This window comes from Gadus chalcogrammus, chromosome 11, assembly GCF_026213295.1.
Source record: "Gadus chalcogrammus isolate NIFS_2021 chromosome 11, NIFS_Gcha_1.0, whole genome shotgun sequence".
In the NCBI taxonomy this organism is placed as follows: domain Eukaryota; kingdom Metazoa; phylum Chordata; class Actinopteri; order Gadiformes; family Gadidae; genus Gadus; species Gadus chalcogrammus.
The window spans coordinates 17,032,251-17,175,393 of record NC_079422.1 but is presented as its reverse complement, the minus strand read 5'-3'; the positions used below and the strand labels follow the sequence as shown (position 1 = coordinate 17,175,393).

At 43.6% G+C, this 143,143-nt stretch overlaps 6 protein-coding genes and 1 long non-coding RNA gene across 11 annotated transcripts in view; 4 read left to right on the top strand and 3 right to left on the bottom strand.

The window, feature by feature from the left end:
* The first annotated feature begins 10,941 nt into the window (after positions 1 to 10,941).
* Positions 10,942 to 19,848, top strand: LOC130392432 (nuclear receptor coactivator 7). 2 transcript variants are annotated; one of them, XM_056602919.1, is made up of 7 exons: positions 10,942 to 11,027; positions 11,748 to 11,946; positions 14,644 to 14,781; positions 14,975 to 15,127; positions 15,365 to 15,460; positions 16,174 to 16,247; positions 18,120 to 19,848. In XM_056602919.1, exons 1-7 carry the CDS (start codon positions 11,002 to 11,004, stop codon positions 18,256 to 18,258), a joined length of 825 nt encoding a protein of 274 aa, XP_056458894.1. In that variant the 5' UTR covers positions 10,942 to 11,001; the 3' UTR covers positions 18,259 to 19,848. The 2 variants fall into 2 exon arrangements, with proteins under 2 accessions (XP_056458894.1, XP_056458893.1); XM_056602918.1 differs by lacking the exon at positions 10,942 to 11,027 and adding an exon at positions 13,147 to 13,432 and having other exon boundaries at positions 11,857 to 11,946; positions 18,120 to 19,842.
* A 2,161-nt stretch (positions 19,849 to 22,009) lies between these two features.
* scgn (secretagogin, EF-hand calcium binding protein) lies at positions 22,010 to 28,973 on the bottom strand. 2 transcript variants are annotated; one of them, XM_056603187.1, is made up of 11 exons: positions 28,782 to 28,973; positions 28,435 to 28,505; positions 26,455 to 26,544; positions 25,038 to 25,127; positions 24,572 to 24,628; positions 24,289 to 24,366; positions 24,094 to 24,149; positions 23,950 to 23,995; positions 23,752 to 23,811; positions 23,417 to 23,485; positions 22,010 to 22,906 (listed from the first exon to the last, which is right to left on the bottom strand). In XM_056603187.1, the coding sequence occupies exons 1-11, from the start codon at positions 28,849 to 28,851 to the stop codon at positions 22,778 to 22,780; spliced, it is 816 nt and encodes a 271-aa protein (XP_056459162.1). In that variant the 5' UTR covers positions 28,852 to 28,973; the 3' UTR covers positions 22,010 to 22,777. The 2 variants fall into 2 exon arrangements, with proteins under 2 accessions (XP_056459162.1, XP_056459163.1); XM_056603188.1 differs by lacking the exons at positions 28,435 to 28,505; positions 28,782 to 28,973 and adding an exon at positions 26,921 to 28,397.
* A 752-nt stretch (positions 28,974 to 29,725) lies between these two features.
* Positions 29,726 to 98,506, bottom strand: LOC130392622 (F-actin-uncapping protein LRRC16A-like). The gene is made up of 38 exons (XM_056603186.1): positions 98,097 to 98,506; positions 93,102 to 93,199; positions 77,946 to 77,996; positions 72,961 to 73,020; positions 71,666 to 71,787; positions 70,859 to 70,953; positions 70,312 to 70,382; positions 69,740 to 69,813; positions 69,169 to 69,244; positions 66,316 to 66,404; positions 65,728 to 65,822; positions 64,918 to 65,004; positions 63,284 to 63,387; positions 61,196 to 61,273; positions 59,637 to 59,713; positions 57,694 to 57,798; positions 57,244 to 57,313; positions 54,955 to 55,036; positions 54,420 to 54,519; positions 53,968 to 54,022; positions 49,784 to 49,956; positions 49,160 to 49,228; positions 46,682 to 46,775; positions 46,006 to 46,104; positions 45,458 to 45,586; positions 44,117 to 44,248; positions 43,476 to 43,651; positions 42,233 to 42,320; positions 41,729 to 41,866; positions 38,565 to 38,631; positions 37,564 to 37,784; positions 36,880 to 36,989; positions 36,138 to 36,389; positions 34,936 to 35,158; positions 34,302 to 34,338; positions 33,653 to 33,922; positions 32,648 to 32,785; positions 29,726 to 32,174 (listed from the first exon to the last, which is right to left on the bottom strand). Exons 1-38 carry the CDS (start codon positions 98,134 to 98,136, stop codon positions 32,035 to 32,037), a joined length of 4,185 nt encoding a protein of 1,394 aa, XP_056459161.1. The 5' UTR covers positions 98,137 to 98,506; the 3' UTR covers positions 29,726 to 32,034.
* Positions 98,507 to 98,975: 469 nt separating this feature from the next.
* tmem147 (transmembrane protein 147) lies at positions 98,976 to 105,066 on the top strand. 3 transcript variants are annotated; one of them, XM_056602039.1, is made up of 9 exons: positions 98,976 to 99,101; positions 99,324 to 99,443; positions 99,821 to 99,924; positions 100,068 to 100,137; positions 100,271 to 100,336; positions 100,442 to 100,578; positions 101,425 to 101,509; positions 102,172 to 102,293; positions 104,118 to 105,066. In XM_056602039.1, the coding sequence occupies exons 3-9, from the start codon at positions 99,848 to 99,850 to the stop codon at positions 104,236 to 104,238; spliced, it is 678 nt and encodes a 225-aa protein (XP_056458014.1). In that variant the 5' UTR covers positions 98,976 to 99,101; positions 99,324 to 99,443; positions 99,821 to 99,847; the 3' UTR covers positions 104,239 to 105,066. The 3 variants fall into 3 exon arrangements, with proteins under 3 accessions (XP_056458014.1, XP_056458015.1, XP_056458016.1); XM_056602040.1 differs by lacking the exon at positions 99,324 to 99,443 and having other exon boundaries at positions 99,081 to 99,101; XM_056602041.1 differs by lacking the exon at positions 98,976 to 99,101 and having other exon boundaries at positions 99,366 to 99,443; positions 99,843 to 99,924.
* Positions 105,067 to 105,773: 707 nt separating this feature from the next.
* LOC130391777 (uncharacterized) lies at positions 105,774 to 111,639 on the bottom strand. Its single transcript, XR_008896941.1, has 3 exons — positions 111,279 to 111,639; positions 111,128 to 111,189; positions 105,774 to 110,927 (listed from the first exon to the last, which is right to left on the bottom strand). It is a non-coding gene; the product is annotated as an uncharacterized LOC130391777 (long non-coding RNA).
* sult2st3 (sulfotransferase family 2, cytosolic sulfotransferase 3) lies at positions 110,589 to 116,143 on the top strand. Its single transcript, XM_056602038.1, has 6 exons — positions 110,589 to 110,839; positions 112,101 to 112,309; positions 112,909 to 113,035; positions 113,684 to 113,778; positions 114,239 to 114,419; positions 114,927 to 116,143. Exons 1-6 carry the CDS (start codon positions 110,695 to 110,697, stop codon positions 115,037 to 115,039), a joined length of 870 nt encoding a protein of 289 aa, XP_056458013.1. The 5' UTR covers positions 110,589 to 110,694; the 3' UTR covers positions 115,040 to 116,143.
* A 16,299-nt stretch (positions 116,144 to 132,442) lies between these two features.
* ncam3 (neural cell adhesion molecule 3) overlaps positions 132,443 to 143,143 on the top strand; it is an 11,323-nt gene continuing 622 nt past the window's right edge. Inside the window, exons 1-15 of the mRNA XM_056602899.1 lie at positions 132,443 to 132,737; positions 133,239 to 133,310; positions 133,685 to 133,885; positions 134,344 to 134,481; positions 135,882 to 136,025; positions 136,614 to 136,731; positions 137,408 to 137,562; positions 138,162 to 138,295; positions 138,869 to 139,001; positions 139,335 to 139,502; positions 139,700 to 139,819; positions 140,321 to 140,448; positions 141,120 to 141,288; positions 141,916 to 142,093; positions 142,450 to 142,563. Coding sequence (XP_056458874.1) covers positions 132,668 to 132,737; positions 133,239 to 133,310; positions 133,685 to 133,885; positions 134,344 to 134,481; positions 135,882 to 136,025; positions 136,614 to 136,731; positions 137,408 to 137,562; positions 138,162 to 138,295; positions 138,869 to 139,001; positions 139,335 to 139,502; positions 139,700 to 139,819; positions 140,321 to 140,448; positions 141,120 to 141,288; positions 141,916 to 142,093; positions 142,450 to 142,563 — 2,042 coding nt within the window. The 5' untranslated portion in view covers positions 132,443 to 132,667. The remainder of the gene's footprint in view (positions 132,738 to 133,238; positions 133,311 to 133,684; positions 133,886 to 134,343; positions 134,482 to 135,881; positions 136,026 to 136,613; positions 136,732 to 137,407; positions 137,563 to 138,161; positions 138,296 to 138,868; positions 139,002 to 139,334; positions 139,503 to 139,699; positions 139,820 to 140,320; positions 140,449 to 141,119; positions 141,289 to 141,915; positions 142,094 to 142,449; positions 142,564 to 143,143) is intronic.

The following is a 143,143-nucleotide window of genomic DNA, read 5'->3' as shown; positions in this document are numbered from 1 at the left end:
TGGGGGCTGAGCAGTGGAACAACAGCAGCAGGCGCCGCCGAGCTTTTGTGTAGGGCCGGACGTCCTGCCGGGTGTGTTTTTGGAGTCGCTAAAGTCGCTCTCCCCTGATAACAACGGCAACAGCACTTTACAGCCTCTCTGAGTCAGGGCCTTGGTGCCCCCCCGCGGTGTCAAATTAAAAAGGGTTTTTATAAATATTTTTGTGGTTTATTTCTTAAGCACACAGACAGCGAGCGTGGGTTGTTAAGTCATTTATTAATACCGTTCTTGTTACTGTGGTGGAAAGTACAACGCTTAAACTCCAGCCAGGAAAGAGATCAGGAATCCGCTGAGTAAAGTTTAAGACTGCTATTGAGAACATTAACAAAGTGATAAAAAAAGCAAAGCTGATCTGCAGAACACCTGCTTCTCCAGCTTTGGAAAACTGTTTTTATTGTCTCGCTCTGAGACTCCTCCTATAAGCTCTAAGCCAAGGGTGTTATCAAACAATGCCCGTACATGGCTTCAACATCAACCAACTCCCGTTGTTTTAGTTGTGTTCATAGTCTTCAAGCCCAACTTGGTTAGCCTCGGATAGGCGTCAAACCTTTCACCCAGTTTCTCTCAGTGTTTATCCAAGTTTATCTCATTTATTTGGCATTGAAGGAAAGATAATGATGATAATCGTTTTAAGGGTATTTCTCCCACGTTAAGTAGACCTACGTATTTTAAGAATTGTTTATACTTTATCTCTGAAACCCCACCATCTCTCCAGTATTATCTTATGATACTGTAGCTTGTTCCCTGTGGAGTAGACAAACCCAGCCACCCTTAGTAAGTGTCCTCTGAGACTTTAACAATGGCAGTGGAAGACACTAACTCAGCAAATTGAACAGTAGTATAATAAATGTCCAACACTGTGGATCAGCAGAGTTTAAAATTCTCTATATTCTTGATCTAGAATGATCTTTGGCCGACCCGGGGGCCGAAGTATTCTGAAACTTGATATATAGGTCTTATTTCACATGCTGAACTTGTTTTTCCCTTTGACCTTAATGTCCGTCAGGAAGGACTTTTAAGTACAGTGACTTTTTGGGAATTTCTTTGAATCTTAACTAGCCACATGTCCAAATGACCCAAAATGTATATAAATTATTTATTAAAGCAAGTATAAACAGTAGTTTATTCAAAGTCCAACCTGAGGGGAGAACACTTCAGAATCATTCTCCAACTTCATGATTTAGCAGTCTTACCAAAAACAGATTCATGCCCATCCTTCACTAACTTTCAACTCCTGTCTTGAGTTATTTTCTCAAGGAAAACTTCCAGAAATACCACCAACACCTCCTTTGCAATTAGACGGCCTTCTGAACAAAACCTCCACTTGTATAAGCATGCAAAGTTGAGGGTTGCTATCATCTTTCACTGAAAATAACTCAACGTACTAAGACATTTAATTTGATATTCATAAGAACAAAAAAAAAGATGGACATCACTTGATGCCCTACTTATCTGCGGTATTTCTGGGCAGAGAATCGGTTCCCTCTAGACTTGGCACTCACTGCTCTCTAGTGATCGTCGACAGCCCTCACAGAGCAAGTGAGGGGGAAATTAATTCCTGCTACTATTGTGTAACATCCCAGTCTCACGGAAATACGTGACGTCAAGTCATTTAATCTTTTCATTCGTGATCTGGGACACGTAATTTCAAATGTTCGTGCCAAAAGCACACATTTCAAACTCATTCGAAAAAGAAGACATGAAGCAGCTACCTTTTTTTCCGTCGCAGTTTGCCTACAGAGCAGCGCACCTGCAATAAATATATCTGTGAATTGTCAAAATTTCTGAAAGTAGAAAGGGGTGGCCAAAAGCTGTCATATTGTTAGAAATGTGTGCTTTTTGGCACAAAAAAATTGCAATTACGTGTCCCAGATCACGAATGAATAGATTAGTGCAATAGTGCAAAAATGATGACTAGTGGGACAAGACTCATCATCAAAGGCTCTTCATGGGGACTTTGCATCTTTATTTCCCCTATATTTTCTTGCGGAAGACATTGGAAGCTGGGAAAGGCAGCCCGGATGGATTGGCTCCCCTGGAATTCCCGGAATTCCCGAAATTTAAAACAAAACAGGGAATCTTCTAAGCGGTTATTTAAACCAGGAATGTATGTTGATGATTCTAGTCCATGTAATCCATCTCATCAATCTGTTAATGTAAGGAATATTGGAGCATCCATTGAGTAGAATATAGTAATAGTGTGCAGTGTCCACAAGGGGGAGCATTGCACTCTGTAAACGTGGAAGAAAGAGCTGCAATGGAAAGCTGTGATGAAGTTGTAAGTTACAAGTGAGTGTGTGTGTGTGAGTGTGTGTCCCCCCCTGCCCCCCCCCCCCCCCCCCCCCCCACCCACACACACACTGCTGCACATAACCTAGTTCAGCAGGGAACAACAAAAATAAATAATGTATGCCCTCAGAAACCACAGTAACCTGAAACCCAGGGCATTCAGGCAGTGGCTGACGACAACATTTTATTAACAGACTAAAAACGAATGGTCCTAGAAAATCCTTTAAATGGTCGATAGGATGTCATTGCAGTCAAAAACTCTTGTCCCTGATATTAGTCATTCTTTAGAATGGACAACCTACCTCCTGCGAGAAAGGCGGGTCACATACAGGGTTATATATATATACACGCTTTTGGTATATAGGAAGTCCCTCCTTGATCCTGCCTACAAGGCAACATTAAATGTAGAAGCAGGCACTAGTCTGAATAACATGTGGAACATGTTTATTATTGATATAGACTTAGTGTGGCCTTTCCAGTACCTCAGGTTTCTTTTTGTACAAATATGAATGCAGAATTTGTTATTCATCTCAATAGAGCATATGTCATGCCATTCTTTAGTATCACCTTGCTCTCAAGAAACTCTTGGCCGGCAACATAATGGTAATTAGATCAACAAAAAGAGGGGATCCTGTTCTAGACTGAGATGCTGGAGAGGGGAAGTTATTTATAGGATGAGCCAATGAGGGGATAGGTATGGGGTGGTTATACAATAAAGGAGAGTGGATTGATCCTCGCTGGAAGGGGAAGAGGTGTGTTAGGAATAAGGTGTGAATGCGGTATCAGTTTCCTTGGTACAAGATTATGTTGAGGTCTGGTGCCAATGGGGTCACTTTATGGATGATACTATATAAATCCTTTAACTTTGAACTTTTTATGTTTGTATATATCTGATGAAAGATTATTCATTTTTGGACAATTCAAATTCTAATAGTGACAACTTTTTTTAATTAATAAAGCATGATCATGGTAAGAGACAGATAGCTATTTATCCAACATCTTCAATGAGACATGATGTACCTCATGACATGATGTACACGTGTACATCATGTGTGTGCGCATCAGTTGTGTACATGATTATTACAGGGAGTGAGCATCATGGAGAGTTAAGTTAGTATGCAATACACTATGGGGGTAAGTGGACATGATGCAGGACAGCTAAATAAATCCACGCTTTCAATTGGAGAGAGGAAGGGAGCTATCTTTAAGAGCAAGGAGAATTTATACAAATGCCTCATTGCTCCGTATACAAATTATAAAAAAGTTTGTATAATTGTATATAATTGTATATTACCAAAGGATCTTTTTAAAAAAATATATATATATATTGGTTTAACTCCCAGGACAATTCATTTATATTGAAGTTGATGAAATTCACCAGCATTGAATACTAGATTAACGATTAAGATACAATTAAATACAAATGTAAAACATGAAAATCAATCTTGCAGTTTGACTGAGTGAGATATTGTTTCCAAATGTTCATGAAATAAAAATGGTTATATTTGAGGTTCTTGTTGAGTGAAGTTCCTACAGGGTCCAGTCTAGTTTAGCTACGCTATATCCTACCACTTGGGGCTGCCATATTTCCATATGGTGTCAGTTTCCAGTTTCTCTGCAAAACAAACACTGTATTTTATTGCATTAACATAAGCTTGCAGATTGGTCTGATTCCCTGGCTAAAGTATTAGTGCAGTCTTTATTACTTTAAAGGTAATAAAGGCAAAATAAATGTAATAACGGTTCTGCATTACAATGCTTAAAAAGGGTAGTCAACTCATCTAATGGTGAGCTAATGTTTTCTTAACTTTGTTATGTAGTTTGGTTACAACGTTGTGAGATTGATACAACAAACAACAAATACAACAAAGCTAGTAGATAAGATGCTACAAAATGTTAAGTAATATTTTTTTTTAAATATAAGTGCAAGGACATACAACATACAATAAGTGTGTGACATCAAGTGTAATCGCTTCATTCATCCGTTCACGACAGTTCCTTTTTCTGCTACAAACTGGGAACTAATTCTTTACGATTCCCAGACTTATACTGTAATAGTATTCACTAGAAGCGAACGCAGAGTTCCTCAAATTTTTTTGATTTTGTTGTGTAAGTTCCGCTTGTGTAAGTTAAAATTGATTTCTTACTTAACACAACCATCACTTTCTATTCATACCTACTGTTCATTTGACCCCTGACCTGTTATCTGTGTCTCCCGTCCTGCCTATCTTTAGTTTATCACTGAGGCAGTGTTCCCTGATCCAATATCCATCTCTGCTCTGCCTCTCGTGTACATCGTACAGTCTCCTGCCCGCTCAATCTCTAATGTCTGTCTAATGTCTCTCGATGATAGCAATGCACCTAGTGAGAGAGATATTCTGGGGCTTTCCAAGCTTGTACACTGGTCCATGAATTCAAATGTGTACACCAACTAAAGCCATATTTTGTATTGCCTCTTAACTTCCACAGAGATGGATATACGTTTGGAGAGCTATCTTGTGAACGAGTGTGACTGATCTTGCACGTTACTTCATTCCATGTTACCATAATATAATTTCTGATTTTACTGGTGATTTTTTACAACATTTTAAATAAATGTCATAAAAAGAAAAATATCCAAGCAGGTACATTTTAAGATATTTCCTTCAGAGTTTGTGACCTAGAATACCCTATTCTAGTATTCCAGTCATTTGGGCCTATTCTAGTGTAGGGTATTCTAGAATATAAAAAATTATATTGTAGACCACATATAATAGCCTGTTATTGGCTATTATATGTAGTCTTACAATTATTGACTTTTAATTCCCCTTATATTTGATAATACTTTGACATGTATTTTGTTATTAAAAATATATATTTGTTTTCAGAGGAGTTGGCCGGAGGTTTGATTTGCGCTGGTTAAAGTTGAATCCACAACATAGGCTGGAATAAAAAAAAGAAAAAGGACCTAGTCATATGTATTGAGAAATCACATGCAATCTGGTTGACAGCCAGTGTGCAATCTTGGAATTGATTTCCCTCTATACATGACGTCTGAAACTAAAAGACATCTATTGGATATCCAAATCAGTCCAAGTCAAGCTTCAAGTTTTTCAAGCCATGTCAAAGTCACGCCCCAGGTCTTATTGTTAAAACTGATAAATGAAAGCGGAAATGGTTGCATTTGAAATAAAAATGCTTTAATAATAATAATAATAATAATAACTTACATTTATATAGCGCCTTTCCAGGTACCCAAGGTAGCTTTAGGGGATTAATAAGATGTATACTTGGCTAATTAGGGATTTGTGTGAAACACATTATTAAATAGACCTCAGGCATAATGGACAAAGGATCAAAATAATCCAGAGAGTGGCAGTAATACAACGTTGGGGATGCAATTTGCCTCAATATACAAGAGAACAAACAAGAAGCAAAGTGTGTCAGTGCTAGAGAAATTGTGATACAATCTCCATTTAAAGCCTAAATTCCCCTACACCACATTAACATAGAGATATATACGCTGTCAAGGTAGCATTCTATAAAGCAATCAGTGTATATTTTGGCATACAAGACTAATACTGATCTGACTGATGCAAGGATTCTTTACGCAGGCATGAAACATGCTGCTGGTTGCACCAACAGTGAAATGGCTGCTGAACTGAGAAGAGCTCAGTATATGCTTGTCAGCCTGGAGTCCTCCTCACACATCCTCCAAAGAAAAACGGCAATATTTGCTAAACGTGGCTATGCACAATAGATAATATATAATATCCTCACTCCAAGAACTGACTCAGCCGTTATCGTCTTTCTCACTTTGAATGCATTTGCTTTTGTGGTTTATCAGCTTTTTGTAGTAAAGTACAATTTCCGCTAACAGGTGTGACATATTTGGAGTATATATGTCACACCAGTCAACAATTGTATAATTATTGTGATCATCATTTGTGTATACATGTCAGATCGTCTAGTTAGTCTGCCACTGTGCTTAATTGACCTTGATATACCTTTACATCATACTATTTTTTCTCTCTTGAATTGCAGTTAATAATTCTGCATTACAGTGTAGCAGTGCTATGTGTTTCATTGGAGCCCATAGCAGTTCCCAGAAGTCACTCATTCACCCTTACTGACACAACACTGTATCAGTGATTAGCCACTCATCACATATTAAACTCTATCCTTGGTAACAGTGGCACGCCACTACTAATTATAGGTCAACAGAAGTGTGATAAAAGGACGTACTTAGCAGAACACGCACGCACACACGCGCACACACACACACACACACACACACACACACACACACACACACACACACAACCGGAAAGATAAATTCTCCACCACATCAACAAAAACAAAGCTCGAACCTGGTTTGAACCTGGTTTTCAACTGTGGAAGGCAAAATCTAGGCCTAATGCCATGGCTTAGGTTTTAGCTGTTCCAAGAGAAAGAACAGAGTCACACTGAATTCAGTAAACACACAGGAATACCAAAAAATCCATACTCGCCATATACACTGCAGAAGGTCATTTCTAAATGATCATCAGGCATCGTTGGTTTGATTTGCTGATATGACCTCTGATGTAATCAGTTAGCTTTATACTCAGAGTAGACCAGTCACAGACGGGACGGCACATAGGGCCATGGTAGAGCCCAAGCCTATAAATATAGACAGATTTAGTATTAGAGCACTATCAGGAATGCCATCGCCATTGCTCAATTGTTACTCTCCAAAGGACACAGGTAACACGTTGATATGAGTTATTATTATCCTTGATTATCATCATAGTTATTATAATTACACCCGGTATAGGGGAATCTTGCCGTATGAGGACTACTAAGCTAGCAGTTCTGTTTCCCTCCATACAGATGTTAGATTACAGAACAGGATGTGGCAACTTATTTCTTTTCTGATGCATTTTTATTATAATAATAATCAAGCTGCCGCCAATCCACCTGGATCACAACGACCCACTACGACAACTTATAACCAACCACATCCATCATCACAACTGACCCCACAAACACAAAGGAAAGAGGCTTTTACCGGCACAAAAATAGCCACAAAAGTCCCATATAGATTCAGAACACAGTTTGTATACATTACGCACTCACAATAGGGTTGTATGTAACTGCCGACTTTAACGTTAAACTTCAGCCATGTCAAACCACACATTTGTGATTTTTCTCGACCCAGAAACTTTTAACTGTAAACTCTGCGTGAACTATGCCTCGTTCATGAACTTCAGAAAAGTCAGAATCGATTGACTGATTTTCAGCTTTGTTGGTTTATCATTTAGACGCTTACATTGTTGACAAGCATGATCATGGAAAAACACACTGACATAAACACATAGGGGCTACCATGCACACATGCAGTGTACACTACAGCATCCAAGCATGTCTAAGGCACGCACGCACGCACGCACGCACGCACGCACGCACGCACGCACGCACGCACGCACGCACGCACGCACGCACGCACGCACGCACGCACGCACGCACGCACGCACGCACGCACGCACGCACACACACACACACACACACACACACACACACACACACACACACACACACACACACACACACACACACACACACACACACACACACACACACACACACACACACACACACACACACACACACAGTGGGTATTGAAAACATAATCCCAGTGTTATTAAAGCTAGGGTAGGCCATCTATTTAAAAGCATTTTTTGAAACAAACTATTGAAACATATTTATCTACATCCTTACTGGTCTGTAATAAGTATTTTAATTGAATATGACGCAAATGAAATGATGGGATGGCCTAACTGTCCGTCTAACTACATACCCGGTTACCTGCAAGCACGCTGCCCATGCCCATTGGGTATGACCGAAGTCTTCCACAAAGCTAGGCAGAACTATTGATAATGCTTTAGAGGATTTACTGATTGTCAAAAACTAACTCAGTTTGGCTGAATTCTCAAAATTACCGACCCCATCTTAAATTTCAAGTTAACTTGCTCTGCATCACTTGTATTGGTTGCAGGTGTGTAGGAGATGAAATAGTTACAGTAATACTGTGTTATATCCTTTAATTCAATGGCCTTTTTGGATATCAAAGAAATCAAACATTTATAAGTCTTAGGCATTCCGCTTGAAGGATTCAAATTAAGTTCTACCCTTTATAAATCGTTGCTTTTGCACGCTTTTACGTGGGTGTCATTAGAAATCCCCTGAATTACTTCCACCTGGCATCTTCGTCCGTGGGCTTGTGCATGAGCTGCACTGTCATTAGGCAATATCCTGGCAGTGTGTGGGTGCATTCTTTTTAATTTTTTCTAGTGCAATCTGATAGTCTAGGCCAGGCATGCGGGGGCAGGACTTGATGAGTATCAGGGGAGTTGGGAAATGCCGTTAAGTTCTTCCCAGTACACTTACTGTGCAGAAGGAAAGCCAGCTCTAGGTGAGCATGACACACGGCTTGTGGGAAATAGTAAAAGCCCAAATGGAGATGGATCGGAAGAGAGTATGTGTATATTTGTGTCACGAAAGAATTTTCCGGGAAATCACTCTCGTCCTTCCTCGCAGTGATTCACGGACACAGGATGCTCTTAAATGGCTTAGTGTAAATGTTTGGATCACAGAGTGGATGGGAAATTAGGATTGAATGATGAATTATGTATGAAGTGGCTAATTAAAATAGCCATAACCGTGCGGTCATGTACAGATTAAACCCAAGCTTGAATATATGCATGCACATGTATATTATATATACACATGTGCATGCATGTTCAAGCTTACTTACTTACATACTCTTGTGTTTGTTTAGTATGAAGAGGTGGTGAGTTTCTTAAGCCTGCTGGACATTGGCTGATATTGATCTGCCTGGGTCTCTTGTGAAACAAAACAGTGGCCTCACACTGACCTCTCTGGCACCTGCCAATCATAATCTTGCAGGGTGATATCGGGACACGAGCGAATCAGACACACCCAGGGTTCTAGGTGGGGATCCTCATTTGTGTATTATAGAATTTTTTTGTTGCATAATATTTCTCCTGATTGTGCTCTTAGCTGTCCTCCGCTTCCTTCTTTGTAATAATTGCATAATATTTCTCCTGATGTGGTCTGAATTGTTCTCCGCTGTTGCGCACATTAATGAATGACAAGACGAAATGAGATGTATGCACAGCCTTTAGCTGATTTAACCGCCAATGCAAACACAGGCTGTATTTGACCTACTGCTGCTGCCGCGATAGCAGACACAGACAACTCATTGGTGCTGTTTGATTACTGGCACCGCTGTCATCAATAGTCAAGAGTGAAGCACTGATTGGCATATCTGAGTTAATCTCAGGATGTCCGATCGAAACAGCACAAGAAAGAGAAAGAAGACGAGATAAGAAAATAGAGATAAGGGAAGAACGGGAGTGGAAAGATGGACAAAAAAGAAAAAGACAAAGAAAAAGAACAAGGAAGGAGAAATATATTGGAACTAATGGAAAAATAATTAAATAAGAGAGAAAAGGAAAAAGAAAAAAACAAGATCAAAAAAGAAAGAAGGACTGGGAGAAAGGAGTGAAAGGGAAAGAGTAAGATTTCAGAAAGGCATAAAGACAATGTGAAAAATAGTTTTCTTGACGCACATGGTTGTTGTTAAAAAGCATATTTTTACTTAAAACACATAGCACAACCGTCGAGTCACTTGCACAACTCAAGCCTCCCTCCAGTCTAAACTCTGGCCCTCTTAAGGAGCACCAGAATGGGTGTGGCTCAATTAGCCTATGAGCCACAGCTGCAGACTATTACGGCTAACAGCCGGACAGGAATATGTGCATCTTTTAAAACATGGTTTAAAACAGTGAAGATGCCATTCACATCTTCACAGACCTCAAAGATAGAGAGACGGGAAGGCAGAAGGAAAAGGACAATGCTGTTGGAGAGGCCAGGGAAGATCACACGGGAAGTCACCAGAAGCCTAACCAGAGCAGAAGAGAGTCAAGACACACAGTTATCCGGGTGACGGCTGGACATTATGGATTGAAGGACCATTGGCCGGACAGATAGACAGGCAGACGTGCACAGACAGAAAGATGAGATGGCTGGTAATGGACAGGCCGAGAGACAGATGGACGGGCTGACACACACAAGCACACACACACACACACACACACACACACACAAGCCGAGCCTAGTGTCTTCGGCCGGGTCGTTTCACCTTGCCTTGACACACTAACTCCCTGAACTGTCCTGCGAGCCCTTGGTTAATGTGTGACTAGCATTGACATTTAGGCCCTGCTTGCACTGTTCACATGCGTGCTGGCCATGTGGCTCTCCTGTGAGAGAGAGAGAGAGAGAGAGAGAGAGAGAGAGAGAGAGAGAGAGAGAGAGAGAGAGAGAGAGAGAGAGAGAGAGAGAGAGAGAGAGAGAGAGAGAGAGAGACCCACACTCACTGGTGGGGGTTACGGTGGGGTTAATGGTCAAAGGGGCTCATATCTGCAGCCTCAGGTATAAAAGGGAGCACATGGCTGCAGCTCAACGTGGACACGCTGACCCGGCATTGAGCCCCCATCTCCCTCTCTCTCTCTCTCTCTCTCTCTCTCTCTCTCTCTCTCTCTCTCTCTCTCTCTCTCTCTCTCTCCTTGGTATTCTATCTACCTATTTATTTATTTCACCTCACTTCATTCCGGTTCCTATCCGAAGAACATGGGAGTTGCCTACAGTGTTGGAGAGTGAGTACCAGGAATGAATGGGATTGGGGGAAGAGATTAGCAGGAGGGGGTATTGAGGGAATGTGTGTGATTGTTTATGTGTGCATGACGTATATTCTAATAATAATAATCGGTTTCCCGGAAAACGCACGCACGCGCCTGCGTGTGTGCGTGCGTGCGTGCGTGGGTGCGTGCACGGAATTATACCTAGACCTAAATGTTTCCTTTGCTTTCCCTTTCTTTTCTCCTTGACCCATTGGAAAACAGGTACTTGGGAATAAACAGATGCAAGTCCTTGTTGGGAAGTTTCAGGAGAGAAAGATTTTGTCATTTGGCTTTTGATGCTGGTTTTACATGTGTTATTGACTGGTATTGATGTAAAGTCTTTAGTTGTATAACCGTTGAAGCACAATAGAACCTCCTTAAACAGGTTAATCTTGCTTGCTTCTCCTGTTTAAACTCGCTCCAAAAGTAGGCTGAAACTCAATCCCAATTGGCATTATATCAAATTAAATTATGTTGATGAAAAGTAATCTGGGAAAAATAGTTCCACAATTTCTCATCTGTCACGGCTTGGTTTGAATTTACCCAGCGTCATGGTAAAAAATAAGCGATTTTATCAAAACAAATTCAAAATGATGGTGAAAATGTTGTGTACTCATTTAAAGTGTGCATGTGCTGCATTTGTTTGTTGCAACATTTGCCAACAGCAAATCTTAATCTCGCATTCTGTGTCTGTAGGGTTGACCACCACTACACCTTCTTTGTCCAGTGGAGTCATAAAATGAACACTAAAGACAAGAAAAAGGCCCGCCGGCCTGGTCGCTACGTTGTTGGGGACAAGAACAACAACCGCTACCTGGTGTTGGAGAAAGATAAGGTCAACGCCATCAACAAACTCCTGATCAAGAATGACTCTCCTGCTGCTAACAACTGGCAGGTGAGCCTGTCAAAACACTGCATCCCGTGTCCAAATAAGGCATCCACTGTCCAAGTACAGACTCTCCTGTCCAACTAATGCCTTTCCTATCCAACTACTGCACGCCCTGTCCAACTACAGCCTCTCCTATCCAACTACAGTCTCTCCTATCCAACTACATACTCCCCTTTCCAACTACTGCACGCCCTGTCCAACTACAGCCTCTCCTATCCAACTACAGTCTCTCCTATCCAACTACATACTCCCCTTTCCAACTGCTGCATGCCCTGTCCAAATAATGCATCTACTGTCCAACTACAGATTCTCCTGTCCAACTACTGCATCCCCTATCCAACTACTGCATGCCCTGTCCAACTACATTATCTCCTGTCCAACTCTCTCCTATCCAACTACAGACTCCCCTGTCCAACTACTGCATGCCCTGTCCAACTACTGCATGCCCTGTCCAACTACATTATCTCCTGTCCAACTCTCTCCTATCCAACTACAGACTCCCCTGTCCAACTACTGCATGCCCTGTCCAAATAATGCATCCACTGTCCAACTACAGACTCTCCTGTCCAACTACAGCATCCCCTGTCCAACTAGACTCTCCAATTCAACTACAGACTCTCCTGTCCAACTACAGCATCCCCTGTCCAACTAGACTCTCCAATTCAACTACAGACTCTCCTGTCCAACTACAGCATCCCCTGTCCAACTAGACTCTCCAATTCAACTACAGACTCTCCTGTCCAACTACAGCATCCCCTATCCAACTACAGCATCCCCTGTCCAACTAGACTCTCCAATTCAACTACAGACTCTCCTGTCCAACTACTGCATCCCCTTTCAATTTCTACAGTATCCCATTGATCTTCTCAGCCCCTGTCAAACTATGAATTAATCTGCCATCTACTACATTAACGCTCCCTACCAGTCATTTAGGGCATTTAGTAGACATTTGTATCCAAAGTGACTTACATAAGTACATTTGTCAGAAGGAGAAACAATATATCGCTGTCGGTACAGTAAGGATGGTCATTGAACACTCTCTCTCTCTCTCTCTCTCTCTCTCTCTCTCTCTCTCTCTCTCTCTCTCTCTCTCTCTCTCTCTCTCTCTCTCTCTCTCTCTCTCTCTCTCTCTCTCTCTCTCTCTCTCTCTCTCTCTCTCTCTCTCTCTCTCTCTCTCTCTCTCTCTCTCTCTCTTCCCTTAGCCAGAGCATGCTGGGCAGTGTGCCACCACAGTTGTGGGAAATCATGCACACTCTATATATGGACATACTTCCCCCTGGATCTCTGGCTGTGTGTCTTTCTTTTCTTGAAAAGGGAAACCTACTGGCATATGATAAGGGAAGAGCCAAACGCAGGTTTAAAAGCACATGTACCTCTAACCAGGATTAGGAGTGGGCAAGAGAACGCAAACGTGTCAGGAACCATGCGGGCAACATTAGAGAACGTCAGAGTTCTGTATTTTGCCACTAATTGCACGGAGCCGTATGTGCAGGTAGGACATTATTTGGAAAATATATTCTTACTTAGATTTATTCTTTCAAAACGTTCACGTTTATTCTTTCAAAACTTTCAACGTTTTTGTTGTTCTCATTCATCATTCATTCACAGATTAATCATTCTCAAAACAACCTTTTGATGGTTATACTGTTACATCTAGCTATCCAGTCAGTTACTCATTAACTTCAATGACTCGAGGAGAACGGAGTTCTGCGTTGAGTTTGTTTACTGAAGCTCGTAAATTGTAAAACTGTAAGACAAGAATAAAAGGAAATGTTGCATTACAGCTCAGAAGTGGTAAATGTACAAAGCACAAGTATAAAGATAACAAACAATTGAGGCTAGAGGCTAAAGGTTAAGCATGAGGTATTAGCATAGCACGTAAAATAAATGTGTTTGTGGAGTAAACATAGTTCACACTATAAGCAAGAAATATTTGGTTTTCTACATCAACATACTTTCAATGCGTCTAACATGTATCTCAACAAAGGATGACATGAGACTGGAGCTGAGCATCATGGCTTGAATGACACATGTAGGCTAACACCAAAACGCTACTTCCTGTTTTAGAGCGGGCTGCTTCCTGTTTCAAAGCATGGTACACTTCCATCGATCACCACTAGGGGCATAAACAACCATAAACTACACAGTGTACAGAAAACATGGTTTCAAACAGTTCAAGAATGAGCTCCAAGACAACCCCTCCTCTCTTTGGTTTAATCAGCGTGTATTCAGCAGTGTAACACATCCCAAACACAAAGACGTGGATTGGGTGCAGTGGCGGACTCAGAATGTTTGAGGGGCAGGGGCGAAAAAATTAAAATGGCACATTCTGCACAACATGGGGCCCAACCAGCGTGCAAAAAACTATGATGCATCATGCATAGCACTTTCTCTTGTATTCACCACTCTAGAGGGCACTTTTTCAACCATGGAGGCAGTGTAAGGGCATTAAGAGGGCCCTCATTGAGGCAGGTTACCGAATTTTCTTGTTCTAGAGGGCTCATCTTCATAATTTATTGTATTAAGAGGCACCAGAGGGCACTCAATAATTTTTTTCACATGTAAAGGGCAGCCAATAAGGCACTTTCTCTCGTATTCGTCACTCTTGAGGGCCCTTTTTCAACCATGGAGGCACAGCGGGGAGACCCCCTGAGTCCGCCACTGATGGGGTGAGTAATGCGCATGTGTTTCGTCCTCCGGCAGATCATCACTGTGCAGGACTCCAAGCGGAGACAGAGTGTGTGCAGCTCGGAGGGTTCGGAGGTGGGGGAGTCTGACGATGATCTCCTTCCTGTTCTTTGTGACCACAGCCATCTGCTGGATGACCAGCACCTAGAGAGGGTATGTCTCTTGTTACATGCCCCGATCGCCCCTCCACAGAGAGAGTGGTGCTCCGTTGTATAATGGCTCATTAGGCTGCGTGCTTTTGCCTTTCATTAAAAATTAAAATCGTTAGCTTCTGCAGCTCTGAGACACTCTGAATGACTCGCGTGCGGTAATATGATGGGACTGAATTCTTGGCTTGTGTTGACAGATTGCCGTTCACATGCCAGCCAGGACCAAAGGTTACAAGTGGCAGTTGGCATACAGCACCGTGGTGCATGGAACCAGTCTGAAAACACTGTACAGAAACATGTCTGGCCTGGACAAGCCCGTCATGCTGGTCGTCAAAGACATGCAAAACAAGGTTGGCCTCTCAACCCGCTCCATGTCAAAGAATGCAGGACACCCCCCAACCGTTTTGACAATCCATTGTGTACTTTGCTGTAATCCTTGATGCTTTTCTTTTTCCCCTCCCTCCTCTTTTTCTTTCCGACTTTTATTTTGATAAATATGTATGTATTGTCAGTATGTGCACGTTACTGTTCCTCTCATTGTTGTTGTGTTGGTATTATTGTTCTCATGTGTATCATTTGTCCTTTAGGTGTTTGGAGCATTTTCCACGGAACCTTTCAGAGTCAGTGGCAGTTGCTATGGCACAGGAGAAACATTTCTTTACAGCTTCAGTCCAGATTTCAAGGTAAGGGCGCAATTTAAGAGTACAAAAGAAAGGTTATGCAGTTTCTAACTGGTTACTGCTGTGTGGGCGGTAGCAAACGCTGCAGGCTGGGTCGATTTAGCAAGCACAGACCAGGGATTAAAGAAACTACAGTTGATGAAAGATTGATTTGGGTAGTCAAATGGTTGCAAACCCGTTTATATTTTTTAGGGCTGGGCAAGTTAACGCTTTAATTACGCGTTAACGCAATCTTATTTTAACGCGATTAATACAAAATTAGCACATTAATGCACATTCTCTTTTTATTTATTTTTATTTGAAAGGTATTACCCACAGAATGTCAACATTCATATAATAAATCATTTTCGTTTTTGGTTCCACCTACTTTACATTCTATTACACTTACGCTTGATTAAAATAGCAGAAAGTGACATCCTGTTTACCCAAAGCTGTGATGTACCATAAGTTTCATATTCAACTCACACCGAGTGAGTCAATAAAACTCTCAAGATCACTTGGCCTAGTTTTTGCTTATTAAGTACATTTGCTATGAATGAAAATGTGTCATTCCATTTGATAATCTCTTTTAACTTCAATAAGTGTTATTAAATGCGAGTTAACTCACCAATACTATGTGTTTAATCGCGATTAAATCTTTTAATCTTTGCCCAGCCCTAATTTTTTCTCCTCTTAAATCACATTTTAAAAGTATGTATTTCCCTATGTTCACCCAGGTCTACCGGTGGACCGGTGAAAACTCTTACTTTGTGAGAGGACACCTCGATTCTCTGCAGATTGGGGGAGGAGGGTAAGTGACATGGCCTACTTCCCGTTCCTACCAACCTTTCGCCTCAAAGGGCCCCTATACCACCACCAGGTTGGTGTGCGATAAGCCGTTACACATTTGGAAATACCCTACCCTGAGACCACTTTTATGGTCTCAGGGTATAAACTGGCACACTTTTATGTGTGCCAGTTTATGACCCATAAATTGGATTAACTATACACTCAAACTACAAACAAAAGTGCTATTTTGGATACTGTACGTACCACTACGAAATTAAAAGAGAAAAGTTATTTGCCTATCTCAAATATAGTTAAACCGTTGTATCTGGCATTTCTATTCACCAAATTGACACAGCATTAGAATTTGACTCTTCTAGACTTCCTAATGGCAAAAACAGCAACGATAGTACTAGTAGTACTTACAAAGTTCAGAGAGAGGTGAACGTGAAGGATCAGGTCCTTTCTCCTGCAGGTGCTGGGCTCTGCAAATATTGCCTGAGTGCATCTGGCCAATTAAAAAAAAACACTGGTCATTTTACATTTACATTCATGTAGGTTATCTGTTAAGTTATGTTAGCTAGTAATACGTCGCAAGCTAGCAAAGTAGATTAACAGTTGCCCGCTAGCGATAGCTGAGTGGCAGCAATATTAGGTGATGCACAATACTATTTAGTTTGACACTATAATGACTGAGGTCACTTAGGGTGCACTCACACTAGGCCATCTGGCCGTGGCCGTTGGCCGTTTTCACACCTAACCGTGCTCAAATGGCCCCATTGTTCTCTGGCCTGCACTCACACTAGGCCATCTGGCCGTGGCCGTTGGCCGTCGCAACTGTGGCCTGGCCACGGTAGGCTCTTGAACATCCGTCATCACGTCGTAAGTAACACGTCATCCCCAAGCGTCCGTTGCATGGACCATAATAAAGTCTGCCGCCAGTCAGAGTTCTAACAACAATGGACAACAACACAGAGAACACAGTTCGCACTTTGCCGAGTCTGTTGCTTATTTGGATATATGTTTACCGTTTAATGGGAAAGAAGGCTCGTCGCCTTTATTATGTCCGTGGTCGTCACATGGACTATACGTCATCCAGCTCAGGTTGAGTAGCCGTGCGTGTGCGCGTATCGGCTCATTAGCAGATTCTGTACCGTAGCGGCCCGTACCGTAGCAGCACACCTCTCCCAAGTGGCCAAATTGGCCTGGCCTGGACAGACTGGCCACACTCACACTGGCAGATTTGAGCATGGTTAGGTGTGAAAACGGCCACGGCCACGGCCAGATGGCCTAGTGTGAGTGCACCCTCACCTCTATACTGGGCTTCCTTTTTTTATTTTTTGCGTTTTTGTCCCTGCACACCAGAGGGTTTAGACCTCTTCATTTTGAGAAACAATATGTTAAGCATGACGATGATGCAATGTGTAAGCTTTACTCCGACTGTTTCAGTGAGTATACTTAATAAGTAGTAAAATAATTGCGGCTAATCATGTCAAAGAGGTACGGATAAAAACCATAAGGGTTATGAATGCATACAGTTGCTTGTTCTCTGTGGCAAAACTACTCTATCAACCGCAAAGCAGGGCCCCAAAATGATCCTGCTTAGGGGCCCCAGATGTACAGGGCCGGCCCTGCCTGAGACTTTGGGGAAGTGGGATCTAGATGGATAGATCAGAGATCAGATAATAAGATGTAAACAGCTTGCATTAGCTGATCACACTAAAACCTGCTGGAAAAATAGGGGTCCTTTAAAATAGGCAAAGAAGCAAAGAAATACTTTCAAGTCATTACAAAACGATTCACAATCCTCACTGTTTAAAATATCATATACTGCTGCCATACCTGATGCCGACGTCATAACAAAGTCTAACAGTGCCATTCTGTTGTTGGCCTGCAGGGGGGGCTTTGGCCTTTGGCTGGATGCTGACTTGTACCGCGGAGCAAGCCACTCCTGTCCCACCTTTCACAACCCACCACTCTCCACGCAGCAAGACTTCTTAGTTCAAGACCTGGAAGTTTGGACCCTGCGGAACTAGAAAGGATGGCATCGTAAGGGAAGTGAGAAGAACCGAGGAACAGAGGCAACCCGCAAAGTGGTATTGCCCATGTTGACATGAGCTGCAAAGCTCCGAGGCTTCAACCAAGGGTCCGTGCGTAGCTCACCCCAGTGGGGTTCAGCTATCAAAACAGTATGTGCAGGATGCCGTCCCATAAAAAAGAAAAAAGAAAAAAAGAAACCTGCACGCGCACAATTGTTGACTTACCTTCTACACAACGCAAGGCGTAGCTTCACTGACGCTGGTTTGATCCCTGGGTTATTGTTTACTCCGGCTTCAGAGATCCATAGCATCAGGGTGTTTGTGACGCGGAGCTTTATGTATGAATGCTGCACTACACGCATGGTGCTACAGTATCAGTGGCCCTGATCTAAGGTACAGACTGTTTAGCAGAAGTCACTGCTGAATGCTGAGGGAGAGTGCTACTCTGGATAAGAACAGATCATAGCAGACAAAAACCTCCCTTTCTTCAGTCATCAACTAAACGCTATAACATGCAATTTACTATGTATGTGGTTTACCAGTCTAACCTCTAGAAAATATATTTTGCACAAAAAAATATATTGGGCACATCAAAGGTTGCTAGGGGACAGGATAGCACAAGTGCCCATTGTATTTGGATCTTGTCCCATTGATGAATTGAGTTTGCAATTAAGGCCACAATTGCAGGGTATGTAAATACTCAGGAGACAGATAACAGGATTGCACAAAGTACAGTCAATGCAATGTGTACAGTTTATAGGACCAAGGGATGAATTTCCCATTGGGACACTTATTTTAAATGGAAAGATGGAGAAAGCTGGTTTTATAGATCTTCATTCATTTTAATATTGAAGAAAATGTTGGACATTAAAACTGTACCTTCGCTTTATGTAATGATAGCTCAATTTCTTTTTATATTTGTGTACCCTTTTCCATCAGTTTTTTATGCACATGATGAAAATGACGTAACAGCCTGAACTTTTTAAATTCTTGTGTAAGACAGTGCTGGCACTGTCAATGTCCTGATTCCAAACTTTCATTAAAATCCAATCATAGTTTGAGAAAACGTCTATTTTCATTTTTGCAAATCCCAACTAAATTTTGCTCACTCTTTAAAACCATATTATGTATTTCACTTTCAATGATTTGATTGTTTACTTCCATCACACCATTCAATCTTAAAGCCTCAAGGACACACGAGCAGAACCATGATAGTTCCTGTGGTGTTCTGATTGCCTCTAAGAATTAGAGGGAATGTAAGAAGTCGTCCACAACCCCCTATTATCAATCTTTGTAAACCATGCAATAATAAGTCCACTCGTTGCATATACATTGCTCATATTCCGCAGCCCTCTGTCATTGGTCCATCGAAGCAGTGAACACTGTCCAGTTCCCTGCATGGGCATTGGAGGTATTTAAGGCTAAAATACTTATTTGAAGAACGGCATGTATCCTTATTGTCTAACAGTTATGCATGGATTTAATGGTTTGTTTCAATTAGCCAGTGACTTGGCCAGAAAACCTCAAAATAATCCACATTAAATAAAGGAGATAACGCTAACATTTATAAGTACACTAACAATAATATTTAAAGACAGTAGGCTATTGGTCGCCCCCTTGTGGCCATATGATGTTTTGTGCTTTGGCCACCGTGTGCTTCATTATATCCAAATAATGAATTGGCGATTTTAGACCCTTGTAGGGGAGCTCAAGCAAACCTTCAATTAATCTCAGCACCCCTCATTTTTTTCCATAAATTATTAGAAATATATTTTTAAATAATTGTTAGCCCTCCTGCATGAAATTTTGAAAACGTGTCTGTAAGAGACATGGGACATAACAGGTTCAAAGGGCTTCATGAAATGGATAATGTACAGGAACCTTTGTAGTGATTCAAGACCCCTTGATCCCCCAAGACCGGGTCCCTGCATCACCCTGCCTGGGTTCATTTAACCATAAAGACCTGCTAGCTGCACATAATCCTGTTTATAACAGGGCTACTTGCTAAAGAAATCAATAACGACACAAAATAGAACAAAAAATATATAAAAATATCGCCCACGAAACACCTTGAATTACTTAAGGCCTCCAAAGTTTAACTGCAGCAACTACACAAAGGGTAAAACCGAGAAAAAGGGTTTTAAAGGGCTTTAACTGGCAAGCAAAGGGGGTTTATAGGCTTTTTTCAACATATATTATGTAAAAGTATATAATAAACAATAGCTATATATATAGCTAAATATATATAGCTATTGGCTGTTAATTTCAATGAAATAATTCAATAATAATAATTAATCGAATAAAAAATCGAATCTTTATAATTCAATTCATCATTGAAAACTCGACTGGGGCAGCAAGGGGCCGACAGTGACGCGATGCTTTGTAAAAAGCAGCCTGCCCACCACAGGCCCCCTCTGTCAAACCACAGGCCCCTCTTGCCGCTTTCACACCAAAAAGAACCGAGAGCCAGTTCCGGGCTGGTGCTAGGGCCAGTTCCAAACTGGTTCCAGCCTTACCCCAGTTAAGAACCGGTTGGTTTCACACCGGCCAGAGCCAGCCATAGAGCCGGCGTGAGCAACGTCATGACGTCACTACAAACGTCTCCGCTAGTGAGCTTGGACAGAAGCATACGGCCGACATCTTTCTTTATTCTGGGTGGAAATAGTAACATAGTTACGCCATTAAATGCGTTTATGGAAACATTTTTAGCGAGAAATGTGCATTTTACTTTCATAATGTTCGCTCGGTGAATGTGAAGGATGTTTGGTTTGATAGTTATGACGAAGAGGGAACGCTCCGTTCACTTGCATGGACACGGACTCATCTAGCTGCGTTGGCGCGTTGACGCGTTGAACCACCACACAATGATCAAGCGTCAGGTTAGGCGCGCAGAAGAACCCTCGCGCCAGTTTCAAACACAACAACAACAATTTCGTCTTCGATTCAATCCGTGTATGGTTCGTTCTTTGAATATTCCAATTTAAAACAAAATCAGAAAAAACAAAAAAGAACCATACACGGATTCACGTCCATTGTTTACTTCGGTGTTTTAAAAAATGCCGGTCTTCGTTGGTCTTCCTGTTTATGAAGGTACGGATAACTCCGCCCCCTGCCCCCGGCGTAAAAGCGGTTCTAGTTCTAGCCCAGCTCTAAAGTGGGGCCAGAGTTGAACCGGTTTTTAGGGGCCGGAGCCGGTTCTTTGGCGGTGTGAAACCAAAGCCCTGGCCCTAGCTCCGAACTGGCCCGGAACCGGCCCCGATTTTGCGGCGGTGTGAAAGGGGCATCTGTGCCACACATCAGGCCCTTGCTCCGTGGCTGCAGCTGGACGCTATTGTTACGTTTCGTTCTGAGAAAAGAACAATGAAGAGTAAAGAAAAGAACAATGAAGGCCTACTTATTATTAATGCCTCTTTTCCACCGACAGTAGGCCTACCAGCGTGGCGGTGAGCGGCAGAACCAGAGCCAGATGCGCATCAATGAAGTCAATCCTCTCGAGAGAAGAGCAACATTTATGTTTTTCTCCAGTCTGGTAGGCTACTTTATGATGTCAATACATGTTTCATAATGGCAGTTGTGAAGGCCTAATGCCATCGTACATCCCAGCCCTCTATAGAACGCCTGGACAAATCGCCTGGTTCAGTTTGAAGGGCTCACAGGGACGAACAAAAGACTGCAGTCGTTATTTTCCGTGCGGAACTGAATGGAAGCGTGTTGGTCGTATTAAACCACAGAAAATAACTCATTTCAGCTTAAATTAGTATATTTTTATTTCCAATCTTAACAAATGGAGAGGTTGATGTGGGTAAATCGAAACCAACCGACACATCCGTTCACGCAACATGCTGACGGACACAGACAGTATACATTGTCTGTGGTCATAGTGGGAAAACACCGTTGATTCAACATGTATATTGAGCAAAAATAATGAAGGGAAAACCCTTTTTCAGATGAGGCATGAGGGCGATAAAGTAGAAGTGATTTCCTAATTTCCATGGCCGGGTTTGGCTTGAGGAACAGTGCGTTTCCCTCTTTACACTGATTTCCATTCATTCTCATTTTCGCAAGGTCTTTGCCGTAGGTGGGAACAGGCCATTTGTTGTCGTCACTCTTCTAAAGAAGAGGGCATTTACTATTTTTGAGTTATTTATTTATTTGTGAGTTTCAACATTCTTTCTACAAACAATATTTGTTTTGAACTAGGCCTACACACTTTTTCCATCTAGTTTCGACTGGGATTTCTGATTGTCGATGTCGTTAAAGTAGTTAACGATGATTAATGCTGCTTTAACGGCAACGACAATTCAAAAACCCAGTCGAAACTAGATGGAAAAAGTGTGTAGTTCAGAACGTGACGCAGCTTTTACTTCTTCGCCACCTACAGAGTTTGTTATGTAGGCCTACGATAATTCAAAAACGCCATGGTATTTCCCATAGACATTTGACCGAGGGAACCGGAGCCGCGGAGACGGGACTTATTCTTCAGAGGTCTATTGGGACACATTCAATGGTGTGTGCCCTAAGGCCTGGGCCGCACTCCCAGACAGAGAGACAGCTCGTTCTTCTGGATCTTTCCATCCCTGTTGACATCACAGTGGCCCAGCAGGATTACTTTCAGCTTGTCCAGCTCTTTCGCTGTGATACTGGGCTGTGAGGGAGAGAGAGAGAGAGAGAGAGAGAGAGAGAGAGAGAGAGAGAGAGAGAGAGAGAGAGAGAGAGAGAGAGAGAGAGAGAGAGAGAGAGAGAGAGAGAGAGAGAGAGAGAGAGAGAGAGAGAGAGAGAGAGAGAGAGAGAGAGAGAGAGAGAGAGAGAGAGAGAGAGTAGAATGTATTTTCTTTTCGAACGCACACACTTAACGTCATTGTTAATGTTCTCTGTTATCATACATTTTTTGGTATTCCTTTGGATATACTTGGCATTCCCATAGACAGTTAGGGTCACAAGGTCTGGTCATTTTTTAAGAGCGTGACATAAAATATAACTTTCTTGTGATCTTAATATATAACTTTGCTGTGAAAAATAGTGGGGTCCCCCCGCACACCTCAATCGGTATACATTTCTGTGAGTGACAATGCCGACAGCCAATGACAAAAGTGTTTTCAATACGTCCTTGAAGTGACACGACAAATGAAGCGGCGGAGACTACCACTGCACTCACCCTGACCAGCTCCATCATGTCCTTCACAAAGCCGTCCACCTCCACCCCCTCCAGCTCCCCCGTCTTGTTCTAACGGGAGAAATTCAACCGATTAACAAAGCATCCCATTGGCAACGCGCTGTAGTCAAGTGGCTTTCTAAAATCCACACGATGCGGGTGTTAACAGCTTCTCAGGACCACATTAGGGGCCCTCTGACAACGTCAGTATCTGATTGATTGATTGATTCATTGATTGATTCGTTGTAAGCCAAATCCAACCGTTTTGTGATCATGCTTCATTGTATTGGTTTGTTCTTTATCTACTCATTATCGATTCGATTTTTCTTTAGACTCACGACATCATAGTGGGTGAAGATCTTCTCAAAGTCTCTTTTCCTCTCTCCTTGACTGGAGGCCTGAGGATGAGGTGAAAGAAAACAATGATTACTTACAATGAGCTAGGATAAGAGGAGAGAAGAGAGAAATAAGTTATTCTGTCACAATGCTCAATTCAAAATAGGAACAAAAAATAAATAATTAGTATTATTACTCACATCCAGTTGAAATTGGAGCAAAAAGTTATCTTCCATCGCCAGGATCCTGAATAAAGATACATTGAGGTAAAAATGTTACTATTTATAGGGTAACCCCTTTGTGCACCATGGAATTGAGGTTTCAACAAGAAGATAGTAAAATACCTGGCCATGTCATTCAGCTCCAAACAACCGTCCTTGTTTTTGTCAAATACTTTCATCTGCAAGGAAGGAAAGTAAAATGTTTGGAGCATGAATAGAGGTTACTATGAATCGCTGCCTCTGAGTCTCTTTGTTTCCATGTCATGGTTGTAAAATGTGTAAGTGTCTGTTTGTCTGTGCAGTTATTAGTAGAATGACCATGGCATCAGTGTACTCATCCAGCTTGCTAGGTGACACTTCCTTGTGGTGCTGCTGGATAAGGTCTCGAAGGAAAGCCTGAATGGAGATAACACGAATGAGATGGTCCACAAACAACAGCCTGCCTCCAATCACTAGTCACTTCCTTTTACCTGCTGCTCATGCTTCCAAACACTTGAATGAAGATTTTTTTTTTCCTACTGCAGTAAACAATTTATTTTTCACAGTTAAATGTGTGCGCGCGCGCGCGTGCGTGTATGTGTGTGTGTGTATTCATGCTAACCTTTAGCTCCTGAGCTGATATGCAACCATTGCAGTCAACGTCATATTTCCTCCATATCTGTTGTGAAGAAAAGATCGCTAATGTCTGATTCAGGGTCAACGAAAAATTTAGCTGGTTCGGTCATGCCAAAGCTATGTAATTCTATATCTGACCACCAGATGGCAGCAAATACACTCCCAAGCAGTTGGCCTCAACTGTATCCTCAAATTCTGGATTACCAGCGGGACAAAAAGAGAACTTGCACCTTCTAATTTTGCCACTTATAAAACGTATTTTATAAGGTTATTTACTTCAAAATATTATTTGTGTAATTGTGTCCTCGGCTGAGGTTTACTTTTTCTTCACAATTAAGCGGTATTCAACGAGTGGAGATAGATTTGATCATCCGTGTGAGAGCGGTTGACGAGGGCTTTGTTCAGTGGACCACGCGGTGTTAACAGATCAGCGATGAGCCTCTTCGACTCACCTTCATGAAGTCAACGCTGTTATCCAGAGGAGCCTCCCTGCGGAACACCAGCAGGAAGTTCTCGTCTGCGGGCAGGATCATGAGCGCCAACTGGAGAGACACGGTGTATGGTAATAATTATACTATGGATAATAAGACGAATAAAATATTAATCCTTCATAATTCAAAATATATATTATTATTATTAGTAATATATTAACGATATGTTCGCTTGTAAGCTATTTTTAGCTTTGTTAGCAATCAAGGATTATTGTCGATTTTCTGATAAATTCGGATAGGCCTAATCTGGAATTTTATCATTGTGATTTCTGTCCTGTAAAGAAATCTCTCTTTTCCTCCTTCTCTTTGCGCCACTCCCTCCCTGCCTTTCGCCCGCCCACGTTGCTCCTTAATCATATTGACCTTGCATTAGGAGATTAAATTGGACCCACACCAAATATGACTGCCATTGCGGTAAATGCCGCACTACTGTCCATCTCAACTGATGAGTTTGAACTCAGAGACACGTGTTGACTTTCTGCTGCATAATGCGGCTTTAACTGGAGGCTTACTGACAATACAGCGCTGCATGCAACAAACGTATTGTGTGTGATATGCATACTGTAAGGACATAAAGTGGAGGACTCTTGTCTTTCAGGAGAAAACCCTCACTTTTGTAGCTTTGCTATGAGATTCACCTTTTCCGATGTTGGATTTTAATGATGTCAGACAAGCCCAGTAACTAGTTAGAAATAGTTTAAACATTATGTGTGTGTGTGTATATATATATATCTATATATATATAAATGAATAAATAAATAAATAAAAGAAGCATGAACATATTGTTTGAATAGTTATTGCTGCTTTACTTTCTGTATCCATAGTTTCTTTGTCCCTGGGTCCCTATCTCCCTTATGTAAGCCTGGTTCCAGCCATTAACTGCTGACAACTATAGATTGGCTCTCTGCATGCAGTTAAATGATTTCAATTGGTCAGCTGAATGGTAGTGCATTACAGGATTGGCACTAATGGATTGTCCCAAATTTTTCCCAGTAAAAGTAAGTGTAAGTAATTTACCACTGCCAACTTTTCTTATCGTAAAGCCCTTGTCACATGACAGCATAAAGCAATATAAAGCCATATAAAAAGTAAGAAGCACTATAAAACATGATACATTTTTACCACCCAACCAGTACATAATGTCAGTTTCTTGGTCTACGCATATGGACCTATGCAAGAGAAAGAGCCACCAAACGAATGGTCCACCTATTCTTTATCGTGAACATTGCGTAGATGGTGTGGATAGTGGTCGATGTATACATTTTTTTTCAAAATATTTATTTTCAAAATTGTTCAAACAAAATGTTGGGACAATCTATTCGATATCTAATTTAGTTGTTAGATCCAAGAAGGCAGCATGGGTGCAGAGGTCCAATACCTCTTGGATCTGTAGTTTTCCGTCGGCCGTGACATCGTAAGTCGACATGAACCTCTGCTTCAGCTTCTGTACATTCTCCTCTGTTGTTTCCTGCAATAGAATAGAAGAGCAAACCTTATTATTATTTATTTTATTCTCTGCTTTGCAGAATTATGGTTGAACCTGATTCATAGCTACTCTATATTTATGGGCTCTTCTGTGCCTTTACTGACAGGGCATGGAAGAGAGACCGGAAAGCATGCGGCAGAAGAGAGGGAATGACAAGTTCTATAGGATCACACCCGGGTTGCTAAAAGGCACATTGCCCGTATGGTTGTCGCACTAGCAGGTTGAGCTACAGAGCCGAGCTACTAGCACTGGTCATGAATACTGAGAACGCTCCTGGAAGAGTTCCAACGCCCTGCACCGGCCACGCGAAGCAACAGGTTGTTTGTTTTGTGACCATTGTGTGATGTCCAAAAATTACCACAATCATCATATGTCAGCTGTTGATAAACTCCCAAACCAGCAGTCATTTCACTGCAGTGACCGGATTGGTGACGACAAGTAATCTTTAAACAAAAAGGTTACATATTCTCTATCGTATAAACACTCCTCAGTGTTGTTGTACGTGTGAGTGTGGCTGTAATTAAAGGCAGTGAACTGCTTTCATTGTTAATGATTGCTACTCCAGCTGAACAAACACTTGCTGTTTCCCCAGGTTGTCCCAAAGCAAACAGAGTCCTTTACGGGGCCGAGGGGAAGGCCTTCCCGGCGACAGGATAAAATAAATACTGAAAGTGAAAATAGAAAACGTATGGAAAAAATTAATAATAATAAAATAATTTGAATCATGCCAGATTCGATTTGGTTTTGCTCATGTGGTTTACCTGTTGCAAGCTGCACATTGGATGGGTTTGCTTATTCTGTATTTGAGTTGTGCCCTGAACTGTCAAAGCATTATAGGAGAGGTAACTATAGAAACATAGTGCTATCTTCAAAAGGGTTAATAAATCAGAGACATGGCCCGGAGCCACTTAGCTAATGAGCTCATCTTTGGAGGCATCAGGGCCCAGTTGCTAGGCAGATTTTTAACAATATATGGTCTAAATTGTGCATCCATTTCTTTGTTGATATTGTGTAGGATAGAACGGAATAGACCTGCTTTTACCGGTCCAACACTGACCAGATATAGTGCAGTGATATTGAACTGTGGTTGTGATCTGTTTGCTTTCTCTAACTCCATTTAACAGAAGATACACCCACACACACTTATAACGACACACATACACACACACTTTGTTAAGTGAGTGTGTTCAGCTTGGTAACAATTGTTTGCCTCCTTCAGACAAGATTATAATTGATCATGTAATGCATGGGGCGTTGTTCATAGGACAGGGTGTAGCTTAGGTCCATCCACCCACAATGAACATTTTTAATGGGTAGACTTATTGTGACATTACTGGAAATCCATGAAGGATGTAATTAGGGGCTTCTCCCCCGCCACCCTTCATCCCGAGAAGAACCAGAGCACTTTAATCACGTTGTCCTGTTTACAACCCGCCACACCCAAAGGCAGATTGCCACAATAAGATTGACTGTGTTGCAGAGACTATTGCACTATTTGATAGATGCCCCAAAACAGAATTTGCTATTTTGTTTAACTACTATGTCTATGGTTCAGCACTAGTTATTCACCTTAACAATCAGCACTACATTGTCATATTCTTTGGGGAAGCCTAGTAAATAATGCACAAAGGTCCATTCAGAAATGTGTTTTGTGATAGTCTGAAAACGTTACAGAGGCTACAAATGTTGACTTTTGAATTGGATGCAGGACTCTTCACATCCTTACATTATCTGCTGCTGGGGATGCATGCAAGAGTTTTCAGAAAAGATAATGCAGCATTCCGCTTATGATTGTAATAATTTCCTGAAGAACGGTGAGGAAGTTGGGAATAGGTTAATGAAATTAGACTTGATAGAAAACAAACAACCTACCTGCGAGCCCAGTCTTTTCATCACATGACGGAAAAACTCATCAAGCTCTTTTCCCTCGATGTAGCCATTATCTACCAAGAAAAACACACAAATGTTTCCATGTCTCCTTATCCAGTGTTTAAACATCAACATAAAGTTACATTTCATTGCAGGCTTTGCATTGCATTACGCAAAGTCATAAATAATTTTGAATGTTTATGAAAACCCACTAGGACCATCTGTCATGTGTTTAATTAAGATGTTTAATTAGGCTATTGAATGATATCAAATCTGTAATTTTTTTATTAAAAAAAAGGGTATATATCTTCTAATAAACCTTCTTTAAAAGTTAATCACTTCATCCTCACCATCAGCATCAAAGTGGTGCCAGATCGCCAGGAACTCCGCGGCATCCAGTTGATCAAAAGCCCTCTCCATCTCAGCAAGCACTCCTTCTGTCCTGACCTCCTAAACAGTGCTCTCTCAGTGTGTGGTGACTGCTGTACACCAGAGGAGTCCCAAGTAAAGAAACAGCCCTTCTGGCCTTAAATATATATATATATATATACCAGGGTGGGAGAGGGAGGGCGAGAGACAGAGAGCGCAAGAGCGAGAGAGCGAGAGAGAAAGAGATGGAAAGGATAGCAAGAGAGGGGGAGCAGGAGCAACAAGAGAGAAAGGGAACTTAATTCATATAATTGTTATATTTTTCCTTTTCTCTGGGATAACATAATGCACCTTCAAACAAATCAACTTACATAGAATGCTAGAGAAATAAAGTGGGTTAAAGATGGGGCTGGCTGGGACTTTGATTACACCCTCTAGTGGCGAGGTTAAAGCACTGCATGCAGGTCCCTTGGAGCCCCTTGAGATGACACAAGATAATACACGGCGGGTGTTTGATTTTGTTTCAAAGCCTGCAAAAATCTTTTAATGTTTGTATTAGTATTCACACAGAGCACTGTTCAACACCAGTAGAATGACATAATAGAGCCATAAGACACGTTAACTTATCAGGAAATCAACCTACATCTACGTACAAACAAGACTGCGAACGGGATGATAAGATGGAATATTCATCCGAAACAAATACGAAATAATCATTTCATACGATTAAAACATGAATCAAACCTTTTCTTTTCATGGCACAAGAACATTTGATTGAATCAATTGATTACGTTGTATGACAAAGTAATATGCACAAAGATCTATCGTCTGCATCACAGACTATTTACATGCAAAACAAGAAAAAATGAAGACACCACCGACTTGTCGTTTGCCACCCCTAACCCCCCCCCCCCCCAAAATAAGTTACATACAAATCTGTAGTATAGTAGTTTACTTAGTACCAAAACTTGATTTGCTGTCTTCACAAAGGTGTGTGAACATATCACAGTGTACTTTTCCATCACTTGTGCATATACTACACATCCATGTCTCCACACATACCCACATGTATGAAAAACACATATGTAAACCTACAATACAACTCAGTCCTGTCGTGCAGTCTCTCTCTCGCGCTCTCACACACACACACACACACACACACACACACGCGCGCGCGCGCACACACACACACACACACACAGAAAGATGGCCGCTGCTATCCCTACATAACTGAAGCATGTGCAGGCAAAAGCAATCAGGGAATGGAAGACGCCTGTGGGAAACCTTTTCTTTTATCACCCTGGGGGTCCAAGAGTAAATCTTAACCGACTTGTATCTCTTCAGACGGTGTTTCTCTATAAGACTAAAGAAGTCCACAATGAGCATTAAGTTCATTTTTAACATCCCCAAATTCCACCTTATTCAAAAAACATGGACCAACACTAAAGTACATTTGACAAACGGAGCAAAAAGGAAATTCTGCTCGAAAATACCATTACAGTCAAACCATTAAATTATATAGTTGCATGTGTTGGTTGTTCCTTGTACCTTAAAATATAACCAGACTATTTGATGCTGTGATTCTCCAAACACTGACTGTAGACATGTTGAAGGCAACATATGAAGAGTGAACTAGCGTGCTTCACCATTGATTTATCGGAAACTAAATCCTTGAGTTCTATACATAATTTCAAGAGCAAATGTGACCTGAATTCACCACAGAGAATACAACGGCTTTTGTTATGCCCGTTTTATTGATTCATCCAATAAATGTCTACGAAAGTCAGAAAAACCTCAGTAACCAGTCAGAGATGAAAGCTAGCGATACCTCAGCTTCCGGGAAAGCCTTGGTTTATTGGATTATTTCAGTGTCCACGCCAAAAACGACAATCAGTTTAAAAAAAACCTGTGACTTCGGAAACGTGTTCCCTGTTGGAGGCAAAACCTGTTGAAATACCTGTAGAAGCAATGACTCCGTCTGCTGCTTAAATCATTTACAGGCTTTGTGAAAAACCTTTGTGACCTTTCATCTTTAATGCCAAAATGCAATAGACCAAATAGCGCTACACATTCTAGCAGACACGGACGAGTGTCTTGAGTCCACATTGCAGCGACATTCAGGAGCAGTTGCGTGTACGGCTCACAGCCTAAAGCACACATGCAGGAATCGCTGTCATGACAGACATGAATGCCCGTCCTCTTAACGAGACACACGTTATAAAATGTATTCTATTTGTTTATTATTTATTGTTTCTCTGCCAGCCAATACACTGTTAACAGGAAAACAGAAAAGATAGTCTCTTGCACAGTGTATTGTGCCGAGCACAGTGTGACAGATTAACAGTTCTGTAGCCAGACTGATGGGTTATGAGGGAAAGCAACGCAGCACGGAATCCAAGTCACTTCCATGCAGAGTGAGTGAGTGAGTGAGTGAATGCGAGCCACAATGTTTGGAGTGGCAAATCAGGGAAGTAAAAAGTTATTTGCAGATCGATGATCTGGCAAAGAGACTGACATCATTTTTGAATCCGATGACGTCAGGCGAGCTAAATCAACCAAACATTTTTTCAACTATCCATTAATTTCAAGTAAAGTGAATTGCATATTGGCTTGAGAAATCCCCCTACACAGGGATGACAAAACAAAGAGTAAAGTATTGCATGTATTGTTTGCAAAAGTAAGGACAAGATAGTAAGGTGACGGTGTATTAGTTAAGTCATGTATTCAGAGTTCAAGTACAGTACAGTGATTCTGTTATCGTAACCATTGGTCCCTGGGACAGGCCGCGGCTAGAACTGGGCTATTGCGTTAACCTCCTCGAGTTAGACTAGCATACGCTCCACACACACACACATTGGCCTAAAGGAAGGAGTTTGGTTTGGTTAGGCTAGCAAGTGAACGGTGTGAATGGAAATCGGGCCAACAGTTCTGTAAAACCTGAAAGCGCTTACTCCCGGAAGAGAGTCAGGTTGAAGCGCGTGGCACGTCCTTCCGTTGCGTTAGGAATATGCTACGTAAGAAATCAAAGTTTGTCTCGCTGCTCTGGCGGTCAGCTGGGTCAAAGCTTAGCCGAACAAGCTCTTGCCAACGCGGTCGATTTGTCCGTCCCCCGACTGACCCTTCGGCCAACCCCACTTTTCTTTTTTATAGAGGAAAAATACCAAAAGGAGACATCTGTCCCACTGTCCCATCAGCTGATCACTCGGCGTCATCGGGGGATTTTGTGTTCTTCGGTTAGGGTAAGATTAAGTTATTTTCGCCTTTCCCCTTGGAGTCACATGACTTGGGCTCCACTGCCTTGTCGGTGGGGGGGGCGTCCTTGGTCACACTTGGATCGCCGCCGGAGATAGTGCTTTGGGGTGGCGAGTCTTTCTCTGAGAGGGAACGAGAGAAAAGCAGATAAGCTAAGGAAGAAAACGTTATCCAAGTGCACCTCTGATTTGCTTCAAGATATTAGTCAGAAACTAGCCCAACCCGTGCAGCTCGGCACGGAATATATATATATAAAATAATAGATCAATTTTATATAGCGCTTTTCCCAGTGCTCAAAGTGCTTCATAAGCTATATACATAATAACTTGGCCAATCAGCGAAGGCATAACTAATATAATGATGTGTATGCTGTATTTTGTGGTTTTATTTGAATGTGAAAAATTGTCCTTAGCAAAAATCTTAGCGATTAACATTCGCCAATGGTGTGTATATAAGACACTCACGACCCGATTGGCTAAAGCTAGTCCAATCGGCATCAAAGTAATGTTGACAGATGACACCCTCAATAGGCAGACTACGGGTGGGCTGGCTGTCAGGACAGCTCTTCTTCCATATAAGGGCATTAGTGACTCACCATCCTGTGCAGCTGTCTGGTTGAAGGCACCCCCCTCCTTGGAGCTGCCGTCTTTCTCCTTGTCCGAGAGCGCCCTCTTGAGGCCGGATGGGAGAATGGCAACCTTAGGAGAAGCTCTCGGGGAGTCTGAGGGGTCATCTAACGCCAGGGAGAGAGGGAAGAACAACAAGGTCAGGTCATGTCTTGGATTGAATTGATCATGACAGCAGTTTTTGGAAAAAATTGGAAAATATCAATAGTAGCTTTAGATTAAATTTTAAATGTAATATATTAAAGGAACATTTAACGAAAGAAAGCCGTGTCCTTTGTTGAGAAATGGTGAATTTGAGGTGCCATAATACTGAAGGTAAAGTAGTAGCATCATTAGTCCACTAAGGATAGTACTCCTTGAGGAGGCAGCTAGTGAGGGTGAAATTAGTGAGGGTGAGGTTAGTGAGGGTGAGGTTAGTGAGGGTGAGGTTAGTGAGGGTGAGGTTAGTGAGGGTGAGGTTAGTGAGGGTGAGGTTAGTGAGGGTGAGGTTAGTGAGGGCGAGGTCATTGAGGGTGAGGTTAGTGAGGGTGAGGTTAGTGAGGGCGAGGTCATTGAGGGTGAGGTTAGGGAGGGTGAGGTTAGGGAGGGTGAGGTTAGTGAGGGTGAGGTTAGTGAGGGTGAGGTAGGTGAGGGTGAGGTAGGTGAGGGTGAGGTAGGTGAGGGTGAGGCTAGGGAGGGTGAGGTTAGTGAGGGTGAGGTTAGTGAGGGTGAGGTTAGTGAGGGTGAGGTTAGGGAGGGTGAGGTTAGTGAGGGTGAGGTTAGTGAGGGTGAGGTTAGTGAGGGTGAGGTTAGGGAGGGTGAGGTTAGGGAGGGTGAGGTTAGGGAGGATGAGGGTGAGGTTAGGGAGGGTGAGGTTAGGGAGGGTGAGGTTAGGGAGGGTGAGGTTAGGGAGGGTGAGGTTAGGGAGGGTGAGGTTAGGGAGGGTGAGGTTAGGGAGGGTGAGGTTAGGGAGGGTGAGGGTGAGGGTGACCTACCGATGCTCCTGCTGCTGGGGGTCCGTGGCTTCAGTGCGATGCTGGGCCGGGCCCCCAGGACGGGCTTGGTCCCCTGAGGCACGGGGGGCTTGGGGCTCCCGCCGGGGGTCGGCGAGGAGGTGGCCCGGAGGCGGGGGGGGCCTGCCGCCTCCGCCTTGGTCTCGCCCCGGGGGGCGGGGCCGGTCTTCTCCGGGGGCCCGGAGGGGGCGGGCTCCGGTTTGGAGGCGGGGGCCGGTCGGCTGTCGGGGGCCTGGGGGGCCGGGGGCTTGGCTGGGGGGGGGGGACACAGGGTGTTCAGATCACTTCTCACCCCAGAGGAACATAAACTAATGTACTTGAGCATCAGTGACCTTATGAGTGCCCAATACATTGCACTTAGAAAATGGAGGCAAAGTTAAAAAAACATTTTACAATCTATTTTATTCTTTTTTTTTTTTCTTTGCATATGTTTTTCTTTTACTTATCCATTATTTTATTTTATGACAATGTTTTTACGTGAAGCACTTTGAGTCTGTCTCGTGTATGAAATGTGCTACATGAATAAAGCTGTCTTGCCTTGAATAAAAACATGTCATGATATTTACTACCGTTACAATTGTATTATTTGTGAGCGTAAAGGCATATACTGGGTGAAGAATGGTTGAAATACCTGTTGAGTTGCTGTCGGGTCTGTCTGGGCTGGACGACTGGGTGAGAAGGGACAAACAATTCAAAGGTACATGAATTAAGACGATTTCAAAAAAAGAGCGGTAACAAGAGTATGCCAGTGAACAACCAGACGCACAAGTTTAGTTTGTTTTGGACCCTTTGCAAAAGTTTGCTGAAATCTATTCACAAAAAAAGAATAACCTGGCTTTTCACAATGCTACACTGAGAATTGTCCTTCATTGTGGATTGGACACCTCCATCACTGATGCAAACATAAAGAGGATTATTGCCATGCACGTTTGCACACACAAGGACTTTCTTACATTACATTTAGGGCATTTAGCAGACGTCTTCCGATATGTTTCGGTTCCATATTCCGTTTTTTTTAATGTTTGTAAGAAACATATTCTTCTGATACATCATCAAGTTAAGGAAGGGATATGATTATTATTATTATTTTTTTACAAACAATTAAAAAAACTTCAAGAATAGAAGAACACCCAACGAAAAAACTGAAACTAAATGAATCATATCCAATATAAATGGGAGGTACAGGGTGGTGGGCGGGACCGGGTGCTGGTGGGCGGGACCGGGCCTCCCCACCTCCCCCTCCCCCTCAGCCACCCAGGCCTCACCTTGTGGGCTCTCCTCTCCTGCTTGGCCTTCATCTCGGCCAGCAGGCCACAGCCCATCACCTGCACCCCGGGGTAGCGCCGCCCCCCCAGCGGGCTGGCCCGGCCGTCGGACCCCCCCTCCCAGGGCTCGTCCATGGAGTCGGGGGTGCGCAGCTCCTCCGAGCGGTCCGAGCTGCTGCTGTAGTCCGTGTGCTGGGAGCGGGTGTTGGCGTCCCGGGACTCCCTGAAGGGTGGGGGGGGGAGGCGGGCGGTGTTGGGTAAAGACAGACCGATATGGGTTTCTTTAGGGCCGATGCCGATTCAGATTTTTTTTGTTGTTGATATTTGCTCCCTCAATTTACATCATAAAAGTTACACAATGATGATAACAAATGTTACATGTCTAAATTTAAAATAGGAAGTCTGTAAATCATGCCAAAAAAATATAGAGATATATCGGTCGATCACTAGTGTTGGGAGCGGGTCGGATCGTGACCCCAGTCTGGGTCTGTTGCCGATGACGTCATTGCAATCGTTTTCCTAAACTACGGTTGTCACCACAATCATTTAGTTTAGTAGGTGCCTGATGAAATGTGCACAAACCAGTTGTTGATACAGCACTATCAAGGTCACGTTTGATAACCCTCATCCTAGATTGAATATTAATAAAATCACAGTTAGGCTTAACCGTGTTAAAATAGACAGATTTGGCCAATGATTTTGCCACTGAGCAAAAGGCGTAAACAACTTTAACCATCACTTTAAACAGGCATGAGAAGAGAACCAATAGGACAGACAGGAGAACCAAAAGGACAGGCATGAGAAAAGAACCAATAGGAGAGGGAGGAGAAGAGAACCAATAGAACAGGCATGAGAAGAGAACCAATAGAACGGGCATGAGAAGAGAACCAATGGGAGAGGGAGGAGAAGAGAACCAATAGGACAGGCATGAGAAGAGAATCAATAGGAGAGGCCGGAGTAGCGAACCAGAAGGACAGACAGAGGAGAGCACCAATAGGACAGCCATCAGTAGAGAACCAATAGGACAGGGAGGGGAAGAGAACCAATAGGAGAGGCAGGAGTAGAGAACCAATAGGACAGGGAGGAGAAGGGAACCAATAGGAGAGGCAGGAGTAGCGAACCAATAGGACAGACAGAGGAGAGCACCAATAGGACAGCCATGAGTAGAGAACCAATAGGACGTCCTCGTGGTCCGTCCCTACCTGGACTTGTGCTCCAGTGGGGGGCTCTTAAGGCCCATCTTCGGGGAGGCGGGTTCCTCAGGGATGGGGGGGGTGGCGGCGGGAGACCCAGAAGCCGAGGCCTGGGGAGACGCTTGGCTCTTCTCAGACTTCTCCGCTTTGTCCGACTTGTCGGATTTATCCGATTTGGACGTGCGTGATTTGATGAGGTTGAGGAAGCCCTTACTCTTCTTCTTCTCTCCGTCCTGGGAGTCGGAGCTCTTGAAAGCACGCCTGAGAGACGGAAGGAAGGGATTCGACCCATTAAGTAAGACAAGTTTATTTATAGAGCCCATTTCAGAGACAAGTGAAACTCAATGTGCTGAACGAAAGCTATGATAATAATAAAAACACACAATAAAATATAGAATCAAAAAAGGCAAGTGTAAGAATGAATAATCATAGAGTAATCATAGTGTAAAAATACGAACAAATAAATATATAAAGTAAGAAATCAGAGGGTATACATTTATAAATTAGGTAAAAGGGCATAAAACAGAGTGCAAGTCGGCAGTTATCAAAAAGCAACTTAAAACTGTTTAGTCTTGAGTCTAGTTTTAAAACTGGGAACAGTTGGGGCACTTTTTATGTGTTCAGGAATTTAATTCCATAGGCGCACATCATAAAAGCTAAAGTAAAGGATGGTGCACACAGAAAAGAGGTCAGGGGACAAATCTAAAATGGAAAACCAAAATAAAATCAATCGAAAAGCAACAACTCTTACTTGGAGTCCATCTTGGCCACCTTCTTGGAGAAGAACTCGTCCACGCCCTCGTCCACGCGTCCCATGAGGCCGTTCTGCTCGCCGTCCTGAGCCGGGGCCTGGCCCGTTTGCTGTCGGACACGAGGAGAAGAACAGCGTCAACCCCAATGAGTCAACATAACCCCAGTTTTGACGCATGGGTCGTTCCTAAAGTGGTCATCCCGTTCCCTTCAACCATCAAACCATGTTTCGGATACATTAATCTATGCATCGCCTGAGCGATCCTCATGGATCGCCAGCAGTGCGCAGCGTAAAACATACCACGATCGACAGGAAAAAACGTTAAAGGTCCCATATTATACCACCAATTGTGAGAGTGATTAGCCGTTACAAACCGTTTTAAAAATCGGTCTCTTCTGACATCACAAGTGGGCGCGTCCACCTAGATGTGTGCTGGATGGATCAGTCTACCAGCAGTTGACTGCAGCAAACGTTGCTCATCTATCCGTCAGCCATCTAGGTGGACATGCCCACTTGTCAGAAGAGGCATATTTTCCAAACGGCTTGTAACGGCTATTCACACTCACACCGTTAACGTTCACGGAAACTCGCGACCCGATTGGCTGAGGCTAATCCAATCGGCGGCAGGGTAAAGTTGAAAGACGACGCCCCTCAGTAGCCCCTGGTTCCCGTCGGTCCACCTACGGGTATCTTAGTGGAGGGCAGCTTCTTGTTGCGGCGCGGCCGCAGCTTGGTGAAGTGCTGCAGCTTCTTTGCCTCCTGCGACGGCAGCTCGCCCATGGCGCCCGACGGACGCTTGTCGTGTTTGTGCGAGGCGGCGGCGGGCGGGGCCTGGGCCGAGGCGGGCGCGTCCTCCATGTGCACGGGGACGTCCTCCAGGGCCTTGTCCAGGTCGAACTCCATCTCTGTGAGGGGAGACACACTGGGAGGTCAGGGGGTGACCGGATGGGGCTAGGGGTCGCAGGGAGATGGGACGGGACAACTGTTTGCGGAGAGTCATGAGTTATATTTGTAACATGCATTGAAGTGTATACAGTGAAATGAAGAAGTAGCAGTGCCAGAGGTGCAGCAAAAGATACAACATGATTTAATGTAATAGCACAGCAGTAATGCATATATAACACTGGTATGCTAATGAAGTACGTAAACAGTTATGAATGAAGAGGTGATTGTATGCAATGTCTGTCAGGTACCGATAGTGTTTTTTGAGATTGTCAGTGTGTGTGATTAACTTGAGCGTGCCGCCTTCACGCTGTAAAGGGGGCACTGGTAGGGTAGGACGCTATGAAGGGGGCGCTGGTGGTGTAGGACGCTATGAAGGGGGCACTGGTAGGGTAGGACGCTATGAAGGGGGCGCTGGTGGTGTAGGACGCTATGAAGGGGGCACTGGTAGGGTAGGACGCTATGAAGGGGGCGCTGGTGGTGTAGGACGCTATGAAGGGGGCGCTGGTGGTGTAGGACGCTATGAAGGGGGCACTGGTGGTTTAGGACGCTATGAAGGGGGCACGGGTGGGGTAGGACTCTATGATGGGGCGCTGGTGGTGTAGGACGCTATGAAGGGGCACTGGTGGGGTAGAACGCTGTGAAGGGGGCACTGGTGGTGTAGGACGCTATGAAGGGGGCACTGGTGGTGTGAAGGGGGCACTGGTGGGTTGGAACGCTGAGGAGTGGAGGGGAGCCCTCACCGAAGGCACGGGACACCGGCCGCAGCATTCGGCTGTGGATGCTTTTCCTCTTGGATTTAGGGGTCATCTAGAAACACAAGGGGTCGGGGAGAGGGGGTTAGACTGGATATCGATAACTCGGTCACGTCATAGAACTGTAAATTCATTCCCTGCATATTATACGCATCTAATGTATCTGATTTATGTACATCATGCCCATTTCCATAATGGACAACTGGCCATTAATTAATGAGGATAACGCTTCCATTTAAAATGGCATGAACTTAAGTCACAGAAAATGAATGACTCTATACCTTGGCTTGTAACAGTTGCATCAGATTCTGAATGATAAAATAAGGATATTAATATTATAGTCACTACTCTGTCGACGAGGATACTGTTAAATACTTATTAAAGGGCTGGGTTAAAGCTGTATCAGACAGCATGTAACACTTATTATCAGAAAACCAGCACTTCATGAACTGAACTTGACTTATATTGTGCAGCATCTCATTGGACAAGCGCGAGGACGTCATTCTGACATCACAAAACACAAATAAAAACACAAATACACGATCAAATGAGCACAACACAAATGGTCTCAAATTTGTGCTTCGTCAAGCAAATTTGCACCAATGATGCACACTGTGTGAGGAACACCGTGCATCATCACCACCACACAGCGGTGCACATCCATGAACAAGTAATGTGCTTTTAAAAACACGACTGGCATACTCCTTCCCTCCAAAACGGACAACACGTCCTAGCCAAGGCAAATGGATGAGCGGGCACACAAGCGTGAGTCGGTGAAGCAGCAGCGAGGACATAAACAGTGACATGAGGGTCTATATGCGATCAGGTCCTCAGGATTAAAGCAGTGTACCACGTGAGGCCAAACCAAACGCAATACCACACGGCAACAAAGGCAACGCTTGTACTGGAACGGACAAGTGAACCAATCAGAGGGCAGCAGTTGAGGAGGTGACATGGGGACGGATGGAGCAGAGAAAGAGAGAGTGAGGAAGCAAGAGAGAGATGAGGGCCGAGTGAAACAGGGATGGCAATACGGACTACAGAGAAAGAGTGGTAGGAAACCAGCAGAACCATATTGCAAGAGTGAACAGGAACACCATTCCTACTATTTTGTCATGTTGTTCCTATTCTGCGGGTTAACCTGATGTACTATTAACAAATACACTAACATGATGGATGGAGAAAGTGAGAGAAAGGGAGAGAGCCAGAGAGAGCAAGAGAGGGAAAGAAAGCGTGCCCAGAGATACTTACGCTGGTGCAGCACAGAGTCTTCATGACAGCCAGGAGAAGGTTGACAGAGAGGACAGGAAGAACAGAATGAAAAAAAGAGAGAAAGAACGAACACACCGTAAGAACCGAGGAACAGATCAAGGAGAGAAAGAGGAAGAGCGGGCAGAGAGACAGCCATAGCAGCATTTGAAAAGAAAAGGTCACAAAATCAAGAGGCCAGAGAATGGACTGGGTGAGATGGGTTAAGGTGAACCATTGACATGTACTGCCACTCCTTATCATTTTAAAAACTTAAACTTTTCTTCTACCAACTACTTGAGAATATATTAAAAAAAGATAGCTTGTGCCCTTTTCCCCCCCACGGGAAATTAAATCCAAATTGTATAATTTGTCCATGTCACTAGTCTCAGAATAAATAAGACAGACGGACACACCCACATACTTACAAAGTCACCAGGATCCAACTGCTAGCTCATTAGTCATTCATATGCACAAACAAAACTAACAGATGGGGTCACACATCTTGGTGTGTGTACGTGCGTGTGCATGTCAACACAACAGATGTTCTGCTGTGCATACGGTCCCCAGAGTATATGCTCTAGTTTTTGTACCTAGGCTTTAGGTTTCTAACTCTAAATTTTGCCTTATGAATCAAACTTTCTTATATCTATACATTGAATATTCCAAAAAATATATATATAAAAAAAAAAAAGGTCCTCGATGTATACAGCTATTGATACTGTCCACGAGGTCTAAATTAAAAGCTTTGTTCTTTGCGATGAGCCATTACATAGTTTGTCCAGCAGAGGGAGCTGGTGTGGCAGTGTAGACCTTGAACAATATTATATTCAATACTTAAGGTGCTGTAGGTAAGTTAAGGTAAGAGTTTTGAAGAGAGAGCAGAAGAGAGCTGGCCTGATATCTCTGGAACAATCCACAAATAAACCTTTCATTTTCTATTTCCAACGGACGTCATCGACATTTGCAGCTGCACAACCAATCAGAGCAATGAAATGTGTTACACATCAGTGGCAGCAATCTTTGTTGTTCAAATGCCTCAGATTTGAACAAGAAGAGGGGCCAGACAAACATTTCAGAGAAAATAAACATAAGCTTGCAGATTGGTCTGGCTCCCGGGCTAAAAGAGGACACACTTTTGAAAATAAACAATCCCAAAAACAACCTCTCCCTCCCAAAATGTGGCCACCGTTGAGAGGTGTTGTATTCATGCAACGTGGTGGAGCTATGAAAGCGCCATGTGAATGAATTTGATTGACAGGCAAGAAGGATTCCACCAACCAGTCACGGAAGAGATGCCCTGATTGGTCAGGAATGAGCTGAGAGTGGTCTAGAATTGAAATGGCTTCATACAGAGGGAGGTGCAGTCAACCAGAACAGATCACAGAGCACTTCACTCGCTAGCAGCAAACAGCCTATGGCATTTCATTGACGCATATTATTGAATTTTGCGCGCACACAGACACAAACATGCGCTCTAATTTTAAAATAAGTTTTGTCCCCTCAGCCATCATAGCACTGAACAAAAATATGTAGATTTTTCATCACTGTATATTGTCCATGTCATGTTTATTCCTACATGTCTACATGTTTTTCCGTGGTGAGAGGGTTTGTTATCTATCAGGTGGGGGGTCATGGATTGATGTCATGATTGCTGCTGTCTATATGTTTCGATATGTTTTTCTGTGGTATATGTGGGAAGAGGGTTTATCTGTTATCTGTTTATGTTGGAAGAGAGTTGATTTGTTATCTGTTTGCTACACAGTGTTGCTACACTACGTTGTGCCTTCTTAAATGTATGCTTCCCTGAAACCAACTTGACTGTGTGAAAACAATGATCCCCTTTGGGACACTAAAGGACCTAACTGACACACACACAGTAAGCCCCGCCCCACACTGCCTACCATGCACTCGAGGTCGTCCAGTCGCTCGCCCTCCAGGATCTCCATGGACGCCCTCTTAGGGACCCGCTCCTCTGGGACGTCCAGGTCCAGGGAGCCCTGCTGCAGCAGGGGCCGGCCCCGACGCACCAGGTGGTCTGCCTGGGGGGGGGGGGGGGGGGGAGGGAAGAAGAGAGAGAGAGACAGATAGAGAGTGGGGGGGTAGAGAGAGTAAGCGGGAGACAGAGAGGGAGGGAGTAAGAGACAGAGAGAGCGAGGGGGGGAGAGAGAATAATATTAATTGGTGTTAAATATTTTTATTTTTGGTATGTTGCAAACGGAGAGACATGATTAATTGAGAGAGCAAGAAGGAGTGTGGGAGGGGGGCTGAACACATAGGGGGGAGAGAATGTGGGGAACATAAACAGCGCAATCACACTGGTCAGCTGTACAGACACATGATGTCGGAGAGAGAGAGAGCGAGAGAGAGCTTGGTTAGAGTATATCTTCAAAAAAAAAAAAACATACCAGAGTGTGTTGTGAGCTGGACAGAGCTTCCAGGATCTCGTCCACGATGCGGTCGGACAGGAAGGACGCCAAGCTCAGCTTCACCTCACTGAACACAAGTTTCAGACAAGGAGAAGGGGAAGATTGAATCAAACGTTCAATTGAATCGAACCGTATTGTGGGAGCGTGTGTGTGTGTGTGTGTGGATGAAGACTGGTTGAAGCAGTGTCACCTGGCCCCAATCACACTGATTGGACTCTGGGGCTGGGTGAGGCTGCACACCTGTTGCACATTGAGTAATCAATGCGCAACAGGTTCAATCAGCCATCACCACACACACTCAGGAAGAATGGCATGGCAACATACAGTAGACCTAGCCTGGCTCCGCCCGCCTAAGTACTTCCGCTCAATTTGAATTTCCCTTCAGTACTATGTCTGGACCTGCTGTTGTAATTTGGTTTTCTGGTGCCGCCACAGCGGCCCCCAATCAGCGAACAGAGGGCGTGTCTGAGAACAATGACGATAAAGTCGTACGCCAGTTTGAGGTGTTGTAGTAGGTCGGCAGTTGATTTACAATGTGCAATTTTTCCCTGATAAATTAAATTCGACGAACAAAACCTGCAGCTGTCGTTGACGGATATTTTCGTGCAGACGCGCAAGGTGTTTGGTTTGTGTACAACCTGCGCGTGATTCCCGGCGCATGACATACGTCACATCCAAACGTTAGCGATTGGTTATGGCAGATCCAGAGTGGCACTGGGCAGATCCAATCATTTTAAACTTCAACAGACACCCGCCTTCAAGTGAGTTAACGTTTGTTAATTGATTAGGTCCAGACTCTCTGTACAAATGAAATGAATTGAAGTGAAGTACGAGAGCCTGGTAGAACCAGGCTACAGTAGACCACCATGATGACCAACATTATGTGCAACTTTATATTAAACGGCTTTCCAACACCCCCGTCCTCTGTCCTTTATTTATTGATGGTTTGTTTGATAGGGACAGACAGTGCTCATAGACAAACTGAGAACAGCAATCCAATGCAAGTAGCATAGTTCTTATAGCGGATCCTATTTTGCAAAACCCATACCCTCTGTCCCATGTCTGGAGGAGCCCAGTGTAGGACCTAGGTGGAGGATGGGGTACACACACACACACACACACACACACACACACACACACACACACACACACACACACACACACACACACACACACACACACACACACACACACACACACACACACACACACACACACACACCTGATCTTGTTGATGATGTCCACGCCCGACTGCTCCAACAGCGTCTTGGTGACGAAGCTGGTGGGCACCACCATCTTGGAGGTGCAGGCCTTCAGCAGGTCCTGGCGGAGGCTGCTCCTCTTCATCACGTGGGGACACAGAGACTCGGCCGCGTCCACCATGGAGCCCAGCAGAGCCTGGCAGGAGGGAGGGGAGAGGCACACCCACGTCAACCCAGACCGTCCTCAATGGGAGAGACGTCAACGCTATAATAATACCAGAGAGAGAGTGAGTGGGAGAGAGAGAGAGAGAGAGAGAGAGAGAGAGAGAGAGAGAGAGAGAGAGAGAGAGAGAGAGAGAGAGAGAGAGAGAGAGAGAGAGAGAGAGAGAGAGAGAGAGAGAGAGAGAGAGAGAGAATGAGTGGGAGAGAGAGAGTGAGTGGGAGAGAGAGAGTGAGTGGGAGAGAGAGAGTGAGAGGGAGAGAGAGAGTGAGTGAGTGGGAGAGTGAGTGTTAGAGTGGGCGAGAGAGGGTGGGTTGGTTGGTGAGTGAGTGAGTGACTGGGAGAGTGAGTGAGTGAGTGGGAGAGTGAATGAGTGAGTGAATGAGGGAGTGAGAGAGAGAGAGCGAGACTTTTTAAAGTGCAGTAGCAGCAGCAGCGTACCTGCAGCTGATCGTCCATGACGGACGCCACCTCCCCGGCCATGGACTCCAGCTTCTCCTGGATAGGCCCCACGGTGGCACTGTTGAGCTCTTCCCGGGACACGGCTCCGAGGTGGTAGAGGTTGGGAAGGAGCTGGGAGGAGGAGGAGGAGGAGGAGGAGGAGGAGGAGGAGGAGGAGAGACCAGGTTAGGGTTAGACAGCAGTTCAGCCAGATGGGCTATCTTGGGAACAGCAAGCTTGGTGGGCTTTGTGGGGTCTCAGAGCTGCCTGCCTACACCCTGAGGAGGGTGAAGGAAGGAGAATGAGACTGGCCGCGCAGGCGTAGCTGTGAGTCATGATATAAGTGACAAGTATTGAATGTGACATATTATACCACCAGGTGTGAGTGTCGTTGGCCAGTACAAGCCGTTTTGAAAATCTGCGTCTTCTGACATTGGGTGTCCACCTAGATGTTTGCTGGATAGATCAGTCTACCAGCCTACCCAGTGTACTGTAGCAACACGTTGCTCGTCCATCCGTCATACAATCTATGTGGATACGCCACCAATAATGTCAGAAGAGGCAGATTTTCAAAACGGCTTGAAACTCCTCATCACACTCACAGCTGGTGGTATAATATGTCACCTTTAAGTGTGGTACTGAGAATAAATGTTACAATGAATAAGAAGATATTTCATTTTACATTTTCCTGCCATATTGCCAATAACATGTTCCCTGATTCTGAAATTTCTGTCTCTCGTTAATACTGCAGAGAAATCGCTGAATGCTCTACACGTCCCAAGCTTTCCCCTCAAACATCCGTGCACTAGTGGGCGATGACAGGCGTTCCAGTTCATTATCAGCCTATCAGGAGCATTGAGCGTCTCGTCTAAAGGTTGCACATGGCTCGAAGCGTTGGGGAGGGAATGAACCAGGAAAAGACTGCCTGTCTCTCCCCCTTACCTTAATCCCAGGTGAGGGGATACATGTTTAATCCCATGTTTATATACTATTGTGCCTTGTTTAGTTTTGTAGTATTTATTCTTCTTACCTGCCCAGGGACTCCAGGTGGAAAATGGTAATTTGCTAAAACCTGGTACAATGCATCTCTCCTGGCCCTAAGTTTCTTGAGCCACCAATCAAGGTGATTGCTTGATACTTAGATTGCCATTATGATGGCAGTGCAATATTTCCGAGCATAACCAATAGAAAATGCAGGTTGTTATTATTTATATATTTATTTATATATTATTATTTGCTTGTAGTATTTGCTTTGTTTGATTTTGATTAGTTTTGTGTGTGCATAATTGTATATATCTGTGTGTTAGTACGTTTGGAAAATGTAATAAATATATTCCTCACCGTTTTGGAGTTCCGGGCGTCTCGGATGAAGTTCTCGGCAGACCTGACATCCTCCAGGACGATGTCCGTCTCAGAGTTCCTCAGGGAGTTGAGGTGGTCCTGCACCTTCACGCAGATCCGGTCGATCATCTGTCAAAACATCAGCAGATGAAGGGAGATGAGTGTGTGTGTTCAGTAGGAAAATACACGAAAAACTAACTAAAGAGGGATCAGGGAGAAGGACACATACCACACATGTACTTGTATTTGTTATTATATATTATATTATTATATATTATGCATTTCATTTTCTGAACTTTTTATTTTTGTCCAATCAAATCTTTATTTTCAAAATTAAAATGAACAGGCAAAAGCAGGACATATTTTGTTAAATAATAATATACCGAAAAATACACTATACCTAGTTCATACACAGGGTTAAATAATAAAATAAAAATATCAATAAGGACAGAATTTTCTGTAGTTTTTATGGATAAAAAAATCCACCACGATGAAATGATATTTAACAGACACAATGACAACTCAGGCCCACGGCGGGCTCCTCCTACCTGTTGTGTCGTCGTGGTGACGATGCCCTGCTGCAGCCGATAGGCCTGTTCTTGGAGGTACTTCCTGGTTTCATGATTCCGGTACAGGTAGTTTTCAATCTAAAGGGCAAAGAGGACAACAAGAAGGGATTTTACGCAGTAATAAACCAAAACCACACAGGGAGATTCGTCCGGTTATTCCCTTTAACTCTGAAGCCCTTGAGATTGAAGTTATAATAAAAAAAAGTCTGCTTCAGGAATAAACTCAACTTCTCTTTTCGAATCTCTGGTCAACGTTTGAATGTTTTATCACCCATTCAAAGAATGAAGCAATTAATTTGTGCTACCCATTCTCCGACACGGACGCCTTGAATCTAAACTGCAGGGTTATACCGACAAAATAACGCCCAGCTACTTCTACTTCCTATCCAACACAATTTCTGCTCCACCACCGAAACCCATGTGTATATGTTTTGTTATGTAAAAGCAGGAAGCACACACTCCCAGATGAGGTCTTTTATACGAGGCACATCCTTTTAAAACGTGTTGAGTGGCATCCTCTTTGTGAGGGGCCAGGTAGCTGAAGGGGGATTCTTTATCTCTCTGAAGTAGGCATGCTTAATGGGCTCTGCAGCCTTCGGCCCCAGAAAGTGTTATTTTGGGACCCACTTTTGTGCAACACAATGAAGGCACAAACCTTCAACAGGGCGTCTTCGGTCTTCTCTGGGTTGGCCTTGAGTGCCTGAGAGGCATCAATGATGGGTATGGGCATGAAGCGGATGGTGAAGTTCCTAATGGAGCAGAGAGACCAGTCAAACACAACGGAGAACGGGCACACAAGTACACAGCCCAACTCACACACGGAGCTCATTCTCTGAAATTATCTCTTCTGCTCTTCTCTCCCATTACCCTCCTCTCGCCTCCCTGACAGTAGTCAACAATAAAGCACCACACAGTCGTTCTCTATTTATTCTCTAGGGTCTCTTCACACTACTGGCTAATGATCCCCGAAAACTATCATCATGAGCACTGCACGGGGGAGCTCATTCTTCACTGCGGAGTAAACAGCGAATATCACACGAGACTGATGTTTATAAATCAGATCTGGGCACAGATACTAGAATCAGGCTCTATAATCCGACCCAAATCTTATAAATAAAGTAATAACAGAACAAATGTTGAAAATGAAACACAGCATTTGCCTCTGTATGGTTGCATTACAACGCATGGCCATTAAGTGACACGCACACAGCTTCACGGATCGTTGCTTTAACATGAATGAAGTCCATTTCATAAAGCTTTAATACAGATGGGCAATGACAGGTTTCTTCTACTGAGAAAACAGAGCACTATGTAGCACTTTATGTCATGTTATTATCATTCTTAGTTTATTTGTCAGGGACAATGCAGCGCAGATTATTACCTACATAGTTATCTCAGTCAATGCCATAACAATGTGTTTAGATGTGTTGCATAGAAGGTTTCTAGCCAGTTTGCAACCAGTTGGCTGAAAGAACTACAAGTGTGAGGTAAACAGTCATGCAGCAAATATCAAGATCAACATTTCACAGATTCATGACCACATTACATGAAACGCGCACTGTATGCATGTGTGCATAAACATAAAGACATAAAGAACATCACAAAACAGCACATCACATAACAACACAAACCCCAAACACCCAGCCGCTCGCACCCGCTCCCCTATACCCAACCCAGCCCCTCTCTAGAACTCAATGACACATGCAATCCACCCCGGTCCAGTTTCAGAACAGCCTCCTGCACGCAAAATCATGCTGACCTTTACTGCAAGTTTAGTCTGAGAAGCAAGGACACTGAGTCGGTCTGTCCGTCCGTCAGACACCGACCCAGACGGGCCTAGGCTTCACTCACCAACGCCCGGGGTAGTTCAATGGCAGCGGTATGCGTGTCTAGTGCCCACCCGGTAAACTCTAGGGACATCTCGTCAACAACAGCCGAAGCCCTGACCCTTTGATGAGCTGCTTCCTGCGTCCCGACTCCTCCACCATTACACTGCTACACACCTCACCCACCTGGGACCTCCATGCACTGGCCTTCAATGCCGCGCATACCAACGTAGGGGTATGATCGCCATCATCAGCCTACATTATTTAAAACCGTTGTGTTTCACCGAAGAGTGGACTACTTTCACATCCATATGATCGTGACATTAATATTGAATCACGACCCAACACTATAGGTAGGCATCGTTTATTTTTCCCCCAACAAAATAGAAGAAAGAAAACTGCAGTTGCAGCCCAGGTCCCATAAATAAGGTTTAGTGCCACTACAGTAGCAATGTGCAGGACGTTCACATTGTCTGTACTACATTACTTTGTATGCGTTTTAAACACAGCTTTAAGCACTCAGAGAGAGAGAAGCTGAGAGGAAACGATATGTGGGGAGATAACAGTCTTCCTCATTAACTTCAATCTCTTCAGTATCTATACTCTCCTCCCCTAACCTTTCCCTCTGACTATCTACACTCTCCTCCCCTAACCTTTCTCTCTGACTATCTACACTATCCTCCCCTAACCTTTGTCAATGACTATCTACACTCCCCCTACTGTTCCTCCCAACCCGTCTCTCTGACCTCTCAGTGTTCACATTGTCGGTACTACATTGCTTTCTATGCTTTTTAAACGCAACTTCGAGAGAAAGAGTTCCTCATTCCCTTCAATCTCTTCACTGTCTACACTCCTTGCCCTGACCCTCTTACCATTAAGGTCAGAGGGTTATTTCCGCTTATCCTACAGTTATCAACAATGATTCAACATTAGTAGTTTTCATAAATAATGTATACGCTTTTATATCCTCAATCAGCTGAAATCCATGTATTATTCTGCCACGCTTGTTTGTTTTGCAGTTGGCTTTTTTCCATTGGTTCTTTTTAATCGTTGTTGTTTATGTTTGATACGTAGCAAATTGATTCCAAACTATTAAAGGCTATCCTGTCATAGCACGATAATGAACCCCCTTGGAACATTATGGACCGTTATGTTATGAATGACGCGGTATAAAAGCATAGATTATTAAAGTACACCTTAATCTATAGACATTTCCCAGGACACCGATGACATAATGCATGCATGGAATCAATGGTGTGTACACACACGCACACACACACACACACACCGTCAGTGTGCATACTTACTTCTCTAAGGCGAGTGATACATCTTGTAGGCCCTGGGGACTGATGTTGTTTTTGTCCCAGATCACTATCCTGCCCAACACAAACACATGAACACATTCTAAATCCCCCATGTTTGAAGGAAAAGGCAGGGGTGATTCTATATTGTTGTTTTTATTTTTTTTATACAAAACCATATTCCAAGATCTGCATTGAAAATCAAACACATATTGTAGTGCTTTCTGTCTAGAGACGGGCCAATGTATTGATATCCTTACGTCGGCCGAAACCAATTCACCACCACAAATCAAGTGTGTAAGGAAGCATGGATGAATGCTCATCATCATAAAGAGGATGAATTATTCAGTACACTTCACTAAATGGTCATCACACAGCACAACAAACTATGCTGGTTTGCACTTAATTAAAACGTTTGTGTTCTTAATTAAAACGTTTGTTCTTACAATCTGCTTCAACGTCCCTGAAAACAGATACAGACAGAGACCCACCCACCCACACCCGCACACACACACACACACACCCCGCTCCTAGACACACATACACCAACTCCTATACACACACACACACACACACAACCACTCCTACACTCACACACAAACACACACACACACACACACACTCCCCTACCGGAGTTTGGTGTTGATCTGCAGGGCCTTGGCCAGCATCTTGGCGCCCATGTCCCCCATGGCGTTGCCGCTGATGTCCAGCCGGGTGAGGGAGGAGTTGCTGCCCAGGGCGTTCAGAACGATGGTCAGGTCGCTCTTCAGTCGTGAGTCCGCCAGGGACAGAGAGGTGAGGGGCTGGAGGGGGGAGAGAAGAGGACCAAGAGCCTCAGTGTGTAAATGGTAAATGAGATGCATTTTATACAGCACTTTTCTAACCATTGGCCGTCCTAAACGCTTTGCAATATTGCCTCCCATTCACGCACACGTTCACAGAGTCAGCCATGCAAGGCGACAGACAACTTGTCGGGAGGGTGAGGTGCCTTGCTCAAGGACACTCCGCCAACCCGCTGTACCACCTGAGCTACTGCCGCCCCCTGTGTGTGTGTGTGTGTGTGTGTGTGTGTGTGTGTGTGTGTGTGTGTGTGTGTGTGTGTGTGTGTGTGTGTGTGTGTGTGTGTGTGTGTGTGTGTGTGTGTGTGTGTGTGTGTGTTAGACTAATTCAGATGTAGATTTCTTATACATAGACAGAAGATCGCCTTTTTAGACGGGACAAATTAAAGGCAACTTTTCTGCTTCTTTTGTTGAATGATTATGTGGATTATCCTCTCCCTTTCTTTCGAATTAGTTCACATATGATTATGCACATGAGGTACTGAGAAACAACCAATGATGAATAAATAATAAGCTTCTTTCCAAAAACAGTTTTTTTGTGATGGAAAGCATTTCAAATCAAACTGGCACTACAACATCAAGACACTGAGGGAAGGAACTATTTGTCAACAACATTGACAGTTTTCCATCATCACAACATCATGCAGCATGCTTTTTGTCCCTCTTAGAACCTCATACTAAATGATTGCTGGGGATAAGAGAAGGAATCGTTTAGCAGTAGGATCAAATGGATTTCTTAAGGATGAGAGAGAGAGACCTCGGATTAAATAGGTATCTGTGACAGAGCACTTATTCCTTCTTATGTGGAGGATGGGTGTATAATGCATGAAGCCACCGAGATTTACAATCTGCCTTCTCTCTAAACCGGCCTTTTAACAGCTGGTCCCATCTGCTGAGACTTTAAACAATACACAATAAACAAACCGACAGCAAGGAAACCCAGAGATTTTCCCCAGATAAGTCTATGCGTGTGCATAGACTAAATAAAGTCTAAGTAATGTTGCGTGAAAAATGTAGGTGGTATGCAATTTTATTAATGGGTGTGGGCCTGTACATAATGGGTGTTCATAAATGGAGCATGTTTTTGTCAACGTATAAACATACACTGAGAAGTAATAATTAATGGTTTAAACACTAAAAAGAGCGAGAGCGCGGTCGAGATTATGATCCAGAGAGTGAGCAAGAAAGAGCGAGCGAGAGAGAGATTTCTTCTTTATTTATCCCTTGTGAGGGTTTGTAGTCTGGCTGCATACATGTGGAGGAGTGCTGGTCTGAAGGAGGGAGATTGCGCGTGAAGGGGATGAATTATACACAGTAGATGGGGCTTTCCCATGCATGCAATGAAGTTTATTCCCAAGGGGGATGGAGTTGAGATGAGCACATTTGGGGGGAGGGAATAAACAGGAATAATGAAAGACTGCATAGTTAATATTTTTTTACATCGCAAGAGTTATTATATTTCCCATTTCATCCTGAAGAATCCATCCTTCAGGGGAAGCAACGCACATTAAACAAGACATCGGAACAGCAGTGAATTGATGATAGTGCAGTAACGGTGCAAGGTCCCTAGCTAATGTTGCAACTTGCCCCTAATCTCCCAATAGGACTGCAGTGGCCACTGCAACTAAATATCTAAATATTTCTCAAATCCTCTTACTAGGTAAAAGGATTAGATCCCTCTACTGCTTACAGGGTTGATTTGTGAAAAGATTTTCCTGAAAATATCTATAAAGTTCTCTCACCCCTTCGGGTATAAAAACAAATTCCCAATTCTAATTTTGTCTGTTGATATAATCTTGTCAATTATTTATCAAAAAAGGTATATACATAGGAAGCCAATGCTCTGACAGAAACATGATCTTTAATAGGCCAACAATAGTATGGCTATTTTATGAATAATATATCCTTTGTTTATTTATATTGATGTATCACTTAATGTACGCACTTATTGTCCTTAACTATCTTTGTTGTGAATGGGGAATTGGTTAACCTAGCTATTGTAAGTGCTTGGCCGTTGTTTCTATGAACGTCCTTACTGTATCGACAGTGATATATTGTTGGTTGTCTTTCTTCTGACAAACATAATTAGTCGCATTGGATAAAAGCGTCTGCTGAAAGCCCTAAATGTAAATGCAATGTTAAACTCAATTAGTGACATAGCATCAATACAAATATTCATGCAACATATATTAAAGAGATATATATATTTCATTGTTTTAACAGATATTAAAACAATGAAATATATATTTTGTTTTACCCCCCTATCTATTCCATTGCACTTTAAATAATATTCAGCGTTGCTATTATGAATACACTGAGTGGCCTTGACATGTTATTGCTTTAACCCATATAAAAAATGTGTATCTCTGTTTGCAGATGCAGATAATCTATGTTCCCATCTACCTCAAGGCAGAGGCATCTGCGTTTGTAGGATCTGCTCCCCTCAAAGCCCAACACTGCGCATCCCATGTGTACGAGTCTGCGCTCAGAGCCAGAAGCACAGCTAGACGGGGCTGAATTGAGGCCACGGCCAATAAACACAGTGGGGTATATCTAGACCCTAAGGCACCTGTGTGTGTGTGTGTGTGTGTGTGTGTGTGTGTGTGTGTGTACTGAGGGGGTTTCACCTTTTTTTGCCATAATGTGAATTTCGTAGTAGGTCCTAGTTACAAGGAAATACTAGAAAATCGCCATTATGGCATAAAATTGCCGTAATGCCAAAAAACGAAACGGCAAATACTTCCACACGTCAAAAACGGTGGTGTAAGGCCATCTGGCCCGGAGACTAATTATAACTTTATAGTGGACAAACAGTGGACGGACTCAACCCCCCGACCCAGGTCACCACCACGTCTCTGCGTCGGCCGCAGGTAGAAACGTGTGAAGTTTATTTCTTTAGGATCGGCTGTCACAACATCACAGGACTGTCAGCCGAGAGCAGTTCAATATCACCTACCACCTTTACCGGTGGTCGAGGAAGGGAGCAGTAGCAGGGAGGGCAAGCGTGACGGAGAAAGGTTCTCAGGGATGTGTTGATGTCTACCAATTCGCCTGAAGAAGACCCAACAGGGTTGAATCGCTGCGGACACCTTTTTAATTAATAAACATGAGAGCCTAGGCAATGCTGCAGACATCACATTTCTTTCACTTGATATATACCAAGCCAGGGTTATATTTGAATTATTTGATTATAAATTTCGCTGAGCATTAAAGTCAGATTTTAATTATTTTTTTAAACCTGGACCCTATTTCCCGATCATTTTGGACCAATGCGACAAAAAGATTTGAAAGTGTTTAGCAACAACATTGCAGTACCAATACTCAACAAAAGGCTGCAATTTAATCCTTTGGGGCAATAGCGCTCATTTGGAGCACTCCGTCGGTGTATGTCCTGCCACCTGTTTCTGCCACCGACAGGCTCATTATAATGGAGTCTCGCTCGGGGAGAAGTCCCACCCAGGGTTAGGTTGTTGCAGAAGGGTGGCAACGTGAGCGCTAGCTGGAGCGAGGACGGTTCTTCGTATGGCGTAATATATCATCACAAACGTACTTCAGTTAGAAGAGTGGGAGCCGTGTCTATCTACCGTTCAAACTCTTTCAAAACGGCCTTCAGATCTTAGCCCTCACTCACTAATGAGTTGAGTGATCTCGTGTTATTGTGGAGTTTGATCACATTACGGTTCAACATCTGTGAGGCAAATGTTTGAATAAATAATAAACCTCCGGTTTTAATGAGCTTCGCCAGACTGGAGGTTCTCCATTGATGTAAATGGATGATGGGGTGAAGTCCTTTACAGTTGCCCTGCCATTCCCATGTGCTAAACAACCCACCGGTGCTATATGTAACATGGCAGCCAGCCTACCAGGCTGTGAAGGAACAAGCAGCTAATCAACAGTCATCGAGGCAAAGAGGAAGAAAACCACATTTGGCTTGGTCGACTCAGAACCAGAGTGACTGGAAGAGGCCCCACTCACCGAGTCTTCCTCCTGGATCATTTGGACCAGGTTGTCCAACACTGGAGCCAGATTTCTAACGGAGGCGGAAGGAACGATGTTACAAAGGCAGTACGAGAACGTCATGGTTATTGGACATCGAGTACGAATGTAAACAAATGTTTTATTTATTTATTTTGTCTGTGAATATCCATTCTATATGTGTCTGCAGATATAACATTAGGAAGCTAGGATGTTAGCTACTTGAAAGGTACGATTCTTGGTAAAAAAGGGAAGTTCAGATAGAGTATGTCCCTAGGAATATATGTCAGCAGAGGGCGTGGATTTCTTTTTTATCCGGTAATCTGACTTGTTTAGAAAGTAGAAGCTCATGCAAGCTGACTTGCGGTCAACTCGCATCCGAGCTGACTGCGTATACCAGCAGATAAATGACTAATTTATACCACATTCCGAAATGTAGGTATAGTTCTTACTTGGACTTGATGTTGGTGAAGTTCTTGCCCAGAGACAGGTGTCTGATGGACCGGTTCTTTGCCAGCCACACCAGCAGAGTTGAAAGGTCTGAATCCAGGCCTACACAACAAGGTAAAGCAAGTTTTGCAGAAAAAAATTGCACTGCACTGTACTTTGCACGACAATCAACCATGGCTGGTAACACTGCCACTCGGTCCCTTTACATTTGTTACTTATTTCTGTTACTTATTTTATTTTTTTTATTTTTTTATCTATTTACTTTATATTGTATTGTTGCTGCTGTGTGTAATAATAATTGTAATAATAATTGTACTATTGTCTACTTGAACAATAAGAATGTAATAAAAGTAATTCTGATTCAAGTTCTCCATCATTTAGTAACAGCGTTGCTTTCTCTTTGAATGTTCCCAAGAATTTACTTTTTCATGTCATCACACATTGCAATTCCGTTGCATTTAACCTTAAGGCTGCTATCAGCGACTTTTGCCCGGTATTGCAAAGATTGCTGATTTGAGAGCTCTTGGTTCTTCTCACCGTTATCTGAGATGTCGAGACTGGAGATGTTCGGGATCTCCGCAATGCAACCTTCTAGAATCTGAGACCCTCCGGACCGAAGCTACGACGCAAGAGGAGGAGAAAATATGTCAGATACACTGAAAAAGTATGCATGGAATACTAAAGACCGAGGCGAACACAGCATGAAGTATCTGGAACTGATGCGCTTGCTGGAACAGAGATGATGATGTCAACCCAAAATGGCCGTCAGTGCCATAGCAACGATGTTAGGGATGGTGAGTGAAGCTCTCATGAAGCGGTTAGTTGCAGCAGTGGCACACCCATGCAGTCGTGCATGCATTTTAATGTCCAACTGAGCTGATGAAGAAATGGCTCAATAATAAACATGCTTACAATAACAAAATCAAATGAAAACATAAATAATAAGGGGAAAAAAACATGAGATGTTAATCGGTCAAAAAGAACTTAAGAGTTTGTTATCATAGAATGGGTGAAAAATGAAAAAGTACCATAGGAAAGACGGAGGAGACCATGTCAAGCAAGCAGCCGGTAACTTACACAATGGCCAAGCTTATAGAAGCGTGAGGAGGGAGGGGTTAGGGAAGGTCACATGTTAGAGAGAAGCCAGCCATTAAGCACAACAAAACACATATATGTTCAAGGGCTTAAGATCAGAATTACTCCGAAGGGGAGTTTAGAATCATTCTAATGTGCATACAAATGCACACATGCACAAACACATACCCACGCGCATGCACGTGTACGCTGACACACACACGCACATGGGCACACAAACACACAAATGCATACAGTCCCATTTGCACACACGTCAATAGACAAACGAAAATACATACGTGCATATACAAACATGGAATAGAAAGCAAATTACCGGGTAGGACCGGCGAATATATAAAATCATCACCTTGCAACACAAAGCTCAGCTGGAACGCTTCCATTGAATGGTTCATTAGACCGTACAAATAGCGCTGGGAACTCACATGCTCATATATAATTTCTCCAATGGCTGTGAAGATCTCTAAGAGGGATTCTAGAAAGGAGCTTCCTGTGCAATTTGCATTCATGTGTTGTCTTTGGCAAAGCCATTCAATTCAGAGAGTGTGTGTGTGTGTGTGTGTGTGTGTGTGTGTGTGTGTGTGTGTGTGTGTGTGTGTGTGTGTGTGTGTGTGTGTGTGTGTGTGTGTGTGTGTGTGTGTGTGTGTGTGTGTGAGAGAGAGCTCGGTGACATGTTTCAAAACGGAAACAGAATTTGCCCCTCTTTCACTAAGCTCTTCACTTTGCTATTCATCTCTCTCTCCCTCCCAAGTATATCCTTAGAGAGGCTTTAACAGTGCCACTGGCCTGTCAAACTATTCTGAAGAGGGGCCCAAAAAGCTCATAGCTCATCCCTTTCAACCTATTAAAAGGGCACTTTAAAATTAAGCTGGCATTGGCAACTTTACAAAACCATTATGATTTGATTACCCTCCTAATGCTGCAGCTAAAATAGACTTCCCTCACTAATATATTTCACACACACATTTCTTAATTTTATGTATAAATGACATTAATTAATAAGCACTCCCCCCCCCAAATAAATATACAGCAGTGCAATCAACTCTTCTCCAATGAAATGTAGTTTTGATCAAACGTTATTTTAATTCTCATACAGCTATCAAGACATACTTCACAAACTGAAGGCACCGACTGATGTTTGGCTTGTGGCTATGTAAAAACAGTAAATTGCCAACTCTTGAACGAAGCTCAATACTTAATAAAACCTAGCCCATAGAGATCCCAGGCAGGAGACACCCTGTGGTCCTAGCAAGCTGGAAAACGCTCTGTCATGAACCCTGGCCTCGCCCTTTCTCTGATGTCATTGGGGACTTTCTAGGGCTATTCTTGTTGCCAACGCACATGATGGGTTGGGCTTACATGAACTTGGCTTATCCTCTTGTCTAAATCTTTTAGTGAGTTGAGGACAGCTCTTTTGTTTACTTTTTAAACTAAACTAATCAGAGTCATGGAGAGGTGTTGGGTTTATATGCGACTGTGGCCAGTGATGGGGGTGAAAGCTTTAGAATATGAGGGGTCATTGCGGACAATAACACAGTGCTCTTAAGCAACTGAAACCTCGCTTGTGGAGGTGGTACATTCAGCTCTTATGAAAATCTGAGCACGCAAGAGCACCGATAAATTAGCAGTAAGGACCCCTCATTAAATCAAACCTCAGAATGACCCACTGATATGAATCATTCTTGTGGATGTGTTTATGGATGAAGTGTGGTGTGGCGTGTGTGTGAAAGCTACCTCACAACAGCTCAGGTCTAAGGTGACTTCCTTGATGTTGGGGTTGCTGGCCAGGCCCAGTAGAAGAGCTCTAAATGGAAGGAAAGAATACAGGATTAGGGTGTAACAAATATACAAACGAAACAGGGCTTTTAGACCGAGTACATTAGAACCCTAATGGACAGTCATAATGGAACTTATTATTCATGATTGCTTCCAGATTTTTCTTTTGCTAGAATAAAAAAAATCAATCCACTGTTAATCGCATTAAGAAATAGTTGACCTGAACTTAAATTAGAATAATTGGTTGCAGTTATATTCAGTGTTTTTCTATTAACTTCCTAATTGGATGTTATAGTACAGACAATGTTGGCTCATTCCATCATGGAGCTTCACCACTTGGACGTCAAGAGGACCTGGGTGGAGGGAAGGGTGGTGGTGGTGGTGGAGGTGTTGGGGTACAGTTCTTACTTGAGGGCCTCGGGGGGTAGCTTGGTCCCCGAGAGGTTGACGGAGCTGAGAGAGAAGGCGCTGCTGAAGAAGTGCTTGAACGACGGGGGCACGTCCTTACTTTTCCTACAGACAGACAGACAGACAGACAGACATAGACAGACACAAAGAGACAGATATCAGAGAGAGGCATAGACAGAGAGATCAGAGAGAGACAGAGACAGAGAGATCAGAGAGAGACAGAGAGATCAGAGTGAGATCCGAGAGAGAGAGCATTTTTAGCATTGTATTTGGGTGTTTTATCTATAACACAAAGGGATCTTGTAAAACACCAATCTATTCAGCAATGTAGAGTCAGCATCATACACTGAGTTTTAAATTGAATGTTTAATTGAACATCTTTCAAGTCAAATGTCCAAAGAGATTTAAATAGAGACCTGCGCCTCTCCTATAGACCCATAGCTTAGACTAAAATATATGATGCTTTAGCACAGAGCACCTCATGACATGGAAGAAAGTACCAGCCTCGTGCCCAGCGTGAATAACTTGTACTGCAAGTGCTCAACATGCGGTCCAACAGCAATACCCGACAAAGTGTGGGCGGTCAACCGAAACAAAACAACCCAAAACACAAACACAATCAATACAGACATTTGATTGGCTGATTAACCGATGGCAACACTGGCCTGCTTCTTCGCTGGGATCCCAGCAGACATGATAAAGGACACCACTACTGCTGCTCATCCCTCACCCCCCCTCCCCCCTTCCACTGGACAGCCTTACTCCCGGGGGACGGACTGTAAGCAGAGATAAGAGCTGGGGGGTACGCCACTACCGCACCCGGCCCATCTGTCACACACGTGGTCCCACGCACAAAGGCAGGCGCATTTATATGTCTAACGACACAGTAGTCAACACACACACACACAGACACACACACACACACACACACACAATACCCTCCCGTCCCAACGCACAAAGCCTAGCATTAGGCTGTTGTTGCACACCTTCACCAATAGATGGCGCACAGTACAACAGGCCCACTGGATGTATTGATGAGAGGAGAGGGGGTCAGCAGGTCAATATTAATGATCTGTACTAATCTGATTGTGGGTCATCTTTGAATTAGCCATTAACATTGTTTTGATTTTGGAACGGTCCAAATTGCTACATGTGGAAACTATTCTGTAGTTGCCGATATCAGCATTATAAACTGCCGGGTATTTAAAAAATAGGGAAAACGGTGAACTCAGCAAACTACATATCACAATGTCAGGGATCTAACTGTTCAAAGCAGCAAGAAATCAGCGGCATCAAAACCGATAAGGTCATATGACGCTAGTTAGTGGCTGAGGTCAACTTATTTTTTTAATGATGCAATGACCGCTTCAAATATTTGACTCGCTGCCATAGATAGCTTTAAAACAGATCTCTCCCTATGAGCTATGTGGAATCATACATTTGATGTGTACCAGGGAGTTGCACTTTGAGTGCCATTGACTCTGTTTATGGGCAGGGCAGGCATAAACCCATGTGAACACAGACTCCACACAGAAAGGCCTGGGTGGAAAGGCCTCAAACACAACCGTGGTGGCCGCGGTTGGCCTCAAACCGCGAGCTCTCTCACTGTGAGGCACAGGGCGAACCGCCAATTCACACCGCTGACTTACTACGTGCTCGAGGCAAGCTGTGAGCGTGTAATTTGTGAGAAATGTCAGAGCCATCCGTCAGTTATTACTCTTCATTGGCAGAACAACTTAGGCAGGGCTATGAGCAGGAAGAGGGAGGGGACGTTGATTGGTTTTAAAATGTGCTCTCTTCCGCTCTTTTCCGCTTCCTCCTCTTTACAACTCCCTACCTTGCTAGCCACAGAACCTTGAATGCTACGGCTTATATGCACTATCCATCGGTTACTGCCAGGTGCGTCTTTTCACCATTTCACAGCGTCTCTTCATGCCGCTCACCTGTGAGGGAAGACACTCTTGGACATGTTGAGGACGGCCAGGTGTTGGAGCGTCCCTCGCAGCAAAGCCGAGCAAACCTGCAACAGAGACGGGCCAGCATGATGCGTGTGCGTGTGTGTGCGCACGCCAGTGTGCGCGTGTGTGTGTGTATGCATGTATACGTGGGTTTGTCCAAACCAGACCCTGCCACAAGAAGCAGTAGCAGACATGGCTCGACTTCAGTTGTTGACGTTGAAAATGTACTGCATGTGATTACTAATAGCAGTTGGAGTAGGAGTACTAGTGTGCTCTGATGTCATCATTTTGTGACCAGACCTTCCTAGTATCGACCCTCAACTCTGTCGTATGTTGTAGTTACTGATTGGCTCCATATGGTTTAGTGCAGGGGTTGGCAACCCTAGGCACGCGTGCCACCACTGGCACGGGGCAGCATAATCATTGGCACACTTTTTATTTTTATTATTATTAAAAAAATTCACAGCACAATGCGGCAGCATAATCATTACTAATAGTTTTTTTGCACTTTATTCTGTTTTGGGCATTTCCTCCCAGTGCAAATATGTTTAAATTAGTTACAGATAGCAGTGTTCTGAAATGGGATCAATTAATAGTTTTTAAACCTATGTTGTGAATAATAGAGAAGAAAATATTTAAAATATTGATGCAAGTGGCCTGTATGCATCGCCTACACATGGTTTTGCAAAGCTGTACATGTCTTAAAGATATTGACTATATTGACTATATGGAAATAGCACAATTCCAGGTCTTCTGGAAATGTATTGTTGCTTAAGGCACAGTCTTTAACGAGAAAATGTCAAACTGGCACTGCATGTTGAAAAGGTTGCTGACCCCTGGATTAGTGTATGGGAGTGGGAACGGTTGCACATGAGCGAGAGAGAGATATAGAAACAGAAAGAAAGAAAGAAAGAAAGAAAGAAAGAAAGAAAGAAAGAAAGAAAGAAAGAAAGAAAGAAAGAAAGAAAGAAAGAAAGAAAGAAAGAAAGAGATGTGTATGTGTCAGAGTGATCGATTTGAATGCATGTGTGGGCAATCATGCATGTGAGCGGTTGAGAGAAAGAGAAAAAGGAAACGGAAGGATACATGCATGTGGATGCATGTGCGTGTGTTCGTAGGTGCGCATGTGTGTGTGCACATGTGTGTGCATGTATGATTTTATGAGCCAATCCATATCTCCCGTGACAGGCCTGACAGCTGGCTACGATGTCGGGCTAATCAATGTGGTGTATTTGGCTCCCAGACCCGTGTCGATACATCACATGCAGTATGCAGGGGCAGCAACACGACGACGTGATCGGATGTATAACAATAGAGGCCGATCACTAGAAAACATAGAGCCGTCTAGCTGCTGCTAGAACTCTATTTTGTTAGGCTGGTTTGACCGGTGGTCTGTAGAAATGCTTTTGCTTAGGAAGGATGTGGGGGTGGATTGGACTGTAATGACTCCAGTGTCTCAGACATATCGCATTTCTATGATAATACGTTTCATTAGACCTTAATCCCAGACTTTTTCCGAGGCTGACAATTGACTGGCTGCTCACCTGGTCCAATGCGCAGTCGGTGTTGGAGAGGTCCAGGGTGACCAGGCTGTTGGGCTGTGCCAGGAAGTGGTAGAAATGCTGCAAATGTGAACACAAACAGAATAGGAACAGGAGAACCATGAGAATCCATAAGCGACAGCACCAAACACTTTCTGGACTAGGGATCGACCGATATGGATTTCTTAGGGCCGATACCGAGACCGACTTTTTTTCATCAGCCTTAGCCGATAACCGATATGCCGATACCGATTTTCCTGAGCCAATATTTGGAGCCGATAATAACCTGGAAATCCAGAGTCCTCACGAGGGCACAATTTGAATTTGCTCAGAGAGTCACTCTGGGAACGAGCAATATACTTGCGTATATTCTGGGCCTCCCCTGGCCCAGAACATTAATCAATCACATCGATGTATCGATATAGGCGGGCCAAAAGCGTTGCTGTTTTACCGACCGGATACGGCAAGAGTTATCTATTGGTTAGCTCCACTTGTCTGCATACTTCACCCCTTGTATTATTTTGATTGGTCGTAGTGTTATCCAATGTGTGTTATCCAGTGATATTTTCAAAGGCATGCTTGGTGCCGCCCCTCGAGTTGGGCCATTTTCACTCGTTGCCAGACCCTAGAGCTTTCTAGATGTGGGTCTGGATTTCCAGGCTAAGCCTCCCTCAATTTACATCATAAAAGTGAAACAATGATGATAACAAATGTTACAATGTCTCAATTTAACAAAAATGAACATTTATCGAACTGTCTTTAAATCATGCCAAAAAAATGTAAATAATAAATGAAATAAAAAATCGTCCGATACTGAAAAAAATATTTGCCGATACCGATACACATAAAAAATGCAAATATCGGCCGATCACTAGTCTGGACAACAACCCCAAAAAAGTAGGGGGAATGAAGTGGATGTTACATCAGTCAAAGACATCACGTCATGTTTATACAGAGAAAGAGAAGGAGCATTCAGTGTCCGTCTATTCCAGACCTGAAGGCATTTCCTGCCAGCCGATTCCCCCGACATAGAGCCAACTCAATGACACAACACTTTGTCTGGACTTGCACCGCAGCCTCTGCGCTCAGGGAGGACAGGCCCAACGGTGAACTCTGGGTCAGTGAGTCCCACTGTCTGGTCCCTGTCCACCTTGTCAATGACCATGAGAAGCATGTGGACCATTCTAGCTCTGATCAATAGGACAACTGATGACCAGAGATGACCCAATGTTGGCCAGTTTTTGACAAAGAGTTTGTCGTACACTTATAGCTTCTATCTAAGGTGAACTCAAATCATAATGATATAGCATAAAAAAAACTTCTTTAAGTCATTTATTTTAAAGACGGATGGCGATGACAGTATCTTTTTACCTATGGGTGTCCTACACAGAGGGGGAAGGCGGTCACCTGACACTGTCAGTGGGGGAGAGTGACAGAATGATTGACTGCTATCTGAAAGAGCCAGCGCATGAGCGGTGCAGGCCATCCCCCACGTCCAGAGCCATGCTGCAGCTTCAGTCTCTGTCAGCGTCGATGACACTCACTCAGAACAGGGCCGAGCGGACAGGTGAAGGGATTGGGGGAGACGAGACGAGGGGTGCACCAGTATATGTGAGTGAGTGAGTGAGTGAGTGAGTGAGTGAGTGAGTGAGTGAGTGAGTGAGAGAGAGTGTGAGTGAGAGAGAGTGTGAGTAAGTGAGAGAGCAAGTGTGTGTGTGTGTGTGTTCGAGTGAGTGAGTGAGAGAGAGTGTGAGTGATTGAGAGGGCAAGTGTGTGTGTGTGTGTGTGTGTGTGTGTGTGTGTGTGTGTTCTCGAGTGAGTGAGTGAGTGAGTGAGTGAGTGAGTGAGTGAGTGAGTGAGTGAGTGAGTGAGTGAGTGAGTGAGTGAGTGAGTGAGTGAGTGAGTGAGTGAGTGAGTGAGTGAGTGAGTGAGTGAGAGAGTGAATGAATGAAAGAGTGTGTGCGCTTGTTCGTGAGTGAGTGAGTGAGTGCATGTGTGCGTGAGTGAGTGAGTGAGTGAGTGAATGAGTGAATGAATGAATGAGCGAGCGAATGAGTGTGTGAGCTTGTTTGTGTGTGTGAGTATGATCACCTGCATCTCGTCTCCTCTGAGGACATTCCCTGAAAGGTCCAGATGGACCAGGCTGCTGGGGATGGACGGGTTGGCACTCAGTGACTGGCAAAGGCTGTTCACCCCTACGGGACACGCACACGCACACACACACACACACACACACACACACACAGTGTTAGTATGTTGGCAGCGTCTTGCCGGTCCTGAGGATGTTTTGTCAGCTTGAAGGAGAGAGGAACTGAGGAAATGAAGACGGAGGAAAGGAAGGGCTCCGGGGCAGAGTTAATAAACGACATGCAAGAGACAGGGCCGATACAGTGCTATATACAGCCGCCTTCCCTACGCTCAGTGCCAGACAAGGGTCTTCTGAGGCACACTCAAGGCCATACTCATGTATGTATGTATACAGATATTTAAAAGCAAAGGAAATACACAAGTGTGTAAGCATCATTGTGTGCATGGAGAGAGCGAATGAGAGTGAGAGCGAAAGAGACTGACTGAGAGTGTGAGAAAGGGAAAGAGAGAAGAGAAAGAGAGAGAGAGAAAAAGAGAGAGAAGAGAAAGAGAGAGAAAGAGAGATAGAGCGAGAGATGCATTTGCGTGCATGGCCTGCTTAATTAAGTCAGTCTTCATGGAGACATGGGATAGCAGTTTAAATCCACACTGATAAGCAGACAGTATTAGATTAGGGGGTCACTTCAGCCTGAGCGATGCGGCACATGCCCCAATCGGCGTGACAACACTCGCCTGCACAGTAAGTAGATACAAGAAAATCTTAAAAATGACAGCGCTGCATATAAGGAGCTCCATTGCATTGCTTTGAATGCCTTGCGTTGAGCTCTACCGCGTGTCCTGCACGTGAGCAGTGCTACGATGTTACACTTGACCAACTCTGTGGCCCCCCTTGCCCCACGGAACATAATTGTGGTGTTTTGATTGGCTGAGAGAGTCGGGGGGGGGGGGAGACATGTGTAAGAGTCACTCCCAAAATAACCGGATTGTCTACCATTGGCACGGATTCTAGACTAAATACTATTCACAGAAGCCAACCACAACTGAAACGGTGATGAGACGCAGGATAGCCTCTCCGTCTCGCTCGCTCCTCCGGCTCTTAATCTCAGTGTGCTGACATTCTGTACTAGCACAGTATCTTTTGTAGACACAAGGGCAGACATGAGGGGATTTTTTTCTTGTGATACAGGGGGAAAAAACCCACAGCAAAGACCAAAGGAATCCTTGTCGGGCAGTCGGGGAGAGAGAGCGGGATCAAACAATGCACCGTCTCTCATCTCATCCCTTTCTCATCCTTTATTTTCCCTCTTTGGGGGAAATTCTTTCTCTGCTTTTAACCCATCCGGGAGCCGGTGAACACATGGGGGCACACCAGAGCCCCGGAGCAGTGGGCAGCCGCAGTGCGGCGCCCGCGGAGCAGGTGGGGGTGACAGGTGCCTTGCTCAAGGGCACCACATCCACGGATGAGGACGTAGGAGAGTGCTGCACAACTACTCCCCCCGTCTACATTTTCTTCCTGCCTACCGGCCACCCTCCGGTTACCGGTCCAACTCGTTAACCAGTAGGCCACGGATGCCCCCCCTCTAGCACCTTGGAGAGCTGAGCAGACACGGGACGTCATGGGGGCACCAGGCGATTACCTTTGGGTGACAGGGAGGTTTTGGAGAAGTTCAAATGCTTGAGTCCAATCCGAAGTTTGGCAAACTGACCCCCCAGGGAGATGATACCTGCAGACAGACAGGAAGAGGAGGGAGAGAGGGACGGACGGACAGAAAGAGAGAGGACTTAACACGTTGTATACACAAAGTGTTTCCATTGGTCTCTTTGTCAGTCCCAGTAATATAAATTGAGCTACAATACACTGATTATTTTTAGGTATATCTCTCCATGAGTTCATGCTCCTGTGTAATCAATGGGTACTGCAATCATAAAGGTCTCACAAAATCGAGTGCGATAACTTATTTACTGAAAAGATGCACATTGCATTGGCGGACGGTAGGGCTGAACAGTTTGGGGAAATAATTTGATTGCGATTATTTTGACTAATATTGTGATTACGGTTTAATGTGCGATTTTTATAATTTACGAAGTTCCTTATGTTGTGTATTATTTCCTAAAAAATCAATCAATCATTCTTTAGTATGACCAGCACAACATTGGTCAACATAAAAACTGCCCTTTCCTTTAGGCCAGGCCGATGTGTTGAGATTAATTTATATTATAAACTTCTTTATTTAACTATTGAATTGTAAAATAAAATAAATGAATCGTACTGATTTCCAGTCAGTAACGGTAACAAATCTCTTCTTTTTTTTTATCGCAGCCTTTGCGATTTGCATATCGCGTTCTATTACAACGCGATTTCGATTTGAATTAGATTAATCGTTCAGCCCTAGCGGACGCCGGGCAGGAGAACAGAGTGTGGAGCGGGCCGGAGCGGGGCGCAGTACCTCGGTCCTCCAGCGGGTTGTTGGAGAGGTTGATGGTGGTGAGGGCTGAGTTGGGGTGGTGGGCCAGGGAAGATGCTAGCTTCTGGGCAAAGTCCCTGGATGGCATTTCAATGACTTGGTCATTATACATCAAAACTATAAGTATAACTATAAACAAACTATAATAGCAGATTAGCATCATTTGATTTGTTTCAATGAATGATACGGATAATATTTATAAATGTGCCCACACATATTGAACATAATATGGGATAACATAGTCACCACTTCCATGACTCCTAATGCCTCTGGCCTCAAAGAGCTAATTACATCTTCTGATGACGTGCATCACTCTAGTTAACTATTTTTACTCTGGTGTCTTTTTATTCATCCATCCATCCATAAAATGAGAGAGTGGCTTGGAGAAAAACATCTGCTTGCCACATGAGGTAAGGCCTCAGTAATTAGGCTATGTCATTTTGGCTTCAGCAGTCAGTATGACATAAACCCAGCGGTAAAACAGGGAGGTTAACGTTGGCCCAAATTTGCACGGACATTAAACATGAAGACTTGTATGGTTTCCTCCTCGTGTTTTCAGAGAAATCTTACGTTTTGAGTCCTGCGTTGTCCAGGACCAGCTCCTCTAGGCGGGCCGAACGAGACACCACCCGTAGGATCTGCTCACACACATCTGCAGACTGAACACACACATGCATGCAAACAGACATGCACACACACACACACCCGAAACAAAAAAATCGGTCCATTAGGCATCACCACATATCACGGGACAATCTGAGCCAGCAGTCCTTTATGGAAATAGGGAAGAGAGACAAGGGGAAATAAGGCATAACAATGACACTTCCTTTGCATTTTACCACCATCATTAGTTTCCACCAAGCATTATCGAATGTTGAATTTGCACCTAAAAACAACACACTCAGAAATATTTTTCCAAACTTTTTGAAATGCCTTTGAGTGCGTCAATTCAAAAACAGACAGACACGTCTACGTGGACTGGGTAACATGCTATCGGATTGCAAGACATACTGCAAGACATAAACAAACCTAAATCGACATAAAAAATATTACATGTAAGTGGCTGATAAATAACTAGTGTTTCTCATGTGTGATATTCTAGACTGCCTCAATATGGGTTAGCATATGCGCTAACAGACGGTTGGTTGTCTTGCTCTGAAGGCATTCCTCCCCTAGCCCGTCTGCCTGCCATTGTTTGTTCAAGTGCCAAGCAGAAATAAGGCTAAACATTTTCTTTCCATATGATGGTAAAAGAGAACATAGCTGAAATAGGGACATGGTAAGAGAGAGGGAGAGGGAAACAGAGAGACAGAGGCAGAGGGGGAGAGAAAGAGAGACATAGGGTAAAAGAAAGAGAGACAGAGGGTGAGAGAATTAGGGTGAGAAAGAAAGAGAGACAGAGGGTGAGAGAAAGAGAGAATGCAGGTGAGAGAAAAAGATTCAGAGGGTGAGACAAGCAGAGAGAGTGAGGGTGAGAGAAAGAGAGCAAGACAGGACGAGAGAGAGAGAGAGAGAGAGAGAGAGAGAGAGAGAGAGAGAGAGAGAGAGAGAGAGAGAACGAGAGAACGAGAGAACGAGAGAACGAGAGAGAGGGTGAGATAAAGAGAGAGACAGAGTGAGACAAGATGAGAGAGACAGGGTAAGAGAAAGAGAGAGACAGGACGAGAGAAAGAGAGGGACGGGGTGAGACAAGGAGAGAGAGTGTGAGAGAAAGCGCGAGACAGACAGAGGATTGCGAGCGTGAGCGAGAGAGACAGAGGGTAAGGGAGAACGGGCGAGGTAGAGACAGAGGTTGAATGAGAGAGAGAGTGAGAGAGAGAGCGAGGGAAAGAGAGGATATGAGTGACAGAGGGAGAGCAGACCCAGGCATATAAACAGGCCAAACAAAGAGGACACTATATTCCCATAAGCTGCCGTTCTGCTGGGGACAGCACAGCACAGCTCTGGGAGAGTCAGCCTCCATTGTACCGTGGAACCTCCAATTAACACCAGGCATTGTCTCATAGTGCTAATACCATGACCCTAACACGGTCACAGCACACATAAACCTGAATGAGTACACATAATCACAGAGACAGAGACAGAGACAGAGAGACAGAGAGAGAGAGAGAGAGAGAGAGAGAGAGAGAGAGAGAGAGAGAGAGAGAGAGAGAGAGAGAGAGAGACACACACATACATACCTCCCTGTGTGATGACCCGGCTAATGGCTAGGCTAGCTGAAAGGCTGGCCATCCAACTGATGAATGACCATATTTGAGATATTGGAGTCTTCAGCTTGCGTTTATTCATACAAAGATAGGTGACACTTCACCCAACACAATAATATTAAAAAACGAGATACCATTTTATTATTATTTTTTTTTTAAATTATAGCATCCGGTTTGGTTGTCTGGTTCCCTTAGAATATGTGAGATTAAAGATGGGATTGACTGGTTTATGGTTAAACCCTAACCCCGATACCACTGCATTTGACATGGCTCACTGCATGTGCTCACCCAACATGCAATCATAACAAGAGCTGGTAACTATAGCAACCCCTCCCAGAAACAAAGAGAATCCAAACTCTGTATCGAACATGGGAAAAAAAAAACTGACACACACACACACCGACACCGACACACCAAACTTAATTATTGAAATAGCCTGGGGATGCATTTTTAATACACCAAAACAAAGATGTGTGGGCGATTTTATGGCTATGTGGCACAGTCTCCAGTCTACTAATTCAGGAGCCATCTCTCTTGAGAGCCCATTAGCTGGCCATCCTATGCATTCCAGGACAGGCCAGGACGGTGAGTCAGAAGGGTTCAGACAGAGGAAACCGTTATTGTATCTGGGAATGAGGCAGAAGGAGGACGAGTCACCGCGACTGTGTGTGCCTGTACGTGTGCGTGTCTGTTGGGGAGTTGAAGTGTGTAGCAGGCTGGGTCATTGCACCCTGTTCTCTCTTCTGAATTAACTTGCAAGTTCATTAGACTGATAACAATAATAATAATAATAATAATAATAATAATAATAAGAAGAAGAAGAAGAAGAAGAAGAAGAAGAAGAAGAAGTCTATTTTAGTTTGTTTTTCAAAAACTCAAACGCTGTACCAGAATACCAGAAGCCTGTCAACAGGCCAGGCTTGTGGATCGATGGGGGGGTAGAGAGAGTCACACAGCTCTGAACAATATGGGAGGAAAGCCAGACATACAAACATTATAGATAGACAGCTAGACAAACACTGGGATGGTGAGATACTAGTGAAAATGAGATTTGAGCAGTGATGGTCTGTAGACTTATTAGAAACTGTGTGGGGCCAATGCCCTGTCTGAAATCATTCAGGGGGTCCAAGAGGAAGAGGAGGAGGGTGAGCACGGAGGAAGAGGAGGGGAATAAGGAAGAGGAGGTTAAGGAGGAAGGGTTAAACGGTGGACTGACCAGTTTATAGTCCTTGGTGGAGAGTTTGGTAAACCACTGGCTGAACTCCAGCACTGCTATTATGGCCACCATATCCCTGGGGAGGACAAGAGAGGGAGAGACAGACACAGAGACAGACAGACACAGAGACAGACAGACAGACAGACAGACAGACAGACAGACAGACAGACAGACAGACAGACAGACAGACAGACAGACAGACAGACAGACAGACAGACAGACAGACAGACAGACAGACAGACAGACAGACAGACAGACAGACAGACAGACAGACAGACAGACAGACAGACAGACAGAAAGAATAATGTTCAAGGTTATGCATTGTAACTAGGCAAACATCTGCATCACAGGTTGACTACATATCTTAGATATGCATAGATTGAGAAATGCATTCTGAAAAGATTTGCATTCATTGTGTCTGTTTTCTGACTCTCACACCACAAAGCTTTTCCCATGCCTTGATGTTGAATGGAACAGCATCAGCATGAGATGATTGCTCGTAGCATATTTACTTATTTTAAGTTTTAAGTTCATTCCTTTTCTCTTCAGATCTATTTCTTTGGATGGTCACCTGTTCTCCAGATGGCTGAAGTCCTGCAGGTTCAGCTCCCTGGAGTCCTGGCTCAGATAGATGGTGTCCACGTCCTGGGAGTGCAGAGCATCACGTCATACATCGTTGAACACTGCCCTGGGTCACTTTCTCATGTCAGCTCTCTTCTCAGTTCAAAACTTTTTTAAATTGTGAGCGACTAAACAACAAAACTTAACCAAAAACAAATGAGCCACTGTGATTGGAGTTCAATAGATATTTAAATTCTAAATCCAAATGATGATCCAAACTCTTATTCAAAATACACACACACACACACACACACACACACACACACACACACACACACACACACACACACACACACACACACACACACACACACACACACACACACACACACACACACACACACACACACACACACACACACACACACTCGCCCTCCCTTTTCCTCATTCCCGGACACATAAACGGTTTCCTCTGTCTGAAAACTGACAAAAGGCCAACATACTTCTCTTTAGAATAAATCATGAAACAAGTAAAAAGAAACAGGTAAAACTAAAAAACAACAACAAGCTAGAGATACTGACCCATTGCACTTCCTCTCGGTAGGGGAGTCCCAGCCAGTCACACACACACCTGTACATCTGGGAAAACCCACCTGGACACAGAGGACCCAGAGGGAGAGCTTCAGTAAGGTTGGGGGAACAAGGCACGAGAAGGCAAGTCACATCAAATACAATGAGCGTTCAAACGTGCAATCACAAATTCAGACTTTGTGATTGCCTTTTGTAATCATAACTAATATTGTTCCAATTCAAAGTTTTGTCGCTGAGATCGCTAAAGTGTCGCTTTAGACTGTGTGTAAGCAATCTTTATGCCTGTGAGACAGAAGCTTGAACGGATGTAAAATGCATTAAAAGCGGAATCTAAACCCTTTTAAAAACCTCAATTAAAAAAAAGCCACAATTTATATGTGGCACACATGTAGAAGTATGCTGTCAGCCACACACACACACACACACACACACACACACACACACACACACACACACACACACACACACACACACACACACACACACACACACACACACACACACACACACACACACACACACACACACACACACACACCGCAGGGTCCAGTGTCCACAGCCTGGTCGTCCCATAGTGCTTGCAGGGCAGTCAGCCTCTCCGGAGGCTCCATGGTGAGCTTCTTCATCACTTTGCTGGGATCAGAGAACACCAAGTCACCAACAAAAACCTCCAATACTAGCACACCCTGACTGCCCAACACCCACAAGCTTACTACAAATACAAACTCCAATCGACTTTTGCACTTTATTTCATAGCGCTTTGTCCCCCATCTCTGCACAGCCTGTGAGCATGTGGGGTTTGGCGTGAAACCTTGTGAATCAACGCCCTTTTCACGGAAGGAAACACACAGGTGTAGCTCATGACAAAGATATCCATCTGTTCCATTTACGTATGGCAGTGCACCAGTATAGAAACCAACTAGTCGAGCAGATAACAGAGAATTATAGGATTATAGGAAGAGGAAGTTACTTTACCCTTAAAATAAACAACCTCTGAAAACTGTATTAACTCAATCGTCTCATCAAATTCGGGTCATTCCTGTATTCAACATCCCCATTTACTTCCCATTCTCAGCGTAGAATGGTTTAATCCGTTTCACATCCTCATTGCGCGTGAAATTGAATTTAGCCATACACTTTAAATCGAAAAGACCAATAAAGAAGTGGTGTGTATTGTTAGGCAAAATACTGTAAGCTTTATCCATTCAGGTTCTATTGCCCTATGCACAATACACCCTGTCACAGTTGGAAAAACACAGAAGTAGCTGATAACATTATTTTGGGTGGGTCCGTTCGATTTAGTCATGGTGACACACACACACACACACACACACACACTACTGACCCGGGTGCTAGCCCAGGACATATCCTGAGCATGCAGTTTCCGATGTGACCCACGACCTCGTTGACCTCCTCCGTTGACAGGAGCTTCAGGGAGAAGGAGCCGCGCTCGTATTCCACGGAAAGCTACGGAGGCCGGAGACAAACAACAGATGACGTCATGTGGCCCATTCCCATTCCGTTACATAACTCACCAGGGGGCTGAGATCCAAAGCATTTGTTTTGAAGCCCTTTGAATATTCATTTATTTATTTATTTGAAGGACTGGAACATCATTTCAATGTACTTAATTGATAGAAATGCATAAATTCGGCGGACGCTTGGCTATAAGTAGGCATTGTTTGATCACACCTCAGCCCCTCGAAACAGACCCACACAGGCTGATTTCGCAATCAGTCAATGTATCCGTCTATCCCTCAATGAATACATCATCCATCCATTTATCTCGAGGACATTGGCTCATTTGATTTTAAATATGTCCTCGTTAAACCATTAGCATTCTCTAGAGTAGTGCAAGAAGGAAGATTGCAGCATACTATGGTGACACATGCTTTCTGTTTAGACTGGAATGACCCAAACAGGCCTTTAAAAACGTCCATGAGAGCACTTTGGCGGCTGATTGATAGTAGGACCATTGACCTCTCTGGGAGGAGAGATTTGGGCAGAGGCTGACCAGTAGAGACAGAATTCAGGATTATTACATTACATGGTGTACGGAGGTGAGATTCTGCAACCCGGCAGACACGGACGTCAAGTGTAGTTCGTCAGAGTCGAGTGCGGCCAAATGACGGGTGTGCAAAGACTTCCCGGATCATCATTCTTTTGATGTCTTTTATTAAAAGGCAGTGGCTCAAGGTGTCATTAAAGGGCAATAAATGTCAGGCTTTACGTTCTATTGTGTGTGTGTGTGTGTGTGTGTGTGTGTGTGTGTGTGTGTGTGTGTGTGTGTGTGTGTGTGTGTGTGTGTGTGTGTGTGTGTGTGTGTGTGTGTGTGTGTGTGTCAGTCCGTCCGTCCGTCAACCCCCTCATTGTGCAAGATGTGCCAATAAAGTCCAACCAAAGCATCCTGTGTGGCTCTAAAATCCACTTATGTGGAGTATCAGAATTAAATGATATGTGCACGACCAATTTAGAAATCCCACAAACCCCCGTTTTATTCTTCATATGATTGCGACCACGATCAATATGTAGTTCTGTTTTACAATAACATCAACAGCTTCACATCCCCTTGGTAACCAGTTGGAATAAGGGTGTGTTGAGGTCACGGGGACGGGTCTGGGGGGGGGGGGGGTCACTGACCTGTGTAGGCTTGTTACACGCGATGCCCTGGACCTCCAGGTAATTAAAGGCATGCTCCACCTGAAGAGAAGAGAGCACAGCTGTCATTAGGGAGCAGGGAGCTTCAAATACTGGCGAGCAGCGGTCACTGTGAATCACTGTCTGCACGGTGCAGGTCTGGCCGCCTGCTCTGGGAGAGCAACACACCGCCATCCAGACGTTTCCATTGGCTGGGTGGAACGGAAAGAAAGGAAGCTGTGATTACCTTTGTTGCCTGCACATTTTAACATAAAATAGAGATCAGAAGGGAGGAGAGAATAGCAGTTATGTGAGCTGCTATTGCAGTTTTTGCACGCATGTTATTAGCAAATAAACACAGTGTACGTCCCGTGTAGTTTAATGTACACAATGTGTGTGTGTCAGTGTTTGTGTGTGTGTGTCCCTGTGTGTGTATGTCCCTGTGTGTGTGTGTGTATGTCCCTGTGTGTGTGTGTGTATGTCCCTGTGTGTGTGTGTGTGTGTGTGTGTGTGTGTGTGTGTGTGTGTGTGTGTGTGTGTGTGTGTGTGTGTGTGTGTGTGTGTGTGTGTGTGTGTGTGTGTGTGTGTGTGTGTGTGTGTGTGTGCGTGCACGCGCACGCGCGCTTGGTATGCCTGAGGAACCATGTAAAAATAGGCATGTTCTATAATTAACAGGTTGGGAAGTCGTTCTGGCCTCTCAACATCTGTGTGGACTGCAGCATTGCTGAGTCACAGGCCTTAGTGTGTCCCCTCTGGACCACAAAGGAAACCTTGAGACGGATCCAAACGGACGCCACAGAAACGACATCCGTGTACTTTCCCAAAGATATTCATATTCTTGCAAGTGAAACAAATACACTATTTATATGCTTGCCCCACACACACGTGATCGTTGTGGGTTGTCCGATACCCATTTTGGTTTTGATACAAATTATTTGAGTGCCAATTTATTTCAAACTCCCCCCCCACACACCGCAAATCAAGATCTGGCCTTGTGTTTTCCCTCTTGATTCGAGAAGAGAGCATTTCAGGACAAAGGAAGCGAGGAGAAGTGGTCTGTCTGCAGCCGGCCTTCCTTAAAAGGAGAAAGACGGCACCGATGACGTACAGTAGGGAACTCACTCAACTCAGGCATCTGTATACCAATGTGTGGTAGACATGTATCTGCGCACGCACGCACGCACACACACACACACACACACACACACACACACACACACACACACACACACACACACACACACACACACACACACACACACACACACACACACACACACACACACACACAGAGGAGCTCATATAAACAGTGTGCTGAAAGGCAGGCTATGAAACAGGGCCAGATTATTCCAGGTGGGCACTGCTTCTAAGGGAATGGAACAGGGGCCAGGAGAAGATAAAAAGGCTGAAGGCAATCCGTCTCGGTGTATTGTCCAAGCCGTTTCTCTCCGTTGCGTGTTGCTTGCATATCAGGTTTATTGAAATTGGGATCTTTAACACCTTGTTCATGTCTGAAAATAGCATAATATAATCTCTCCAACTGTATAGCTCTCTAACACGCGCAGCCACACACACACACACACACACACACACACACACACACACACACACACACACACACACACACACACACACACACACACACACACACACACACACACACACACACACACACACACACACACACACCTGGCAGATCAACAAATAGGCCAAAGCAAGCAACAGATCACTTGTTTGACAGGCGTCCATCACCTTCGCTACCAGACTGTAGTGTAGACACCACCGGAGTAAACATGGCAGGCCCCTCACAAACCCAGTGGTGGTAGTGGGTCGGTAAGAGTAGACTGGGTGACTGATTCCAGAAATAATCAGCAGAGAGAACCCAAGTCTTAGAGTTTATTTTTAGCCAGTCTTCAACCCGCCCCCTTAGGACAACACTGAGTCAGAGTTGCCATGAGAGATGGAATAAGTCCGGCTCTCTGCTTATCATTCTAGAAACGGGGGAAAATGATGTAGCCATCGCAGCTGCTCCAGAGCCGGGCCGACCTACATGCTACTAAAATCCTGTCAGAATGATGTGGGCTGGTAGACAGGTGCCTGAGGAAAGACTACATTTATTTTTCTTTGATATTATTTCACTTTTTTCACAGGCAGCTTTGTAACACTTAAATAACAGATTGTAGATCAATATGGCTGCCGTCTTGCCCAGCCCTGGCACAACAAGAAGACGTAGTACAACCCTGCATCACGTGCACGGTCCTTGGCTGCCTGTCGGACAAAGACTTGGCGCGCGATGGAGAACTGGTGCTGCTTCGACACACTGCCTTGAGCTAGCCCAGAACCAGAAGGCTCCATGGCCGTGGCTGCATCACTGAGAGGAGGAGGAAGCCCAGGCTCGTTGGGCCACATCGAAGGCACTGAGTCCCCATCAGCGTGCAGTGCACAATCTTAAAGGTTGTATCAGCGATTCTAGGCCGATACATAAACTAATAAATCACATTCATCGGATCTTCCCTCACGATCCGCTAGCTGCCCGCCCCATAAGCAGGCCGTCAAAAAATCATATCTCTGTAGGCAGCCTAGTATGCTCCGAGACAAACAAATGGTACTATCGCCCACTCAAAACCAAAATAAATAGTATTCCAACCAATCACCGTCAAGGGGCGTGTGTTCATGATAGTTTTTACTGGATGCACGAACACGGTAGGGAGGGGCGAGCTGGCTCTGTTTGTTTGGGATCTCGATTCAAATACCAACGGAAGTGACGTCCCCCAACATTGCTGATACATCCTTCAAGGCAGAGGTTCACTTGAGGCCTTCTGGGCAACTGGGTCGGAATTAGTGAGACAACCAGGGAGAGAATCGTTGATTTAATTTCTGCAGAGGAATGCAGTAGTATTATTGAAGCAACTATCTGATCATCTGGCTGGAGTAGTTGTAGTGCAGTATGCTTCCTCCGTGTCGATTTAAGAACCAAGAAGATACTTAAAACAGCACTGAAGGATGGAAACCCACAATAAAGTGCATTTATGAACTTTTTTTGGAGATTTAAACCTTGATAAGAAATATATGAGATATAAATTAACAATGTGGTTGTCATCCAGTAAGGGGAAATAACAACATGTTTAAGCCCTAGCCAATGGCCTCTTGGCAGCATCGGGGGGGGAACTTTTAGAAGCGTTTAGAAGGTACGGTTTAGAACCAATATGACTGCTCGGTGCATAACGCCCGTGGCTACTATCATGCAGAGGTGACTGGGAGCAACCAAAATGCCAAAGTAATTGCATTGCTCACCCAGTGGTCCATTTGCCATCTGTCATTTAACGGTACAGTTCCAGTTCCTTTTTCCATCCTAAATATAGTTGATGATCAAATGTAACTGATAAAAAGTATCATGACTGCTTAAGCAGAGAAGTTTTTATATAACTGCTTCATCAAGAATGATGGTGTGTAATGAAATCAACCATGAATTAATGAATGAAGATAAGACAGAAAAACATCAAAGCGTAGAAGAGGAGAAAGGAGGGCATTTTATGGATAAAAGTCATATAAGACTCAAATGAAAATACCAAAAAAGAAAAGGGAGGTAAAAACAAGCAGTTTGCGTGCGTGTGCGTGTGCGTGTGCGCGTGTGTGTGTGTGTGTGTATGTGTGTGTGTGTATGTGTGTGTGAGAGAGGGAGGGGGAGTTAATGAAGGAAGGGAGGGAGGGAGAAAGGAAGGTAGTGATCAGGAAGGAATGACATCATGTGGAGTGTGATAACAGGAATGACTTAATAACATGGAGGGGAGGGGGGAAAAGGTGACTAGCTAATCTGGCTCAGCAGACACGGGCATGAGGTGAACTGCAGAACAACAGAGGGGGGACTGTGTAGGACCTTCACCCGGTCAGAGCCCTGGGTGTGTTTGTGATGCCTGCATCGTTCTCTCCTACAGCCAGACTACACCCCTTATCTCTTTATAGTCAGGGTCAGACTATGATTCACAATACCCAGACGCAACCATCAAAATGTTTTTTTTTTACCAACATTCCTATGCGACTGAGGGTACAACAATGAGAGGGCTCGTATCTTAGTTTGACTTGGTTTCTTATTTAAGCCATTTTCTAACATACTTTAAACTACTCCTTTCAACAGTTTTCTGGTTCACCTGTCAAAGGGGAGTGGTCTCAATGCAAACCACTGTCCATAACACCTGGACCGGGTTGATGGGCCATACCAACAACATGAGGAGTGTGGGGGGAGTTTAACCTTTGACATCCTTTGTTGCAAAACAATCCAGGGTGGGTCTTCCTTATTTGGTTTAGCCGGTTTCTTGGTTTGGTTTGGCCGGCCTGTATAAATAGTATACCCCATTGAATGAATACACCACTAAACACGAAATACGGCTTCTTAACAATCCAATTGAGAACAAAACCTGAACAAAAGAAGACAAAAAATTATGGAAGGAATAGACAAAAGGATGGGTGGATAACATCTGGTGGAGTCGATGTAAATACGTATGGAATCCTCCTGCTGGTAGAGGTGATAATAAAGGGGCTTGTAAAGCTAATGATAGTGGCGTCATTGCCCCTGACAGCGCTAACCATGCACATCTGTGCTGCTGTTGCAGACAAAACAGCAGCTTCTTAACTGGCTTTGTAATGACATGAAATATACACACACACACACACACACACACACAGGCGCCGATAAGATCCACAAACACCTAAACACAGCTTACCCTTTGTTTGACTCAGTTTGCTCTCCCGGTACACAGAAGTTATTAAACCATACCCGCAAAGAGTAAAATGTATTAAAGGTACACAAAAAGAGATCAATGCATGCAACTCATGGGGACTGATTATCCAAAGATGAGCTGGAGAACTATTCCTGGTTTCCCCAGTAAAAGGTCAGTATCTCATACCGACAGGGAGTATGCCTCTAGTTTGTCTGCATGACTCGATGAACACAATACACTAATAGTGTGTGTATGGGGAGCTGGCCTTACCTTGGCAGGGATACGTGCTGTCAGGAGGTAGGCTCTCTGGGACGATAATGCCTGAGAAAGGAGAAAAAAAGAGAGACAAGACATGAGTCACCAATAACCATGTTTGTCTCGGCAGGTATGCACAAAACAGAAAGAAGACACCCAACACACACAGCCTCTCAGTGCGGGATCACTGAGATCAAACGTCAACTGGTAGACGAAGCCGTCACAACAAAGCGGTAGGGATAGCAGAACCATCACAACCAAACTTTGCTTGAAAATCCTTCTTTGACATAAGGGAAATACCCCCTGAACAAAAAACACTAAAGGCATCAAGGTCTGGAATCAACAACCACACGGGAGAAAGGGGAGAATACAGTCGTTTAAAACAGGTCTGGAGGTGTGGAGGTGGATGAGGGATCGCTCTGCACACAGGCAGCCGGGCTCTGCGATGCGGCAGGGTCTTGACGTGATGGAGAAGGACAGGCAGTCTTCGCTGACCCCAGACAACCTTTCCTGAAGAGGAAGCAGGCGCTACTAGTGCTGGGCTAACCTCTCACATACACACCCACCACAACCACCCACCCCCGTCACTAATCCTCCATCTCTTCCATTTCCCTCTCCATCCACGTGAACAACATGTGATCCCGGACCATGCAGTCAATCATAGATTCCCACAGAGGGAGGATTTCTCTATTGACGCCTGACTAGTGGACAGACATTTTTTTACAACAACATCGTAACTATGTTTGAAGCGATGTCCTGAACGTAATGAATGCCCGAAAAAGACGGCATCGCATCAGGTTTTAAAATGTTTGGAAGACTGAAAACCACTTCTTGTTTACATGGAATGGAAACAAAGTGACGTCCCTAACGTACAGTCCATGGAGCTTTTGAGTGGTCCACAGGACACAACCACCCACCCACTAATACAGCCATAGCATTCCACTAGAATATGAAGTGTTTTCAATGCGTAAGTGTAATGTTGTTTTATCGCTACATCAAGACTAGCTCCAGGAGTAAAGCTTTTGCACAGACAGATATATCTGTGTGCCTTCACTACGAGACTGACGTATGTGTAAAGGGTATAAATGAGGTATGAGGGAGACTGAGACCGTAATGGGACCCAATTTAGGCACCTTTCAACACCTCAAGGCATTCAAAGGAATTGAGTGTCGTTTATCAAATCAGCAACTCCCTGAGCTTCTCCTCTTCAGAATCAGGTTGCATCCGAATATTGCGATCTGAGATTGAACCTAATTGTCTATTAGGCCTCTGCTGCCACGAATATGACTGGAATATGAAGACATTCTGCTGCTGTGAGCCGGCATTTCTGCATTCACCTTTCAAAGTCTGACTGAAAGAGTTCACAGTCAGGAACACACTCAAACATTGACATCATTTTAACTACACGGGTCACAAAGAACATTTCTGTTTCTTACTCAGGAGATGCGCGGTGTGATTTCATTGGCGTCACATGAAACCAATGAACAGGAAAACCAACACGGCATGGTTCACCAGCACCCCCCCCCCCCCATCTATGAATGAACTTGGTTCAGCCCACCTCTTGTGGTTCGCTCCATCTGCGCTTTGGTGCAGCAGTGCCAACTGACGAAAGGTCTAAGTCCAGGCACATTATGATTTAAAAAAATAACTTCCCGCAGGCTTCTCTTTTGTATCCAGACCAGGCAATATGCCTGAAAACTCTACAACGCTTAATAAACACTTTTTTCCCTGTATCCTTCTCCCTCCTCCACTCAGTGTGATGTTTTACTTGGCCGTTTGACCCCTCGGTTGATTTGAAGCCCAAAAGCTGGTGTACAAGCCAACCTCCCAGCTTAAACGGTCCTGCGCCAATGCAGCACCATAAGGACCAATCAGAGGGCAGTATCCCCAGATGGTAGGGACACTACAATGTGTCTGCATGACCAGAGGGACCATCTGTTATGTGCCCTCTCTCCACACACACACACACACACACACACACACACACACACACACACACACACACACACACACACACACACACACACACACACACACACACACACACACACACACACACACGTGATTACTTTGTTCACAACATGATGTATCCTCCACATTAGATTTTCCTTCTTATCTTATTCAGTCAACATACACACATACACACACACACAAACTCAAAGCATTGACAGGTCCTCAAACAACTTGCAGGCCCTGGGCTCCATAAAACATACACCTCCATACGCACCAAAAGGAAACATGAAAGACGTGATCTATTGGACTTCAGCACTGCCTCAGAATGCCAATGAGTTTCCACTGAGCCTATCCAAACACAGAGGAGACACTGTCTGACAAACATCCCACAGAGCACTGGCTTGTCGTTCCTCTCTCTCATAAACATCAACCGGCCCTTGCCAAGAGCAAAGTAACACTGAAAACGGGATTTGTAGCATAAAAACTGCATAAAAACCTGTAGAAAATAGAACAATTCTTGGTTTTAGAAAATGTAATAAAAGTTGAGGAAGATACATTGTTATTTATTATCAACAATTTTTGTTATTAATCAACATCTGCATGCACATGTACCATGCCATTGTGTCAAATTATATATCCGAGATGATATTTTGCGATATAATATTGAATAAGCCACGCATAACAGGAAATAAAAAAGGTCTCTTTCTGATCCACCGCAGAATATGCTGAGGCAGATGTCCTACCGGTGCCCGCGTTGACTCAGCACACTGTAAATTGAGCCCGTTACTGTTACGGCAGCAAGAACACATCAATTCATGTGTTTCAAGAGATGACGGGGACGGGGACAGGGGGGGGGGGTTACCTCTTTGAGGGCCTCTTTCTTTGTGGGCTACAAAAATTACATCCATTTTGAACATCATTACATTAGCATGTGAGGGTTTTACTACAGTCCAATTCAAGCTCAAGTTAGGTTTAACTGATGATAATAATGCCTCGTGGTCCAAACTGCTCCTACTGGCGCATCAAAAAAGGCGCAGCGTTAATATGACAGAGCAACTATTAATAGCCCAGCGCTGAACACAGTGGTCCATGCAGGACATTCCAGGCCGCGAGACTGTGTCACCAACACTGGGGGGTTATTACATAACAGCTTTTAACGCTGTGCGTGTGTACGTTAGAATCATGATTTACGACACAGGGGTGTGTGCGTGTGTGCATAGATGAGGCTCGTTAACCCTGTTGCTGTTGACATAGGAGCCATATAAGTCAAGCCTGTGTGTGTGTGTGAGATGGAGTTTTCGAACAAGGAAGCGGGAGAAAGAGAGGGAAATAAAATGTGGGGAGAGTGGTGGGGCAGTATAAAGACTGCGCAGGTGGGGGGAGGTGGGCAACTTTAATATAATCTAAGTGCTTCTTCACCGGATTGCAAGCCAACTTTTAAATCCAATCAGTGGAGCATATCTGAGAGAGAGAGAGAGAGAGAGAGAGAGAGAGAGAGAGAGAGAGAGAGAGAGAGAGAGAGAGAGAGAGAGAGAGAGAGAGAGAGAGAGAGAGAGAGAACATTCCGAGCCAAATTCTAGGCTTGCAGAACAGGACCCTGCGATCTCAGCTTTTAACAAGCCGCGTCAACCAGTTTCCACGCCACACATGACCACGCACAAACACAAATTGATATCCTATCCTTGTCCTCAAAAACACAAACAGAGAGAGACCATGAAAGAAAATCAAATACTTTATATAACATACATGTATCTGATAAAATGGTGGTTTAATGAACGCTCGTTTTGTTTATTTACCCACATTTATATTGAATTATTGCATACTTATAATCGTAACTGTTGACAAATTCCAAATGTAACAAGTGAAATAAATGTCTGCAGTGCATTGCCTCTGAGCCCGCACAGTCGGAGAGCGACTATGACAGCTCTGACAGCTGTAGCTCATCATTTGAATGAGTCTCGCTGGGCAAGCTCGCCGTCAGTCTGGAGACCGACGCACACACACAGCAGCACGTATCAAATGTGGACGAGGCGTGCTGCGCCATGTGCACGTTACATGTGCTCAGTCCCAGGGCATGTGTTGGACTGTACGTCAGACTCTTCCTGCATGCTGTGCAGGAGAGACCGAGATAAAGAAAAAGAGAGATTGCAGCTACGTTGCAGTGAGTCATGCCTACGGACTACGGAGAGATGGGTAACGAACATTTCTGTTGTTTTTCCTTTGTCTCATTTCTAAACTGCTCAACTGTTTGCTTCCCATGCCAATAAAGCTCTTTTGAATCGAACCGACGAGAGACGGAGACAGGGCAGCCCCGGCCATGGTGTACTGGAATGATAAGACGATGAAGTAGTCTAACGGGCTGCTGCAGGAGACAGCTATGGAGGGAAAATTGATACGGCAAGGGGATTGGCGTTCTCTGAGGGCGAGAAGAACCGCACAACACTAAAACTCTTGTCTGGCAGAGCTTTTTATCTGTATTTTTGGCCAAAGCAGGACGTTTGCTGACAAGTGCAACCGAGGGTGGCTGGTGTGATCTGGTGCATCTCCTCCCTGGGCCAACATAAACACTGTGGTGCTGAATCATTCCCACGTCTGTGTGTCTGTCGGACCTGCTGCTTCCCATACCTCCGGCTCTTTGGCAACTGGAAGACTTTATTCAACAGGCTCAACCCTTTTTCCTGAGGTTCACAATATTTCATATTTTACCCTGCCGTGTCTCTGCATGACGATAAAAAACGTTAGGGGTTCCCTTACTGAATAACAAATCCAAAAAAAGACTCCCCAAAATGACATTGAATTAGTAATCATATACATACACTATGACAAGTGATTAGAATATGTGAATATACTTGTATTCTATTTTGCCCATAGAACCATTACACCAAGGCAATAAAAACACGAAACACAGCCACGGTTTACAATCCATCATGCAATCTGGCTGTCAGCATCATGAATCAGTCTGCAAGGACCTGGGCAGACAAGGAAAAACAGATAAAAGTGAAAAATGATGGAGGCTTTCATTTCCTTTTATGGTCTCTCTGTAGTCATTATGTTTTATGCTGGGTACGAGCATGGCTGGGGGTAACAAAGGGAGCCAAGAGATGCTTCTTCCTGAAGCCATCCGATTGGCTGTTTCCATCGGACCACTACTGCAGCGCAGACACAGGCAGGATTACATGATCTTCGGTGGTCTAATGACATTACACGCACACACCTTGTTGTGTGTGTGTGTGCGTTGGTGTAGGCAGCATGTTTTTGTCATGTGCTCAATAATGTATGCGCAACATTAGCATGCTGAGCTTGGTCGACCATGCTAAATGGGGAAAAATGTTTCAGGTAATGGGAGACGTTGGCGTCAATGGGGACAGAATGAATGCTGCAAATTATTCAATACTTGTTGACACAAGGCATGGTGACAATTTTTTTTTTTGATAAATTGACAATTGTTCTAGAGGTTCAAAAACATCAATAGGTATAAACAAAAATCCACAGAGAGGAAATGGCACTTGCAAAAATGAGACAAAGAAAACGGTGAATGAACACGTTTTATTATTATAGTACAATAAAAATGTAAATCGCAATTATAAATTCATTCACTTAAAGAATACATATTTCGGTCTACCGGTGTAACATATCACTACAGCTTTCGGGGAAACAAATAGGCCTAAATACTGCGATGAGGTCTCGTGCAGACAGCGGATGAGCCGTGGCTTCAAAGGGCCAGGCATGCAGATTAATGGACAACACGTTTTAGATTAAGATTATAGCAAATCTGTCAGAATGCCAGCCAGCACCCCCTCCCGTTCCCCAGCCTTCCACTCGTATCACAGTGTTGTCATGAACCACGTCAGGGTTGGTTAGCATAGCACTATGCCTCGAGGGCTCCTACTTAGAACACTGATAAACCATGTGGGTATGCGCGTGTGTTTGTGTGTGTTTGTGTGTCTGTGTGCACGTGTGTGTGTGTTTGTGTGCATGCGTGTGTGTGTGGACCACTGTGAGCGCAAAATACTGTGCGTGTGTGTGCGTACACGCTTGTGTTTATGTGCAGTACGATTGATAAGTTATTCAATGCATGCTAGCTGCGATTAGTGTGTGATTTGTGTGCGTGCGCCAAGGTTTACAACTAAGTAGGCTATCTCCAGAGACCATGGGATGTGTGTGTGTGAGAAACAGACACAGAGAGAGAGAAAATGGGAGTGCGTAGGAGGAACAGAGGGGGAGGGGACAGACAGTGTGTGTGTGTGTTTGTGTGCGTGTGTGTGTGTGTCCGTGTGTCCCATTCCATTTCCTCCAGAGGGGGCAGATAACAGATATCAGTCTCAGCATGTCGTCCACCACACTGCTTTCTCACACACCGTGTGGAGTACAGACCCAGCTACGGGTCTCAAAGACAATTAACGAAAGCTGTTTTATCCCTGAAGAATTGTAGACTTTTAATGGTAATTAAACACCTTGTGGTACAATAAAAGTATGAGACAATCACACATTCCAGACCCTGGAATAGTATTCATCTATCCAATAGCAGCAGAAAGAGAGTTGTTTTTTCTTTATTGAGAATATCCTTGACATAGGAACTCCAATTTCGCTTCACATACGGTAGATACAGTAATACCACGAATGACATCAAGAAAAACCATTGGAGGTTCATCATTGTTTTCCGGCCAAAACAAAACGCTATACACTCCGATGTCATTAACTTTACTTTGATGGTCAATGTAATCCGAAGGTCATTAGTGGATGTTGTGTTAATGTCAAACCTTAATGGTTATCTTGGCACTATATTACGGCTTAATTGTCTTACAACAAACACAGTGAACGACCTCTGACGGGGTCACAGATGTGGCTACCACCCTCCGAAGTGACCCGTACCCTGACCGATTACGTCACTCCCATAAACTCAACCACTCTGATTGGTTCTTCGGTGCTTAATCTGTCCTGGGAGAGTCTTGTCGGAGTAGGGTATTGTGGCTTTGGTAATGATATGCTAGGCATTGCTCGCTGTAACAAAATCCATATTCAGCCGATCTGTGGGTAACGGGGGCCAGCGAACACCGAGCTTGTCATGCTTGGGCGGGACTGTGAGGAGACAAGAGGGGAGGTGACGAGAGGGGAAGGCTGGAGGAGAGGAGAAGGGGAGGAAGAGAGGAGAGGAGAAGAGAAGGGTTGAGGGGGGAGGAGGTGAGAGCAGAAGGGTGGTGGGAGGAGGAGAGGAGACGAGGGGACAAGGTTGGATGAAGGAGGAGAGGAGATGAGAGGGGGGCGGGTGGAGGGGGGAGGAGAGGAGGTGAGAGGAGACGGGGGAATGGGGGAGGAGAGGAGAAGGGGGAGGGGGAAGGAGAGGGGAGATGTGTGGAGGGGGAGGAGGGGAGAAGGAGGCAGGAGAGGAGATGAAAGGGGAGAAGAGTGGAGGAGGGGGAGGAGGAGAGGAGAGGAGAAGGGTGAAGGGGGGAGGAGAGGAGAGGAGAAGGGGGGAGGGAGGGGAGACGATAGAAGAAGGGTGGAGGGGGAGGAGAGGAGAGGAGAAGGGTGGAGGGGGGAGGAGAGGAGAGGAGAAGGGTGGAGGGAGGGGAGACGATAGAAGAAGGGTGGAGGGGGAGGAGAGGAGAGGAGAAGGGTGGAGGGGAGAGGAGAGGAGAAGTGGGGAGGGAGGGGAGACGATAGAAGAAGGGTGGAGGGGGAGGAGAGGAGAGGAGAAGGGTGGAGGGGGGAGGAGAGGAGAGGAGAAGGGTGGAGGGAGGGGAGACGATAGCAGAAGGGTGGAGGGGGAGGAGAGGAGAGGAGAAGGGTGGAGGGGAGGAGATGTGAGGAGAGAAAAGGCGAAAAGAGAGCGGAGGGGAGAACAGAGGAGAGGAAACACAAGGATAGAAGAGGAAGGACTAATAGAGTGTGAAGCTGAAGGAGTTGGGCTGGGTAGCGTAATAAGCATGTACAACCCACTGCATTTATCCTGACAGAGACCACAAAACCCAATGCTCCCACCACACACACACACACACACACACACACACACACACACACACACACACACACACACACACACACACACACACACACACACACACACACACACACACACACACACACACACACACACACACACACACACACACACACACACACACACACACAGGATTGCAGCCAGTAGGCCAGAACATGGAGATAAGCCCCAGCAGCTAGCATTAAGGTCATTACAGTCACAACGTGAAGGCCAGGGAAGCACAATGTGCACAGGACCTCTAAGAGTCTCATACTCCAGTCAAAGTAGTTTCTTAAAATGGAACATGTATTAAAAGAAAGCTCTAGAAGAGAGTTGGGTCTCTCAGAGGGGTCCTTGGTATTCAATGTCCATGTGTCTAGAACAGACGTGCACCAACAAACAGCTTCTAACTCAAGGAATGTTTGGATATTGTTTTGCAGATAACATGGCACTCGTAAGGTCATTGTAGTGACTTGTTGACACACACACACACACACACACACACACACACACACACACACACACACACACACACACACACACACACACACACACACACACACACACACACACACACACACACACACACACACACACACACACACACACACTTTTCATTTCCAACAATAATTGTACAATAACAATGCAAGTACTTGAAATATGTGTTGAAAGGACCTGAATTTCATAAAACATTGAACAAACATTGCTCTGTATTGTGAGGAGTTTCAACCCTGGCCTCACTGTTGTGAAGTGAGATCAAGATAAGGATGTTTAGGTCGTTCACACTACAGAAGAACGGAGGAGAGGAGAACAGAATAGATGTTTTGATGTACGACTTGACAGCAATATTCTTGTTTGTTGTTGGGGTTTGGCGAGGGATGACATCAACAACGATTCTTGACGTATAATATAGCACTTTATCAATGATCACACAGCAGGAATGACAGATGTCAGTAAGTAAATCAATGTGGTTTGTGGTGTATATCTAACCGCCAGAGAATATGCTGATTCTGGTTCACCAAAGCTCAGCTTATTACTTCATTTTAAAGTATTTTTGAAAATGTTCCTGTATTGTGTTACTGGCTAAAAGTATAACTTTAAGTGCCTCTGCTAATCACCCCTCGGGGACAAATCAAGCCTTTTGATTAAATGATAACGTCATCCGGCCGTAAAAAAAAGGGACAAGCTGGGAGTCCAGAGTTGAAAGAACAACAGTGAATGGGGGAATTCGTCAGAGGTAAAGTAATGTTTGACTAATTCTATTGCTAATGGATGTTTAAGTGAAGACAGGAGAGGCGGCAACGATGGTTTCATCACCCAGGCTGGTATGCTGCTTGCCTCCCTTGAGTTACAAGTGAGTCCTTTATAAATAGACAATCAAAACAGCAAGTGTGCAACAGCATTACTAAAACAGCCTCTGGAGGCCATCTGACATTATGTTTCTTCCCGCTTGGTCTGGCCACGGTCCCATTTAGAAGCCTTTTCTTAAAACGTTGACCGGATTCAGCTAGAGTCGAAGAGACCACAAGCCCTTCCTGATCGGATGGAGTTTTTTAAACATATTTTAGATAAAGAGTTGAGGGGAATGCAAAACACTGGGAAAAGTATTGTTTATGTCATGTTTATGTCACCTTTATCGTCTTCTTGATTGTGGTGTTGGGGCAACACTTGGATTAGCACACAGCAATAAAACATGTGTGCTAATGTTCGGTTCTGGCAGGAAGTTCAACAGTGAGAAAAGGCCTGACCTCTCTTTCTAGTCACAGATTTTTTGGGGGGGTTTCAGACAGGAGCATGTGGCACAGATATATGTCATTCTGAAATGGGTTTCGGGTGGTGCTTAACAATTAAATGAAGATTGTATTAATTGGATCGATGTACCAAGAGCCTTGGTTCATTTCCTCAACCCTATAGACTTGATCCTCAAAGAGAGACCCACCCACCCACTTCTGGCCGGGTTTCTGACTCAAACAAGGCAACCAGCCTTTTGTAACACATTAACAGACACGTGACACAGCAGTCAGTCTAAAAGGGCTGCAAACGATTTTGCTGCTCATTTAACTGCAGACGATTCACCGACAGCTTCCCCTGCTCCACCCGGGATCAAAAGATTAATTCCATCGATAAGCTCCGTAAAAAAACGGATCCCAGCGGACCTGCCAAAAACCATTATAATCACCATGGCCGAGTCGAAGCAGTCTGTACTTTGTGTCTCCCAACTGCATCCCGACTTGTGACTTGTAGATGTGCGATGGATTGTGCAAAAACGCAAACGGAGCTACGCCGAAAATACCAATGTGCCTGCGATCAACCGACTTTCTCCCTCTGTCTAACTCGCTCCATCTAGATCTCTCTGGATTCCCTCTTATCCGCTTCCCCGGAGCGTATTTAACGGACTGATGTTGTTATCTCAAATTCCTTCATCCGTCCGTTTTCAAATGGGGGAGTGCGAGTGATGGGACTTTGAGGTTTTAGAGAGCTCTGGAGGGGGCCCCGGGCCCTGGAGTCACGCTCTGCCTGCCAGAGTGCACATTGAAGAGTAGCGGTAGGGGGGGGGGGGTTAGGGTAAGTCTGAAGACTGAAGAAACCATATAAACAGTGCATGCTGCCTAGCCAATCCATTGTTCTTCCCAGTCTGACGGTGGTAGACTGGGAGAGGGGGCTGACTAATGTACACCATATCCGGTGCACTCCGGCCCCTCCTACACACCGAAACATAACTTCCGGTCTCTTCCTTCACACAAGTCGTGTACGTCAGTTGACACTTGACAGTCCCCGGAGCGAGGAGAATAAGAACATGACAAGGAGAGGACAACAACAAATACAAGGACAATAAAAAGTTTTTTGACGAATCATATGACAAAGCAATATTGAAAACATGCAACGGAAATGAATAAACCTTTATCGGGAGTCTCGCCCTATCTCTCGCTGAGCACGCACATTTGAGGCATCCTGTTCCTGGCGTTCCGTCTTGAGATGGGGATGCCTGGGAATAAGGTTACTGTCTGACCAAGAGCAGAAGGACATCGATAAGGGTTGGGCTCAGTTCTACTTCCTAACTTAATGAAAGCCTCTGCTTCGGATGGTAGGCTCTAAGCTGTCATGAAAGTCCGGCGAGTTGGAACACACACTGACTCTGAAGAAGTCCGGCAGCCAATAGGATCCCTGGTTTAACACTTCATTGGCTCAAAGTCTCTTCAATCAAAAGCCAAGGAGTCCTACGAGCAGTACTGAAATAAACTGGAAATGGCTATCCAGCCGGTACTGGATGGTCATCCTTTTCATAGAAAATATTGAATACCGTGTTGTAGCATAAAGAAATGTTAAATAATTCAGCTTTAACTAACGTGCGTGTTAATTAAAAAAAAAATAGAATACAAGTTAAAAGGTCATGTGTGCGCGTGTGTGTGTATTTTTCTACCACGCAATTGTCCCTCTATCAAATCCCCAGACGAGAGTAATACACAATTAGTGTGTTACTTAAATTAATCACTCTATACTTTTATAATTGAGTCACAGAGGAACTGTACGGTCGTTGGCTGTAAATATAGATAGCAGCAATTTCTACTGCAGCAATAAGGGCTTATTGGTGAAGTCCTGACAAGCATTAAAAAGACAGACGCTACAAAAGACAGACAACTGATGTTACAACATCACTGCCATCGAATCACCCAAAGCAATGTCAGGACAGAACTGTAGTGCCCAATAACATTAGGACCTAGCATTGATTCAAGTATGAAAACATTGTCTCTGTGTAAGGTCATGCACAATTTATGCGTTTGTTTCATCGTTGTCAGATTCTGAATCATGTTATTTCCCCTTTCAACAACTCCATAAATCTCACCATCTCTGTCCCTCACAGACGCACAATAGTTCATTTGTTGGGCTGGAGTTTGCGTGTTGGCGTCGCTGCGTCATCCATTCGCTCGCAGCTTGAATGGAATTTCTACTACAGCCATTAATCTGCTAGAAGCATTTAGGTCCTTGAACTGATTGTACCAAACTCCTACATGTGCACATTACTGTACCAGAGTGTTTGTGTGAGAGACAGTGTGTGTGTGTGTGTGTGTGTGTGTGTGTGTGTGTGTGTGTGTGTGTGTGTGTGTGTGTGTGTGTGTGTGTGTGTGTGTGTGTGTGTGTGTGTGTGCGCACGCGCGTGCGGAAAGACAGAGACAGAGTGAGAGAGAGATTTGTTCAGGCCACTAGCCTCTGCCAACTCCCACGTGGGGACATTGTTGTTGAGCAATACCAACAGAGCTTGTCACAATTCACACAAAGGACAAGACTGACTCAGACACAAGGAAAGGATAAGGAAGAAGAAAATGTCTAGCTAAAAAATATTTGGAATAGAGTCTCTCAAGCTCGAATTTCGAACTCCAACTCCTCCATAGCGGGAGAGGAATAGGTCAGTGAAGACCCCTGTCTTACAGTCTTAATTTGTGCTTGTAAAAGATATCAAAAACGTAACTTAAAAAGTTAAGTTAATTTAACACATTATTCAGTAAACCTTAATCCAAGTCCTGAAACACAGCGACACATGCATACCAAGTAATGGAATAGTTGAAATTGTGTGGTCAATGGAATGAATGAATCACATTTGAGTCAAACTTGTTGGACTCAAAAAGTGTGAGTCAAATGTAAGTTACGGAAGTAAGAAGAAACCCCATATGAATTCCTGCGTGGAGATGCATGTCCTGCATTCAACCCATCTTTACTTGCTATAGGAGCAGCGTCAAACTATCACACAATTAACATAATCAAGTTTTTCGCGCGGAACAGCTGGATACATATCTGTATATCATTTTATATAGGAAATTTTTCTTTTTTACCACTTTGTGTATTTTTTTTTTTTTTTAAGGCGAAGTTTCCAAGTTCTCAGTTCGAAAAAAAAACAAAACGGAGAGACATGCTGAATAAATGCAACATGTTTTCAAACTCAAAAATAATCGTTATTGACCAAAATAATCGTGATTAGGATTTTTCCCATAAACGAGCAGCCCTATCCTCGGCTATGAGCAGGGAAGGAGTGTTATCGCGGATGTCTTGTTGTGTGGAGCAAACTGGAGCCCCCAGACAAAATCGTTGTGAACACGTGGAGAACATGCCAGCTCCAAACGGAGAGGTCCTCAAAAGGTCTAAAGGCCCCAAACACAGAACCTCAGATTCCCTGGTCGTGCTGGATCATCTTCAGACTCTCTGAACAGCTGGATACGCTTAGATTCCAATCTCCCTTAAACCCCCCAGCTGTCATTTGGTTCAATCCACCTGTTTCTCTGCACATTTTCAATTCACGCAATTCATGAGCGGGAAAACAGAAAACTTTACACTTTGGGGAAGGCTCAAAGTTGACGTATCAATAAAAAATAAAATCCATACCTTACCATTGCGCAATGGAAACAGTGTGTCAATAAATGATAATAAATAATGACGTACCGAAATCACGTGACCTAAATGTCACTCAAGCTGCTCATTTGATCACAGGGGGGTCACCAGAACTTTTTCAAGAGAAAATAGCTCTGTTGTGTGCTCTCTGTCACAGAGCTTTGATTTCCTTCACTGGAGCTTTGAATGGCACTCTGTCCATTACGTAACCTCGTCACACCTTATTTTTCTGCAGCGGTATAATGGTACCTGATTGAGAATGAACCCCACCTACGGCTAATCTTGATGAACACAGTCATTAAATTCAAACAACAAGAGAGGTTTGAAAAATGGCAAAAAATAAGCATAATCTAAAGCTGATTTTTGGATAATTCTGTCTACATTTGTGATGCATTTGGATGCAAACTCACATTGCAAATCCTCACATCAGGTCACATAGAAATAAATATGATACCCTGTGAGGACATACTGAGTGGTTCTCTTCTCCCCCAGTTTGACCCTGGATAGCTACATCTGGCTTCCCTTTTTGGGGAAGCCAGCAGAGACCGTATATGGACAAACTACATAGCCATATAAAACCTCTATAAACTCTTTCGTATGATCATCGATGCACTTGTACACGGACTACATCATGTATGCGTCTTGCGACTCCTTCCATGGTCATGAATATGATAAACACATCAAACTTCTTCTCCACGCATGTCTAGAGTGTCCCTCTGAAACCTTTTACACAGACATAGCCGACACCTCCTACCTAACACGGAGGGTCATATCTTCCAGACCTTTCACACTCCCGTGACATTTCAAACTGTGTTGGAGTCAGCATCCCCTGTTGTGAATTAGGTAACAAACACAAAGGCGGACATTGTCTCCGTCAGCCATAGGTCATCAACCCAGTGAGCGTGTCCAACATACTCCAGGAGAAAAAAAAAAACATACATTTACGCGCTTATCACACGGTTAAAGGGCTACAGAGCTCCCTTGTTTCCCCACACACAGATGTGTGAGAAAACCCCATTTAGCAAGTCTTGCAGGCGTGAACAAGCACCTGGATTGTTCTCACCTCCCGCTCCCCAGTGGTGGAGGTAGAGAGGCGAAGGCCTGACGTCAACATATGCGGTCAACTGTCTTACATTCAGCTCAACCTGTGCAGCAGTCAGAGATTAACTGTGGGGCTGTGCGGTCTTCACTATCTCCAGCCGCTTATGTCTGCTCAACCCAGAACACGGACGTGTGTTTCCTATCAGCCACCAGTCATTAATTATTCAGAAGTCTGTGGAGTTTCTGCACCCTGGCTAAAAAAGTTAATGGTGAACACATATTTCCTGTCTATACCCGAGGCGCACCCATTACACAAACATCAGCACAAGCTCGTCTCAAACACACACACACACACACACAAGTGACCTCATAGCTGAAACAATGTTCTCTTGGCATTAGCGTGACCTGACACATAGGTCAAGCAAACACAAATAGAGATAGGTTGTAGGAAACAATACATACATTTTTCCAAGTAGACATACGGGCAGATTCTAGACAGGACATATTAGGCCCCATCACTATTCCACAGAGTGTGTGCAATCCATCAACTGAAATAAATCAATGAGCGTGTGTCATGTTAGCACCTAGTTCAATCGTTCTGCATGTTGTCAAGGTTGAGACCTTAGCTCTATTGGCTGTCGTTGTTGTGACAACAAAGTAAATCCAACCTTGACCGCAATTTGCTTTCATTCTGAATTCCTTCACCCCGCTAAACTGGGCTGACAAACTCAAAAGACAGACAGGCAGACAGACAGAAGCCAGACAGATTGACTAAGCAGTGAGAGAGCAAGCCAGTAGGGAAGCGGTCAACCTACCAGAACTCTGTTCTCCGTCTTGTCCCCTTTGATCTCCAGCTTGACCCTCCTCCTCAGCGAGAGCTTCACCTTCCTCCCTATGGCATCCCTCACACTCTCTACGGAGAGGTGGAAGAGGAGGGAGAAGGAGAGAGAAACGCAGATGGTAAGTGAAAGGGTCAACAGAGTGAGAGGAGATGTTATAACACAGCTGTAAAATAATCTAAACATCCATTTGTGAAATTAAATAAGTTGTAACACCAGGACATTGCCCTGATATTCTGAGACACATCCCCTTTGAATGAAGACCTTGACACAAGGAGTCTTGAACCAAAAAGCCACGCTCACTTCAGGTCTCAGGGTTCAAGCGCAAATTTTGTGGGGCAGCTTCCTCACGCAGAGCAGATACAAGCCAAGCGGGTTCATGATTGAATGAATGTTTCCCACGGGGGTAATAATTTGCCATATCCTCTGATTAGAAGGGGGGTAGGTTTGATGAAAATGTAATCTATTCCAATTTAACCGGGGGAGGATTTTGGTTTAATCCTCCCCCCATAATTCCTATTCCTCTCCTTGCGTGAAGTCTGCAGCTCACAGCTTACTCTGCATTGTCTTTCTTGAAAAACGTCTCTGCACAAGAGTGCCAGACGGCTCTGTAGTGTACACACTTGCACACACATGCACACGCACCGCCTACTACATGCTAACAGATAGAAACCCCACCATCTGTATTTCTGCATATGCTAACTCATCCGCACACTAAACATATGGGCATGTCACCACCAGGACACATGCATATATACACGCCGAGATGCGTGTATATATTCTGTGAGTGATTGATTGTTCACACCCAGGAGAAGCCCCGACGGCTAGCGGAGAGAACCAGCATGGAGAACAGAACTAGGTCACCCGTTTTCCAGTCACACGCGCGCACATGCACACAGATAGGAATAGGGGTTTATGCGCGCATATAAATGCAATGCATGTTTGATTGTGGGTGAGTGAGACAGACACACGTGAACACACAAGAACAGTGGTTTATGTGGGTGGGCTAGGTTTGTAGGTACTGGTAGGTAGGTGGCCATGTGTGTGTGTGACTATGCGTGAGGTTCTCGCAAAATGTTTGCGTTTATGCAATATACACAAACATGTATCACAGCATTCCTTCTAAAACACAGACGGAATGTCCTCCCAAGAAGATGTACTAAGAAAAAAATCCAAGGCAAGAAAATGCAGTCTGCAAACATTAAATATTCAGCACGATATTACTTTGTCATGAACTGAAACTCCCCTCAGCACTGTTTGTTGCCATCATTTAGACTCCTTTGGAAGGGGTTTTAAACTAGCTTGAGGCCAGGCTGATGAGCTGAGAGAAACCTAATGTTAGCCGGGTGGTCTCACAAGGCCATGGTTTAAACATGCCTGCCATTTAGTGGTTTATGAGAACCAACTAGTCACAGAGGCTGGCTGAGTCTGTCATTTTACCATTACTGAAAAAATATATATTATGAATTGTTTCACAAGACAATTTAAATGCAAACCTACGGCTAGGGTGATCCTGTGCTCATAAAGGGCCTGTTTACAAGCTCGGCAAAGTTAGCATCACTAGTATCCTCACTGGACAGTTCCCCGATGTGGATTGCAGGTTGGTTTTGAAGCTGTTTAAGTGTTGTCGAGGTCTGCAGTGCTCACACAAATGTTTATAATTGATTTTCCAAAAAGCCATTGGAAACTTACGTTTGATTCTCAGAATGTTGTTTTTGTTCTTCGAATTCCGTTCTGTGTCTCATTAACCCAATAAAAATGAATGCATCACAGGAAGTTTGGCAAATGTTTCTTTCCCTCTGATGTAATTGTTAGGGAGACACGTGTTCTGCATTGTACAAATGTTGTGCCTAATTAATTTTACGTGGAGACTGAAAGAGAGATCCTAGCCGTCATAGAATTGCTGATTTTCTTCTATGAAAAACAAAGCAGATGGGACATTTGACAGAATATCCAAGTTGTTATCACAGATTGATGTTTCTTTCGTAAAGTACTCCTACATTACTTTCATGACATGATGACAATCCATTACATAATGCATTGCGCAGTGGAGGGAGTGGAGATCTTGATAAGGAAGAGAGAGTGACAAAGAGAAGGTCCATCTGTCACCAGAAGTGATGGGTCTCTGGTTGCTCCCAACAGATAAGGAATAGCAGGTAGTAGAAAGCCAATCATTTCTTTACATTGCAGGGATGGAGTTAAACTTAAAGCATGGTTTGGTGGCTGTTTGCACGTAGAGGACTAGCTCCATGACCTAGCGGGTTGGTACTAAATTAAGATCCATAGAAAATGGTGATATGAGAGGTGGGAAGATGGCAGAGGGGAGAAGGCCTGTTCCAGTAGTCTCAACAACATCAGAAACCGGCCTTGTCTAGGATGAAAAGCTGATGATTCCTTCTGATCTTTACGGATCATATTTGGTATTTTGGGCTGCAAAGCAACCTAGCTCAGTCTGCTCAACACTGTGTGTGTCTGACTCTCAGTATATCTTCTTGTGCACCGTCTCCACACACACACACACACACACACACACACACACACACACACACACACACACACACACACACACACACACACACACACACACACACACACACACACACACACACACACACACACACACACACACACACAGTTCTCGCATCAAAAACCTTCCACTAAATTTCTCCTCATGAAAGAAATAACACAAAACAGTGTCCCAGACTTGTGTGCCCTGACACAGCATGACTCTGAGTTCTGCTTCCTAGCCACCACATGCTGTCTGAGTCATAACAGAGGCATGGAGAGGAGTTTGCATGTTGCCATCACAATGCGATCCCCTCCCTCTATCAAATTATACAAGACACAGGACAGCCAGTCTGGACTCTGTATCTTCTCGAACCAAGTTGATGATACACATTTTGGGCCTGTGTGGTTTTCAGTGTATGGATGACCTCTTGTTGTATGCGTCAAGAAAGTGTTTGGAAGGGATAACATTTCTGCAGTTAGCCGTTCTGAAAAATTAATTATACCTTAGGGATAGTAGGGATTAGTTATATTGACCCCTAACCCTTTTCCTTAAATTGAATAAATCAAATACTGGGTGTAGTTGGTCTACTAGATCTTTCAGCTCTTTGCACTATCTACATTTGGATGCTTTTTTTTTTTTTTTTGCTGCTGTACCGTAGAATAATAAGCCGACATCGAAATGCAAAATGTGTGCCTTTTAAACATTGTGTGATAAAACGTAATGCATTATAATAAATCAACTAAAAGCGAATTTGAATTCCTCTGATCGGAGTTCCTCTTCTGAGCGATGCAGGTATGAGTGACAGGTTGGTTTCAACCGGGGAAAACCTGTTTGTGTGCAGGAGGGCCTGGCCCTGGAGGGACACTATCTGCTGATGCTGAATCACAGACATGCTTGTGCGTCACACAATGACTGGCTTCATGCACAGCCAGCTAGACAGCCAAACGCCCGTTATTTGTATTATTCATTGATTTGGATTACTATTTCATATAATTTTGGGCACGGAATTGGATTTTGGAAAGTTGATGACGGCATACAGGGGTGGGAATTTGGTTGATAGACAAACAACGTGCTGAGTCTGACCTAACTTCTCCCAGAAAGAAGGGGATTTCCAAACTCTCTACTGCTGCGTGTTCATTAAAAGGACCAATGACACATATGTGGTCTTCTGGCAAAACACATGGGGTCTTGGGTCACGTGCACAAAAAAATACAACTGGGATTTCTTTAACACAAACACCTAGGCCTCATAGGGGAAACTCGCTGTCCGTCTTCCAACAACACGATACAAGGAGGGATCCCTCACCAGGATATATCACTTCACAGAGAGACAGCCCTTATTTACAGAGAGAGGTCTGACCTTAGACCGTAGCACTCCCATGATGAACAACTTTGCATCTGAACCAGCAGGTTGACACAAGGACAATCACCCAGCACCTCTATTTCACTCACATACTGATGGATGAGGTGGGAAAGGCTCCAAGCCCTTCAAATTTCCATACTAGGCCCTGATCTATCAATAAGATCTGATAACTTTAAAGATTGGGCAATGGGCATCAAGCCATGGTACAAGTTCAAGTTGCATAATAGCGCCGATGCAGCAGGTGACTGGCGAGTTGGTGATAAGAGTGTGTGCTTGAGTGACTCCTTCAGTCAGTGAGGGAGTTTTATCACAGATGGATAGCATTATTTAGTGGTAGAGTTATTGAATGATCACATAGGCCTAACCGGAGACTAAATGGCACTAAATGACGTAAAAAAGAAGGGTGCCTTATACGAGTCTATGGTACCACTTAATATATCTTAACTCAGGTTTAAGACAAAAATGTACAGACTCAGAGACTGACAGAGAAAGAGTCACAGAGAGTGAGAGAAAGAGACACACACAATGAGTTGGACCGAGACAGAGAGACCAAGACAGACAGCCCTGTGCTTGTCCAATATTGCACCATGGTGTCACAAGCTGAGGTACTCTGCCACACACACAGACAAATAAAGCCAAATACCTTGTTTCAGAAACTCTTAACTCTGTGTCCAAGGGCAAACACACTAGAGGAATGCTATTGCCTTATTTGACTAAGAAAGCATGCCAACCGTAAAGGCCACACGTTTAGATGGCACGGTAAGATGGGATTTGTCATTACATTAGTTTGAGCGAGGTTAACGGTGTGATCCATCGTTTCTAACTTATTTACATAAGTCTTTTGACAACTTCTAACATGACACGCATGCCACAACCATCAACATCTCTACCAACAATAGAATGCCATGACTAAATCGCTTTGAAGCTTTCCATTGTGTTTACTTTGCGTTACTGTAACTCAAGGTGGCTTTGAAGATTGTTTCGTGAACGAATGTAGGCTGCGGAGACAAAAACCAAACTGCCTAGTCAGCTATTTTGAGTCACACCGCTAGTCTATTATGCTTTTATCACCCTGGATTGCGTTAGATTGATATACTCACCCTGGAGCTCCTTAGGGACCTCTGACACTTCCTCGCTCATTTTGTCTCAAGTGCGTATTAATATCCAGGGAAGCAAGGGGGGTAAAGTCACCACATGGAGGGGTCGTTTTTAAAACGGTAGGGAAACAAAAAATCCCCGAGCATTAGGTGTCAGGTGCCGCCGCCGTTGCGTTGAGCCCAGGTTACATTGCTTCTCTCCCCTCGTGGCTGTATCCACACGATATATATCCACACGGGTGCGCTTTCGTTTCCATCCGTCCACACGCTTCTTGGTCCTGCGTTGAGCTGGCCGCCAGAATCATTTTAAGGCCATCTTGAAACCCGCCAGACTTCTTCTGCTTCGCGAGGAAAAGACCACGGTTGTGCTTCTGCTGCACGCGCGCATCCATCCACTGTGGTGTAGCGTAGAGCTCGCGGTCGCGCCGACCAATGGCAGCGCGCGGTGCCCCTCCCCGAAAGTGATGCGACAGCCAGTGAAGCGTGCGACTCCAAGGGTGAATGGTGGGAGGCGGAGTGGGATTACTACAAACTGTAAAAAATAAAATAAAATAAATATATATATTGAGCTACAATACTACAATATGTTTATTTATTCAAATTAAAATTGTATAAATAAATGTTAAAGGAAATATAGATAAATTAAATATATATTTTTCTGTTCTCTATTTACTCTATTGTCCATAAGAGATAAATAACTTTCCATTGTTTAGTAAGTGTTTGGAGTAGTGGAAAAACAGCAATCATATCATTTGAATAAGTGAATGTATCCAACTCCATACTATTGTCTACACATACCGATAAAATGACCAAGATTAACGCCTTCGCATAGACACGGTATATCGAAATAAATGACAATAACTTGAATGAGGGCGGCATCTACTGGCAATTTTCTGAGTTGCTTTGAATACAAACATAACCTCACATTCTGGTCGATTACTAGTCGTACACGAACCACACAATAATCCTCCAAGCGATCTCGCCACGACTCTACTGACAGAACCTGAGGTAATTTAGTATGCAGTTGACCAAGAGCAAGAATATACTTCCAACTCCTCTTGTATACCATGAATGAGCAATATAAATGGTCTGTAATCTGTAATGCACACCACGTGATGTGTTATTTTCATGTTCACATCCACGACGTTTCATTTTCATTACATTCCTTTTGGCGAAACAGAAATCACGCTATTTGGGGTATTATGCAAGGTTTTTTGTTGTGGATTTTAGACATTCTGCTCAGGCGGAACGACTGCGCAGCACTACGAGTTGACGTCTGTGACCTGCGACCTTGTCGGAACTATTTCGTAGTAGAACGGAATCAGTTTCCGGTCTATTCGGCGAGCTCAGGTAAAGCGTTTTACATGTCGTTGTAAAGTAGTGTTTAATTCAATAATCTAAATTGAATTGTACAGTTTCGAAGATATATGAAAAATAAAGCGGCATCTCCCCTTTTTGGTTTTGGATAACGTCACTAAACGTTTGTGTTTATTCATAGTAGTATTCGTAGCACCCGCTGGTAGAGACTGACGTTAATCCTCTCAGTTCATGCCTAAATCAGTGGTCAAGCGACAGCGTTGCAAGCATCGTTCCCGAATCCCTATAAATACGAAAACGATGGAGGATAATCATGAATAGTGTCATGTTGTTCGTGTCAAAGACGCCGGTACCCTGCTAGGATTGTGTCACTGTTGTTTCCTGACGTTGCACGGTTGTGTGTTTGACAGGGTGCTGTAATCCCGTCCACAGACGCCATGACTCTCTTTCATTTCGGGAACTGCTTCGCCTTGGCCTATTTCCCCTACTTCATCACCTACAAGTGCAGTGGGCTGTAAGTGTTTGTTCACCGGTTTGAATAAAATAACACCATCATCAAATGATTGGTATAGATGGGATAACGTTAGGCTATTTAAATACAGGGTCTTAAATACAAAGTTTCCATCTGTTAATTATTCTGTATGTGTGTGTCTACAGTTCAGAATACAATGCCTTCTGGAGATGTGTCCAGGCTGGGGCCACCTACCTTTTTGTCCAGCTATGTAAAGTAAGTAAGCTCTCTGAACTCATCTCTGCTTTTTTTAACGTTTTCTTTTCATTCTATAATATATTTAATCATTATATCATTCAAATATACAGACCCAGAACCAATCCATCAATGGTATTTTCTGTTATTTTAGATGCTGTTCCTGGCCACCTTCTTCCCGACATGGGAGGGGGGAGCTGGAGTGTATGATTTTGTAGGGGTGAGTCGCAATGACTGCAGTATCCACAGGACAGTGTGTCGGCTCCTCTTGGTTCGTATTCAAACCAATAGCAACATCGACAACTTGTGTCTATCTGTTATCCAGGAATTTATGAAGGCCACCGTTGACCTGGCAGATCTGCTGGGCCTTCATCTGGTGATGTCCCGCAATGCCGGCAAAGGAGAGTACAAGATCATGGTGGCAGCCATGGGATGGGCAACGGCGGAACTCGTCATGTCCCGGTAGGTCGTGCCCCCCCCTCATTTAGTCCTGGTGCTACTTCGAACCCTTTTAAAATGCTGTGCAGGCTCTCGTTTGGGCTCAGTGGGCTCACCACCACTTTTGGTTACATGAATGAATGTTGGATGATGGGTTACAGTTAGTTAAAATCTACTGACTCATGTTCGCATTCTTTCACGGATTGGACAGGATTTTAAGTCAACGTTAGCCTGGGAAGTGTAGTCCATTTCTGCATTGACGGGTGTCTACCCTCAGCTCTACAGAGTTGGGAAACATGGTGAAGTGAAATGAACACCATTGGGCCTTGTCCACACGAATATGGGTATTTCTGAAAACATCAGTTTTTCTAAAAAAATCCTGTCCACACAAGCTGTGTTAAGGAACATATTTCCTACCACAAGGGAACGTAGAAATATTTAAAAACAATCGTATCAGCATAATAGGCCAATAGATGGTGATATACCTTTGTGTCAGAAGAATATGAGTAGCATGTGCATTGATGGGCTTCATGAGCTGAACAACAAGGCAACATGGCAATATCCAAAGGAAACGGCAATTGAGAACTATTCGGGCAGTGTTTTTATGTTTTTGCACGGCAGTGTAATGAAGAAGTAAGGCTAGGTTGACTTGTTAACATGAATATAAAACTAACTGTACCAGCCACACGTCCAGACATTAACACACCATTCTTTTTTTGTTAGAAAGTTTCTGGCGCATGCTCAATATGCCAAACAACAATCTTTGTGTGGGGATGGAGGAAATACTATGTTTTAGAACTACCCATATTTGTATATTGACAAGGCCAAATTGACGTTTTAAATGATCTCCCCTTATGCATCTTTGTCTAGGTGTCTTCCTCTGTGGGTAGGTGCCCGGGGGATAGAGTTCGACTGGAAATACATCCAGATGAGTTTCGACTCCAACATCAGTTTGGTGAGTTGGATTCTGCACCCCTTTCCCCTCAGTATTCTACTTCAGCTCTGCTCTTTCGCTTTCTCCTTCAACCTCCACACATTTACACTGTTGCTGAAGCATTTTAGAATGGATAAAACATCTTAAACTGTGTAGCTTTATTCGACATATTCTCAACCTCACTTTGCACTACAGCCAGGCCTGATCGAGTTCAGGCGTGGTGCCTGAATTCAGGCTTGAGCTCGGCCATGTATGTTGTCAAGAAAAGTGATAATAGGTGAGCGGTGCCTTTTTAAAATGTCAAGTCAACATCGACCTACCTGACCTTTTGATTGACATGTCTGCCACCAACTAGTTTTAGTCTATATAAGGAAGTATTTTGCCTTTGTTTGTTTGCACTGAGGATGGTCTGAATGGGACTGAAAACGTGGGTAGCACTTTACACCTTTATGCAATAAAAAACGTATTGTTGCATCGGCTACATGGTGTGCGAGTTCCGCTCCTTCTATTGTTAAGAAAGGCAATTCTCTATGGTGTCTTCGAATGTATTTGATCATTTCAGGCACCAATAATTTCACTTCCTATCAGCCCTGTACAGCACACTACTAGTACTTCTTCCGCTGAGTGGAACAGTGCACCACCATGGTGGAAATGTTCTTCATCTATTTGATGTCTACCCGTAGGTCCATTACATCGCCATGGCATCGGTGGTATGGATGTTTACACGCTACGACCTTCCCAAAAGCTTCCGGCTGCCAGTGACGGTCCTTTTGGGTCTCTGTGTCTACAAGGCCTTCTTAATGGAGTGAGTGTTTTACAATCATACTCTTCATGAAGATTTATGTGAGGCATTCTTTCCAGTTTATGTAGGGAAAGAAAAAAACATAATGAGAGGAATATGTCATTGAGCCATTATTCAAACCAATGACGTGTATGGAAGACCTAACTTGCTCTTTTAGAATCAGGTTTACAACAAGTTGAACAGCACTAGAACAGCATTGTTACACTACAAAACCTGTTGCATGTTTGTGCGGTTTGTAAATGCGATGTAAGGCAAGGCCACTTTATATAGCTCTTTTCATACACGAGGCAGACTTTAAGTGTTTCACATAGAAAAATTGTCATACAATAAAATAATAGATAAGTAATACAAAACATAGGTGAGGTTTGAAAATAGAGGCAAAGTTAAAGAATTGTAGGAAGTGCAATGTATTTAAGATCAGATCATGTATCTCTGGTATCAGATTAACAGTGTCTCTGGTATTAAATCATGTATCTCTCTCGTAGCAGATCAACAGTCTCTCTGGTATCAGATCATGTATCTTTCTGGTATCAGAACATTCTCTCTTGTATCCGATACTTCACATTCATACAGCGTTTATTCAGCTATTTAGCAGAAAGCTAAAGTAAGTGAACATGATAATGAAATATTTGTGTCTGAATGAAAGACTTCTTTACATTACTCGACACATGTTTGTAAGCTTTCATCTTAATCTTTATTTTGCGGATAGTAGCAACGTTCATGCTAATTTCGACTGATAACATTTGCTAACAGCTGTCATCTGCCTTGATAAGGAATTGTTTTGTTAAATCCAGACACAAATATGGGTTGTCTGTTGATTAATACGTAACGCGTGGTCCTGTGTTTTAAAAACACATAAATTGAATAAAAATTGACTGCTTCATAACTTGGGTGCATGAGAGTGGAATGGACGTATCTCTAAAAGGGAAAATGGCTTATTTAAGTAAATCGTAACCCAAATTAATGTTAATTATGGGAAAGGATAAAGAATCATCCCAAACATACAGAAAACTACAATCCTCAGGGTGTTTGCATTATTACCGTCAGTCACTTACGTTACTATAATCCTTAATGATATTTGAGCTCTCTTCTTTCATCAAAAGAGCCTGGAATGGCAAATCCAACTATAACTTGAACATGAAGAAAATGCCGCAATCTAATGGCATTAAAGGGCAACCATTGTTTTTTTGTGTTGCCACAGTGCTAGCCAAATCCCCATTTCAGGTCCCACTCTGACCCCATTTGACCCATTACCAGTCTTGTATCATAATTTCTTGGAAAGTGGTATGTGTGCAGGCTGATGCCAATACCTCTTAAACCATGTTTAACGTTTTGCTGTTTTTAAGCGTGGAGAAACCCATATCCAATCATATGTAACGCTAGCACCACTAGCCAATCAACGGGCATCGATTTATTGAGGCAGACCTAGGGAGGAATGTAACGGGACACTTATCTATTCTTAATATTGTTTATTTCCGTCAATGGTTATAAATCACCCTACTGAATTAGGTAACAGTTGGCATTGTTTGAAGGAAAAAAATGTTTGTTTATGCTACTCATTCAGCAATTGGCCGCCCCTGACGGTTCATACTCAATGCGAACCCCTTGTGTGCACACAAGGTCACGGCAAATTCCCTGAAAAATTCCTGGAAAATGTTCAAATGTAATGAGTGTGAATCTTGTCAATATTTGATAATCAAGCTGTCCAGACTCTCGGCTACATTTAAGTTCATCATGAAAGCTGCGTTACTCTCTTTTGACTTGCTGACCCCCACTTCTCTCTCTCTCTCTGTCTCTGTCTCTGTATCTGTCTCTCTCTCTCTCTAGGCTGTTCGTCCACATGTTCCTGCTGGGCAGCTGGACGGCTCTGCTGGTGAAGGCCCTTCTGACCGGGGTGGTCTCTCTCTGCTCCCTCTTCCTCTTCGTCACTCTGGTCCACAGCAACTAGTCACCAGACGAGTGGCTGGTTTCCCTCTTGGTGCATAGGCAGGCTTATTTGACCGTTGCAACTTTCATGTCATACAATTTTTCTGTAACTGGACAATTTTTTGGAAACAAAAAATGGTGTATAAATGCCACAACCCATACTGCTGCCCTGTCCTGTCAGGTCCTATGTGAGCTACACATGGTGTGTACATTTTCAAATTCCACATTGGGCCTGGGGCTAGGACATTCCTTATGAAGAGCTGTGTAAAAGACAAATGAGTTTGAGGTAGGAACCTGCCTGTGTAAGTGTGCCAGACAAACAACAGTTTATACATTTTTCTTTTTCTAACCAAATTTGTAATGATTAGATTGGGTGTATGTATGTTTTTCTATCGAAAGTAGTTTCCTGATTGCTTTAGAACTGAGGCAGGTTGAGCATTAATTAAGTGTTATGACTAACTTATTTTGTATTTTGTTTTTTAATGAGCCAGCATGTGTGGAATTATTTCTAGATTCAGTGGAATTTCGCAGAAGAATAACTGTGATTACCTTTGTTTTCCACCAGAGGCCCTCGCATACTAAATTAATCAAATGTAGCCAATTATCTTTATTATAAATCATAAATGCCCCGTCATCAAAACATTTCCCTTGATAGTAGAAATGGAATTATACAGTATCCCACGTGTTTTTGTTTGCGCTGTAAACAGGGATTTGTGAAACATTGAGACCACAAGCGATTCAAAAGTTCCCTTCTCATTGTTGGTCAGTAAGATGATGCTGGATATTGTTATAAAAAATAAATTACAATAAATATAACTTGAGTCCAAACATTCCTTCACATCAACATTATTACGTGATTTCTACTGTGATTCAAAGAATTAAGGAAGCGGTTTGCAATGTGGAATAATGTAAGATAAAGTTCAGTTAACTCACTTATTAATGTATCAAACCATATAGACCAACATAGTAATCCATAGGTAATACACTGGGTAAGTAATTGCTTTTCATCCTGTGTGATCCAAGAATTTTCTATGAAAGGACTTTAACTCTTGTTCCCTCCTACAATGGTTTTCAGTTACTGGTTAACATTCTCCCGAGTAAGAGACCAGACGCAAGTGAGCTCAGTCCTATATCTCATTTAGAGATTTCATTCAACGGTGCCAGGTATCATGCTCGGCTGAAGAGAGCTGGCATCTTGGGTCCATTGTTCTTCGTCCACATTCTTGTTCTTCCTTGGTAATCCCCCCCAGGGCCATGGCACCCAATCCTGGGCCCTGTATACAAGAGGTACTGATGCCCCCCCCATCAGGGGGGAGGTAGAGAACAATTGTTGACGGGGGGGGGGGGGGGGGGGGGGGGGGGAGACGTGGCCGTGTGCAACTCCTAACACTATGGGCTGGTGGATAATTCAAAATAAATAAAAAACAAATTTTTTTTTTTGCCATTTTTTGCCCCCCTCTGCCTTGGGCCCCCCCAGGACTGCCTCACTTTCCCCCGCAGTCCGTCGGCCCTGATCCCCCCTACCAAAGTGAATTGTACAGTTTCGAAGAAACGTGACAAACAAAGCGGTGTCTTTCCTTTTTGGTTTTCGATAACCTCATCACTAAACGTTTGTGTTTATTCAAAGTATAATTCGTAGGACCCGCTGGTAGAGACTGACGTTAATCCTCTCAATTCAAATTGGTCAAGCGACAGCGTTGCAAGCATCGTTCCCTGTAAATACCAAACGATGGAGGATAAACATGAATAGTGTCATGTTGTTCGTGACAAAGACGCCGGTACCCTGCTAGGATTGTGTCACTGTTGTGTCCTGACGTTGCACGGTTGTGTGTTTGACAGGGTGCTGTAATCCCGTCCCTAGACGCCATGACTTACTGTCATTTCGTTAACTGCTTCGCCTTGGCCTATTTCCCCTACTTCATCACTCACACAGTGGGCTGTAAGTGTTTGTTAATCGGTTTGAATAAAATAACACCCTCATCAAATGATTGATATAGATGGGATAACGCTATACTTTTTTCATTTATTTCAGAATTGGGTATGGTAATATAATCAGTGGCCGACTCAGGGAGGGGGGCCTCCATAGTTATAAAAGTGCCCTCAAGAGTGGCGAATACGAGAGAAAAAAAATTATTCGGTGCCCTCTGGTGCCCCTTCATACAATAAATTATGATGATGAGCCGTCTAGATTAGAAAATTCGATAACGTGCCTCAATGAGTCCCCTCTTATTGCCCTCACAGTGCCTCCATGCTGAAAAAGTGCCTTTTAGAGTGGTGAATACTAGAGAAAGTGCCTTATTGGCTGCCCTTTACATGTGGAATACAATTAATGGTTGCTCTCTGGTGCCCCTTTACAATAAATGATTCCTCTTGGTTCGTATTCAAACCAATAGCAACAATGACAACTTGTGTCTATCTGCTATCCAGGAATTTATGAAGGCCACCGTTGACCTGATAAGTCAGGAAAAATTTAGTTACATTTTGCCATTCAGAGGAACAGCATATGCCAAATGTCTTGATATGATATAATGACAAATTGTACAAAACAGGCACTTTCTTTAACCCCTCTATTTGCTTATCAGTTATAAATCAGGCTATATAAAACCTATGTATTATTATTATTATTATTATTATTATTATTATCAATCTCAACCCCCTCCATTCCAGAGGGGTATTCCACAAAGCCGGTTTTATCACATAACCGGGTAAGTTAACCCAGGGTTTGCGGTAACCCTAGCCTAGGTTTTCCGTTCCAAAAGGATCACGGTATGTTAGTTGCTATAGAAACATATGCTCTGAATCAAACCTGGTCGGAGCAGGTTTTGCGCAGGTTAAGTTTGAAACATAAACCGGTTTTGGGTATTTAAACCGGCGTTCACCGCAGATTTCATGTGTTCACGATGGCATGCCCTTTTGATGAGAGAACTGCTGATATCGGAGTACAAATTATACGTGCAATCCACCGGGAGCGATTGATAAGACCACGGCTCGACATCTTGGCATAATGGATGACTTTTTGCTGGAGTGGAGAGATATAGATTCTTGCGCAAATCTTTAATATATTTAAATAGCCTTACATAGCCAACACTACCATTCGAGGAACTGGCCTCAGTTCACTCCAGACTATTTGCGTAGCCCTCCGTTTTTTGCAAATGGTAGTTTTATCTAGGCTATAATGTTGGAGATGCTGAGCACATCTCAGTCGTTTCAAATGACCCATCCAAGATTTGTATCGGCCTCCTATCATACAAAGAGCAATATTGTCTGAGCACTATGCCGAGAGGCATTTACAACATAAAGTATAAAATAGTCCTAACAGACTTGCATCCACTGGAGAATGTTCGATCGTAGCCGGCGGCTTCATTACAAGCACTAATCCATCTTGATCTGTGAAGTTGATGAATTGTCACTTTTAGGTTTTCTACCCAGTTACCAAAAAAAGAAACATTTGGAATAGTATGCGCTGTGGCAAGCACACGGTTTGCATGTGTTACTTCGAAGGCAAAAAAAATCTAAAATACAAGAAAACACAAAAACCTACATTCAATTCAATTCAATCATTCATATTAAGGATCATGCTTTTGACGTGTAACTAACGCATTTACGCGGTCAGCGATCCGCTGCCAGGCTTTGGTTCTCCGGGTTGCAGAGGCTTTAGCGTTCCCTTTTCTTGTGATAATGTCCTTCTCCTCGTCATAGCTCTCCAGGAGAACCTGGAGTTCCATTTCATTGAAATAAGCGGCCCGTTTCGCCATATCGATCAGGGTTTCCATGATCCATACATCACGTCTTTTTAGGTTTGGCGTGGACGGGCACAACCCTGTGTTAACCAACCCCGAGTTGATTGAACTAATGCAAAACCGCTGCTGTGGAACCGAAAACTCTGGGTTGGTCGGCACAGGGTCAATCAACCTAGAGTTCAGCGTTAACTCAGTGTTTGTTAAACCTCCGTTCTTGGAACACCCCTCTGATCTCTGAACCTCTGGACTTTCTTTTTTTCCCCTCACTCACATGCAGGTTTTTTCCTGAATCAGTAGTTTACTGATTAGTAGGCCTACTTCTTGCCTTGCATATGGCTCTACCCGGTGGCCCACGTGTTCCCATTGGGAGCAGCTGGGGGCTCATGCTCTCCTCTCAATCTAGGGAAGAATCCTTCTGCTCTACAGTAGTACCAAGTGTCTGGCAAGGGTGTTGACCATCAAGGTTTACACTTACTCCGCTTGACAGCTCTTTCGCCTACATGTTGCGCCCCAGCATTCACAGACATGCCGCTAGTACTTGAAACACCTCTAGTGCTTCAGGGATTTAGGATCATGGTATCAGGTTTTGCATACCACCCCCGTATCACACATGCACATTTTCCACCCGTGGAACCCCCATAGAGGAGTACTCCCTACTTCTGTTTATGAGACGAAATTTGGTCTTTGGTGCCAAGGCATTTCATGTCTGAATTGTTTTCTCGTTGCCCCACACTGGAATTACCTGTAACTCTGCACACAGCAGGAGTGAGGCAGAAAAAACGCACGCTGAAGTCAAGTACCCTCATATAGTGCCTTTGTGTTGTTATGACAATGTAACCGGTTGGTGGTTGGTGTAACCGGTTACATTGTAACCGGATGGTTTCACTGACATCGAAAAGTACTGAGGAATGTGGTTCATTCAAAGCGGTCCTCACTGAAAGTCCATTGTCATCCTTCAGATTGTCCGGTTTTCTGATGGTGGGAAACCTGTGCTTTCCATAGGCCTATAGGCATAGTATCCAGAGCATGAAAGCAGAACTTGGCCTATTGTTCCGGCAGGGTCAAGGGCATAGCATCGGAGCATGCCGTCTTTTGAGTCCAGTGTGATTGTCTGCGTTTGGATCAAAGTGCTGGGTTGTATGCTCACCCTGACCAAACAAGTGAAACTAATGGCGCCAGCCAAGGAGTAAAGTGAGGAGGATGAGAAAGGTTGAGCCACATTGAGAGGTGAACAAGGACTCCCTGAATGGGGTTGGCAAGGCAGCAGAGCTGAGGGATTTACAAGCCCTACTCCTGGTCGATCTGTTCTGCCCCTGAATTAGGTCACAAATTAACGAGTCTGCCGTTTCGAGCCTGAACGATGAACAATAACAAGAATGCTTGGCATGAAACTATATAACGAGGATGGAGCATCAAGGCTGTGGAATAGGTTGATGAATGACTATGTGTCATCTAATTCAGCCTGTGATTCTATAGGGTTGATCAATTACACGGAATGATTATTTACAGCAATGACCAGTACGTTTATAGTTATACACAGTAAAGAAGTACCAGGACATATTAGAAATAGCATATTTGTTACTAACCCTTTCATTGAGCCAAGACGTTAAGGGAGACATTTTTGAAAACAAAGTAGGCCTACAATCCACACAGGACAAACAGACATTTATTCATTTTCATTAGTTCCTCTCACCCTCACATTCACCCTGGCATGCTCACTCAGCCTTTCTCTCTGCTTTGGCCATTTCCAACTCAAACAAAGCTCTTATTATTTAAGGAATACAAAGGCACCATGGCTGTTACTTAATCCACCCACATACACACACAAACACGTAGTTTTATACATTGACCCTAACATATGTTACAGAAATGGCAAGCAAAGGAACATAAATACTAAATAGGCTGTGTGCATTCATGGGTTTAACCATGAATGATCTTTGTAAAGGTTTATGAGTTTATAGTACGGCTTTAGCTGGTCTAGTTCTTAACATTGGGAATTGGTATATTTAGTTACTGGTCTGGTATGTGAGGGGGCAGTAACATTACAACTCATTGTTCCCTATTTTCTCCACACTGAATTGCTGGATTATGAAATGCAAAGAAAAACAGGTTTAACACCATTCAACATTGCCTTCATGCATTTCAGAACATGAAGAGCATTCACAGATCCCCAAATCACTACAAAGGGAAACAAACAGATCAGTCTGAACCATAAGGTCGAATTACATGGTTGAATAGAACAGACATGTTTGACACTGAAGTGACGATGGATAATAATAATAATAATTATTATTATAATTATAATATCAATAATTATAATAACAATACATTTTATTTAATGGCTCCTGTCATGGCACTCAAGGTCACCCTACATCGTATAAGATCAGTAATAAAACCTACAATAAAAAAGTCATTAGTAGTAAAACATTAATACAATAACCAGAAACGCACCAGTAATAGAGCATCAGCAGAATCAACAGTGAGAAACGCTTAAGCAGAAATTATATTGACTTGCTCAATCCTTATTCGCCCCCTTGGAATTAAATACGAACCTAAATCCAGGTGAATTCCTAACATTGAATCACCTGAAGTGTATGTTGAGTCTCTGAACCAAAAGATAGTCCATCGTGCTCCGCCCACTACGAGAATGGGAAGCATATAGTCAATCTCAGGAGGTGATCACCAAAACTTTCACGAAGCCAGATTGTTCCACACCTCTATCTAACCCGCAGGGCAACATGGCGACGACGTGTTCCGACAAGTACATCATTCATCGTGGACTGCTGCTGCCCAAAGAGACGCACACGGAAGAGAGTTTGAGATTTGCGGCGGAGTTTGAGTTCAAGAACGATGACGTTTTGATCGTCACCTACCCCAAATCAGGCAAGTAGACTGGTTTCATTTTGGGCCGGGCACCGAGTTATTTAGACTACAGCTGGAAAGCAGAGGGGAGGAAAAACCTGCGAGTAGCCTTTTGTGGAGAGAAAAACAGGCTTAATGCCTCTGAGCAGTGGCAAACTTTTGCCTTTGGGGGCTCCAGGCGAACAGATTTGGGGCCCCTGCATCTACCGGTCTAATGTAGCCTACCTAATATGGCATAATGAGATACTCCAAACAAGGGATGCAAAGGTCACTATCCTTCTTTCATGCAACTGTTTATTATTAATTTACCTTAGGTTTCCAGTAGGTCACAGCAGGGGGACAGACAGGGCATTGTGGTCTATTTGTGTCACCTGCAAAGTGAGAATAGCATACAAAACAAAAAGATTAGTTATGGTGACACATATTACACTGACTGTTAACCTAAGACGTCATCATTTACCTCTTCAGTCTCACTGTTTCTTTGCTTCTCCTGTCTCTGAGCTTGTTTTTTCTCCTCTTTCTCTCTCTCTGTCTGTTTGTCCTCACCTGTGAGCTTGTCTCCTCTCTCAGTTTGTCCTCATCTGTGCGCTCTCTCTCTCTCTCTCTCTCGCTCTCCCTTTCTGTCAAAACTTGACTTACCGGTGAGAGCAAACGATGTAGACAGCTACTCTTGTTCCGCTGCTACCGCAGTGCCTGTAAAAAAGCTTGATAGCTTTGGCAGCTTTGAAATAAACTCCTGCCTTTCTTCTTATTTTTCTGTGACCCGCTTTGGTATGTTTGCTTCATTTCTCACTCGATTTATCTCTTCTCTCTCTCTCTCTTACCGCTATTACCTACTTTGAATTTTAAATCATTTCTGCATACGCGGGATGAGCGTGATGCGCGTAACATGGAATAGTCCATGTAGTGCAGACTGAAGGGGGGTGTACACGGAAAGACCGCCAAAACATGAGTAATTAGACATCCCGATGCTACTATTGTGAATAGATTTTTATAAAAACAATAAATACGGGGAAAAAAATTAGAGAGGGCCTTTTGGGGGCCCCAAAAGGCCTTCTACGGGGCCCGGGGCTCCAATAGTACGGCCCGCCTCTGCCTCTGAGGAGTATAGGAATGTCAGACTACCAGGCATAGCCAAATTCTGTTAACATAAATCACGACACATGGTGTATAGCTGTCATTGCTTTATTTTCCCTTCAAGCTTGTTATTTTGTAAAGCTGATTGATGAGTAATGTGTGGAAAGGTAAATATTGGTGCATTCCTTTTGATTCAAACCTGAAGGCACAACGTGGATGCAGGAGATAATTCCATTGCTGCTGAATGGGGGGGACCTGACACCAGTCACGACCATTCCCAACTGGGATAGGGTTCCCTGGTTTGAGGAGACGAGATTGGCCCTGGTTTTGGACAAATTGAAGTCTCCGCGGGTTATGGTCTCTCATCTTCCTTACAACCTTATGCCCAGCTCTCTTAGCAGCTCCAAAGCCAAGGTGAATTTGTTTGTAGATGTGTAAACAATGTATTAGAGGTTTGATAAGTACATATAGGTGTACACATATATACATACACAGTGCCATTCAGGGGCATCAGGCTCTTTACTTGACAAGTAAGAACTGATGCAAAATATATTCTTGCACCTGTTACACAATTGTAAAAGATGGATGAGATTGCAATTATTCCAAAAAAAAATAAAAATAAATTGCTGCCTCTTGGCCTGGACTCCCTTGAAAAATAGTATTTTGATTTCAACGGGACTTTCCCTGGTTAAATAAAGATTAAATAAATAATCATTCAATAATATGTGCGACTCAGTTAGAATTAAAAAAGATGTAGGCCTACGATACAAAAAAAAAAGAATAGTATGTAGTCAGTGGTCAATGTTTTTTTTTTTACATTGTTTTCATAAAACAAAATGTTTTGTTGATCTGCTTTTAGCAGGAAATGTTAAAAAAGCAGTTGTTAGGTTGCAACTGTTGGAGTTGTGTGTCAGTGTGGCCAGTGTGTATAACAAAATAACGAACTAGCACGAACTAGCACTCCATATTCTTAGCCTATTGTAATAGCCTATTTGTTATGTTTTTTGTTGAAGGTCATCTACGTGACACGGAACCCCAAAGACGCAATGGTGTCATCGTTCCACTTCCACAAGATGGCCAATTTCCTTGATGATCCTGGGAACTTCCAGGAGTTCATGGACAAGTTTCTCACAGGCCAAGGTCAGTGGGTACAGAATTGAGACTTCAGTGGGTCAGAGATACGTGTAAGACTGGCAAAGAAATATATTTTCATATTTGTATATGTATATGTTAATTGAGAAAATCAAAACATATCTTCAGGACAATATTTTTCAGGTTTAGAACCTCCAATCCATATCAAAGGGGGGAGGGAGGCGGGGGAGAGGGAGACGGGGGGGGAGGGAGAGGGGGGGAGAGGGAGATAGGAGGTAAACGGAGACGGATGAGAGGGAGACGGGGGGGAGAGGGAGACGGGGGGGAGGGGGAGAGGGGGGGAGAGGGAGATAGTGGGTAAAAGGAGACGGATGAGAGGGAGACGGGGGGGAGAGGGAGACAGGGGGAGAAGGAGACAGGGGGGAGGGGGGGAGAAGGAGACGGGGGGAGAGGGAGACGGGGGGAAGGGAGACGAGGCGGGGGAGAAGGAGACGGGTGAGTGGGAGACGGGGGGGGAGAGGGAGACGGGGAAGAAAGGGAGACGATGGGGAGAGGGAGACGGGGGGGCAGGGAGACGGGGGGGGAGGGAGACGGGGGGGGAGAGAGGGAGACGGGGGGCAGAGGGAGAGGGAGACAGGAGTCCGGTGCCCAAGAAGGGAATCCAAGGTAACCACTGACCTCTGTCTTGTTTTCTAGTTCTGTTTGGAAAATGGACGGACCACGTCAAGAGCTGGAAACATGCAGATCTGGGAGACAGAATACTGTATACCACGTATGAAGCCATGGTGGAGGTAATACAGCACTGCCGGCAGCCAATTTGTCTTATTGGGATCTGCCGAACCATGAAAACAGGCTCTCGTTATCAATAGATAAATGATCTGCAGTGTGGAGTTATGAAACCTAAGCATACGTTATATGTTGTGTAATTTCCTGCAATACCCCCAGAGAGGGGGTGGACAAAACTGTGTTTTTAGGGTTTGAAATGGTTTGGACTGTTGAGAAATATCTTTTTTTTCCTCTTGCTTTATAAATGCATTCTCGAACGTTGAAACACCCATTGTTTTTTGTTCACACGTCTTATTAAGTGTGTTGTTCTAATATTGAGACAATGCTATATTTCCTGAGTGATGGAGCCACATACTCAATATAACATTCAGTGTTGTCTTACAGCCACCATTTCTGATACCGTGGGTGTAGTAATTGACCGCTGGCTACTCCGCCCCCTGTGCTTACTTGTGTGTGTCACCACAGAATTTACCTGGAAGTCTGGGGGAATTTTCCACTTTCCTCTGCAACAACCTCAGCGAAAAGACCTTGCTGGGGATAGCCGATCATTGCTGCTTCAAAAACATGAGCAAAAACCGCATGTCCAATTACTCACTGGTCCCAAAGGAGTTCATGGACCCTAGCAAGTCTCAATTTCTCAGAAAAGGTATGTACTTTACTCAGAACAATTTGTACTGCTACACCTTGGTGGATAAAACTTACAGAATATGTATATTTGTTTTGTTATTCCAACAAATAGGTAGGTTGTTTGCAACCATAGTCAGGGTGTAGCCAGAATTGATTGTGTTTGGTCGAATGTAACCAAAAACGTATTGCATAACAGGTAACAGATAAGATTACGTTTAACCCATAGAGGTACAGATAGATACAGTCTGAGTCCATACTTACATTGTATCCTACGTTTTAAGCACTTTGTTCATGAGATGTAGACCAGGATCAATGCGTAACACTACTTTGTAACCCACTACATCACTTTTCATCTAAAATATGTTTTTTGTGTGTGTGTGTGTGTGTGTGTGTGTGTGTGTGTGTGTGTGTGTGTGTGTGTGTGTGTGTGTGTGTGTGTGTGTGTGTGTGTGTGTGTGTGTGTGTGTGGTATTTTTTTCTTGTGTCCATGTGTTCTTGTGTGCATGTGTGTGTTTCTGTAACTCAGGCATTAGTGGAGACTGGAAAAACCATTTCAGCCCAGAGCAGGATCTCAAGTTCTCAGCTTGCATCAGTGAGGAAATGAAAGGAGAGAACCTTTGTTTTCCCTGGTGTGGTTAAATGATCCATGGCGCACACAAAGAGATCCAGCTGCTTCTCTTCTCCAGAGGTTTTGGATCAACAGTTTGAAAAAGAATACTAAACAGAACTTGAGCCCTTAATAGTGATACGAATTAACAATACGTGACAAATGAGCCGTAGTTTTTTGTTCAGGTAAATCATGAGAAAAAAACTTGAATCAATTCAGGTCCTTTCGAGTCCTGTGATTCTTTACAATTTGTAAATGTAATAATCTTCCTACTGTGCTTTCATTTTGTATTTTTCTGTTGTAGCCACCTCATATATGGTATACCTATTTGTGATTTTTTAACTAGCCTGCAACCAGTCAAATATGTTAGCTCAAGTTTGAATTGCTTTGGCAGATGTACGAAACTACCAAATGCTGATCTACCAATATGATCTCTTTCAATGTCTGAGACGATACATTTATGTTACATATATTTTATAGCGAAATAGAAGTGCATCTTTTATACTCAAAAAGTATATTAATGTGGTGATACCTGTAAACATATTCTAACACAATTTGCTCAAGGTTTACAGTGAAAGCACAAAGATATCAATGTATGTGTGTTTGTTTGTGATGGATCTTAAAGGTATTTTATGTAAGAGGTACTTAATAAACTGAGCAAATCACAATTTATTCACCATTGAATGATGTAGAAATGCTATAATCAAATCCAAGAACCAAAATATCTGTATGTTGAATGAAAGCCGCTGACTGATGAGTGTTGTGCTGGGAGAGGCAGGTTATTTGTTTAAAGGCCCACTATGCAACTTTTTTAGCCAAGTATGCAGGTTGAGAGTTATGCTGATGGTTCTGCATCCATTTCTGGGTCGATTGGTGGGTGTGTCATTTTCCCATGTCGCCTCTACAGTGAAAAAGCGCATATGCAACTTGATGTGTTCGGACCGAACCATTCCGGATGTGACGCGGCGGAAGTATCCTCGAAAATGTAGTCAGATTGTAGTTTCGAAAATGCTTTACGGCACAGACACACACCCAAACATGGCACCGGCTAGATATAAACAGCCAGTTGCGAGGCAATTGTTGCATTCATCATGGATCAATCGACTAATGGTACGGCCACACCAACCGCGTTACTCGTGTTGGATAACGCGAGTAACGCGCCTAACCTGATGCTTGATCATTGTGTGTCACAAAAATGGTTCAACGCGCCTGTGGCTGCGCTAGAGTTCGAGGTAGGAAACCCAAACGCCGCCGTGTTTGGGTGCATGATAGAGTTTAGATCGGGTTAGATTAAATAATCTCGGATATAAATAACGATCTCATCTCATCGTCATCCGTTTTTTCCGGGGTCGGGTCGCGGGGGGAGCAGCTCAAGCAGGGGGTCCAGACTTCCCTTTCCCGGGCCACATTGACCAGCTCTGACGGGGGGATCCCGAGGCATTCCCAGGCAAGTGTTGAGATATAATCTCTCCACCTAGTCCTGGGTCTTCCCCGAGGTCTCCTCCAGAGGCGTCGTCAGCCCCTTTTTACTGGGGCACGTGCCCCAGTAAAAGTCTCCAGTGCCCCAGTAAAATTCCATTGATCATTATTAAATTAATCTGCAGAAGCGCCGCACTCGCTATGGAATCGACAGGATTCATCAAGTACATCTCCTGCTGCCTCGGGAGTCTTCAGTCGAGCCTGCCTCTTACCAGCCAATCAAAAACGAAAGGGGCTACATAAAAGCCAATCAGAAAATAGCCCTATTGTATCTGGGTAAGATTTAACGCAACAACCAATGAAAGAAATCAGTTATTTACGGATTCGTCCACGTGACTCTTCTGAATGTTTCAGTGGTAAAGTGTGTAAAGTATGACCAAGTGTTTCTTTCTGTTCAATAGTAGATAGAACTTTATCAATCCCCTGTAGGAGAAATTTGTTAATAAAACAATAATGGTAAAAAAATAAGGAATCTCCCACTTCCGGCTTCCATGAAAGAGAACCATACTAATTCACACAATAGCGTTGATGCAAATCTAGCATTAAAGGTTAATTTAAGGAAGTTCTCTCAGTCACGCTGAAACTAGTTTGCTAGTAGTAGCGCTTTAATTTGCAGTGTAAGAGAATTCTGAGAAATCTGAATGCTGACAAAATTCTCAGAATTCTGACACTGCAATTTATTTGCACGCTACGACTAGTGAACTACTTTAAAAAAAACTCGACACTGCGACCAGGCGACAAATGACTGGTGAGAAGCTTCTTAAATTAACCTTTAATGCTAGATTTGCAGCACTTTAATTCCCGTCAACTTTGTTTTCTAACACCAGCATTTCCACAACTATGCTCTTGTTCGTGACTGCTATAGGCCTACAAAACCATTTATAGTGCATCTATTTTTCTGCTGGGTAATGCAGCTTTAATTTGGGCTCTGATTCTGAATAAATGCCGCTGCTGAACTGTGTGAATAAATAAAGGGAACTGAAATCTAAAGAAGACACGTGGTTTTGATGTAGGCCTACCGTGAATTCCAGCTGAAAGTGGAACATTGCTGCCATCAGGGGAAATTAATGTAACCTAGGCATATTGTAAGTAGCTTTCAATTCCTTGTTTTTTTGTTGATCATGTTTCGTTGGAAACCACGGGAGCTGGAAACAGCCCAGAGTAAGTCATCTCCTTTTTTAACGTTACAACAAATTCACAACTTGTTTGACACAAACAATGACAACTTGATTGCTGTTAAAGAATGTTGCCCACATAATTAGCACCAGTTTTTTCAATACTGAGCGTCTGTAGCCTGTAGTTTTATAGCACACACACACACACACACACACACACACACACACACACACACACACACACACACACACACACACACACACACACACACACACACACACACACACACACCATGCGTGCACGCACACACGCGGAAAATTAATAATGAATGAAAAATTGTCTGTCTTCAAAACTTGAGGAAGTTTTAGTGGACAAAAACTTCCTTAACACAAAAAAGGAAATTATGGATATACAGGGTGTTTTTAACATACATGGATCCAACAATGTTCCCAACACTGACACAGATAATTCAGATCATTGCACTCACAATTCCTGTAAACAGTTGTAGTTGTGAGCGATCTTTCAGTGAGTCGAGAAGGCTCCACACCTGGCTTAGGTCAACCATGGGGCAAGGAAGGCTTCACCAACTTTCTCTTTTGTCCATTGAAAAGGAGCAACTATGCAAAGTGAGTCAAAGCCACGTTATTGACCGCTTTGCCACCATGAAGGCGCGGCGATACAGCTTAATAGTGAAAAATAATCATTAAAAAAGGCTCTATGCAGTAGTGTATGGCCTTATTTAGTTTAATTAAGAGCTTTGATGGTTCTATAACATTTTCCAGGTTGATTGGTGGCAATGAGCCACCTCACCTTAAGTCAGAAATTCTATTAGTTTTAAACCTTGTTTCTTGCCTTTTTTAGTACATGTCGTTCTGGCAAAATTATGCTGTTTCCACACAGCTTCTAAATAAATATAGATGTGTAGACTTCTCCTGATAAAGAGGTGAAGGTCATAAAGAGACTTTTTGTTTATTTGTCAGTTACCTTATTTGTAAATCTTTGAGATGTGTATGTGTTTAAATAAATATAATTGTACGGTACTCATGAATCCATCTTTGCGTCTTTACCTTTACCAGTGCTTTAATATAGCCTACAATATGACAGTGACAATGATTTTGAAGCTTGTACATACCCTTCTGTATCCATCTATTTCATATTGTGCACACGTAAAAAAAAATGTTGGCAGTTGGGGGCCTTTGCCCCAGTAAAACTCTAGGTCTAGCAACGCCCCTGGTCTCCTCCCCACTGGACGTGCCTGAAACACCTCCCAATGGAGGCGCCCAGTGGGCATCCTTGCCAGATGCCCGAACCACCTCAGCTGACTCCTTTCTAATGCCCCTTTTCCACTGCATGGTACCAGCTCGACTCGACTCGACTCGACTCGACTCAGCTCGCATTTTTTGCGTTTCCACCGCGAAAACATGGTATCTGGTACCTGAAGTGGCTGCTTTTTTTAGTACCGCCTCGCTCTAGGTTCCAAGCGGCTGAGCCGATGCTAAAAGGTGACGTCGGCAGACGGCCGGCCACTGATTGGCCAGAGAGTGTGACGAAGTCACGAGAGCGACACGGCAACCATGCTGGTAACAGCCATAGCAGCGCCGCAGCCAACATATTCCACTTCTTCAACTTCTTCAACATGCCAGCTAATAATAGTAATGTTATCGATGTCCTCCATTGTTGTTATGTGGGTTCTCTCCATGTGTGGGTTGCGTAGGTGTTGTTTGCTTCGCGTACAAAAATACGTCATGGCCCTTTCGCGCAGCCGACCCCGCCCACGTCCAGGAGGTACTATTTGCGGTGGAAATATGTTTCCATGGGTGTTTTGCTGTTCGTCCGTCTCGTCCCCCAGATACAGACTGAATCCCCGAATCCAGGTTCTTGTTTATTTAGATTATTATGTTGGCCAACACTCTCACACTGATTGTTCTGTTCAACCTAAGATAAAACAATTATAATCTAGGATATAAATTCTCCCCGTCAACTATAAAAAGGATGGCTTTATGTTTATTTCAATACAAATACACCATTTTAAAAATGTATAACCTTGCCTACACTTTATGAACATTTACTTCGGACATGGCTCCACGCATTCGCCGGCTTCTTTGAAAACGAATGCACATGGCTCGCGTAGAAGTGCATGGGGAAGGGTCGTCAACGAGTTGTTACGACAGTGTTGTAAAATATCTACTACGAAGCTGTAGGGGGCGCTGTGTAGAGAAATGTGCGTGCCAAAACCAAGAAAACAGCGAAGAAATTCCCGAAGTTGCATAGTGGGCCTTTAAATAAATACTAATTTGTATGTGTGTGCCTGTTCGAGTGTGTTTAGGAAAGGGTGTGTGTCTGTGTGCATGTGTGTGTGTGTGTGTGTGTGTGTGTGTGTGTGTGTGTGTGTGTGTGTGTGTGTGTGTGTGTGTGTGTGTGTGTGTGTGTGTGTGTGTGTGTGTGTGTGTGCGTGTGTGTGTGTTTCAGGGTGTGTGGGTTTAAATGTGTGTGTTAGGATGCTGTCCAACCATGTCTCTCCTCCCTCTCTCATGAGTTCTGACACTGCATCAATTACACAGTGACCTTTTGCTTGTGGAAGTGGAAGTGTGTGCGTGTGCGCGCGTGTGTGTGTGCGTAATAGCAGACAGTGCGGTGCCGGCCCCAGGACACCCACTTCGTTGCCTGGGGCTCTCTATGGGCCTGCCTTGGGCTGGCCCACAGGATGGCTCTTCTTACTTTGATCCCTTCACACACACACACACACACACACACACACACACACACACACACACACACACACACACACACACACACACACACACACACACACACACACACACAAGCATGGACGTGCACTTGCACAAACACACAGGTACACACATACACACACACACACACATACATACATACATACATACATACATACATACATACATACATACATACATACATACATACATACATACATACATACATACATACAGTACATACTTGGCCACATGCACACACACATAAACACGTGCGCGTGACACACACGCACATACACACAAACACACACACGAACGCACACATACATTGCACACACTTTCTTAAGACACAGATTACATGATTATGTGAACAGGTGCTGATTCTGGTCATTCTGTCACTAAGCCTTGTGTCTATGTGGCTTCAAGGCGTAGTTATATTGGTCAACTTTGCAATTGAACAAATGCGTTTGTTCAAAACGTTTTTTCTAGTTGATGTCGGTTGGTGAGTCTCAGAAATTATCACTGACGAATGTGTGTGAATCTCAATGCCATTAAAATGACTTGTTGTTGATAAATTGAAGTAGTTAATGCCTTAGTTAGCTCATACCAGTAACAGCAGGTACTTGAACATGAATATGCAGTCCTGATTAATCCAATTGTAGTCATATACCACATACCATACTCTTCGTCTGTGGCATATGACACAATGGATAGATATAAACGCAATACCCAAAGGGACTTTTATTTGCACAGTGATCTTGGCACGCCGTCCACCCACCGGTAGACAGAAATACATGCACCCAACGTGCACGCAGTCCCGCCCCACCCAGGGGTGTCTGCGGAGTTCCGGGCCACGGGGCAATTAGCAGTAATGACGGGAAGCTTATTAGCGTTATCGGCTGCCATGCAGTCTTCCACTGGCACTCACAGAGAGCCAGGCCGGTCACGTACAGTAGGCTTACAGGCAGCCGAGAGGTGCTGCTCTTCTGAGAAAAGCGTCATTCCTCACCTCTTTACTCCGCTAGACATCGGTTCCCAGATTAGGTACGCCACCCCCTGTTATCCCCACCTCGACCCCGACCTTGTTATGGTTGTTGGAAGAGATGGATTCAGAACCACCCGATCATCCGAATGTATTAACCTCTGTTTAGGATTTGGGTCACATTTAACGACTAGTTATCGACATTTGTATTGATTGATTATTAGCCTGAAATGTGTTTAATAATTAAGTTAAATTCAACTTTATTTGCATAGCCCTTAATCACAGGTACAGTCTCAAAGGGCTTAACGGGACACATATGACTCCCCCCTGACCCTAGCCCCCAAGAGGGCAAGAAATAACGTTCCTTATTAACAAGGAATACATTTTGAGAAGCTATCGTCTAGTCTCAGAAATTTGTTATGACGTGTATAATGTAAACGCAAATGGTCAATTTGTGTGTACTTGAATTGAAGGACGTAATTCTACTACATCCTGCGTCATTGGATCCGATTTGGACATGTGTGTGTGGGTGCGTCTGCTTCTGTGTTTCATCTCCATAATTACCGAAAAGAATGGAGGGGGAGGAGGGGATGTCACTACGGTCAGGGAGGTCCAACAAGGGGCCAAATAAAATAAGCAGCAACAGTCCCTGAATAGGTCCGAGACACAACATCAGTCACGTAGCCACCTCATCCTACTTGACATGCAGGCAGATAGATGGGCAGAGCTACAGACTGTGACTGGCTCTCATGGAATATTTACTCTGGTAACGTTCACACTCTGTAAAAGCCAAATACAAGTCGAAAGTAAGAAGTGACATATATAAATATGTAAACAAATGACTAATACCTGTAAGCCTCCTTGTTCTGTACAATACACTCAGATAATAGCCAAAGACATAAATAAATAGCCAGTGCTTTCAGGGTAGATTGTGCCTAGGTATTGTCTTGGATACCATATGGATACAATAAATGTATTGTAAGATAATAAACAACATATGATGGTAAAATGCCCTACAGAAAACTGGGATATCTTATTGTATATCAATGATAAATGTGAACATTACATATTTCATTCATTGAAATCGCCTTCTTTTTCATTGTTTTATTTTTGTTCCTAAAAGACAAGATCTTTCACAGAAACAACAAACACATGTCTTAAACACTAAATAAGAGGCTGCGTGTGTTTGGGTTAAAACATCCTCGGGGGATATTTGAGAACACATTGCCGGTAACCGCTGTGTGTGTTTGTACATCTTGCCAATCACTCATGAAATGGTACTAAATACGAACTCCTAAGTACAATAAACAGACAACTCATTCAGCTTTATTGTACTGTCAGTATAAATCGCTCTTTTATACTGACAGTAAGTTGGCTACAGTGGTATTTTCATTGTTTATTTCGGACTAACTGATTGTGAGCCTTCCTCCCGTCGGTCTTCCTACTATTGTTGTTGCTGATTGAATGTTGAACTTCAGTGATGTGATTATGGACCGTGTTCCTCACTACGTTATGCCAGAGTGCCCTCAGATGACAGATTGATGATCGTGAAGAACTTAATGGAAATAGCATGACCAGGTTTGGCTGGATTCAAGATATGGATGGATGGATTGACACAGTCAGGGATGTAGTGGGAGTTTTTTTTTCACCTACAATTAGACCACATATTTTGTGTACCACTCTAGAAGGTGGTATGATATAACCAGGGATGGGCACAAATACATCAAGATGTGTTTCCAAATAAAATACAAAATACCAACCTTAAAAATGTATCAAAATAAGCTACAAAAAATGTATCAAAATAAAATACTGTACTTTTGTATTTTCAAAATATTACAAAATACTTATTACCCCAAGGCAGTTTTTAAACAACCTTTCTCTAATAGCCTTTTTCATCTATCCCTTCACTTGTTCACTACCTGGCAAAACCTCTGAGAGCAAGAGAGTCCTTCCATAATCAGTCAACAGATTAGATATGCTGACCCCTCATGTTAGAAACATCCCAATATAAACCTCTGCCCTGATAAATGTTCGGTAACTCAAGGAACCCTTCCTTATTTACTCTCTTGGTGTAATAGATTGCCCACTATGAATCAGTGACAATAACTCAAAGACAAACAATCCAAATGGATAATTTATTTAGAAATTTAAACTAGGCAGCATTTTAACCTATAATAATCAGTTATTTAACACCATCACTACAAAACATATGGTGAGTTGCATCACAGTTGCATAATTGTGTATACACCTGAAACTGGTGTGTGCACAACCTCTATCAATCTAAATTCAAAAAGAATGTGTCACATTAATACAATCGAATCAGTTAGGCCAATTAGAAGCCAATAATTATGACATTATCAATCATTTCTTATTTGGAATGTGCAAGAGGTTGGAAATGTCCTTGTTTGTGGTAGGAAATTATCTTGTCAAGTCACCATGGCATGGCATGGTATGGTAAAACAGAAAAAAGAAAGGAAAATAGCAAACTCAAGTGTGCCATCAAAGCTTGTGAACTCAAGTCCTTGTGCTGTCCTTGTGTGAGCAAAGGAGTATGTGTAACCTTAGCCACCTTAGCTAGTGGTGCCTCCTCAGGTGATGCCTTTAAGCACAACTAACTTCTCAAACAGTGTTGCATTCAGACAACGTCTATGGGGCCTGATAATCAGTCCAGCAAAGGAAAACAAACGCTCTACTGGAGCAGAATACGGAATGATGGTATTGAACCTTACACAAAGGGGTTTTGATGGGGGGGTACTTGTCCAAGGATGGCAAGTCTTTCCTTTGGTCCTCTAAAACATGCACTGACTCTAGCTCAGCTTCTGGAAAACCTCCACGTCTTCTGTGAAGATGAAGAAGTCATCCTCTTCCTTCCTCTACTGTAGCAGTTGTGTTTGAAACCTCACTCTCAGTAACAAACCCAAGATCTGTGGCAGCCTGAAGCATCACTTCTTCGATTCTTTTTTTGTTTTACTTGCCATATGTGGAGGCAGCCAGTACGGATGGGTCACACTCGCCAGGTTCGCTTCATTCACTTCTGGTCGAAGTTCATCCTCAACTATATGCAGAAAGTGTGAGCAGAAACTGAGGTTGTTGGCATGCAGTTCTTCAAGCCTTGCCTCTACTGCAAATAAGGTCGGAATTAATTTTGCTTAATAGCACGGTGACTGGCTCTGCAATCGATCAATTGCCAACAGTTTGACAGAAAATATTTTACAGTATTTTGAAAATTAACAAATACACAACACTGAAGTATTTTGATATAAAATACAAAGGCATTTTCATCATCTCAATAAAATACAAATTACAAAGTATTTTGTATTTGAAATACATATTTTAAATACATGCATTAGAAATAATGCCCATCCCTGGATATAACATAGGCCCATATTGGAATATCAATAATGGTTAGTATTTCCATGCATACATATTTAGTTACATTTTATTTTCTGGTACATCACAGACTAAGCCCAATGGTGGGAAGGAGGAATTATTTGTTTGGCCTCAACCACCATTTGAACACATTTTAAATAGATTAACATCACAAAATTATATTTAAAAAGAAAGCTTACTTCTAATTATAATTTAGTGTAAAAGTTGTGTGAAAAGGAACTGCTCCCTTGCATCCTACGACCAAATACGTGATTTTACACAATAGGTGGACCACATACAGACAGACAACCTGCCTTCAAACAGACAGACAGCCTGGCCCTGGCTACAAACAGGCAGACGGACAGATAGATAGACAGATACAGAGGGCGCCTTTATCCTCCGCTGCATCGTCTGCCTGTATCCGGTGTGTCTAATCCACTAAGTGTGTCCTGCGAAAACAAAAGAGAGAGGGAAGGAAAGAGTCGAAGAATAGTTTGGGGTCGCACCCACCGTCACCAAATAGTGAAGGTGCAGCAGGCGTTCTCCGAAGACTCTTGAAATAACCGTTGGTTGTGCTCGATCGTAGACACAACACCGCCAAGCTCCATACACACTCCCCAATAAACGCGAGAGACGACACAGGGGGCTATTGTGTTTGTTTATGAGCTGTTTATGGGACAACAATGGCTGGCATAAACAAGAGCTTCGGTTGACCTCCGTAGCTAACAACGACAGGTATAAATATCGGCTAAATATAGCAAGGCATCTGCATTGTCATTTTCGAGTTGTCAGACAATGGGCGTCGCGTGTGTGTGTATATTGGTCTCGGTGGTGTTGGTGTCGATATACAGTAGATTCCCTGTTACGTCGGGTCTGCGTGATGCACAACATGCACACAGCAGTGCGGAATTACAGGCGGAGGCCGGAGACTGGAATCCTGGGTGTACGTCACCCTGGTCACACTCAGCTGGCCAGAGGGGTGGTGCCTTTCCTGCGCACATTATGTGCATAGACACACACATACCATCCTGAGGGGTTGTGCTGGCGGCCAGCGATGCTTATCTTTATGCGTCAGCAGCGTTACAGTATTTCCTCTATGTAGTCCGCAGACCATAGGATGAGACTGAATGAATCCGAGCCAGGGTCAGTAGTGGGGGAGGGGAATGCAGTCCCCAGGGAGACAAACGCAGTGCTGTTGGGTAGATGATGGTAGATGTGATGGTTATTTGATGGTTTCACAGCCTTTTTTAGCACCCTTTTGTCATTACCCTGTTTGCTGGTTTTTTTTCTGTACATAATTTTGAGGTAATGGCAGATATTTAGTGCATGTAATAGGCATGAGCCAACTCACCGGATGTCTTTAATAATGTTATAGTGGCTTTGGGAATATTAGTTATTAAGCATAAGCATGTGTTGAGTTTTTATCACCCTGAACAACACAAACATGTTATTGAGACATTTGACATAATCGGTACATTCACCAAATGCTGCACATGCATGAATAAATCAATATATATAGATAGGGTTAGGGTATGTGTTAATATTAGACTCAATATACCCTCAAATGCACATTACATAAGTTCACAGCCCCTGCGTATAAACCAACATGTCTGATTGACGTTGGATTGTCCCCTTTGTTAGTGTTTTTGAGGAAAAGCGTGAGTGTGGCTATTTGGCACGGCAGCACCACCCATTGTTTTCCATCAATTGTTTATTTATTCCTCCTAGAGACAAAGATAGCAGCATGGAATGGTCAACACTTTGTGTGTGTGTGTGTGTGTGTGTGTGTGTGTGTGTGTGTGTGTGTGTGTGTGTGTGTGTGTGTGTGTGTGTGTGTGTGTGTGTGTGTGTGTCTGTGTCTGTGTCTGTGTCTGTGTTTGTGTGTTGGTGTGTGTAAGCACGTGTCTTTCTGCTTATACAGGGGCCTTGTTTGGCTTTGCACTCTGTACAGCTTCAGCACGATGGACCCTACGTATAGACAACTGTACTCAAACCCCCTGTAACCCTCAATATGTAAACTCAGCATGAAAATATAAACAAACTGATTAGCAGCAAGCATTAGCATCTAAATATTTCCCCCAAGTTGCAACAATTGGCAAAAAGTAAAGATAGGCTGTTGATGTTTTCAAGGCAGGCAAGTCATTTTTAACTCAATTGTCCCTAGGAGTGGATTGTGTGTGTGTGTGTGTGTGTGTGTGTGTGTGTGTGTGTGTGTGTGTGTGTGTGTGTGTGTGTGTGTGTGTGTGTGTGTGTGTGTGTGTGTGGTGTGTGTGTGTGTGTGTGTGTGTGTGTGTGTGTGTGTGTGTGTGTGTGTGTGTGTGTGTGTGTGTGACCCTGAGCTGGCACATTCTGTCATCCCTTGCAGGTCATGATACATTATTGCACTATGTTGAGCCACCAGTAGAAAGTCAGATGTGAACAGTTTGGGATTGTACACCGTGTTCCACTGTCGACCGTGCTCAAAGATCAACCTCCTAAAATCCCTGCCCTTTTTAAATGGCATATTTAATAATAATATTATATAATGGATTGCTGAATAAAAATGCCACAGTCCTTTATGTTTATGTGTGTGTGTCTCTCTGTCCCTCTGTGCGTGTGTGCATGTTTGTGTGTTACGGGAGAAAGGCGTGGTTGTGACTGGTCTAAACTGGCAGCAGGCGACTCAAACGAGTCCCGATTGGCGTTGACACTGGGTGGGTTAATAGCCATCATTAGCTGCACACTCCAGGGTAATGGGCCATAATGAGGCTGTGTGATAGTCAGCCTGATGGGTGGCCTCCATGGACTCTATAGTACGGAGCTGCTGATAGGCCAGCAAGGCGGGCCAGGGAGGTACTAGCCAATAGAAACGTAGGTATAGTGCCCTGGCAAGCATGAATTAACTGGCATCGACGCCACATCAAAGAGTTGTGAGAAAGAGAGAAAGAGAGTGTGTGTGTATGTGTGTGAGAGTATATTTGTTTGTGTGTCTGTACATCATTATGTGTGTTTAGTGCTTTGGTTGAAAAGGAGCCACTGAAAACCACTGAAAATATGAATTGTGGAAATCATTGAAAACAGAATTTACAATTTAGATCATGTACACTACACCCCACTCTCTTCTCTCAATCAGTCAGTTTATAAGATAGTAGATGGATGAGATAAGCTAGAAAATGGGGTTTGAATCCCACGGCATACCTCGGGCATCAGGAATGATTGTGTTGTATAATAATGTGTCCAGTGTGATGATTGCATTATGAGACATATAGATGGCAAAGGGAAAGTTGACCAAGTTAGTAGAGCAGATTAGTAAAAAAATTGTTCACTTTGGTATACAAGCATGAAATTTAGCACGGATACTCTCTGAGGGCCACTATTTTGGAAAAAGCCGTTGGCCACTCAATTCAATATGGCGGCCATTTTTCAAGATGGCCGCCATTGATATTCAATGCTTATTATATAAATTATTCAAACAGTGATCCAAGCACAATATTTGATACAAATACTATCTAAAGGACATGTTAATGGAAAAATATGCTTGTCCCAGTAAAATTCAAGATGGCCACCATTTTTAAGATGGCCACCGTTCCTGTCGAATATTAATTATTCAAATTGTTCAAATGCTGATTCAAGCATACAATTAGGCAGAAATACTCTTCAAGGAACACTCTTTTGGAAAAAGGTATGTGCCACTCAAAATTTCAGGATGGCAACCATTTTCAAGATGGCCACCATTTCTGTCAAATAGTCATATGTCTGCTTTGCCTGCCTCCTCTCCTTTGACCTGTCCGGCCTAGTTAAACTTGCCAGGGATATAAAATCCCCGCCGGCATAGCTCTCAGGTTCATTGGAGTACACAAGCCTCTCCACCACGGCAAGGTGCAGTCCACAGAGAGGAAGGGCCACTTGGAAGTGGCCAGTAAAAATTCAGGATGGAAACCATTTTTCAAGATGACTGCCATTCCTGTCTTATGTTCATTGCCACTGTTTCCAAATAGTGATACTGAAAATATGCCTCTTTTAAGGCCACTTTTTGAAAAAATTGTATGGCCAATAGAAAATTCAAGATGGAGACCTTTTCCAAGATGGCCGTCATTTTGGTAGTATGTACACCAGGGGTCTCAAACTCGTGGCCCGCGGGCCAATTGCGGCCCGCGGGACGATATTTTATGGCCCCCTACTTGATATCAAAGTTAAGTGTTAGTGCGGCCCGCAAGTTTAAATTTTTATTTTTTTATTTTTTTGCCGAGTCGCTGCGCTTGCCCGTTGGCCTCATTTATAAAGCTTGCTGCGCACAAAAACCTTGCGTGTGCGCTGGAGATACGCCCTTTCTGTGTGTATCTCTTTCCAAACAGCATGCACCTGACAGGGTTCTCTCCTGTGTGACTCATCTGATGTATTTCGATCTTACTGAAGCATCTGAAACTAACCGCTTAGCAACCGAGTTCCTGAAGTTGTGGAGCTTCATATCCCTGAGCATGAAATGTGCGTCAGTTCTTTTTCACTGCAAACGTTGGTAGGCTATTTATAGAAAATGTCCATGTTCTGACATGATTGATTGCATTTTATAACTGCATGGGCCTAGATACGTCGGTAGGGGTGTGTGTGTCTGTGTGTGTGTGTGTGTGTGTGTGTGTGTGTGTGTGTGTGTGTGTGTGTGTGTGTGTGTGTGTGTGTGTGTGTGTTTCTGTGTGTCCAGTGGGAGAGGAAATATCGACGTGTGAAAGAGTGTTTTGTATCAAGTTGATGCCGACACATGTTAATCGAAATTTATATATCATAAGTTACACATGTATTAAAAAAGAATTCGGGTTGAAATCGGGCTCGGGCTCATAATTACAGTTAATGTGTCGGGCCGGGCTCGTACAGAACGTGCACGGGCCGGGTCGGGCTTGACACACACACACACAACTCGTAACTCTTTCTACCAGGAGACACTCCGAGACACTCAGAGGGGCCCTCGCAATCAAGGGGCTGCAGAGGGTGGTTGGTTAGCCCCCCGCCAGCAAGCGTGTCAGGGTGATAGCGGTTCAGTTGAGTCACGGTACGTTAGTTTCACTGTTTTCGGTCATTGTCTTCGGTACGGTTAAGCCTCCCCACACACACACACACACACACACACACACACACACACACACACACACACACACACACACACCCCAAACGTTTGCGGTGAAAAATGCTTCTGCACATTTCACCCCGTCTTCGCAAGGTTGTTGGGCGCAGCAAGCTTTATAAAAAATATATATATAAAGCCATGCATGGGCCCTGCAGGAGCTGTGTGAGAGGAAGCACTGCCAGGTCTCTGGCAGTAAGGAGTAGGCAAGAAAAGCCATATGTTCAGAAGGACACTTCATGTTCTGAAGAAGGTTCATGTTTTAAAGTCGTTCATGTTCAAAAGAGCCATTCATGTTCAAAAAGCATTCATGTTACAGAACTGTTAATAGTAAAGCTTGAGAAGACTGGATATTTGTACTTTTTTGTGGAAAACTTGATGCGGCCCAGCCTCACCCAGAATCTGCCTCCAGCGGCCCCCAGGTAAATTGAGTTTGAGACCCCTGCTACATTGACCTCTGACAGAAATGGTGGCAATCTTGAAAATGGTCGCCATCTTTAATTTTTGAGTGGCACTCACCTTTTTCAATGAGAATGTTCCTTGAAGAATATTTGTACCAAATGTGATGATAGCATCACCATTTGAAGAATTGATGTAAGGATTCAAGAGAAATGGCAGCCATCTTGAAAAATGGTTGCCATCTTGAAAAATGGTTGCCATCTAGAATTTTTGAGGGACAAGCACCGTTTAAAAAATAAAAAAAATTCTTAAGAGAGTATTTTCACTAAATGTTATGCCTACATCACTTTTTGAACGATTTACATAACGAGCATTTGACAGAAATAGCAGCCATATTGAAAAAATGGCCGCAATGTTGAATTTTTGGTGGCCAACGCCTTTTTTCCCAAAAAGTGACCCTTAGAGAGTATCTGTGCCAAATTTCATGCTTGTATACCAATTTGAACGATTCTCTTGAAATATGCCATTAATCTGCTCCACTAAGTCCTAACATGTTCATTCCACTGAATTGTGGTTGTATATGAAAACTTTTTTTATACAGCTCTCTTGAAGATTAGAATTAGATAATAATTATTTCTGGATGTTCCCAAGACACCTAAGAGAATGAATCAAAATCACATTTTTGTAATAACATAAATGGATCAGATGGGAATCAAAAGAAGCTGCATCTGACATTTAAGTGATGTGTGATGAAAGAAGACTGCATCCGCAGTTAGTGAATTGTTTACTTCTGACAATACAACAAAGTAAAAAGAGTTCAAGTCAGGTCGGAGACTTGAAATGACATAGATAGTAAAAGTGTGTGTGAGTGTGTGTGTGCATGTGTATGTGTCTGTGCGCGCACGCATGTGAGTGTGTGTGTGTGTGTATGTATGTGTGTGTGTGTGTGTGTGTGTGTGTGTGTGTGTGTGTGCCCACGTGCATATGTGCGTGTGTGTGTGTGTGTGTGTGTGTGTGTGTGTATCTGTCTATCTGTGTGTTTATTCGACTTTTTCATCTATTTTCTTTAATGAGTTATATTCAAAATGATCGTCCACACAGACATCTGTACACGACAGTGAAATCAAAACTGTATTAAAACCAACGTTGAACAAACATCATTGTCTTTGTTTCCCTCAAAAGCGACCCTAACCTCTGACATCTATTGTCTCCATCATGATTAATGAACTATGACCACAACAAGTAACAAAAACTAACCTGAGTGCTAAAATGACTAATGATTACAGTCGATCGTGTGTGTGTGTGTGTGTGTGTGTGTGTGTGTGTGTGTGTGTGTGTGTGTGTGTGTGTGTGTGTGTGTGTGTGTGTGTGTGTGTGTGTGTGTGTGTGTGTGTGTGTGTGTGTGTTTGTCTGTGTGTCTAGGAATACAGAGTGTGTTTACGCATGTGTGTGTGCATATATTCCTTCAGCCAGTCAGTCTGTCCCTCTCCATGATTTTGTGTACACAGCAATTAGCCCCAATGGGGTGTGGTGCGTCTGTTCACTGATCTGATTCTGAAGATCAGTAGAAGAGCTTGAGATGTGAACTATTCTAACATATAGAGGCAGATACGGCGGTTAACCCTCCCCACAGAAAAACATTTTTGTTTGTAGTTTAGGCCGCTTTGACCTCACCTAAAAATAACAATGATATGAAATGAAAATAAACTCCCGTTGTAACAGAATCATCAGGATGTTTCCTCCTTTGCCGGGATCTAACATCCCCTATTTGAGGACTTATTTGAAGCTTTTGTCCCCAGATTGTGGTTCAAGGTTTCCACCGTTCTGAGTGTGTACAGAAGATAGCCATGTGGAGGGGAGACAGAGATGCTGGTTTAGATAGTGTCTCTCTCTCTCTCTCTCTCTCTCACTCACTCACTCACTCACTCACTCACTCACTCACTCACTCACTCACTCACTCACTCACTCACTCACTCACTCACTCACTCACTCACTCACTCACTCACTCACTCACTCACTCACTCACTCACTCACTCACTCACTGTCTCACTCACTCACTGTCTCACTCACTCTCTCTCTCTCTCTCTCTCTCTCTCTCTCTCTCTCTCTCTCTCTCTCTCTCTCTCTCTCTCTCTCTCACACACTCTAACTCATCCTCCCTCGCCCATCTCAGACCTCCCTTCATGTCATCCTGGTCATCTCCTCAGTCCTGTCGAGCCCCTATAAAAACCCCTGTGTGGCTGTGTGTTCCTTCTGAAGAGCTGAGTGGCTGCAGTAGCAACGACCACCGTTTTTCTGACCAGACACATTGCTGCCAGACCCTCTTCATCCAGCACATAGGATACGGGACTACTTGGCCCATTATTAACTTATTGCCATTAGCATTTTGAATTTTCTCCACAGCATTCATTTTTTATTTTGTGTTGATTTTAGATTTGAAAAGATTGAAGTGATAGATAGATTGATGAATAAATAACTAGGCCAGTTGAAGATGATGCACCAATCCACTCTTGTGCTGAGGATGACAGTTTTGCTTGTATTGGGGCAAATGTCTGGAACAGGTAAGAATGGAAATCGGCATGACATTATGATTTTTTATGATATGTTTATGGAAGGATAAATTGCTTCCAATAGATAAGATGCTCGCAGGTGTATTCGTAATTTGGAAAGGCTACTCTTTGATGCTTTCAATGTTCATAACTAACATATTTTGTGTAGCCAAATTTAACCTAAACTTGATCAAACTTTGATCAAAAAGCTCAAAGTTAAAGTAACAAGTGCCACATTGTGTATGAAAAATGTCGAATTCCGGCATAAAATGGCAGTTTAAGTATAAGAAATTTCCCTAATCAGAAAATAAAGGTTTGATTTGAAGAATCGGGTTTTGGCTAACCTCAGCTCAACAAAGGGTAGGTAGAGAGGATATCTATGAGGATATATATCTTTCACTATATGACCTTCTTCCTGTGGGACTGACCATTTCTTCCTGTTTTGCAGTAAAAATACTTTCTTGTGCATAAGCTAGCACTGATGCTTTGTCCCCCTCTTCCCTCTGTATGCAGCAGCCGAAATGGATATAATTTACACCAAATCTGACATTGAAATCGGAGTAAAATATATGCTTCTGTGTAAAGGTAAGCTCCCTCCCATATTAGAAATACCCTTTTATTTCATTAACAATATGATATTTGCTTGCGTTCTTGTGGTGTGCATGTATCCAGTGCCCAAAATGTCGATCTTAATGTAAAATAAGGTTCAAAACTTCTGTGCATCCGTGGCTAAAATGGGGCCGCCCCATCTCTGGCATACCACAATATATAGCCATAGTACTTTATGATCGGTGGATATTGATGAGAGATGATGTCATCATTGACTTTATTGAGGTCTGACCTTTCTTGCTGGTGTCACTTATGTATCACGACAACGCAACGTCGACCAGGCAATCATTTGACGGACCGCAAGTCTGTCGCTGCTGTAGAACACCCTTGTGTTTTTTTCTTCCTGACAGCCGGTGGTGAGGGAGATATCACCTGGCAGAAGGACGGCAAGGATATCGATGATGAGGAAAGGGTTTCCAAAATTGATGAGGTGTCCTCCAAGCTGGAAATCCAGAATGCCACGTTGGAGGACGCGGGCAGCTACACCTGCCTGTGCACATTTGATAACGGAGATCCAGATGGTCGGACCAGTACAAATATATACGTTTACGGTGAGACCGGAGATCAGGCAGACGCACCCAAGGGCCCATGAACAGTTATGTATACACATGCAACAGACTGTGAAAGACCCACTCACGCGCACGCACACACACACACACGCACGCACGCACGCACGCACGCACGCACGCACGCACGCACGCACGCACGCACGCATGCACGCACGCACGCACGCACGCACGCACACACACACACACACAGTGCTTAGTGAAAATAGTGGGTGTATCAGATTGAGTTGCAGATATTACTCTATGATTATAGATTTGACTACACTTGATTGTTTGGTTGATCTATGATTGTTTCCCCCCGAACGTCACAGTACTTATCGTGCATGATTCAACAAATCAAAAGCCTTACGTGAAATCAGGTCTGCAAGTTCTGGATGAACCAGGATACCAGATAGGTGGTGGGGTTAGGCACTGAGGTAATGTTTCGCAATGCTGCTTTCCAGATGGTCCGTCCTTCGGTGCCACCCAGGTGTACCATGAGTTCCTGATAGGACAAGATGGCATGGTGCCCTGCCTGGCATCCGGCCGGCCAAAAGTGGATGTACGCTGGTTGCGGGACGAGCAGGGGATCTCTTCTCAAGGTAGGACCAGCGTCGTACTTTGGTTACGAGGGTTAGACCGGGGCAGGGTCTGTGCCGTAGTGCCTTTGCTCGGTGTTGCCTGGCAGCCTGGCTTGGTCTTAGGCTGTAAAGCGTGGATGCTGACTAGGGGCTGCTGAGGATAACCTAAAGGTGTGTTCCTGAATCCTCGGATGCCAGCCTTCCGAGTCGGAAGTCGGGAAATCTTCCAGATTTCTTGCGGCATTTCCCGGACGCACACCCCCTCTTTGTCTTCATCTCTCGGAATTCTGAGAGTAGACCGAGAGCAGTGATGACGCTCTCAACAAAAATGGCTGTGCCCGTGAAGAGATTTATTTTCTTTGTATTTGTACCACGTTGGTCATTTTAATGTCGCTTTTAAATGCTCTTACACACTTGATTACATTGCTACTTTATTCCGGTAACCAATTTATGCATTGCACAGCATTGTCTTGCTGTGCATGAAATACAATGTAAAGTTGTGTTGGTTGTATTCGGGCTGGTTTGCTAAAGAGCCTAATGTAGCTAACAATAAACGGGAGCGTATCTATGTTTCCCGGGTCCTTCATGACACGATCACAAAGAAGAACAGGAACGCTTTAAATGCTCCGAGACCGGAAAATGACGTCAAAATTGCAACTCGGAAGGCTGGCGTCCGAGGATTCAGGAACACACCACAAGATAAAGATAAATCTATTTTGTATGGTTGGTTAATTTGCTATGTGATCAAAAATATACATTTCCCAATGTACTTGTTGGACTAATCATTGGCCAATGACAGAGACTACATATTTCCACGAGTTTGGTTTTAGGGTTTGTTTTTCTTTTCTACAGTTTAGTATAAGGGTGAGGGTTCCTTTTTAAGTTACCTTTGAAAGTTTGGTTCTTGAGTAAGGGTTGGGTTTAGCATGGGGTTTCTGGTTTCTTAATTATTAGGGTTTCCTATAAGGGTTTGCTTTTTGGTTTTGGCTTTGTTGTTAAATTGAGGGTGTCCTATTAGTGATAGGTTTTAGGGTTTGGTCTATGGTTTTTGAATTTGGTAGAAGGGTTAGAGTTTCTTATTATTCCTATTAAGCTTTACAGCTTGGTTCTCGTTTCTAGAGTTGGTATCTGAGCTAGGTTTAGGGTTATGGTTAGGGTTAGCAGCAATTGCTATTTTTGCAAGACTCCATGTGAAATGCCATAACTGGCACTTTATCTCAGAAGGTAGAACTTGAACCTCACAGCTCTGCAGTGCTTGCCCTTCTTCTAGCTCCACTTGCATCTCTGAAATAAAAAGCTTCCTTAACAAGGAGGTGGACTTTGAATCTAAATGTGTCTGTTTCTCTTTTGTTTCAACCCTAGTTCCTCACTTTTCCGTTTGTACTTCTCTTTCTCTATGTCTGTGCTACCGGCTGTCAAAGAGGGAGACCGTGTAACGCGCTTGCAGGACAACTCACTCCGCATTAAGAACGTGAGGAAAGATGACGCGGGCACATACACCTGTCAGGCCACGATCAGAGGAAGACCCATTAAGCAGAATAAGCAGATCTCTGTGGTGGTCAACGGTAAGTCCTTGTTTCACACATTTCACACACATTTCTAGAGTCTAAAGGTTATGGACCACCCAAAGGCTGGTCTTGTTACCTCGAAGGAAGACTCTGGGAGTGAAATTATAAATTAATTTTTAATAATTCATCATTCAAGGAGCAATAAAGTAATCTGTATCTTTAGAACAGCACAGATGACTAGAGCTCAGTAGGGGATCGCTTTACGTTCATATATGAGTTAGGATTCAAATGTTGAAATTAGGCCATGGCAGTGCAGTACTCATATAGCCATGCATGTATTCAATCTGAGTAATTAATAATGATTACAATCAATTGTGTTTGTGTTCATTCCTTAAAACCCAAACACAATTCCGGATGTCTTTATTTGAGGTGAACATCGATATACAGCTTATTTTGCACTTTGAAAATGGTGTCATACAAGTCATGCACATGCTTCAATGCAGCTGTAAGTGTGGCAGGCAATTCCTCAAGTATTTCCTAATTTGCAATGTTTTAGGAACATGGGTGTCATTGTGAAATAACTTTAATGGTACTTTCAATAGTAAAATCAACATTTTGGATGCTCACTGAATTATCCTTTTTCAGCCCCACCAACGGTGACCCTAAAGGAGAAGATAAAGAAAGTAATGGCTGGAGCAGATAACAACATCTCCTTACTGTGTTTGGTGGACGGACAACCTACACCAAACATCTCTTGGATCACGTAAGTGTGTGTGTGTGTGTGTGTGTGTGTGTGTGTTTGTGGAGTAAGGGGTAAAGGGGGGAGGGGGGTGTTGGCAGTGGTGTGTGTGTTATGTTGGCATGTGTGTGTGCTTGAACTTGAGACAAACATAAGGTTACTTCCTGCAGATTTGCTTAATCATTTTGTTAATGTTGCGGAGAATGAGAAGTCTGCCCTCACCCTCTCACCCTTCCTACCTCCCTCTTTCCTGGCTCCTTCCTCTCTCCTCTCCTTATTGTTAAAGATGTAGATGACAGAATGGAAAGGTTCGCTTTTTAGTTTGTTTATTAGTTGTCCCTTAGGTGACACCTAATAAACTAACTTTGATGATGTTTTTTAGATAGTGTTGGTGAATTTGTTTAGAGGCAAGCTGGATAAAATATTCATTCCACTATTTCATAAACAAAACTCAATAGACTAGAACAGAAAATATAATAAGAAAGGGCGAAGATTGCAATACTAGATACCTTTCATGATACAATTGCAATTAAAATCATTCAGCTGAGGGCAAAAGGGGGAGAAGTTTGGTGGAATTATTTTGACGATAAATATTTTGACAATGTATTCAGATGTTCCTTCTTAGCAAATGTTTTTGGTAGCATATTTGTGGAAAAAAAGAAAAGACAACACCACTCAATCTCTCACTGTCTTTACGCAGGCCAGTACATTCTGACCTTGCGCGTTATCAGTTCAACTCGGACCGGAGCGAGCTGACCATCTGCGCTGTGAGCAGGGCAGACTACGGGGAGTACATCTGCACGGCCCGCAACAAGATCGGAGAGAGCACCGGCACCATTGAGCTGCACGTCTCCGGTGGGTTCCGCCTGTGTGTTGTACTTTCACAGCTAACAGTCAACATGTTGAGGCTATTCCCATGAAAGGGGAGAGTATTCACGTGTTACATGTACATTGAATGTCATTTACAAGTACAACAATTCAAAAACATCTGGGAAAATAATATTTTGCCATTTTGCCAATGCACCTAAAATCACAAATGAGACCCTACAAATTTGGAACAGTAAATAACTCTTCAAATGCGATCACAGTCAGTTTGGTTCACTCAACCAAGAAGTTGAAAAAGGGTGTAGGCCTACGGTAAAAAATAGTCAGATCATATCACTGACACAGCATCCCTTCTGGTGAAACATCAGAATTGCATTTTCTAAATGACTAATTGGTGCCCTGTGTTGAGTTGCAATACTTAGCCATAGTTTACGTTACTAAAGTAGGAATTAATAAGTCACTCAGTTGCATTGAAGTGCATATTATTATTAAGGCCAAACCAAGGAATAATGTGTGTGCGTGTGTGTGTGTGTGTGTGTGTGTGTGTGTGTGTGTGTGTGTGTGTGTGTGTGTGTGTGTGTGTGTGTGTGTGTGTGTGTGTGTGTGTGTGTGCGTGTGTAATTAAACAGAGGCCCCAGAGGTATATGTAAGGGCGAAGGAGGAGAAGGTGTCGTTGGGCTCCAACGTGTCGCTGTCCTGCAATGTCACCGGTCATCCGTTTCCACAGCTCTACTGGATCCACAAGCAGAGCAGGAACAATATGGTGAGGAATCACAAACACACACACTAACACACACACACACACACACACACACACACACACACACACACACACACACACACACACACACACACACACACACACACACACACACACACACACACTTCTTATATCGAATGAATCAACGTTAACTTTTTTTAATTCTTTCATAATGTAAATGCATTGGGTTTGTAGTCAAATTTCATACTTATTATTTATTTATTTAAAAAATATATATATATATTAAATATGCCACGCCACTGTATATCTGTCAATGTCTCCAGATGACGAGAATGGTCAAATAAATAAATAAATAAGTGCATGTCATCTCGCAAAGTGACGACCAGAAAGGCGCTAGAACCACCTGATTTGGCGTAGCCTACCAATATTGCAAGCAAGCAATTTACCTTCAAAACAATGAGGTGGATGGCATTAAACAGATGATGTGGTTAAGATGAGGACCAAACACAGATGAAGACACTGACCCTGTACTTTACACTGTAGACAATGTGCATGGCAATTGATTATCACTCAGATATTGATTGACTGATACGATTTACTGGCTGTCTCTGTCAGGACTCGTCTGGTAGAGTGCATGTTCGGGACGGTGTGCTGACAATCGCGGAGGTGGCGCCCTCTGATGGCGGTCTGTATTCCTGCATGGCTGTCAGCGCATCAGGCAATGCATCAAGAGATGTTGCAGTGCTCAGTAAGTGTATATATTATATATGTATGCATGTGTGTGTGTGTGTGTGTGTGTGTGTGTGCGTGTGCGTGCGTGCGCGTGCGTGCGTGCGTGTGTGTGTGTGTGTGTGTGTGTCTGTGCTTGATATCTGCTTAGATGACCGAAAAATTGGCGTATTATATAATATTTGATGATTGATAAGCATTTAAAGTCACAAGATACCATCCTTCCGGTTTTGTAAACAGTTCATCCGTTACCAGCTTAAAATACCTTGCATAAATTCCATAGTGTTGTAGAACACTCAATAATAGTGAAGATAGTGACCAACGTCTTGTATCCACCAATCAAACTTCCCAGCTCAACCAGGCCCTCCTCAAGAAGTGTCTGTCACTCCAAGAGCCACCTCATTGGTCTTTTCCCTCAAATCCCAGCCCATCAGTGGGGGCACACCAATCAGCAGCTTTGTTCTGCAGTGGAGGCGGGGCTCAGCTGAAAAGTGGGAGGAGATTAGTGTCCCGGTCTCAGGTAAGGCTCAGTCAACAATAACCAAAATAGTTATGTGTCACCAGAGCTAGGATTCTGCTACTGTCATATCCATGGTCAATGTGTGTTATCTTCAGTACTTTAAGTCTGCTATGTTTGCCCTGGTACATGAAGGGACCCATCATTAGTATGTTATGGGTGCTAATGTGTGTGCATGTGCGTGCATGCTGTGCTTTCAGATCCCCTCGCTATACCTTCCCTCACCCCCTACACCACCTACACCGTTCGCCTGGCCGCCATGAACTCTGTTGGCCTGGGACAGTATTCAACCACGCAGGAAGTACGAAGCCAGGGCATCCGTAAGTGCTGACTACCATCAAATCGTTTTTACGTAATAACTCCAAATACAAATATCTATTGTGAAGAATGGAAAAATATAACCAGTTTTTATCATCAACGTTGAATATTGATTGACCCATAAACTCTTAATAATATGTTGGTGGGGGTATGTTACATAAATGACATGCATTCACCATTACCCATTTCCTTCTGTCATCGCACCAACGTCCTGTTATAACACCATCCCCTGTCTACCTGACACTGATGCCTGTGATGTCATCACATCCAATTGGCATCACTTTTGCAGAAGGTAGGTCTTACTATAAACAAGCTCTCTCTCTCTCTCTCTCTATTTTCATTCATGTCTCAGATATTCAGCTAATACATCCTCACTGTTTTGAAAAGAATGTCCAGAGGAACTATTGTATACCCTTCCTTGAAGAACGTTTCATGGAGGTTACTTGTAAATAGTGTTTTAAATGTTCCTTTTATTATCTTCCTCCCCATGGTCGTGGTCTTAGGCGAGCCGGACCGCCCTGTTCTTTCATCAGATGGGATGAAGATAGACGGGAACGCCCTCTCTGTCCCTGTGGCCCAGCTGGTCAGAGGCAGCTCTCCTCTCCTGCACTATACAGTACGATACAGAGAGGTACGGCTTCAGTTGCACTTTTGGATGGGAAGCTCTGATTATTACTGCGTTCAGGGTCTCTCCTTTTTTAAACTACTGTAAAATGTAGGTCTGAGCCCGACCGATATATAATTTTTAAGGCCGATACCGATACGAATATTTTGTGATTTAAAAATCCGATATGCCGATATATATATATTAAAAAAAATCCCAAAACGCGCAACAAAACAAACACATTTCCCTAACATTGGTTATTTGTAGTTATCCTTTAAATCCCTTTCACTCTCAGCTAACACGTAACAACAGCAAAACTGGACATGGTAGTCATGAATTAAGTCATGCTTATCGACTTAGAGAATTGATGGGGATGTTCTTTTAATTGTTATTCAAGCAATGTATGTCTTGTGACAGTTGCCAACTTACCATGAACACACTTGCACACATGAACAACACCGATGATCTCCGTCGATCTCCGTCATTCACTCTGCCTAACTCTGGCTATAAGCTAACCGTACCATGCAACCATGGAACATTCCCTAAGTGCTTCCAGATCATCATAAATGTACGCATTTATAATTTCCCACCCTCTTTCTTCCATGTTTATATTCTTTAGTCTGTTTCCCTCCTTTTGAGGCTGCTTCCTTCTGTCAAAGTATAATCATTTGAATCCTTCACCCCTGTGCGGTATGCAGGAGAAAGAAGGAGCCGGATGGAAGGAGGAGCAGCGGCCCGCCGACACACCCGTCATCGCCCTCTCAGACCTGGCGTTCGGGGAAGACTATCGCATTGAAGTCAAGGCTGTCAATGCAAACGGCTCCTCCATGCCCGCTGAGCTGAGCTTCAGTGTCTCGAAGCAGCCCGGTGCGTGGACGTACTCACCCCCAAACCCAACGTTTCAAAGAATAAAGACACTAACTTTAGACAAGAGATAATTGACAATTACAACAGAGACCTGAGGTGAATAATTGTTTTCGTATATACTTCACGTGAACGCTCCAAAAATAAACAAGATAAGACTTTTTATTTGCTGATTTGTTTTTAATAGCATTTTATTTGTTTTTATTAGCATGATGAGAAGACCGTCACGCGCGCTCCCCGATGAAAACAAAATCCAGAGTTTGAGATATCAATCAAATTGCGCCATCTTAGGAGGTTCACGTGTAGCATATACTAAAGTCAAATATGAGTTTACAGGTTTTATATGTTGCAATGTGTGGAAGCTTAGCACAACCTTAATTTTTCATCATTCGCCCTACTTTCAATTGGTCCAAATGCCATTTGGTTGCAGGTACGTCCCCACTACTGCATCATTGGGCCATCATAACTAGCCAAATACATTGTGACAGTACATTGTTTTTAGTATGCTGGCCACTTTAGGTGATCAATTTGACGTCAACTTAAGCCAATACACAAAATGTCCAGTGTCTCATATTTATTTAATGTTATTCTCTTCCCTCCCATTTGTTTCGTTTCATGTGGCCTAAGCAGCAGGCATGACCAAAGGGGGCGTGGTGGCCATCGTTATGGTGATCTTCTTGGTGCTGTTGCTTGTGGTGGATGCCACCTGTTGCTACACCAATAACTGTGGTCTTCTGATGTTCATCGCCACTAAAGTGTTTGGTCGAAAGACCCCAGGCCACAAGACAATGGAAGAGGGAACTAATGGGTATGTGTTCATCAGTCTCTGTGTTTGATGAATGATCACAGGATAGGGCGAAGGGGGCTTTGGACACATGTCTGGCTTGCAATAAATACAATAAGATGCGTAAACATCTTTCAGCCGAGGAACAACTGAGTCGATTTTGACACCCATTTACCTCACTTCATTGTCCTCATCAGTACATTAACACAGAAGTGTGTGTGTGTGTGTGTGTGTGTGTGTGTGTGTGTGTGTGTGTGTGTGTGTGTGTGTGTGTGTGTGGTGTGTGTGTGTGTGTGTGTGTGTGTGTGTGTGTGTGTGTGTGTGTGTGAATGTCTGTCCTGTGTACATGTGTGTGTGTTTGTGTGTGCATATGTGTGCAGTGATCTGAATTTAAAGGGTCTTGACACTCCAAGAGGCAGCATACACCAGCAACAATCAGAGGGGAAGCTGAAGAATGAGATCACCTGCGACAAAGCCCCCCTCACCAAAAACGAGTAAGGCGATCGTTCACAAATATGACAGAATAAACAAAACACCAAAGTCATAGAGAATGACGGGATATGATGACACTGAATAAAGATTAGCCCCCTCCTAATTCTTGGGTTGGTTTTGGCTACACAACTCTTGTGTTTGGGAGGAGCCCTTTCATCTCCCCTATGGCTATTGCTACAGGCCGCTTAGGTGGCTGCCAAACTCCATCTAGTTTAGTGTGTGTTCTGGAGTGCGTGTGCTGATGGCTGGCTTAACTTGTGCGCATGGATTGCTCAATGCAACAGATGTGGAGCCTCATCCAGCACCAGAGTCCAATCAGTCTGACTCGGGCAAAGTGAGGCTGCTATATCAAGCCATTATCGACACACACTCCACAATATTATCTATATTTTCTATAAAATAAAGAGGAGGGCTTTTTTTTATCAAAATCCCAGCTTTCACGTTGAAAGCAATGGGTCAGAGCAGTCAATCTTTATGTTGTCTATGTATGTCTTACGTTGGTCTATGCCCCTAACCCACCCAGTCTATAATGTATAGCACGTGCTGTCTCTCTGGTTTTAATATTTCTTTCTTACCATTAAG

Excerpts from the sequence above, each read along its gene's own strand:
- tmem147 (XM_056602039.1), top strand. The coding sequence starts at position 99,848 with ATGACTCTCTTTCATTTCGGGAACTGCTTCGCCTTGGCCTATTTCCCC. Across the intron at positions 100,337-100,441 it reads GAGTGTATGATTTTGTAGGG|GAATTTATGAAGGCCACCGT; the intron begins GTGAGTCGCAAT and ends TCTGTTATCCAG. Across the intron at positions 102,294-104,117 it reads TACAAGGCCTTCTTAATGGA|GCTGTTCGTCCACATGTTCC; the intron begins GTGAGTGTTTTA and ends CTCTCTCTCTAG.
- LOC130392622 (XM_056603186.1), bottom strand. The coding sequence starts at position 98,136 with ATGAGCGAGGAAGTGTCAGAGGTCCCTAAGGAGCTCCAGG. Across the intron at positions 57,799-59,636 it reads AAGAGTGTCTTCCCTCACAG|GAAAAGTAAGGACGTGCCCC; the intron begins GTGAGCGGCATG and ends GTCTGTCTGTAG. Across the intron at positions 55,037-57,243 it reads TAGACCTGAGCTGTTGTGAG|CTTCGGTCCGGAGGGTCTCA; the intron begins GTAGCTTTCACA and ends CTTGCGTCGTAG.
- scgn (XM_056603187.1), bottom strand. The coding sequence starts at position 28,851 with ATGGAGAGGGCTTTTGATCAACTGGATGCCGCGGAGTTCCTGGCGATC. Across the intron at positions 28,506-28,781 it reads GCACCACTTTGATGCTGATG|ATAATGGCTACATCGAGGGA; the intron begins GTGAGGATGAAG and ends TTTTCTTGGTAG. Across the intron at positions 23,812-23,949 it reads TGCTCCAATTTCAACTGGAT|GCCTCCAGTCAAGGAGAGAG; the intron begins GTGAGTAATAAT and ends CCTCATCCTCAG.
- LOC130392432 (XM_056602918.1), top strand. The coding sequence starts at position 11,918 with ATGACTCTCCTGCTGCTAACAACTGGCAG. Across the intron at positions 13,433-14,643 it reads GCACGGAGCCGTATGTGCAG|ATCATCACTGTGCAGGACTC; the intron begins GTAGGACATTAT and ends GTCCTCCGGCAG. Across the intron at positions 15,461-16,173 it reads GCTTCAGTCCAGATTTCAAG|GTCTACCGGTGGACCGGTGA; the intron begins GTAAGGGCGCAA and ends ATGTTCACCCAG.
- sult2st3 (XM_056602038.1), top strand. The coding sequence starts at position 110,695 with ATGGCGACGACGTGTTCCGACAAGTACATCATTCATCGTGGACTGCTG. Across the intron at positions 112,310-112,908 it reads TTAGCAGCTCCAAAGCCAAG|GTCATCTACGTGACACGGAA; the intron begins GTGAATTTGTTT and ends TTTTTGTTGAAG. Across the intron at positions 113,779-114,238 it reads CGTATGAAGCCATGGTGGAG|AATTTACCTGGAAGTCTGGG; the intron begins GTAATACAGCAC and ends GTGTCACCACAG.